This window comes from Cimex lectularius, unplaced genomic scaffold, assembly GCF_000648675.2.
Source record: "Cimex lectularius strain Harlan isolate CLEC.00 unplaced genomic scaffold, Clec_2.1 scaffold52, whole genome shotgun sequence".
Taxonomy (NCBI): Eukaryota; Metazoa; Arthropoda; class Insecta; order Hemiptera; family Cimicidae; genus Cimex; species Cimex lectularius.
The window spans coordinates 566,921-711,099 of record NW_019392742.1 but is presented as its reverse complement, the minus strand read 5'-3'; the positions used below and the strand labels follow the sequence as shown (position 1 = coordinate 711,099).

The 144,179-nt window shown below is 33.9% G+C and overlaps 5 protein-coding genes and 1 long non-coding RNA gene across 7 annotated transcripts in view; 2 read left to right on the top strand and 4 right to left on the bottom strand.

Moving 5' to 3' along the window:
* LOC106664775 (probable serine/threonine-protein kinase nek3) overlaps positions 1-18,950 on the bottom strand; it is a 50,409-nt gene extending 31,459 nt beyond the window's left edge. The window contains exon 1 of the mRNA XM_014390768.2: positions 18,709-18,950. The gene's annotated coding sequence lies outside the window, so the exon portion shown is untranslated. The remainder of the gene's footprint in view (positions 1-18,708) is intronic.
* A 6,106-nt stretch (positions 18,951-25,056) lies between these two features.
* On the top strand, positions 25,057-60,550 carry LOC106664894 (dynein beta chain, ciliary-like). Its single transcript, XM_014390959.2, has 89 exons — positions 25,057-25,274; positions 25,346-25,576; positions 25,635-25,754; positions 25,815-25,891; positions 25,947-26,086; positions 26,745-27,109; positions 27,166-27,263; positions 27,326-27,461; positions 27,525-27,809; positions 27,866-27,976; positions 28,252-28,406; positions 28,685-28,877; positions 28,935-29,071; positions 29,125-29,243; positions 29,300-29,492; positions 29,607-29,841; positions 29,911-30,019; positions 30,072-30,149; positions 30,311-30,436; positions 30,497-30,537; positions 30,601-30,734; positions 30,789-31,029; positions 31,998-32,186; positions 32,256-32,380; positions 32,584-32,812; positions 32,870-32,947; positions 33,011-33,205; positions 33,315-33,484; positions 33,544-33,766; positions 33,823-33,989; positions 34,043-34,208; positions 34,260-34,383; positions 34,441-34,589; positions 35,524-35,565; positions 35,915-36,160; positions 36,218-36,442; positions 36,804-37,030; positions 37,126-37,267; positions 37,330-37,563; positions 37,618-37,796; positions 37,854-37,989; positions 42,688-42,822; positions 42,874-42,978; positions 43,034-43,191; positions 43,266-43,467; positions 43,720-43,734; positions 43,887-44,111; positions 44,182-44,392; positions 44,449-44,576; positions 44,709-44,857; positions 45,169-45,276; positions 45,332-45,506; positions 45,560-45,745; positions 45,804-45,996; positions 46,056-46,168; positions 46,230-46,423; positions 47,425-47,644; positions 47,707-47,868; positions 47,935-47,949; positions 48,017-48,216; positions 48,273-48,429; positions 48,484-48,672; positions 48,730-48,969; positions 49,031-49,264; positions 49,325-49,451; positions 50,824-50,957; positions 51,016-51,144; positions 51,254-51,407; positions 51,470-51,612; positions 51,672-51,841; positions 52,088-52,226; positions 52,282-52,446; positions 52,499-52,692; positions 52,745-52,949; positions 53,003-53,308; positions 53,371-53,541; positions 54,024-54,172; positions 54,229-54,396; positions 56,494-56,626; positions 56,688-56,831; positions 56,890-57,027; positions 57,080-57,305; positions 57,363-57,538; positions 57,597-57,667; positions 57,903-58,074; positions 58,131-58,313; positions 58,373-58,546; positions 59,952-60,100; positions 60,160-60,550. Exons 1-89 carry the CDS (start codon positions 25,143-25,145, stop codon positions 60,452-60,454), a joined length of 14,631 nt encoding a protein of 4,876 aa, XP_014246445.2. The 5' UTR covers positions 25,057-25,142; the 3' UTR covers positions 60,455-60,550.
* A 484-nt stretch (positions 60,551-61,034) lies between these two features.
* Positions 61,035-68,824, bottom strand: LOC106664876 (AMP deaminase 2-like). The gene is made up of 6 exons (XM_014390931.2): positions 67,962-68,824; positions 66,552-66,739; positions 66,118-66,335; positions 65,835-66,055; positions 65,305-65,776; positions 61,035-61,743 (listed from the first exon to the last, which is right to left on the bottom strand). Exons 1-6 carry the CDS (start codon positions 68,342-68,344, stop codon positions 61,084-61,086), a joined length of 2,142 nt encoding a protein of 713 aa, XP_014246417.1. The 5' UTR covers positions 68,345-68,824; the 3' UTR covers positions 61,035-61,083.
* LOC106664878 lies at positions 68,194-69,350 on the top strand. The gene is made up of 3 exons (XR_001340241.2): positions 68,194-68,510; positions 68,867-68,987; positions 69,064-69,350. It is a non-coding gene; the product is annotated as an uncharacterized LOC106664878 (long non-coding RNA).
* A 4,470-nt stretch (positions 69,351-73,820) lies between these two features.
* On the bottom strand, positions 73,821-93,164 carry LOC106664795 (T-box transcription factor TBX3-like). 2 transcript variants are annotated; one of them, XM_014390788.2, is made up of 5 exons: positions 93,077-93,164; positions 89,697-89,840; positions 74,551-74,824; positions 74,344-74,481; positions 73,821-74,273 (listed from the first exon to the last, which is right to left on the bottom strand). In XM_014390788.2, coding segments are annotated over exons 1-5 (933 nt in total). In that variant the 5' UTR covers positions 93,079-93,164; the 3' UTR covers positions 73,821-73,898. The 2 variants fall into 2 exon arrangements, with proteins under 2 accessions (XP_014246274.1, XP_014246275.1); XM_014390789.2 differs by lacking the exon at positions 93,077-93,164 and adding an exon at positions 90,002-90,111.
* Positions 93,165-122,722: 29,558 nt separating this feature from the next.
* Positions 122,723-130,019, bottom strand: LOC106664945 (transmembrane protein 161B). The gene is made up of 11 exons (XM_014391050.2): positions 129,858-130,019; positions 127,104-127,207; positions 126,893-127,043; positions 126,715-126,828; positions 126,506-126,585; positions 126,179-126,394; positions 126,002-126,118; positions 125,805-125,945; positions 125,569-125,743; positions 123,840-123,936; positions 122,723-123,785 (listed from the first exon to the last, which is right to left on the bottom strand). The coding sequence occupies exons 1-11, from the start codon at positions 129,858-129,860 to the stop codon at positions 123,508-123,510; spliced, it is 1,476 nt and encodes a 491-aa protein (XP_014246536.1). The 5' UTR covers positions 129,861-130,019; the 3' UTR covers positions 122,723-123,507.
* Between the last annotated feature and the right edge of the window lie 14,160 nt (positions 130,020-144,179).

Here is a 144,179-nt window from a genome sequence, read left to right as displayed (position 1 = left end):
ATTTAACTGTGGGAAGACAGGTTGGCCATAATTCTGTCACGTTTGTATCGATGTTACAAACAGAACACGAGGCGTTATTTATTGGCCGTTTGTGTGTGAACACCGGCTCATTACATGCGACACACCTCCTAACAGTAAACCGGATAATCTTTCGACCTCGACTTGTGCGGGTATTCTGTTAATTAAGAAGTAATAGAAGATGCACAACAAAAGTTATTAAAATGCATGAAAAAAGACAAGGCCACGAACATCTATTTTAATAAACATCTCAGGAGCCGGCCAGCTTCCATATATCCAAATGATATATCAACGATATTAAAAGATTCAAAAATTTTACCGCACGATAAAGAACCAAAATGTTTTTCGGTAAAGAAGGAATTGCACCTGTTTATTTCTAAATGTCATGGATGAAGAGATAAAAAAATCATAGGATTGGAGACCTTGACCAGGACAAATCGAGAACCAGAGCTTTAACCATCTCGAACACCTAGATTTTCCTTCAATTATCATGCTTATTAAAGCTTAAATATTTCCTACAGTATAGTTTGTTGACAGTCGGTAACTACATTAGTTGATGTTGTTAGATGCTATATTTTTAGTCATCGTAGTTGTTTGACTCCATCTACAGCTATACCAACTACTCCCAGGTAGAATGGACACCTGATTAATTATTCAATTCCTAATTGCATTATTCGCAAAATAATAAGTTTCTATCTTTTAAATAAAAATTCATATTTTTCAACCTTGTACATGATTAATAATACACTGCCCATGGAAAAAAAAAAATCTACCACCTGGTTTCTGCCCGAAAAAATGGCAAAATTTGAAAATGCAAAGTTTATATTTTGAATCAAAGACCTGCGCTGGATCTCATTTTTTAGAAAATTTTACACTGAAAAAGATGGCTTTTTTAAAACGTTTTCCTAGTTTCAGTCGTTCATCATAAACTCGAAAATTCGGGAACATAGTTAATATGTGGTGATTAATGACCGTTAATCGATAATTATTCAGAAATCGTGAGATGCGGTCTGGTGTGATGTAGGTTTCAGAAAAACATTTTCTTTATCGTGCCAACATTTCGATCTTTATTGAGATCATCTTCAGGGCCTGGGATTTACAAACATTGTATACATTTAACAAATACATTTAGGATGTGGAAAAGTGAATTTATACAATGCAAAATATCCCCTTTAGCATTCGTTAAGAAATTTTAATAAGTTTTCAATTGGTCACCTTCCACTTTGCCCGATTTCTCATCCGTTTTGGAGTTATTCGCGATTTTTGGCCAAAAACGTGGGTTTTTTTACGTGTTCATGGAGGAAAACTCCGATCACTCTCTCTCCCCCGATTTTACCACACAACACCTGTGAAATGGGAAGGAAAAGTTGAATTTCCGTGATGTGGTAAACAAGTGGTTACAGACAGCAGAAGCATTCCGCATCCCAATAGGTCAAAGTAAGAAAAAGTAAGTATTGTCGAATCCCTATTCACTTTTCGAAAAAGTCCTCGAAACAAAAGTTGTAGATTGTAAAATTTTCGAAAACATGACAGCTCAAAATTTATGCACTCTCTAAAATCGGGAGAGAGAGAGAGAGAGAGAGAGAGAGAGAGAGAGAGAGAGAGAGTAATAGGTTTTTGCCATGGGACATTTAAAAAAGCCATTTTGTCTATTGTAAAATTTTCCAAAAAATGAGACCTAGAGCAGGTTTGTGACTTAAAAAAATGAAAAAATATTTTTTATATATATATTTTTTTTTTCAAAGAAAATACGAGCAGTTGCAAAATTTTAATTATTAATTAAGCCTCCTAACTTGTGTATGTGATGAACATCGAAGCATTTTTGTTGCCTAGATTAATGCAACTTTAAATTTCAAGCACTTGAGATTATCGTGTATTTGCCAGATGAAATGACACTAAACCATAAAACATCATTAAAATGTATCAGATAGCTTACAACCTTTGACTAAAGGTTTCTCCTAAAATAAATTATTCGTCATTAGATGTTATTATAAAATGTAAAAATTATTATTTTAATAAAAAAAATAAAATCCTCAAAATTTAAGATCGTTAAAAAACACAATTTAATTTTTTCTATTGCTGAGACCCCCTGTATATTTTATTTTGCTATCCTTTAATTTACTTATAACTTATCTTTGATTGAAAAGACTTTTTTTAACAATACTTTTATTTTTATATTTTTATTTTTTGATATTTATGCTTCGTGGCCAGTGAATCAATAGACTGTGGATTGATCAAACCGTGTAATTTCCGGTCCGTTTGTTTTCGCTGTAGTCGAAAAGATAATTGGGCAGTAGACCTGTTTTGGCTATCGGTATTTTTAAAGTGTTAATATATTTATATTATAATAATTAACATTTTCCTGACTAAGGTTGCAGATGGAATCCTCGACTATCGCTTTTGATGTTGACACAACATTAATCCCACCTGCAACCTACTAACCAACTAAATACGACGCTGCTCTACCACTTGAGATATCGTAACTTAGATGCTCGAGTGGATCGAATTAGGCGTATTTAGCCGAAGGTCGTGGGTTCGAATCCCGCTCGTTTTTCATTTCAACCAAAAACCTTACATAAAAAGATTAATTAATTGAAAGAAGTAATTTGGCCAATAGACCACTAAATATAATGGATGTACGTATAATGTAAAATGTACAACTCCCGTTAAATGGAAGCAAAGTCCATGAGACCTAACTTAGCATGGTTAAATAAAACGTAAAATGTTAAAATAACAGAAGGCCCAGATAGATACTCGCTGCCGTGTTCAAACCAGATTCTCATATCGGTTGGCATTCCTACACGCTCCCTATATACAGCCAAGGAGTTCCACACGTCAATTAAGTGGGACACATCGAGCAACCTTTCTCTACATGAAGACGTTGACTAAAGAAAAGAGAATGAATTATTGCACTTTATGTTCGTTTCATAGTTCAAAAAATCATAAACAATAAACAACTAATCCTATTAACTTCCAATATCTTGATTGTTTATATACATATATAATTTTTTGTTGGGATGATAGGAATTCATAAAGCGTAAGGTTAAAAGTCAATTACCGATGACCGATTAGAGATAGGGTTGTCCCGGGATATATACGAAATTTCTTAGGAAATTTCCATATATGCATGTAATAGAAAATAAATTTGCAAACATATGTAATATGTACGAAGTGTCTGTGTTCATGGCGGGGTTTTGCAAAAGTCCTTCGGGGTTGGGAGGAGGCCTCCATCCGGCGCCCTCTCGACAGCCCTGTTTCGTAAGGAAATCCAAGGAAACCCTAAATCTGCTGAAGCGTTTTGCAACGTTTAATAGGACCGGAGAGAGAAGTCGGCATTCAGCAAATGTCGCACCTGAATCGAGAATTAACTCGGTAAATGAAATAAGTCTGGTTGGTTTGAAACGGTCGATTATGAATATTCGGGTCCGGTTAGTTTCGCTTTTTGTATTCTGTCAGACTCGTTTAAACATTCTCCGAATTTCTCAATGTTTGGCTGTCTGTTACTTAAAGTTTATCATTATTCAAAAATTGACTAAATGAACCATTTTATTTAATTTGTAATTTGATCGTCACCGATTATTTTCATCTGCCTAGCCACGCTGTGTTAACCAGTCAGGACCATTTCAGTACTTCGTCATTATCAGTGATGACCAATTGTTAAAAAATGAACTGAATAAAAATGTAAACCGCCCTATAAAAGAAGAAAGGCACAAACAAGCCTCGACTAATTTTTCTCTTTTATAAACAACTCACACATCGAGACCAAACACCATGAAAGATTTACAAAAAAAAAAGTAAAAATGTAAAGAGGAGTCACGTTTAGCACGGGACAATGTGTAACCGAAGGAATAAACAGTGAAATTCAACGTACACATCGAAAAAAATTTTTGACAACCTTCATACATATTCTTATGAAACAAGGACAAAATGAATAACTCCACCAGGGAATACTAAGCTATCATATGTACAAAATTTTTATGTAAATTTTGTACAATTTTATCTGAAATTTTATTAGAAGCCAAGACCTGCAATATAATCAGATCTGACAATAAATAAACAAACTTTTAAATTAGATGTAACTAACATGTCAACGAGTAACAACATACAAGAAAATTATTTAATTATCGGCTCTAGAAAGAAAGTATTATTGCTTTGTAGTATTCAGGATGTTACCGAAGCAGTCGACCGAGCGTGGCACCCCAGTTTCCTTGTTAAGTTCAAAATTATTAACCTTACTACTCGTCCTGAAGTCCTTCCCCTCAGATAGCTAGTTTAAAACAAGTATCTGCTCCGGTTTTTCACATATCAAGCAAATCAAAGCTGGCATTCCGCAAGGAAGTATCATAAGACCACTTTCTTAATTCTTGGTTCTAGAAAGCAAGCGTTATTGCTCAGTAGTATTCTTGAAGTCATGGAAGCAGTCGACCAGAGCGCCACCTCCGTCTCCTTTTTAAGTACAAAAGTATTTTTGCTTGCACCTACTATCTCATCCTGAAGTACTTCCCCTCAGATCGCTGGTTCAAAGTAAGAATCTGCTCCGACTTTTTTCGCAACATCACAATATTCCGCAAGGAAGTATCCTAAGACCATTTCTTTAATTCTTGGTTCTAGAAAGCAAGCGTTATTGCTCAGTAGTATTCTTGAAGTCATGGAAGCAGTCGACCAGAGCGCCACCTCCGTCTCCTTTTTAAGTACAAAGTATTTTTGCTTGCATCTACTATCTCGTCCTGAAGTCCTTCCCCTCAGATCGCTGGTTTAAAGTAAGAATCTGCTCCGACTTTTTACGCAACATCCCAATATGATCTGGCGTTCCGCAAAGAAGCATCCTAAGACCAATTCTTTATACAGTGTGCACTGCAGGCATACCCAGATATTCCAATGCACAAACTCCGCGGATGACGCGGCAATCCTATCCCCAAACTCCAACCCTACCAAACCATCAGATGCAACGTAAGAAAACCTACCAATACTGCCCGATACACTCGGTGGTGGATTAAATTAAACGACTAAATAAGCCTACACGTGATAGTACTTATGTTCAGACATTAGACCTACCAACCAATGCACATTAATAACAAAGTCCCAACCAAATCCGCTATCTTGAGTTACTTCTTAGATATTTGAAACCAATGTACCAGTACCTCTTGGACGATCTCAATATCTGGGCCGAAATCTACATTAGTACTCATTCGACCGATTTGGACAGTAGTCGAGCTGTGGGACAAACTGCCCCATCCAACGAATCCAATCCATTTAATCCACAGCCCTCCGCCACATCCTAATGCTCCCTTCTACGTCACGAATCCAACGATTCACAAAGATCAAGGCATACAATTCGAGGAGGATGAGATCAGAACACTTTTCTACCATTTTTTCACTCCAAGCTATCCATCCAACTAAAGCTCTTTCCTCAACACCCCCACCCTAATAATCCACCATGCCGTCAAAAATGTGATGGTCTCTTAACCTCCTTCAACGACCCTGTCTTAGTATAACTAAAAAACAGAAAATATCAGTATTGACGGCCTTCTCTTCCACCGCCTCATGTGCTGGCAGATATATACATATACTAATTGTTCAATTTATATTATCACAAAAGAAATAAATAAAAAATCCTTTTAATTATACAATTTTAATCAGAAAGGTCATAAATTCAATCATGTGACGTATAATTTACTTAGACCAAGGCGAACTTACCTATGTAATTTGGTCGTTAACTATCATTTTGGTCTGCCTATCATTGCTAGGTTGGTATATCAGACGGATTTTGGTATTAAACTATTTAATGTAGGGCGGTTCTGTTGTTTTGCCACATACTGCTTATGACTGACCAATTAAATTGTTAACGACCAAATTTCCTCGCAGAGCACGCAGAGGAATCTTAAAACTTACCTATGCTTAAAAAATATGACTTATTTTAGTGAAAAAAATTAGACTGTCGTCAAAAAACTACTTGACCGAATATAGATAATCTTCAATTAAGGTTTTTAGTTGAGATAAAAAAGTCAGTGTCACGAGCGGGATTCGAACCCACGATCTTAGGCTAGATACGCCGCTGCTCTACCACTTGGTATCTCAGTGAAAAAACCTTAATTAATCGAAAGATATTAAATGGTCAAGCGGACCACGAAAACTAGTAAATTTAATAAGTTAAAATGAAGTACCTTCACTAAAGCTCTCCGTGGCCATTTTATTTGTCGCCGAGAATCAAATAGATTACACGACATTTGGAAAATGTCAAAAAGAAGAAAAATTCAAAAGGTGGGATTGAGATGGGAAGTTAGTGTCCGAGTGGATCGAAGTCACGATAGCTCAAGTGGTTGAGCAGCGGCGTATCTAGCCGAAGATCGTGGGTTCGAATCCCGCTCGTGACACTGACTTTTTTATCTAAATTAATTGAAATACATTAATTGGTCAAGCGGACCACGAAACTAGTGATTTAATAATATTCAACATAAACTGAATTTAAATGACTGACTTCAAATGCTACGACTTCAAAGCAAATCAGTATTAATTGGTTAAAAATAAAAAATAATGCATCGTTCCTATTTGTACTAGTACAGAAGAAAGTCTTGTTAGCACAGCGAGGCCAGACGTTCATGTTCGATGAGGACTGAATTGATAATCCCATTATAACTTCAATATTCCAGCGACGTATAAATTTAGAAACTATGTCGAGAAAACTGTCTAATAGCTTACACGACACTAATACAGTCTGAGGAACTCCAGTGTGATGATTATGTCACCCTAAACACAAAAAACGACACAGGGAGAGGGTTACAACTAGACTGTTTAGTCATGGATAATGCATTGACTCATTAGAAACATAGAAGGTTCCAATTTGAAAAAAAAAAATCATCGACAGAATCCTTTTTTCCCTCACAAAATATGATTCCAGCTCTGTGGAGAAAGAAGTCCCCTGGACTATTTTTACTCCTTCAGGCCAGTACTGACCACTTTCTATGTAAGTAACTCATCTAACACAGAAATCTGTTAAATGGCTCCTATATACTGATGTATAAATTTCTAATTACAATTAAATTATAATAATTATTCTTGTAATTATTTTATTAAATCTCCAAACACAACTCTGTTATTTTTCTCTCTCTTTTTTCTTACTGCATTCAGCTATTTTATGAAAAGAAGGGATCAAAAACATGGTTAATGTAGGCTAAAATTCAATTATATCAGATTATAAATAAATCCTTTTATTTAACTTGCTATCGTTAAGTGAATAACTTGACAGCAGGGAGTTGTTCAGTGCCTCAAAAAATAAATTATACAAAATCTTTTAACAAAATAAAACAAAAACAACATCTTCTATCACAACATAATATAAATATAAAATAAAAACTTGTGTACTTTCTTAGATGTAATTCTAATCTAAAATATTACCAAACCCAGACAATTTTTTAAGTTTTCAAATTTCATAAAATTGGTAGAATTGTAATTAATCCTTATTTTATAATTTTACGAAAATGTAAAGGCAACAGTTGATAGAAAATTATAGTAAATATAAGTACAAACTCTAAGTAAAGAGAAATTCAAAATATGTTTGTGTAAAGTATTGGTTGAAATGAAAAAGTTGGTGACATGAGCTGGATTCGAACCCACGACCTACGGCTCAATACGCCGCTGCTCTAACCACTTGTCACGCAATACCAAATGTGATAATAAATAATGTTCTAAAAAGTATTTCATCTGAGAGCAGTTTTCGTACTTCAAAAGAAAATCTCTAAAACAACTTATGGAAAATAATTAAAAACATCATAAAAACATAAATTAATTAATATTACGTACTATTCATATAATGTGTTTTGTATTTTCTAATTAACTATAATAATAACGAAAATTAAAAACTAATTGGTTAATTAATTTCAAGACATGACTAAACTAACAAAAATTCTATTTAATTCCATTATATTTAGTGGTTTCATTGAACAAATTATTTCTTTCAATTAATTAATCTTTTTATGTAAGGTTTTGGTCTAAATGAAAAAGGTAGTGTCACGAGCGGATTCGAACCCACCGAATTAGCTGAAGGTCGGGGGTTCGAATCCCTATCGTGCCACCAACTTTTTCAATTTGGGGACCGCGGTAGCCGAGTGGTTAGCATGAGAGACTCTCACGCCGCGGTCGTGGGTTCGATTCCCACCGTCGCCCCTGGCCCTTTTTTCCCGATAACCCCAATTTGAACACACAAGAAAACGTACTATGGCTAATATGCAAGATCATAAGGCCAATTAAAACAAAAAAAAACAAAAAAAAATTCAATTCAACCAATACCTTCACGATAGCTCAAGTGGTAGAGTAGCGGCGTATCAAGTCGAAGGTCGTGGGTTCGAATCCCGCTCGTGACACTGACTTTTTTATCTCAACTTAAAACCTTAATTAATTTAAATGAATGTTATTAATTGGTCAAGCGGACTACGAAAAATAGTAAATTTAATGTATATTCATAACCCTAAATACTGATTATGAAAGTTTAGTGCTAAATCCGCGATTTTGCTATAACAAGTTTTTTTCTTTTTATTTGCAATTTCAAATTAATTGATTTAGTTTTAAATTATATTTTGTTTTTTACCTCTTACGCAAAATTATACATTTTAAAATCTACCTAACTACCTGCCAAATATAATTTTACATAACTTATTACATTAGTTAAACGGTTTAAAACTTTTTTTCCAACAGCAGAGGCTAACCTTCGAGGTGCCGATGTTTTTGAAAAAAATCCCATTTTTAAGTATGTCGGTTTCGAATGCAGGACCGCTGGATTCGAACCGGGACCTTTACCTTAAAGCGATGAGCGCCGTGTCAAGGCCTAAACCGTTACGGCCACCGACGCCCCCACATAAAAGTTTTTAACGAGTATATTCTGGATGACCATAATTTAAGATATTCCACCCTGAATAATAATTCCCTAAACCAAAATAGATTGTGCCAGTGTAAAATAAACTGATATCAATTGATTTATAGGCATAAAATGTCTCAAAACTCTAAATTTATACGTTATAATTAAATTTTTAATTTATTTAAACAGAGTAGCACAACAGACCTTACTCAGGTCGAGGTGCAGTTAGTCTTGTGACCACCACTATTATCACTATCCCTATCCCTATAATAAGCCAAAAGGCTGCAGTGCTTAAGAAATAAGAATTGCTTCCTAGTATACTCATAATTTTCTCAAATGAAAAACCGTAGGCAACTATCAAACAATAGGTTTATCATCCCGCAGACCTCAGGAGGATATCTCAAATTCAGGATCAGCATGTCAAATCCTGCGCATACAAATTTCCCTCTAAAATATTGAAAATTTGATTTTAATTAATACTTTGAGTAGACGAGTTATGTTAGAACTCTGTGAAAGAATATTTTTGGAAGAAATCTTTGAATTTTCAACGGATGCGGATTGAGTCTGTTATTATTGGGAAGTGTTTAGAACGAAAACGCTTTTAATAACCCGGACGTTTATGATCGATCCGTTTTGTTGTTTAAATAATCAAAGGGTCTTCGTGAACGTTAAACCCTTGGGGAAACTATCGCGGGTAAGCAATCCAAACGTAAACATGTTTGTTTCTCTTGGGCTTATGTTTATTCGGCGGATAATCATCGGCCGACCGGGAATTGGTCGTATACCGAAAAAATATTTTCAGTAAAAAACCTTATGATGAATAAAAATGAAAAAATAAAAAATAAACGAGGGAGGGAGATGAACCAGGATTATCTCATTCTCTTTTAAACACGTCCTGGCAATTTGTGACCTTTTGATTAGCCGTGATCTTCACGGATGTTTCATGATGATTGGCCATTACGGCCGTGTTGATTGATATTATTTTTGGATCCTTTGTCTTCCTTTGCTATGAAATCAAACAAGATCGGGTAATTACTTGATTCCCCTAGGATTTCAATCCAAGTTACAACTGGCTAGGGTTTTTGTAGTTTCTGTTTGATTGCCACGTATTATTCTTCATCTTTAGTCTGTTTTGTCGAAATAAACAAAAACTGACACGTTTTGAAATAGAAAATGTATTTTGTTTCTTCTTCTCCCGACCCTTTCACAATCCCACAATAAAATTACAATCCGTCCCTTGAACAGAGAAATTCTCATTGAGTGTTTTGTCCATTATTTATTGGGTTGTCCAGAAAATAATGCAGGTTTTTGGATATAAATTAAAAACAATTAAATAAACAATTTTATACATTTTGTTTATTAAATACCCTCATCACTCTCAGCACACTTCTCCCGATGGTGCCAACTTTTTTATACCCTCTGAATAGAATTTTGAGTTTTTATTATTGTACAAATTGTCTTGTTATACAAAAATATATCACCAATACAAAATGCATTTTATATCGAGATTTTCACTTAATCGAAAATTTTCAAAACAGTTTTTAGTTAAAAAAATCTCTTCTCGTGGTTAAAATAAAAAAATTTGAACTTATTGCACGACCGTTTTTAGTGAAAAAAGCGTAGTAATATTTTGGAATAATTGTTGTTTCAATTCTTAAATTCAATTTCAAGAAAATTTTGAACAGCGAAATTGTGCGGATATATTCTTGATAAATAAGTATCCTAAAAATGCAAAATACATTTCACGTCGTTCTTATGACCTAATCGAAAATTTTCAAAGCATTTGTGAGTTAAAATTGCTAAAAAGAAGTTTAAAAAGAATCAAATTGGATATTTGTTTTCCGGATCCGAATATACCAATTTTTTCTCTGATTGTTTTTTTTTCTCGGAAATTAACTATGTCCTACGAATAAAAAATACATTTTATGTCGATGTTTTGTCCTTAAAATTTTGAAATGCACTTTTTGTAAAGTCGTGGGCATTTTCAGAATAAGTGAGATTAACAGATTGAGATTAAACAGATTAAAAACTGCACAGCAAAGCCATGCGGATTAATTATTGAACAAAAATATACCAGGAATGCAAAAGCAATTTATGTCGACATTTTCACCTATTCGAAAACTTTTTTTTATACCCTCTGAATAGAATTTTGAGTCTTTATTATTAACAAACTGTCTCGTTGGACAAAAATAAATGTATTTTATATCAAGATTTTCGTTTAATCGAAAATTTTCAAAATAATTGTTAGTTAAAAATCTCAATGGTCAAAATAAAAAACTGAACTTATTGCATGAATGTTTTTACTGTAAAAGAGTAATAATATTTTGCAATAATTGTTGTTTTAATTCTTAAATTCAATTTCAAGAAAATTTTGAACAGCGAAATTGTGCCGATATATTCTTGATAAATAAGTGTTCTAAAAATGCAAAATACATTTCACGTCGTTCTTATGACTTAATCGAAAATTTTCAAAGCATTTGTGAGTTAAAAATGCTAAAAAGAAATTTAAAAAGAATCAAATTTGATTTTTTTTTTTCAGGGTCCGAATATACCAATTTTTTCTCCGCTTTTTTTTGGAAAATCAAATATGCCCTACGAATAAAAAATACATTTTATGTCGAAGTTTGGTCCTTAAAATTTTGAAATGCACTTTCAATATGATAAAATTGGACATGGTTTATAACCATTTTTTTTAAAAGTCGTGGGCATAAGAGTTCGTTCAGAGAATAAGTGAGATTAACAGATTGACATTAAACAGATTAAAAACTGCACAGCAAATCCATGCTGTTTAATTATTGAACAAAAATATACCACAAATACAAAATGCTTTAATCGAAAAAATTTCAAAACAGTTCTTAGTTAAAAAAATCTCTTATGGCCAAAATAAAAATTTGAACTTACTGCGTGACTGTTTTTACTGTAAAAAAAAAGAGTAATAATATTTCGGAATAATTGTTGTTTCAAGTCTACATTTTAACAATGTCGAAAACTTTAAAAAAATTTAACAGTTAGAAATTCCATTCCATTATTACATTATAAAATTGAGACTAGGTTTCGGGTCAGTTTTGGTTTGAAGTTTTGGTGTAAAAAAAGACAGAAATTTTCACTTGATTAACAAATTTGAACTTGATTCAAGACCTTTTTTGTAAAGCAAATTAGATATCATAGTCTGAATTAGTTGTTACAGATTTCAATTTAAGATTTTAACACCTAAACCTTCCGTAAAATTACAATTTGTTCCTTGAGCAAGTCGCACAAAATTCTTACTGAGTTCTTTGTCCATCATTTATTGGGTTGCCCACAAAATAGTGCAAGTTTGTTGTTATAAAAAGTAAACAATTAAATAAATCAAGCTTTTAGAATTACCCAAGAAAAATTAAAACATTGACTAAAAAACTTAATATTTTATTAATTCCTTTTAAATTTTAAGATTCCATTTTAAGAAATTGCGACTTTCATAAAATGACTTTGCTTTCCTAAGAAAAGCTTTTATCACCACGATAACAATGAATCACACATTATTAATAGCATAGGAACACATGTAATCTCAGTTTTTATTCTTTCTTAAAAAAAAAAATAATTTAAAAAATTTAAACCATCTACTAAAGAAGCCTGGTAGGTCTTTAAAGTAAATTGTGAATGCCTGGATTATTTGAACACCATCTTACTATTCTACTGTCGATTTGGAATAAACAATAAATTTAGTAAATGCACAGTATCTTTACTAATTTAAAATAGTTTATTAAGACAGTGTAGATTTAAAAATATTGAAAATTTCTCCCGTAAACTTTGTCGAAGCGGGTGTTCCACAAGGCAGCCTCCTTGGTCTCATTCTATATTCCGTACACATTGCAGAAATTCCTGTCATTTATAATACTCCTGTCAGTATATACGATACTTTCAAATTTCCAGCAAACCCAGACCCAGTAGTGGCCTTCAGAAACTTCAAAGACGATATATATATATATATTTTGGAAGATTGTTCCAAGAAATGGAGGATCAGGCTCGTCAAAACCAAATCCCAGTAGATAATGTTAATAACTAAATTCACTAATTTCGTGGTCCGCTTGACCGATTAATAGGTTACATTTAAGTAAGGTTTTTAGTTGAGATTGAAAAATGGCAAAAAGGAGGGAAAATTCAAAAGGTGGGGTTGAGAAGGAAAGTTGGGGTGTCCGAGCGAATCGAGGTCACGATAGCTCAAGTGGTAGAGTAGCGGCGTATCTAGTCGAAGATCGTGGGTTCGAATCCCACTCGTGCCATTGACTTTTTTATCTCCACTAGAAACCTTAATTAATTGTAATATATTAATTGGTCAAGCGGACCACGAAATTCGGTTCGTGTAATCGGATTGGATTCTCGGCGACAAATGAAATGGCCACGGAGAGCTTTAGTGAAGTATACTTCATTTTAATTCATTAAATTCACTAATTTCGTGGTCCGCTTGACTAATTAACATAGTACAATTAATTAAGGTTTTTAGTTGAGGTAAAAAAGTCAATGGCTCGAGCGGGATTCGAATTGAAAAATGGCAAAAAGGAGGGAAAATTCAAAAGGTGGGGTTGAGATGGGAAGTTAGTGTCCAAGTGGATCGAGGTCACGATAGCTCAAGTGGTAGAGCAGCGGCGTATCTAGCCGAAGATCGTGGGTTCGAATCCCGCTCGTGCCATTGACTTTTTTATCTCAACTAAAAAACCTTAATTAATTGTATTATGAACAAAAATGAACTAAACTTTTAGAAGAAAATGGTCTTATTTGGTTATTTTGTAAAATTAATATATCAATATCTTTTATCAACTTTATTTACATGAAGACCAAGAAACAGATAACAAGTATTTATTTTCAAATAACTGTCAAAATCGTAGAAACTAATGCCAAATATTTTCATTACACTTGCAATAGTATGAAAATAAAGAAACGCATAAAAAAATATGCGAGACCGGACGGACGTACATTTGATCAGAAAGCTATTATGAATCCGAAAATAGCCCAAACTTTCAGAATAAAGTTAATAATTTATAAATAATGGTGGTATTTGACATGTTGTAAAATAATATATCAACCTTTTAGTTATCTCTTTCATGGCGGAACTTGGCGGGTATGTTTGTATTAACAAAATTGAAGCTGAGTTAAAAACTAGTTTTTGGTTCTAAAAAAACGTTAAAATTGCTTTATTAAAGTTATAGATATTTTAGATAGAACCTTAAGAATGAAGAAATAAATGAACAAAGCTGTCTTCATAGCGAGGCAAGCGGATTCTTGCTTTATCTGAAAACTATTATGAATATAAAACATACATAAAATTGGGAACGGATGTAGGTGGCCGCAACGACAGCTCATCATTCTAAGGGTCCTGGGTTCAAATCTCACCGCCCATGAATTTCACCTCAACAAACGGACTTTTTTTAACACCTGAACTCCGATGGTTGACCAGCAGTAAACCCGCTTAAAACAGTAAATAAATAGAGAAATTATTTTCAAACTTGTATCATCTAACACTATTTTTTGTAGAAGGACGTGAAATAAAATCAGCACAGCGAGACCAGGCGGACACATTTACACGAAACGCTTAACGTTTAATTCATGTAAACTTTGTTTTAAAACCTTCAATCGGATTTTTTTTTTTTAAATAAGCGGCCTTAAAAAATGTTTCAGACGTGCAGATAAATTCCTAAGAGGTTAAAAATAAAAAATAATTTCACAGCGAGATCAAACCGATATCTTTTTGATACGAATATTGAAAATGTAAGGGTTTTTAAGTTATTAGTTGTTTTTTTCGTAATTTTTGAAAATAAAACTACAATCGAATAATTTCAAGAAAGTTTTAAACAGCGAAATTGTGGGGATACATTGTTGATAAATAAGTATAGACTAATTTTTTTCTCCAATTGTTTTTTTTTCGAAAATCAAATATGCCATTAAGTAAAAAATACATTTTATGTCCATGTTTTGTCTTTAAAATTTTGAAACTTAACAAATTTTGAAACACTTTCAGCACTATCAAAATTGAACATGGTTTATAGCCATTTTTTGTAAAAAGTCGTGGTTATTTTCAGTGAATAAGTGAGATTAAACAAATAAAAAACTGGACAGCAAAGCTATTCAGATTAATTATTGAAAAAAATAAACCATGAATGCAAAATGTTTTATTTTCGACATTTTCACCTAATCGAAAAATTTCAAAACAGTTCTTAGTCAAAAAATTTCTTCTCATGGCCAAAATATAAAATTTGAACTTATTGCAGGACCGTTTTTACTGAAAAAAGAGCAATAATGTTTTGGAATAATTGTTGTTTCAGTTCTACATTTTAACATTGTCGAAAAATTTAAAGCATTTAACATTGAGAAATTCCATTCCATGATTATATTATAAAATTGAGACTAGGTTTGTAGTCAGTTTTGGTTTTTAAAAAGGGGTAAAAAATAAAGAAATGTTCACTTGATTAACTTAAATCTGAACTTCATTCATGACCTTTTTTGTACAAACAAATGAAAGATCATAGTCTGTATTGTTATGTCAATTTAAAATTTTAACATCGAAAACTTCCAAATCTGGTCTGAGTTGCAAATTCCTTCTCAAAATCACATTATGAAATATAATAAAATTGGGACTTGGTTCTTGGTCATTTTTGGTAAAAAGCGAGTTAAAAGTCTACACAGCGGAACCCTGCGGATGCATTGTTGATCAACAATACACCACTCTACAGAATACATTTTATGAAGAAATGTTAACATTATCGCAAACCTTCAAAGTAATTCTAACTTAAAATCTCTTCCCATGACCAAAATGTAAAACGTTAACTTGGTCAATTGTAACTTTTGGTAAAAAAAAGAGAAAAAATCACAGCGGAGCCATGCGGATTGTTGATCAAAAATACACCACTCATACAAAATACGTTGTATGTATGGATTGTGACATTATCAAAAAAATCCAGACTGCTGAGTTAAAAATCCTCAAAAAAATCCAGAGGCTTAAATATAAAATTCGAACTTGTTTAATGATCTTTTTTGTAGAAAAAAAAAGATTATAGTGTCAATTAATTGTTGTTTCAATTCAAGATTGTAATTTCAGCAGTTCTGAGCTAAAATTCTCTTACCATGACCAAAATTAATTCGGTTCGTGGTTATTTTTGGTAAAAGAAACAGATAAAAATTTGCGCAGCGAAACCTTGCTGATAAATTGATCAAAAATATTCTACTAAAATATTCTATTAAAATTCCAAAGACTGCTGAGTTAAAAATCCTTTCCAGGGGCCAAAACATAAAATTTGAACAAAGAGATGATATTCTCAATTAATTGTTTCAATTCAAGATTTTAATTTCATCGAAAAGTTTCAAAGCAGTTCTGAGCTAAAATTCTCTTACCAGGACCAAAATTAATGTTAACTCGGTTCATGGTCCTTTTTGGTAAATAACTTTTCAATACAGTTGTGATTTTAAAAATCTCTTCCCACGACCAAAATTTAAAATGTTAACTCGATTCGTGGTCTTTTTTTTAGAGAGAGAGAGAGATAAAAGTCCGCACAGCGAAACCATGCTGATAAATTGATCAAAATACTCTTCTATGGCTAAAAAATTCATTTCATTTGATTTTAGGTATATTTTAACCTTATCGTAAACTTTTCAATACAGTTGTGAGTTTAAAATTGCCTTCCCATGGCCAAAATTTAAAAACGGGCATTTGGAAGGTAAAAACACAGCGGAACCACGCGGATACCTTGCTTATTAAGCAATCACTCATATAAAACACATTTTATGTAGCGATTTTAATATTATCGAAAACTTCCAAAGCAGTTCCGAATTAAAAATCCTTTCCAAAGTCCAAAATATAAAATCTTTGGTTAATTGGCCTTTTTCGTCAAGGCTAGATGAATCGTTATTTTAATTTAAGATTTATATGACTGAAATCTTTCAAAATAGTTATGAGTTAAAAATTTCTTTTTAAGATCAAAATTTAGAATTTAAACTTGGCTGATTTTTTTTTTTTTTTTTTTTTTGACAAAGTAAGGAGATAATAGTCTGAAGAAATTGCGAGAAAAAGATTTTAACATTATCGAAAACTTCCAAAGCAGTTCTAAATTAAAAATTCCTTCTTAAAATCACATTAAATTGGCATTTGGTTTAAGGCTATTGCTGGTGAAAAATGGATATAAAATTCTGCAGCGCGGAACTATTCTGATAAATTGTTGATAAAAAAACAGATACAAAATAAATTTTACTTCGAAACGTTAACCCCGTCAAAAACTTTTCAAAGCAGTTGTGAGTTAAACATTCCATCCAATGCTTTAAACAAAAAAGTTCGACTTGACAAAAAATTATGGCTAAAACTCTGCTGAGTGAATAGTGAATATGGAGATCGAGAAATTATAACAATTCCCACATAAATTCACGCATAGCATGTTTTAAAGGTTTATTTATTTTTAAGCTCTGCATGCAGAAACATGTAGAGAAAATATGAGGACACGCGAATAACCAGATACTCAACATGATCTGATTTTACCGATGAACTATTACAAACTAATGGTAAAAATTATAATACATGACCGTAAATTGTTGACACAGCGAAACCAGGCGCATGTTCGAACACAATTACAATTAAATAAGATTTGAGGATTTACAAGAATAAACACTAGAGTTTAATACAATTTAAGTTAAAAATAGATTCTGATTATTAGTTGAACTATCTTACTTAAAATTTCTTAATTGATCATACAGACAAAACATAAACAGGATAGCGAGATCGTGAGGGCATATTTAAAATATTATTTATCTTTTTAAGGATATATAATAATAATAATAAAAGAAACGGGGCTAGAGGAATAAGAAGCAAAACTAAACACGTAAACAGAGAGCCCAGAATGTTTATTTTTGCACAATTTTAATCTTTAAAAGTACAAGAAAATGTCACGGCCGGCAATTTAGTAAAACCGCTTAAATTTTAAGTACGGATATCGTTTGAACTACGGATAAATTACATACAATCGGTAACCTTTTAACGACTAATGGCATGCAACGAGAGAATTCTCCGAGTCGCATTAATTACACGCTGCCAAAGCCAAAAAAGCTCTGGTACTCCAACGAAGACGGTAATTTGCAATAATAGATCAAGGCGAACTCAACAATGAGCATCATGGAGTAACGCTTAAAATTTTGCAATAGTGGGCCGATTCTAAAAACAACGATTTTATAGGGGAACAATACTGGAAAAATATAATCTGTGCTGAAGGTGTCAGATAAAAATGAACATGTGGGGAATTTTTTTTTGCGTTTTGGCTGTTTTCAAAATTATGAAAAAATTAACAGTTTTCAAGAAAGCACAGGTTTAATAAAATATAGATAAAAATATCTTTAGTGTGTGGTGATTAGTGACCGTTAATCGATAATTATTCAGAAATCGTGAGATGCGGTCTGGTGTGATGTAGGTTCAAAGGCCAACGTTTCGGTCTTTATTGAGATCATCTTCAGGGCTCAAGGTGTTTATTTTCTGTGTAATTGTGCCATTCTTGCGGCACTCTCAACACGACACGCAATTCGCATTTCTGAATAAATATCTTTAGTGTTAAAAAAATAGGAAAAAGTATTTTGCTTTAAGAAAAAATTTAACAAATTCCAACGGGGTGCGAAAATATCCAGTGGTAATGACATTCCCTGAACCACTAATCTCAGAGATTATAAAGAGATTTGCTGTTAAACGAGTTCGGTCGGCCCATTAAACAGAAATGCCTACATCGTCTTTTAACAGTAAATAACCATCAAGGATCGTATTTTACGACCGGTAAAAAAAAATTGGGGGAAAAATATCACAGTGCGGATGGTAAATACAAGAAAAAAACACGTACCTAGGTTGTACAAAAAGTGCCGGTTTTGCCGTGTAAGCAGTGTCGTAAGTCGCGGGTCCGAGTTGACAAAGTGAAGCACCGACTTCGGTTGATACTGAAGAACTGAGAGCGAAGTGAGTCACTGCTGGCCGTGCTTCCTCCGGCGCCCCACCACGGCCGCACCGACGCCTTTTCCTTTTGATTAACCGCCGTTGGGTCTTCTTCAATTTTACGGTCTGAGCCAAGACGAGACGGGCCCTGTTGCATTTTCGACCTGAGGTCATCGGGGATTTTTTAAAAAGAGGCTTTGACCCGTTCGTTTCCGAGCAAGAGCGTCCTCCTATATCAAAATCCGGAAATTTTCTAAACAATTTAAATTCGGCTAGACTGTACGTTGTTAGTCTGCAAGCCTCAATAATTATATTTTATTTAATAATTATTATAAATAACGAAATATACCCTTTTAAAAAACAAGTATTTACATCAATAGAATATCCGTCTGCTTAGAGTCAAGATTACTGATAAAATATTGATAAAAGATTATAAAATAGCCAATAAAATACAACAATATTCTCTGTTTTATAACATAATTAGAAAGAAAAAGAAAACAAAAACCAAAAAAAATTAAATTAAAATAATAATAATTTCTTTCAACTAATTAACAATTTACTTTATGTAAGATATTGGTTGAGATAAAAAAGTTAGTGTCACGAGCGGGATTCGAACCCACGACCTTCGGCTAAATCGAGCAGCGGCGTATTTAGTCGAAGGCTGTGGGTTCGAATCCCGCTCGTGACACTGACTTTTTTATCTCAACCAATACCTTACATAAAGATTAATTAATTGAAAGAATTTATTTTGCCAATCGGACCACGAAATATATTGGAATAATAATAATATAATAAAATAATCTGGTGAACACAAAACAAGATAGATTTATATCCATTAATTAAGTAAAAAATTCATTGTATTTTTCATTAATTGAGTAAAAATAAAATTTAAAAGTGTTTTGAACTCTTGTACCAGTTCCCAGCAGTAAAACCGGGCGTGACGGGGAAATTTTTTTAGCTGCCGGTTTGGCTCATTTAAAAGTTTGACTAGGCTTTCTTCCGAAAGCACAGCACTACCAAAATATGAAACACGCATCCCGGACAAAGTGGTACATTTAGCCAAAAATTGCACGATGGTTTCCTTTTCCGTTGTACTGCACAAAGAGCACATTTCTGTACCCCTCTAGTAGCTTATCAACGGGGTAGTGTTAAGGAACAGAAGTTCTCCTCGGAGTCTGAAGAGCCAGCGAAGATCCGTAAGTTTTAGTGTTCTTCCAAGTTTTTCATTCGTTAAGCAGAACACATCGAGATTTCGGTCAAGCTTCTTGTACAAAAGAAACCTCTCTCTTGTCAGCGGTCGCTCCAAAACCTTCTTGTTATCGCTAGTCCATATATTGGAAAGAATGCACTGGAATTCAGCCATCCATTTAGAAATGTTGTCTCGAAATAATCGGAAAGAAGGATGATATCTCTCTGACAAGGAACTCCACTGCTCATACCAGAAAATATTTTTATTTATTATCAACTGAGCTGTACTTGTCGTGTAACGGTGACCTGGGAGTTTTAGGGTTTTGTATACATATTTAAAATGGAACTTTAACCTGTGCAGAAATAAGGGATCAACACGGGTTTCTATATATAGCATGTAATTTGGAGTACAAAAAGGCAAGTCAAACAACTGCTTGATCAAGAACCTCAACGATTTTTTCAACTGATCATAAGATTGAAAACCCCAAACTTGACATCGATACGTGAGAATGGAATGGCAAACCGCATTAAACACTTTAAATTTGGAAGGTAAAAGGACCAGATCGGGCTTCATGAACCCAAGCTAAAATTTTGCTGCCGAGACTTTCTGCACAGTGTATCGAGTGACAAACCGGAAGTTAGCGTCACACCCAGGTAATTGTATTCATTGACTACTTCGACAGGAGACCCTTTGAAATACCATTTTTCTTTCGAGACTAGTCTGCCTCCTCTCTTAAAAACACCTTCGATTTTTGTGAATTAACCGTTAGGTCGCAATATTTCCCAGGCTATTAATATTTTGTTGTAGAGAGGAAACATCCGCAAGCAAGACCACATCGTCTACGTACATGAAGGCTTTTATGTACGAGCTACTAACCTTGATCCCTTCATTCAAATAGGTAGGTATATCATCAATAAAAATGGAAAAGAGAAGGGGGCTAAGAATACAGCCCTGCCTTACGCCTGATTTCACGTGAAACATGTCTGAAACGCCTGCAAGCCTTAGTAACATGCAATATTTAAAACTAAAATATAAATATATTCAACGTTATTTATCAAAATCAATAAATGGTATCGATTTTGTCATAATAATTTTACAATTTCTGGGAAGTTAAAATAACAATAACATTATGTCTGGTAATTGCTGAAACGCATAAACAATAAAATTTAAAAAAAGAAGGGTTGTGAAATTCATCAAAATTTTCATAAAAATAATACTAATCAATAACCAATATAAAAGTTTATTCTAAAAAAATTACATTTTTGCCAAGTCAACCTAAGAAGTGACGTACAGATCTGATTTATGTTTTTATTGTCTAATTCTGTGAAACAAAATTTTACCACTTTTAATTAAAATGAATTAAAACTAACCGTAAAATTACAATTTGTTTCTTGAGCAGGTCATATTAGGTTGTCCAGAAAATAATAAAGGTTTTTGGATATAAATTAAAAACAATTAAATAAATAATTTTATACATTTTGTTTATTAATTCAAATACCCCCATCACTCTCAGCACACTTCTCCCAATGGTGCCAACTTTTTTATACCCTCTGAATAGAATTTTGAGTTTTTATTATAGACAAATTGTCTTGTTAGACAAAAATATATCACCAATAGGAAATGCATTTTATATCGGGATTTTCACTTAATCGAAAATTTTCAAAACAGTTTTTAGTTAAAAAAATCTCTTCTCATGGCTAAAATAAAGAAATTTGAACTTATTGCACGACCGGTTTTAGTGAAAAAAGCGTAGTAATATTTTGGAATAATTGTTGTTTCAATTCTTAAATTCAATTTCACGAAAATTTTCAACAGCGAAATTGTGCGGATATATTCTTGATAAATAAGTATCCAAAAAATGCAAAATACATTTCACGTCGTTATTATGACCTAATCGAAAATTTTCAAAGCATTTGTGAGTTAAAACTGGTACAAAGAAATTTAAAATGAATCAAATTTGATATTTGTTTTCCGGATCCGAATATACCTATTTTTTCTCTGATTGTTTTTTTTCTCGAAAATTAACTATGCCTACGAATAAAAAATACATTTTATGTCGAAGTTTTGTCCTTAAAAGTTTGAAATGCACTTTTCGTAAAGTCGTGGGCATTTTCAGTGAATAAGTGAGATTAAACAGATTAAAAACTGCACAGCAAAGCCATGCGGATTAATTATTGAACAAAAATATACCAGGAATGCAAAAGCAATTTAAGTCGACATTTTCACCTATTCGAAAACTTTTTTTTATACTCTCTGAATAGAATTTTTTAGTCTTTATTATTAACAAATTGTCTCGTTGGACAAAAATAAATGCATTTTATATCGAAATTTTCACTCGAAAATTTTCAAAACAGTTGTTAGTTAAAAATCTCAATGATCAAAATAAAAACTGAACTTATTGCATGAATGTTTTCACTGAAAAAAAGTTGATGTTTTGGAATAATTGTTGTTTCAGTTCTATATTTTAACATTGTCGAAAACTTTCAAACCATTAAACAGTTAGAAATTCCATTCCATTCTTATATTATCAAATTGAGTCTGGGTTCTTGGTCAGTTTTGTTCTTTAAAAAGTGGAAAGAATAAAGAAATGTTCACTTGATTAACAAATTTGAACTTGATTCATGATCTTTTTTGGAAAAAAAATGAAATATCATAGTCTGAATTAGTTGTTACACGGCAAAAATTGTAAATATATTGAAAGAGGGAGAACGTAGACGCGTGTGTGTGTTGTGTGTTTGTACGCGTGCGTGTGCGTGTAACCAGGGGGTGATCCTTCGAGATACAGAATACAAAACCACAAACAAACAGTAAAAATTTATTACGACTAACCTTCAAATTAAATGGGACACAAAAAGACATAACGTGCGACAGAAGGAAGAGAAATATAAATAACATTGAATTCGAATATTCAATAATAGCCAAAAACAAACTTCGAGAACAAAGATCGATATATTGTAAACAGAAAAACTTTGAGTAATCACAATTTTCATTATTGTTGTCGTTTGTATTTTATAATTCAATGATTTTATAAAATACTTGTTTTATTATTGATGTTTTGTTTATTGCAGATTATTTTAAGTAAATAGATGAACAAGACTTGCAAGAATCGCTGACGTGTCTGCCTGCAATGGCTCCCAATGCAGCAGACTGCACCAAACGGTTTCTCCAAGGGAAAAGCCGGATATTTTCAATAATATACTCACTAGTTGTCGTCATGAGGCATTTTTCGTGTTTGTCAAGTCGTACTGCAGCGTGTACCGAGGGCGTACTGAGAGCCATTGCGAGAAAAGTTGAAATAATATTGATCGGAGGTGCCCTGCGGCTGGTACGGATTCATTCTCCAACCCTTTATTATGCCCTGTCGTGTCCTGTCGATTTTCACTTTCCGCCTGGCCGTCCGACAGGGAAGTTTAGACTTTATACTTCAAGTCTAGGACTTAAAAATTCTACAATAACAAAAATCCAAGAATTAGATTATATTACGTTCAATTTATGAAAGGTTTGGGCAGGAAATTTTTGTTTAAAAATGTCGGAATCGGCAGCTAAGACAGAGAAAATATCCATACAAAGTACTAGTATTTTTAAAATAAAGCTTATTTAGCTGAAAACTACTATATTTATCAGTTTTAAATCTATCGAAAACAGAAATAATAAGTAGAATAAGAAAAAACATTAGGTTAGATGTTTTTATAGGTTAGAATTCATGGCATGGATTAGCAGACTTGTTTGCTTGGCTACAAAGCTGGCAGTCTGTTATCCATTCATCAAGATCCAAAGCTTCCTTACCAAGTTTATAAAAAAAACTGTTGGTAATTTTAAAAAGATTGATCAATAAGATCAAAATTAATATATTTCTGTACAGCCTGACAGATCAGACTTCATTAGCCTAAACCAATAGTGTCGGAACGATTTGGTTTTGCCAGGAAGAAGAGTAATATTTTAAGATTTCTAGACTCAAAAGACTGCCAAATTTGCAGATTTTCCTAGCTGAACTGAATGATGAATTTCACACAGTTTTGAGTTAAAGAAACTCACAATTGCTTTCTCACAGGATGTGATCCTTTGCTATCTAACTTTGCTTTTCTCGTATTAATTTTACATTTAAAAGGTTTATTTTCTGTTTTTTACATTTTTTTATTTTACTTCAATCTACATCACTGGTATGGGCTGAAAATCAATACCAATTGGTCAAGGAATATTAAAACCCTTTTAAGGAGCCTGTCCATCTCTCCTGTCATATTTTAAAATAATTAACATAGAAACCGATTCAAATTATTGTTGTTTGTTTATTTATTGAAATGTTTAAGATGGGTAATTTTTTTTTCTATTTTTCTATGGGTCGATATCTCACTTTATATTCTTATAAAGTTCAACAATTTTCTGAATATAACTCCAAATTTTGTTACTTTTCACCCAATATTGAAAAAATTTGCAATATTTTTATATATTAAACAAAAAACTGTATTTGTTTCAGTTTTATTGATTCTTTGCGTCAATGTATGAATAAAGTTAACACTAGTTTTCTTTATTTTGTGAGGTACAGTTTTGGTTTAAATAATTAAACTTCTACCCTCTCAATATTTTTTTCTTTTGATAAAATTTTTAAAAATATTGAAAGGTTGACATTTAGAAGACTTGTGATCATGTATTTTTGTGTAATCAAAATCATAATATTTCTATTTTCTTGATAGTATGAATTTGCTTATGAACGTTGATCACTCACTGTTTATGTTTAGTGTGAAGTATATTTGCTTTAAAGTAGTTTGATCTTAAATGTTATAAAAAAACTTAATTGTCTATTTAGAACCTATTATATCTTTTTTATGTCCATTTTCAGGAGGAGTGATTTGTTGAATGATAAAGATGGGAAATCAGCAAGAGTCCTGAATATTGATTTTAAAGTTGTAATGAATAAAAACTAGGTCTTCTATCACTCCTCGGTTCTGACAGGACTATTAATTAGTCTGTTGGTGTATCCAAGGCTATGTTGCCAAGGTGTCAAACATTTTCAGCCTTTTCTCACATCCCTGCCTCGTACAGAATATTGATTCGGCTTTGATTTTATTCGCCTTTCGGCACCATTTATTTATAGACGGATCACGATTGTCCATGACAAGGTCTCAGGGTTGTGCTTGATAAGTGATTTGTTAATAAACATGGGAGACGCGGAAGACGATGAGGTCGGCGAGTCGGATGCAAGGCTCCTTTTCCTTTTCCAATACCTGAACAAGTCATTGAGATTCAAAGTGGACAAGTGGCACAAAATGATGGCATCTGAAGAAGCGAAGGTTTTTCACTTTTCAAAATTCCAATAATTATTGAAATTATTCGAAAATTTTATTCATCGAAAATTTTTCAGACGGTCAACGATTTTTTGAACGACCCAAAAGTCGACAGGTTAATTATTTCTATCAGCCCTACAGGAAACCTTTTACCTTCAGTCCTTTTTCCTTTGAACCTGAAAGGCAAATCGTGCTACTTCATCAAAAGAAATCACGTCCCTCTCACAATGGATAATATAAGGGACACTCTCATTTTTGGTGACATGGCGCCAAAACCTTTGGAACAGCTTTCTGTTTTATTAGAAGAAGTAAATCCATTTTTTTTGTGTATATTTGAAATAATGCATTTAGCACATTCTCTTTTAGATTTTTGTTCCCATGTTGACTTCGGATAAAAACAGAGAGAAATGGCCCAAAGCGGTAGGTGAAGACATCAAAAAGAGAGTTTTAGATATGAAAGACATGGTCTACAGAGTGAAAGGAGAAGTAAAAATTAATAAACTTACACATTATTAAATAAAAAATGTAAAATTTATTGAACAACAGGTATACGGAAGAACTCTGCTTCCAATGCCGCAAGGAATGGAAAAAGTCGCAGAAGAAGTCAAAAGGCTTCAAACCAAGTAGGCTACTTATTTAAAAAATCATTATACAATTTTTGAAATATGTTTTATTTAGATTGGAAAAACACTGGGATATGGAAATGAGGTGCACGATAGAAAGCACAGTGCTTCGTTGGTCCAATCAACTTTACGAAGTGCTCAAGCAGTCTTCAACTTCTGCTTTCGACGAAGAGGAAAACCCCATGCCTGAAACAGGTAAATCTTATTTTTTCTTAAAAATTTTTTATGAATGATAATTTAAAAATAATAGAAAGACAAACTTTAATAAATTGAGGGTTAAAAAAAAATTTTTTTTAACCTGGATTGATAAATTGTTTTCATTTGCAGGTTATAAAATATGATCAAGTTAAACAAGCATAAATACTTCTTGAATTATTTAAACATTTATACCAATTAAAGTTATAAAGAGGTTGTAGTTTACAAATAGAAAGCATAACATGTCACTTTAATTGATTTCATCAAAAATTATAAAGTGTAAAACAATATGATGTTATCAAGGAAATAGGTTAACGTTAAATTAATAAAAGTAGTGGTTAAAGAGACATAAATGGATAACTTAGCATAAAAAATAATCAAACATGTTATGTATGAACATAGAAATGTTAATTTTATAAATTTATTGAGTGGTTGGACCTAAAATGTTGATAGTTGGTTTATATGTTGGTGGGATGTGTAAAAGATCAAATTCTATGAAGGAACACAGGAATAAACATAACAATAAAGCAATAAGTGAAGAGTTATGATTCTAGTATAATATGTTGAAATATGCTAATTAGTGAAGAAACAGAAACCATTATTTATGCATTAATTATTCAAAAATTCATGATTAATCTGAATAATAATAATTTTACAGAATTCACTTTTTGGTCGACAAGGTGTATGAACCTCACTGGCATATATCAGCAGTTGAGAGACCCCAGGGTGAAGAAAATGGCCATGGTTCTCGAATTGACAGAAAGCGCCTATTTCCCATGTTTCCAGCAGCTTTTCAAAGATGTGGTTTCAGCATTGAACGAAGCCAGGGAGATCGACAGATACCTCAAAACGATAGTACACTTCGTCGAAAAGCTGAGGGAAATCCCGTTCAACGAAGCCGAATCTGAATTTCTTCCATTCGTCCACACAATCGGTTTGATCTGGGTCAATTGTCCATATTTTGGCACTTCGGCAAAACTGGCGATCCTTCTGAAGGAAATTTGCAACATGCTCATGGCTGAAGTAATAAACACTAAGAATGAAATAAGATTATAAATTAAATGGTTTTTTTTCTTTAGGCTAATAAACTTCTAGATCCACCGTCATTATTCATGGGTGAAATAGAAGAAGTGCTTCCTAAGTTATCAAAAGTAATTTCAAATCTCTTGATGTTCAGGTATTTTTTTTAATCACAAAAAAAATTTACTGTTAGATAAGAAACTAATTGTTTATTTTCAGGAGAATTGTTGTTAGATATCAAAAAGAAGTAGTGAAATTGTTTCCTCCAGGAAGACAGGCATTCCCTTGGATCTTTGACAACAGCCAGGTCTTCCACAAGTATAATAAATATGTAAAGCGGCTTAATTTAATCAAGGTCGTTAATAAAATAAGTTCTTTCAGTTTAAATAATTTATTGTTAATTTATACAATTTTATAGGAATTGTTTGAAACTACATTTGAGTATATGAAGCTTGAAAAGGTCGAAGTAGGTGGACACAGGGCAGATTCATTGAGCAAGCGTTTAACCAACATATTTGATGGCTTCACCCAGCTTTACTCGAATTTTACAAATATAGATTACGATCCGACAGACATCAAAAACGGTGGGTTCACAAAAGACTACGGCCAATTCAAAGAAGCGATACTCGACTTTGATCGTAGGCTTGCTGCAGTCGCCAGCCTCAGCTTTGACGACACGACAAACTTTGAGCAGATCTTCAAGGTCTGCGATAGAAGAAATTTGCCTGTTGAAAGTTGTTGATATTTTTGATCTTTCAGATGATCAACGTATTCGGAGGGCTTCTTTTAAGGGATGAGGTGAAGAAGGAGATTGAACCCAAATACGGAAAAATCATCACACTGTTTGAACAAGAAGTGAAAATTGTAGAGGTCAATTTCGTTAAAATATTTCAAATTTTTTTTTGTAATATAATTGATTTTTGTTTCTTGATTTCTTTTTTATATATTTGACTAGTTTTATTGAATTAATTTTTTGTGGTGTTTTAGAAAGTATACAAAATTTAATATTGTATTTTGGTTGATTATTTTTCAAAATAAGGCAGATTTAAGACAACTTAGACTAAAATTTGTTTTTAAAAAATCTATAGCCTTATGTAACAATAAAATATGCCTATTGTTGATTGGTTACTATTTATATTTAACAGGAAATTTTTGAAGAGCAGAGCAAAGTTTATAAGAAGTTAGGTTGCGTCGATGTACCACAGAATTGGCCACCGGTTGCAGGCACCATTCTCTGGGTGAAAAGTCTGAAAAAGAGACTTTTGTTCCCGCTGAACTACATAATATCATTCGAACATCCGTAAGTGTGTTTTCTTGTTCTTAAACTTAATTAAAATCTTCTTAAAATTTTTGAAAATTTCAATTAATTAAGGTTTTTAGTTGAGATAGAAAAGTCAGAGTCACGAGCGGGATTCGAACCCACGACCTTCGGCTAAATACGCCGCTGTGGCAATCGTGGGTTCGAATCCCGCTCGTGACTCTGACTTTTATCTCGACTAAAAACCTTAATTAATTGAAATATATTAATTAGTCAAGCGGACCATGAAAACTAGTGAAGTTTTGAAAATTGTTTACCAGAGTAACAAAAAGTGAATATGCAGAAATGACAAAGAATGAGGCTAAGAAGCTCCTTCAGAGGCTCGACAATCTCGAAGATGATGTATTCATCAAGTGGAAAGAACGGGTACCACTTGATATTGAAAAACATCTTCAGGACAGCCTGCTGAAATTCCAAAATGGGAAAATGATTCAACTGAATTTTGATCAAAAGGTTTTTATTTAATTTAGTTTTAAAATAATTATTAATGTAATAAAAAAATTATTTCAGTTGTCACAAGCTTTGAAAGAAGTGAGATATTTAAAAATGATTGAAGTTGAAAATCTTCCTCAAGCTGCTCTTGACTTTTTTGAAAGGAATGATGAGTTTCACAACTGGAACATGACGCTTACAAAAATTACACAATGGTACAAAAATACCATAGTAAATATTACTTTTACTTCAAGCCAGAAAATTCCAGGTATAATAAAATGAGGGAGAGGTCCAAACCGGAAGAGTTTGACATAGTTGAGGATGAAATATCAGTAATCGATGATCTCATCCAACGAATGATAATGTACAACAATTGGAACAGTCCAGGTAAGTTTTCATAAACACAAAAATAATTGACCATTTTGTATGAGATGTATCGACAGAAAACGACAAGTGCATACAGCAGTTGTATGACATCGTCTGGCAACTCACTGACCGTATGAACCAGGCCCAGGACAATCTTCAAAAAATAATATCATTGATGAACCAATGGAATTTTCAGCCTTTGTACAATCGAAGCAAAGGAAAAAGTGATGAACTGCTCGTTTACACAGATATGATGGAAATAAATAAAAGGTAAAACGGTTCAAACAATAATTTAATTCCGAACAGATATATTTATGTACAACATAAACAAAAAATAGTTGAGTTGAAAATAATTTTTTTTTTTTTAACATTTGATCCACGTAGATATAATGAGATTATCGAAAATGGCCAAATTGTGTACGAACTGATCAATATCAACTTCAAACTGCTTCACAATTTGCCTCAGGATGTAAATGAGGTGTTGATAGAAGACGTCCTGGATGAGGACAAACTGAAAACTGCTGAAGAAGATGAGGAAACAAACGATGACCAGGATTGGGGCAGCAGTGGGCAATTGATTCCTGACAATGAAGACACACTCGTCACAAAGGAAGATACAGTACGATGCCAATTATGGCTTAAGGCACCAAAAGACTCGAGTAACTTTTTACATGCTTTTTTTTTGTAGGTACGCTTGGAAAAAACATCGGCTGAAAATAGCCAGAGGAAATCTGATGCGAGTGAAGACGATCCAGAGTTGAAAAGGCTAATCGATTTGACGGAGAAGTTTAAAAAATGTAATTTTTATTTTTAATTTGTGTTTTTTCTTTTAACTATGTTTCATTTTAGATGATAAAAACAATGAAAATGAATTCAGTAATCTCATTAAGGGATCATTGATGAATATCCAACATTTCTACACAAAAGGTGAAAAATTATTTAAAAAATTTTTTTTTAACTTTTTGTAAATGCAATAAAACAATATAAGTACAAAATAACAAAAAGTGAATCTACATACTCATCCCACCTTCATCATTTCTATTTTTAATGTACTAACAAAAATATCGATTCAATTTTTTCTACTGTAGAGAAAATAGAAGTTGAAAAACAAACAAAATCTTTAGAAGAAAAACAAATTAGGCTGATTAATGATTTATTGGATGTTGATGAAAAGAAACAGTCATCCTGTACGGGCAAAATTCCGACTAAAGAATGTAAGATTTATTTTTATGTAAATAAAATTGTATTTGTAATTATATAAAATAAATTTCAAGCGATTGAGGCCATGTTGGAACTTACCTCTTACGAAGAACTGGTAAATATAACCTTGTATCTAGATTAAATTAAAAACAATTAAATTCTTTTTGTGGTTTTTCAGTGTGTTAAATCAAGAACCAACAAATTCTCTGAGTCATTCAACGAGCCAGATATTATAGGTAATACTGAAGAAGAACAAGACGATGATATAGAAGAAAATGCTGATTTAAATGAAAGGCCTTCTGATCGTGCCAAGTGAGTAAATTTACTAAATAACATTTCAGTTGCTTTAATAATAATTAAAAATAGAAAAATCAACGAGTTGTGGAAAAAAGAAAGAAACACCAAGATGAAGCATGTCAAAGATAAGCTGATCCCAAGCCACCCTGCAGTCACGCGTAAAGCAAAATTGGAATTGAAAAAGAAGAAACAAAAAGAGAAAGAATTGGTTTTCAAAAGGCACAAAAAATTGCTGGAAATCTGGTCCAAGTGGTACAAGGAAATGGAAAAGCATAAAGTTAGTGTGAAGAAAGTCGATAAAGGAAGCCAGGTAAGTCAAATTTAATAACAAAAAACTTTTTCATACTCTTCTTCATGGTCATCACTGATCTAATAGATCTTCTGTGGAATTGATCTTTCTTTTTTCTCCACAAGTGCCCGGCCTTTAAGGTAGTTTAGCACTTTCTGGGGTTCGTCTTTGTTTACTTTTAAATGTTATTGGTCCAAACAGGCTGTACTGTTTTCATACTTGTGCTTAAGAGTTACAAAGTACAAAGTACATGTTTCTGCCTCTTCATAACAAAGTTGGCAGATTTCTGTATCAGTTTTTCATTTTTTTGTTTTTGAGGTGGTGATTGAATAGGCAGTGGTCAGTATAGAGACCCCCTATTTTTTTTCTTAATTCTTTTGTACTAAGAGAGGCAGATTATTATTTTTGAGGTTGAGATTCTAATTTGATTTTTTTTTCTTCGTTTCCAAGTGAAGAATGCTAAAGCTCATCATTTGTGATCAGAGTTTTGATCATTGTTGTATATAGCCAGTTGGCTATTTTTGGTTGTATGCCCATGTTTTACTACCAAATCTTGTTTTGTTGATTATGTGTTTTTTCCAGGTTAGATTTTGATCTAGTGTTATTCCTAAATATTGCATGTCCCGGTAGAAAGTTATATTTTTTGTTCTTAAGAAGGGTGCTTATAGGTTAAGCTACTTTCGCTTAATAGTGTGTGGTTTTGTTTGGGTTGACACCCAGACTTATATTCTCTCATCACGTTTCTACTAAATTGGGGGCACTTTTGCATTTATATGAAACATTTTCATCATATTTGCCCTTATGTCATTAGCATAACCTATGTTAACATATCCTAACCTATTTAACTCCACGATCAGGTCATCAACCATAACCACAAGAGTGGTGATCTTTGTTGTGGTATTATTGCTATTGATATTATGGCTCATTGATATTATTATGTTTCAATTATGGCTAAAGAAGCATCAAAAATATAAATTGAAAATTTTCAGGCTGCTGAATGTGTAGAAGAAGAAAAAGATGTTAAGGACACAATCGACCTAGAAGAAAGACACAATGAAACAAACAAAGAGAAAAAGATTAGTTTGGCTGGTATTGAACTAAGAAAGAGTTTTGCACAAAGTCATCAAAACAAAAATCAACAAACTGTCCACTCTTTGACTATAGAGAAAACACCTTTGGTAGTTTTTCATATTGATTCGAATTTATATTAAACTAGAAATAATAGCTAATTTTATTTTGTTTGCAAGGAAATATATTTGGAATTCATTGATAGTATTGTAGAAAACCCAGTCAAGCTTTTAAAATGGGACAGATATCTTGACATGGTCGATAACATAGTTGAAAAGGGCCTTCTTCATGCCGTAGGAGCTGCGTAAGTTTTTTATTCACAAACATAAATATACATCACTACAACATAAAATAAAAAAACATGACACTATACATTACTTTTGTTGAAACAGTCTACTCAGTATTTGTTGTTACACAAACAAACAGACTAAGGTATTTTAACAAAAGAAATACACACTGAGGTTTTGACTGGTTTTATGATTTGGCATTAAGTTTTAATTTGTGTAGGGTTGGATTCTTCATTGATCAAATGGAGCCGATTTCTCGTCACGGGGCTCTTTTTGAAGTAAAAATGCTCCTAAAGGAGCCTGAAATTACATTTGATCCTGTTATGGTGGCCGACAAAAACAACCCAAACTCACTGCTTGGCATAATGGAGATGATCATGCAAGACATAAATGCTATGGCACTTCTTGTTCCAAGAATATCATTTAACAAACAGGAAAAAACATACATGGTAATTTTTATTTAAATTTATTAGTTTTTCTATTATTATCTGAAATCAATTTTCCAGGATGACATACTCAAACATGAAGATATTTTCATCATGGAGTCTGAAGCGATGCAGAGATGCGATCAAGTGATTTCAAAGGTCGGTTCAGCATATTTGGGTTTAGGAAAAAAAAAACAGCTAATAAAACCCCAATTTTTTCAGACTGAGCACTTTGTCAAACCGTACTACAAGTACGAATACCTCTGGAGTGAGTGCATGTCAGAACATTTACGCCAGTTTCTCAGATATTCTAAAATTTTGACATCAGATGAATTGGAAAAAGAAGACAAGATTGATGAAGAAGAGGTTCCTCTTCTACCAGATAAACCACCAACGAATGAAGATTTTAGAAAAATGGTACTGCATTGGAATAAATGACACAACTGCTTAAAAACTATTTTGTTTTTAGCCAAATAAAGGAAATTTAAAAAAAATTGATATATCGATTAATTACTCTTTATTTTAGATTGATTCTTATGATGATCTTTTTAAAGACATCTCTGACATGAAAAGCGAGAAAATGATATCAAGTTGGGTAAAAATTGACATGAGATTCTTTAAAACATCACTGCTCAACACCTGCGGAAAATGGGGAATGCTTTATAAGCAGTACATCATGGATGACATCATTAACAAGTAAGCTTGATTTAAAATTCATTTTTATAAAAGATCGTTTATTGTTTTGCTTATATCAGGTTGGAAGAGTTAGACCAATTCATTAATAATGCAAGAGAAGGGTTGAACAAACAATTGTGCAAAGGTGATTATGACAGCCTTGTCGGCATCATGGGATACCTGCTGAAAGTGAAGCAAAGACTAGAGGAAACAGACTTCATGTTTGACCCTATAATTGAAGTCATGGCCTTGCTCAAATCCTATGGCATCGAACTTCCAGATCGTGTCTATAACTTACTTTCAGTAAACATTTCCAGTAATTATGGAAAAGAACTGTTTAAAAATATTTTTAAAACTAGGAATTGCCTGAGAGATGGGACTTACTTAAGAAATTGGCTTCACAAGTTCGAGCTGCAGCAACGCCTCTCATACAAGAAGAGTCGATCACAATAAGAAGGCGCCTTGCATTTTTCGACGTCCGTCAGAATATTTATAGAAACAAGTTTAAAAATAAAGATTTTTTCAGGTGAGTGATTTATGTTTAAGTTTATTTTTTCACAAACTCATTTTGTTTTTTAGTTGGGAATGCCCAGAACCTTATTGGGAAATTGACAAGGCGCACAATGAAGTGTGCAACCTTGAGGAACTTTGCGTCAAGTTGGCAGAGCAGGCCAGCCTTTTTGAAGTCCTTGTCCCTGAATTCAAAGTCCTCAAGCAAATCAGAAAAGACACCAAGCTTCTTAAGGTCTGTAAATACATTTATTTAAATCGATATTAAACTCATTTTTATTTTAAGATCATATGGGATTATATTCTTACCATCCGAGCGTGGATCCATGAGTGGGAGAGTACAGAATGGAAGAAAATTGATTCAGAAAGCATGGACATGGAGTTGAAAAAATTCTCAAAGGAGATTCGAAGTAAATATTAGAAAATAATAACTAAATAAATCATTTAATAATATTTCTATCCTTCAGTGCTAGATAAAGATATGAGAAACTGGGACATATATTTAAAGCTTGAGAACATAATTAAAAACATGATAACGGCATTAAGGGCAATCACAGAATTGCAGAACCCGGCGATCCGTGACCGGCACTGGAAGCAGCTGATGGCGGCCACAAAGGTAGGAGTCAAAATAGAAAATGTCTATCCATTTTCAAAAAGGGACACAAAGCATTGTGCAAAATGCGGGGCATCTTATAGTGCCTTTTCCCTTGATCACCACATTTGAAATTTATCTGTATATAAATATTGTAATATCAACTTCAGGACTGAAACATTCTACTTATAATAGTCATGGATGTAGTTTGATTTTTTAAACTTTTATATTCTTATAATTATCTCTGAAATGTAAGAGAAATTAAATTGTAAAATGTTTCACATTTCTAAAATACAAATTCCATCTTATTTTCATTTCAATTCATCCAAATCCTTATCATTCATCATTCTGATCCATTTTTACACTTTTTTTATTTTCTATTTTCAGAACTTAAACTTCATATGTAAATTAAGTAAATGCATAAAAAATCATCAATTTGAAAAAAAGTTTATTTTATATATTTATTTATATGGTATATACAGGATTATCTTTGTTTTTCTTAAACCATACCAGCTCTGTTCACATTTTTGCTAACCTACATAGGTTAACCTATATGGTCAAATCATTGTCATAAAACACTTGATTTATGCTAATTATCAACCTTTTTTACTTAAAATTAGCTTTAGGTCAAATAATAAAATTTAATAACAAATGAATATTAGAAGATTATTTAAAGCCGTGGTATTTGAATATTAAAGGAAAAATTAATAAACAAAGTTTCTAGGTTATACAAAACATTCAAAACTTTACATTTTTCTGTGTTATAAAAATTTTGCTACATAAGATATAAAATATATATTTTTTTATAATACATAGAACAATTTGCAAAGTACATAGAGTGCAGATTGTAACCGAAACTATTTTTATTTCATTTAGTATCAGCATATTAGTTATTTTAGTTGATCACAGTTTAACGTCAATGGCTCGTTTGATTGTACTACATGAATATAAATTTCAGGTTACACTTTACAAATATTACGAGGTTTCTCAACGGCATCAGGTCTGTTTAAGAAGAAAAACAGCCTAGAAATGCATGTTAGAATCTTGGCTGTACGAAAGTGCCGCCAATGCATGAAGTAAAGAGAAAAAAGTTCGCTAGTGCAACATTTTATTCATAGTGATTATAAGTCAAAGAACAATTAGATGTTCGTTCTTTAGGAATAGCAACAAATCCACCAAATGACTGTGGAAAAATATTAACTAGGCTTATCAAAAAGAAAGAAAAAAAGAAAAAGCACAAATAATTGTAGTTTATATTTTGCAGCATAGTGTAACCAAATGTGAACAATTTATGTTAGATATTTAGATTATAAAGCGCTCAAAATTAATTGGTTTTTGATATGATAAAGGTTATGTTCATAATCGACCAGTCTACTACTCTCAAAGACCTTCTTGATTTAAATTTATATAAATATGAAGAGGAAGTTAAAACAATAGTCGATAAAGCGGTTAAAGAGATGAGCATGGAAAAAACGCTAGGCGAATTGGCCAGCATCTGGTCCACCATGGAGTTTGAGTACGACAACCATCCTCGGTCGGGTTACAGCATTCTCAAAGTGAGCGAAGAGATAATCGAGACATTGGAGGAAAATCAAGTAAATACGATAAACAAGGGTTGTTAAATGTTCAATATCAAAACCTTGAAATCACAGGTGCAACTGCAAAACATGCTGAGCTCCAAGTACATTGCTTATTTTTTGGACGAAGTGTCTGACTGGCAAAGACAGCTCTCTAATGCCGATCAGGTCATTCATACCTGGATAGAGGTACAGAGGACTTGGATGTATCTTGAGTCGATATTCATCGGCTCGGATGATATCCGGAGGCAGCTACCTCAAGACTCCAACACTTTTGACACAGTTGATAAGGATTTCAAGGTTTGTATACTTTGTATGCAAATAGAAGTTAAAAAGTCTTCTGAAAAAGATAGTGAACTTGAGCTAGTTTGAGTAATAAATTTGTATCATATTTTTACCCTATGAAGTTTCTCTAGTTTGATCATCCTTGATTTCACCATTTGCTACAAACTTGCTATAAACAATGGCAAAAATGCTGGTTCATTCCAAATGGTTTGGCCCATCAGAAAACACCAATATGGAAAATAGAAATAATTGAAAATGGCAAAAATTGCTGTTAATTTAATCAATGCTCAAATTTTTCCAAATTCTGGAAAGCAATATAAATAAATTACAGATTTTTAACTCTCGTAAATTATAATACCCAATACCTAATTTCTAGATTATGCTCAAAGAAATATCCTCTATTCCAAACGTCATCAAAGCCTCGTGCAGACCAGGACTCCAGGATAAACTGGAACATCTGCAAAAAGATTTGACAACATGCGAAAAAGCTCTGGCACAGTATTTGGAAACGAAGCGTCTCGCATACCCAAGGTTTTACTTTGTTTCATCGGCAGATCTTCTTGATATTTTGTCAAACGGGAACCAGCCTTTGCTAGTCTGCAGGTGAAATTTAGTTTGTTTATTTTTCATATAATTTTATTGAATCAGACAGTAAATTGGCTAAGAACAGTCTTAACTTCGGATGACTGCTATTTCAGACACTTAACAAAACTTTATGACTCAATTGCTAATTTAAAATTTATCGAGGAGAATAACATGGCTACTAATATAGCTGAAGGGATGTGGGCGAAAGATGGAGAGTTTGTAAAACTGAGCATGACCTGTGACTGTTCTGGTCAGGTTAGTTAAGCCTGAACTACTTACTAGTTTTGAGAAAAATGACAAAAACTTTTAAATTTTAGGTTGAAAAATGGCTAAACACTGTGACAGATGTTATGCGTAAGACAGGACGACATTACTGCAAACTGGCTGTTAACACTTATGATGACAAGCCAAGGGAGCAGTGGGTTTTTGATTTCCCGGCCCAATCGGCTTTATGCGGAACGCAGATATGGTGGGCAGCGGAGGTCACAGCCGCATTTATGAAATTAGAAGAAGGCTATGAAAACGCCCTGAAAGATTATCAAAAGAAACAAGTAAATAATTTAATTTTTTAAACTGCAGACAATTATGACAATTTTTGCTTGTAGATTCAACAGCTCAACCATCTCATCAACTTATTGCTGGGTGAACTCTCAGATGGAGACAGGCAAAAGGTGACCACAATTTGTACAATTGACGTCCATTCGAGGGACGTGGTCTCGAAGCTAATATCACAGAAAGTTGAGAGCAGCTTGGCCTTCCAATGGCAGTCACAGTTACGACACAGGTATCTCAATTTTCATTTGTGTCCTATGTCAAAAAAGCAGGCCAAACTTTTTTTCAGATGGGACAGTAAGCTGGAAGATTGTTATGTCAACATTTGTGATGCACAGTTTTTATACGACTATGAATATCTCGGGAATACTCCTAGACTCGTCATAACACCTCTCACTGACAGATGTTATATAACTTTAACTCAGGTAAGGAATATTTAACGCTAAAGGGGCATTTAGAAATACATAATATATACAACAGCATATTATTATATACTTAAAAAAAATGGTTCATAAAATGTCTACTTGTTAGCATATTGTGGTTTCTTTAGATCTGGAGAATTGAAAATTTAATTTTAGAAATATATGTCAAAAATGAAAGCTTTAGTTTGAACAAATTTGTCATTGCTGATTTAGTCATTTTTAATGTGGCTGAGTTTAACCTAGAATATCAAAGCTAAAATTGCAAAATGCTTTAGTTCAAGCCACTTTTCATGATAAATCTATTTTACAATAACATTTATTTAAATTTAAATGAAATTATTGTAAAAACATAAGTCAAAAATGAATGCTTTAGTTTGAACAAATTTGTCATTGCTGATTTAGTCATTTTTACCGTGGCTGAGTTTAACCTAGAATATCAAAGCTAAAATTGCAAAGTACTTTAACTCAAGCCACTTTTTATGATAAATCTATATTATAATACCATTTATTTAAATTTAAATGAAATTATTGTAAAAACATAAGTAAAAAATGAATGCTTTTATTTGAACAAATTTGTCGTTGCTGATTTAGTCATTTTTACTGTGGCTGAGTTTAACCTAGAATATCAAAGCTAAAATTGCAAAATACTTTAACTCAAGCTATTTTTCATAATAAATCTATATATTATAATAACATTTATTTAAATTTAAAAGAAATTATTGTAAAAACATGTGAAAATGTTTTATTAATATAATTTGAAAACAAATGAAGTACTGAAGATCACTGAGAAACACAATAAAGTTAAGTTGCATTCTTTGTGATCCACGGTGGAACTTCTTATCTCATTAATGATATATAGCAATGCCGGTTCTAGAGATGCAAATATGACCAGCTTATTATTTGGTATGGTAGTAAGGGGCCACATGAGAATTCCCAAAACAAATTCTTTGCTCGTTTTACACACCACCGGCGAGCCCATGTCAAATACATCGCTACTAGTTTTTGCCATTAAGCCGCAAATTTGACCATACATGGCCAGACGCACGCCACAGAATTCTGGCTTCACTTTGCACAAGTAGACAATACACTTATTGATATCGATCGTAGTGAGAGTGTGAATATGGTGTTTTGAGTTCCCATCAATCGTCTCCGTGGAATTGCCCTCCCAACCTGCCAGGTTGCAAAAAGACATCGACTTCTGCAAAGAAAACATCTCCTTAAGAAAGTCTGAACTGTAGTTTGAAAACAATGGGACCAACTGGATTCGGGCGTTCAATGGAAAATTTTCACTCACAACGGCAAAACCGTAATTGAATGACCAGTATTCATTTTTGTCCATTCTGCAGTTCTCATGGTGGTAAAATTTTATCACTTTACGCCTAACGGCTAAGCTGTCCATCAAAGCATTGCTTACCCCAGCAACCACAAAATGATCTGAGATATTCAAAGTTTTCAACAGAAATGAAACCATCGCTGGCTCTGAAATACACTGGCATGTCGTCAACAACTTATTTTCAGACAGGAGTACTCCAGAGCATAAATGCTTATTCAACCTTTTGTTTACGATACTAGCCACGTACGGATAAGTGTTGTACTGAGTATCCGCAACTTGACACACTAAAAACACTTCAAAAATCACCACTGTTAAAATAAACATAAAATGCATTGTCAAATAATTTCAAATTAAATAACTACATAGATATGTTTGTTTTTTATTACATCTGATTTTATTTTACTATAAAGTCTGTACCGTTGTAATGCAGATAATGCAATACTTTTCAAATTTATCAATATGCTTCATGCAATAAAATAAATTATTGTATCCGATACAATATTTAGATACTTATTGCAGATCGTACTCTATACAAATTTGATGACAAATTGAGGAGTCTAGTTAAAAAGGTAGACATCTCCATGTCATGTCATTGTTTACTTTGAGTGATTTTCTGCTATGAATAAACTCTTGGATGGAAAACATGTTTTCTTTGAGTTTTGATTATACGAAATGCACGATGTTCCAAAATTTCACCCACATAGCAAGTGGCTGTCAAAAACCTTCCATGAACAACAACCGACTCTGTGCGACTCTCCATTGAAATTCCCGCCCACACCATCACTGAGCTACGATGAAAAGATTGGCTCTGGGAAAAATTACAGGCTTTGCACCTTTCATTTCGCCTTCTCCACACTATTTCACGCCCATATAAACATTGTAGAGCAAATCTACACTCATCTGTAAAAACTACAGCAGACCAATCACCCGAAGACCAATGGCTGTGTTCTTCAGCAAATGGGAGCCGTGCAACTTTTTGCATTCTGATTGATTCTGGTCCTCTTATGGGACTAAAAGCCATTCATTTATTCTTCTTCGAGCAGTGCCTTCAGAAATTTGGACACTGCGAACTTCCTGGAGCTGATGAATCGCTTGAACAAGAGGAAGGTTTCACAAAATTCTCAAAGTCAAAAAAAGATCATCCTGTGGTTCTGTTACCCGAGGGCTATGAATTTATGGTAGGACCCAGTTTCTTGAAAACGTCTAATGGTGTCTCGCAGCGTTAAGTAGGAACTCCGATGGCAATAGCTGCATACCTGATAGAAAGTTCATCATCAATAGTGCCACACCACGCACAACATCCTCAGCACTAAGTGGCATTTTTAAGTTTAAAAATTGAAATTAAGAAAACAAAGACGAAAACTAAACAGTTAAATTGCTCAGAATTCAAATGAGACTGAAAAACATTTTAAATTCTGTAAAAAGTAAACATCGAAAAATCCTTGAAATCCTTTAACGGATTAAGGATTAAGTGTGTTTACCTCTAATTGATATTTCCAATTTACAACATAGCAGAAACAAATATTTATTGATAAAAACAATGAGAATTATTATTAATAATCAATCAATAATTATCAATAATTAAAAAAAATAAATAAATTTATAAAACACAAGAGCCCAGGCAGCTAGCCAGCCGGGGAGAAAAAAAAAAAAAAATCTTTCGAATTCAAATTAGAAAAAATGAAAAAATCAGTTGGGTGGTATTTTTTTGTTAGTGCAGGAAAGAATGAAGAATGGCGATTTTTTTTTTTCAATGGATACCAGGAACTGGAGGAGTTCCCTCCTGAGCACTGCAGCTGTACAGCTTATTGTGCTTTATCCCTGGCTCCAATTTTGGGGGCTCGCAACAAAAGTGTGAATTTGAGCCCCTGGTGTGCAGGTGTTCTTCCAACGAAGAAACTCATTTATGAAGGGGGTTGGGACCAAATTCAAAGTCGCTGAGATCTGGTCCCGCTCCTTCCATTGATGAGTGCCATGTCAATTTCTTTCATTTGCGGCCACTGGTCCCCTTAGGCATCAGAAAAATTCCAGAAGCGACGATGGGGATCGAAACCACGACCGTGGGATCTACTAGCCGAGAGTTTGTCGCCTTAACCACTCGGCTACCGCAGACCCCAACAAGAATGGTGATACACAACCTAGCAGGAGCATGAGGTTAACTTAAGAAAATGAAGGGCTCAATCTGAACCCAACATTCTGATCGGTCAAAACTGGAGAATTCTGATTTACTTTTTGTAAAGGATGGTTCTTACTCACAGGTTTTCCTTAAAACCTATGAGTGAGAACCATCCTTTTCAAGAAGTGAATCTACATACTCAACCCGCCTTCTTTATTTCTAGAAGTCTGATTTTGTAAATAGCACCTGCGGATAGATTTTTAAAAAGCCTCCTACTTCTAAATAAGGTTTTATATGTTTTATAGCCGGTTTATACCAGATTCACCTTGCTGTATAGTATTAAAAAAGCCTTGTGGGATTATCACGATGGGTTCTATCCAAGCAAGAAGGTTATTGTGGAACTTAGTAAATATTTGGGGAATTAATTTTTTGATACATGGGATTTTAAGTTTGTTGTGGTGGGTGGTATTGGATAAATAGTAGGAACATTTATAATTGATTTGAGTTTTTAGACTGAAAGGATTGAAGACATTGGATGTTGAAAGGTTAAGTGGTTGCCAATAGTTCTATACCATATGTCCATAGTAACGTTTTGAGATTGTTTGTTGATTATCAATACAGCAATCTTCCTATAAGTTTGTAGAGTAGACCACTCGTTTAGGTCTTGATAAGCCCGTCTGGGTGGTACCCAAGATAATAAGCGAAAGAAAGCATCAAACAAATGCCATACCATAGTTTTAAAAGGTCATTGCTAAACCATCTTTAACGCATCAAAGAAAATACTAGACTGATAATACCATTCAACATAATTATTAAAATAAACCTGGAACTCTTCTAAAGTAGAGATGTAGATGGTTATATAGATTTATTGGAAATAGTACACGGACCTAAAGGAACTACGGGCACCACATGGAATTTTCAGACGTAGAAATGTGCACATGAAATAAAAAAATCTTGAGAGTACAAAATAGCCAGGCAAATCTAAGCACATGAGATCAACTGAAAATATCTGGGACTGCCTGAATACCTTAAAAAAACATTTGGTTATATCATCTATTTAGAATAAGAAAGTCTGTCAAGTTTCAAGCATAAGAAAGTCCTTTTGAAGGTCAGACTTACATAACAAATGGTAAAAAAAAATATTTGGATAATTAATATAAAACCAATACCTTCTTATAAAATTTGGGTACAAAGAATTAAAAAATAAATAAGTTCACAAATTGAAAATTTTAATAGAAAGGTTTGTTTCTAGTCTCTTCATCTTGTGATGGGAGGAGCACCAGCAGGACCTGCCGGCACAGGGAAAACAGAAACAACCAAAGATCTAGGGAAAGGTCTTGGAATTATGGTATACGTTTTCAACTGCTCTGAACAAATGGACTACAAGGTATGCTACATTATAATGTTTATGCGCTTTCATGACAAATCACTTTTTCAGTCTTGCGGCAACATTTACAAAGGCCTGTCGCAGACTGGCGCTTGGGGCTGCTTTGACGAATTCAACCGCATATCGGTCGAAGTGCTGTCAGTCGTCGCTGTTCAGGTATTGTTAATTTTAACCAGTATTATTTTAAACACCGAACTTGTATGATTTTCAGGTCAAAGCAGTGCTCGATGCTATCAAGAAGAAAAAGAGCAAATTCAATTTTCAGGGTGAAATCATATCGTTAGTCCCGACAGTTGGAATGTTTGTGACAATGAATCCTGGATATGCCGGAAGAGCAGAACTACCGGAAAACCTCAAAGCACTTTTTAGGTGGCGAAATAAATAATAATAGAAGTTTTATTAACCATTATTGAGAGCTTACCACCTAAGTCAATGTTTTCCAGGCCTTGTGCAATGGTAGTTCCTGATTTTGAGCTAATCTGTGAAATAATGCTTATCGGGGAAGGGTTCCAAGAAGCAAGAGTGCTTGGAAAAAAATTCCTAACGCTCTACTCACTTTGCAAAGAACTTTTGTCCAAACAAGACCACTATGATTGGGGCTTACGAGCAATCAAATCTGTTCTAGTAGTCGCTGGAAAGCTTAAGGTATCTATTCCAATTTTTCACTTTCCTTTGCACATAGTTTAAATAGAAAAATGTTTAAAGGAGAATTTCTCAATATTTTATTTAAAAAAAAAAATGCAAACCTTTTATTTCTATTTGTATTTTTCTCACTGTAAATAAGGCACTACTAATAATTAATTACAAAAAATCTTAATTCTTATTAACAAAATAAACTTTGTTTAAACTTTTAAAATAAATAACTAAATCGCCTATTTTATGCACTTGGTGGATCAGAGCTTGGATAAGTTAGTAAGTATTAAAATTATCACTAACTCTAAACTAAGACGAATAATTAAAAATGGATGAAAATAATAATTGCATGACCGGTTAAAATAGGCACTGTTCACTTGCATGATTGTAGTTGTAAAACAGTAGAAAGTGATTGTGTCGTTTCGTGCCAGCGGGGTGATAGGAACCGTCCAGAGGACCAAGTCCTCATGAGGGCCCTCAGAGATTTCAACATTCCCAAGGTTATCACGGATGATCTGCCAATCTTTTTAGGCCTCATTGGAGACCTTTTCCCCGCTTTAGACGTCCCTCGGAAACGCGACATGGATTTTGAGAAGCAAGTGAGGCAGGCGGCAATTGATATGAAACTCCAACCTGAAGAGGGTTTTGTTTTAAAGGTAATTTTTCATCTTTTCAATCACAAGTTTGTAAAATTTATAAATGTTCAATTGTATATTTTTTTAACAGATTGTACAATTACAAGAGTTATTTGCAGTGAGGCATTCTGTCTTTATAATTGGTAATGCCGGTACTGGAAAATCCATGGTATGGAAGGCACTGTATAAAACGTATGTCAATATGAAGAAAAAGCCACATTATAATGACCTTGAGCCGAAAGCTGTTACGAACAATGAGCTTTTTGGTATCATCAATCCACAAACTAGAGAATGGAAGGATGGTAATTTCCAAATTACTTAGGACAAAAAGAACAAAATAAATATGTATTTTTTTAAGGGTTGTTTTCTGTACTGATCAGAGAGCAAGCCAATATGGGTGGTGATGGACAAAAGTGGATGGTGATGGATGGTGATATCGACCCGATGTGGATCGAGTCACTCAATACAGTCATGGATGACAATAAAGTCTCTTTTTTATTTTTTAAATTTTTTTATTATTTTTTTATTTATTTTACAAATAGTAAACAATTATTATTAATTATAATAATTATAATTTTATAATAATGAATTGATTATTAATTTGTTATTATTGTTCAGGTTTTGACATTGGCAAGCAATGAACGAATCGCACTCACTTCTTCGATGAGGCTTCTTTTTGAGATTTCCAATTTGAGAACTGCAACTCCAGCCACAGTCTCCAGGGCTGGAATTCTCTACATCAACCCGACAGATTTAGGATGGAATCCGTTAGTTATATTTTGTATAATCGTAGAAACACTACACGTAGTAACATAATTAAAAATATTTTGCCTATACATTATGTAGAATCAATAGACTATAATCATCTTCACTGTGTTTATATGGTTGTATTGTTCGAATAATACTTCGTTGTAACATTGTAACAAACAATGTCATAATGAAATGTTTATAGCCAAAAATTGATCACTGAACTATGAAAGGTTATAATGTGTTCAGTTAATTTGTACGTTTTACATGACTTCGCTGAATAATTATTTGATTGCTTATAATGTTTATTAATTAAAACTTCAAAACTTAGCTATGTAGCAAGTTGGATTGACACGAGGAAGCATGATGTTGAGAAAGCTAACCTTACCATGCTATTTGACAAGTATATACCTACGATCATTGAAGCTTGTCGTACAAGGTAATTATTCAAATTTCTAAGTTTTGGTTGTAAATGAAAAAAAAATATATTTCAGGTTCAAAAAAATAACACCGATACCAGAAATCGCTCACATTCAGATGCTCTGTACTCTGCTTGAGGTATTGCTTGAACCACCCAACATCCACATCGATTGCCCAAAAGAATGGTATGAGATCTACTTTGTGTTTGCCAGTATCTGGTCATTCGGCTCGGCATATTTCCAAGATCAGGTACATACGAAAATTAAACATTTTATATAAATTTATTTATAAAAATTTTTCAGCTTGTGGACTGGAGGTGCGAGTTTTCCAAATGGTGGGCAAGTGAATTCAAAGCGGTCAAATTTCCGCCTGAAGTGCCACAGGTTGAACAGGTCTTCAACTACTTCATCGACCCGGAGACGAAGAAATTCGTTTTATGGACTGAAAAACTCACAAAATTCGAACTCGATTATGATATTCCATTACAGGTTTGTTCAAAAAATGTTTAAACTTCTTTACAATATAAAATATATACTTGTATTAAAGTCAACGCTTGTGAACACTGCGGAAACTACAAGAGTACGTTACTTCCTCGACTTGCTTATTGAAAAAAATAAAGCTGTTATGCTAATCGCACCAGCAGGATGTGGAAAATCTGTCCTTATAGGGGACAAAATGTCTTCTCTATCAGAAAAATTTGCAATTACAAATATCTCTTTTAACTTTTACACAACATCAGGTTAGTTAACTTAAATAACTTTAAAAAATGATAAATAATATTATTAAAATTTCTTGAAGAAATGCTACAAAAAGTCTTGGAAAAGCCTTTGGAAAAGAAAGCCGGTCGGAACTATGGACCACCAGGAAACAAGACCATGATTTATTTCATCGACGATATGAACATGCCAGAGGTTGAAATTATTGTCTCAACTTTTCAAAAATTTGTCTATTTTATTAATTTTTCTAATACAGGTCGATAAATATGGAACCGTTCAGCCGCACACACTTATAAGACAGCACATGGACTATCAACACTGGTATGACAGGCAGAAACTATCCTTAAAAGACATACACAACATCATGTTTCTGAGCAGCATGAACCCGACTGCAGGAAGTTTTACTATAGATCCTAGGCTTCAACGGCATTTTTCAGTGTTTGCTTTGAGGTTAGATGTAATTTTTAACCTCATTTTTATGATATTTTTTCTAACCTTGTTTATCTTTAATATCATTTCTAGTTTAATAATTAAACCTTTAATATAAACTAATGATAAGATTTAACCTTGTTTATTATATAAGGTAAATGAAAGATTATGAAAAATAAAAATATTAAGGAGAATGTTAATACATAATTGTTTCATATAGGAACATCTCATTGAGATTTAGGTTATAAAAAGACAATTTTAGCCAAATTGTGCAATTTTTCTCCCTGGGGTCACTGGTTACTAGGCTCCTTACTTCTGCAACCTAAAAGAACTTTTCTTTTAACCCATTATTTTCATACCCTAGAAGTGCACTATTTTTGAGGTTATTGAGTATTCTCCAGGGTTTCTATTTGCTTTTCCTGGACATTAGTGACATCTTTCCAAAGTGGCTGTACCGTTTCCAGGCTAATGCTTTGCAGTCGTATGAGCTGATATCTTAGAAGTTTCATGGCAGAGTTGGCAGATTTCTGAATCACTTTTACAATTTTTTTAAGTTTGCTTAAATTCCTGCCTGTCAAGCGAGGTACATTTTTTTCCTGGTTGAGTTGTTGAGGAACATCTTTGATTGTTTTGCACCTGGTGAATTCATTCAGTATATGGCCAATTCTATCTCCACCTATTTGTTCAATTCCACTTTTAGCATACTGATGATGGTTGTGTTGAGTTGGTTCTGGTCCAATAGGTGTCATGGCTTGGCTTTTGCTTGTTTGTCATTGCCTTGCAATCCTTTCGTGTCCCATCAGAGTTATCCTAGACAGTTTTGAGTGAAGGTGGATTTTAGACCTTTATTTTTGCTTGGCCGTCTGAGAATATATACTGAAATTTGATTATTTTTATCACTGACTTAATTGTATAATCAATATCAACCAGGTATAACATAGCCAATATCATAAATTTGGCTATTTTGAAGTCAATGATAATTCTAAAAATATATTTTTCTTTTAAATTATTTTGTTGTATAGTTTTCCTGGGACTGAAAGTCTGACACACATATACTCATCTTTACTGAACCAACATATAAAAAACAGCTTGAACAAATTTTCACCTTCTGTCATCACCATAGCTGACACTGTAATACAGCTGGCGTTGCACATGCACTCAAGAATGCAGCAGACGTTCCTTCCGACGGCGATTAAATTCCACTATCTGTTCAACTTGAGAGACCTCAGCAATATTTTCCAAGTCTGTTTATTTTGCCGGTCGAGTTTTTTTATATTTTTGATATTGTCTTAATTTCCTTTCAGGCGATCATTCTGACAACACCCGATTGCATATCCAACGCTGGGGATTTAGTGAGGATTTGGATTCACGAGACGACAAGGGTTTACGGTGATAAGCTCATCGATCTGAAAGAGCAAGACGTCTTTAACAAAATGGTTTTGGAAACAATTAAAAAAGTGTTCACAGTATGTCATAAACAAAATATTCAATTATTCTTAATATTAATTTTTTTAATTCAACTTGTTTTGCAGCTTAATTTGATTGAGGTAGGTTTATTTTTACATAGTAAAGCTTCCATAGAATATTTAAAAATTATGTGGTTAATATTTTAAGGATTTACACGAGGGTGATTACATAAGCAACCCTCTTATTTATTGTCATTTCGTCGACGGTATCGGAGATCCGAAGTATCTCCAGATGAAAAGCTGGAAGCGTCTCAATTCGCTTCTTTCCGACGCTATGGCCCAGTATAATGATCTTGTTTCCAGCATGAACCTTGTCCTTTTTGAAGACGCCATGTCACATGTCTGCAGGTATCTTTTTTAAGGATATTTACAATGGAGGATGTTTTTATTTGATTTTTTTTTAGGATCAATCGCGTCATGGAAATGCCCAGAGGGAACGCGCTTCTAGTCGGGGTCGGAGGAAGCGGCAAGCAGTCGCTCTCTCGCCTCTCCGCTTTCATCTCTAGCCTCGACTCCTTTCAAATACAGCTCAAGAAAGGCTATTCTACAAACGACTTCAAAGTATGTTTCAATAATAAAATTCAAACTGAAAACTACTGATTTTTTTTTCCAAAGTGCGATTTGGCTGGGATTTACTCAAAAGCTGGATTGAAAAACGTAGGGATCATGTTTTTAACAACAGACTCGCAAATACCAGACGAGAGGTTTCTAGTTCTCATCAACGATATGCTATCCTCTGGAGAAATCCCTGAACTTTTCGCTGACGATGAAATCGACAGTATTGTCAATTCCATCGGGCCGGAAGTACGCTGACATTAAAATTTTTTATGAATTTTTAAAAAATCTTACATATTTCAACAGGCCAAAGGCTTCGGCTTGCAAGACACAAAAGACAACTGTTGGAAATTCTTTATAGACAGAGTGAGAAAAAATATAAAGACGATTTTATGCTTTTCTCCTGTTGGTTCTACCCTGAGAGTCAGAGCGAGGAAGTTCCCGGCTTTAGTTAACTGCACGACGATCGACTGGTTCATGGAATGGCCTCAAAAAGCCCTTGAAAGCGTCTCGCAAAAGTTCCTGAGCGAACTTAACGTCCTAACTGTAAGACGAGTGAAAAAACTCAAGAAAAACTTTTATAATCAAAAGCGGCAAAATGTTTTAGACAAAGCTTACCGAGCCTATGTCGCTCCTGATGGCCTTCATTCACATGTCGGTGAACAAAATGTCGAATTCTTTTTTACTAAATGAACGTCGCTATAACTACACGACGCCTAAGTCTTTCCTCGAGCTGATCGGACTTTACTCGAAGCTGCTTAAAACCAAGAACCTCGAGGTTGTCACGAAGATCAACAGGCTCCAGAGCGGTCTGCAAAAGCTCGTAAGCTGCGCTCAGCAAGTAAGTGTTTCATCCCCCTCCTTAAAAAGCCGATCGGGTTGTAACGAGATTCTTTCGAAGGTTGGAACGCTGAAAATTCAACTTGCAGAACAAGAAGTCGTAGTGGCCGAGAAAAATGCCAAAGCGGGCGAGCTGATCGCTGTAGTCGAAGAGGAGACTGAGAAAGTTTCAAAAGAAAAAAATATAGGTTGGAAAATAAGTTTTGTATGAATCTCTATTATTATATAATTTCTGGATGGACCTCAAAATGCATAAAAATTATACAATTTTGAATTTTTTGTAAACCTTAACTATTGACACTTCAATCAAGATCATTTCCTTCTAAAGAAAATGATTTAACCATTTTTGACATATGAAAATCTTGTACTTTTTTTACAAGTAATGACGGCAATATGTATAATTTTAGCGCCATTCTATGGAGAAATTTATGTAAAATTGACGAGGGAGAGGTAAACAAAATGGTGCTACATAAGAAATTGCACTGTTTTTATTTATGTGTAGAGATTAGTGACCGTTAATCGATAGTAATTCAGATATCGTGAGATGCGGTCGGGTGTGATGTAGGTTTCAGAAAAACATTTTCTTTATCGTGCCAACTTTTCGATCTTTTATTGAGATCATCTTCAGGGCTCAAAGTGTTTGTCTTCTGTGTAATTGTGCCATCCTTGTGTGTCGTGTTGGGCACTCTCAACTCGACACACAAGGATGGCACAATTACACAGAAGACAAACACTTTGAGCCCTGAAGATGATCTCAATAAAAGATCGAAACGTTGGCACGATAAAGAAAATGTTTTTCTGAAACCTACATCACACCCGACCGCATCTCACGATATCTGAATTACTGTTTTTATTTATATTTAATGGCTTACTAACTTATCAAATAAAATTGTACGAAAGTTGACAGAACTTTGGAACATTTCAGTCTTGATCTAGCAACAAAATTTTCTAAAAAATTCCCCACCTATTTTTTTTAATCGGTTGATTTGTCTCTTACAGCCTTTCAGAAAAAGTCAATTAAAAAATTTAAATTTCGAACGTTGATCTATATAAATTTTTCTTTAAAAATTTGTTCAGAGTAACCTTCCCCTCAAGGACTTAACGTGCACTTATTTCCTTTGATTAAGACCCAGAAAAAAAAACTTATTAGCTTCATTTCCCTTTATAGGCATGATTTATCATTTAAAAAGTAAAATTTGCACGTTTTCTTATTTTACCATCCTTTTTTGCCTAAGTGTATTATTTCTTATATTCACTAATTTTGTGGTCCGCTCGACCAATTAATATATTACAATTAATTAAGGTTTTTAGTTGAGATAAAAAAGTCAATGGCACGAGCGGGATTCGAACCCACGATCTTCGGCTTGATACGCCGCTGCTCTACCACTTGAGCTATCGTGACCTCGGCGTATCCAGCCGAAGATCGTGGGTTCGAATCCCGCTCGTGCCTTTGACTTTTTTATCTCAACTAAAAACCTTAATTAATTGTAATTATTTCTTATGTTGAACACTTAAAAACTATTATGTTTTGTGATTTTTTACAAGGTTGTTAATTTGTAGCCAAGGAGGAAGAAAGAAAATGCCAAATAATAGAAGAGGACGTCACCATAAAGCAAAAGATGTGCGAAGAGGATTTAGAAAAAGCTCTTCCTGCTTTGGACGCAGCTCAGGCTGCTTTAAACACCCTGAACAAAGTAAATCCTCAATATGCGTTATTCTACTGAAATATAATTAAAAATAATTATTTTAAAGACGAATCTGACTGAAATGAAGTCGTTTGGTACGCCGCCTGAAGCGGTTGCGAACGTCGCCGCAGCAGTTATGGTCCTTCTGGCTAAAAAGGGAAAAATTCCAAAAGATAGAAGCTGGAGAGCAGCAAAAGTATTATTCTGTTCATACCTTAATTAATTGATTTGATTTTTTTTTTTTTTTTGTATGTTTAAGTAGAATTTTTTGCCTTGATCAGGACAGTTTTATTTTTGTTTTTAAGGCCATGATGGGTTCTGCAGACGCTTTTCTTCATAATTTAGTCAACTACAACAAAGAAAATATTCACCCGGAAATAGTCAAAGCAATTCAGCCATACTTAGACGACCCAGAATTCAACCCGGAGAACGTCATTACAAAATCCAGTGCAGCTGCTGGTAATTTATCGAATTAAAAAAAATCGTCTATACTTTACAATATAAAATTGTTATATTTTGAGGCTTATGTGCTTGGGTTATTAATATAATGAAGTTTCACGAAGTCTGGATGATCGTTCTTCCGAAGAAAAAGGCGGAAGCGGCAGCACAAGCCGAACTTGCCCAGGCGAGGTCGAGGCTGTCGGAACTGACCGAGAAAATATCCGTAAGAATTATTTTTGGCAATAAATTTTCTTCATATATAAATTTTTTCTCTTCTATAAGAAACTGGAAGAACAGCTGGGCATTCTGACGGCCAAATTTGAAGCCGCCATGGCAGAAAAGCTGGCGTGCCAAGCAGAAGAAGAAAAGACAACGCAGGCCATCGACCTTGCTAACCGGCTCGTCAATGGCCTCGCTTCGGAAAATTCCAGATGGAAGGAAACAGTGTCTGAGTAAGTCTTAATCAAAATTAAACACTGAGGAACTTATCAGGTAAAACTGGTCCGCGCTTTCTCGCTTGATTTGGCTTCGACTGGTCCTTGGAATGATTTTGGTATACTTGATTTAAGAGTACTTTTATCTTTAAAAGTAGTTGATTTTGTATCAAATAAATGTCTTTGATGCGAAAATGTAGTGTGTGTTTACTATAGACAAACAATTTTATATAAAGAAATTAAAATACTTGAGTCGGTTTTAAGGCTTTCTGCAAAAATTACAACCCTGCCAGGGGATATCGTCCTAGTTACTGCTTTTATATCATATGTCGGGAGTTTTACAAGAAGTTACAGGGAGGAACTTGTTGAACAACAGTGGAAGCCTCAATTATCAAAATACAAGGTTTGTGTGTTTAAAAAAAAAGGATAGTTGGAATTTTGTAAGTTTGCCTTATTAGCCTCAGATTCCATGCACTCCGGATATCGACCCGATGACAATGCTCACCGACGATGCACAAATAGCGTCTTGGAACAACGAAGGCCTTCCGAACGACCGGATGTCAGCTGAAAACGCCACGATTTTGACGAATTCAGAAAGATGGCCGCTCATGATCGACCCTCAGGTAATCCTCCAAGGGTTTAAAAATCTAAGCAGTTTAAAGACCCCGGCAGTAGTTGCAGGGTATAAAGTGGATAAAGGTAAAGTACGGGGATCGGCTCAAAGTGATAAAACTCGGCCAGAAGCATTATCTGGACAAAATAGAAAAAGCGGTCACAGAAGGATCGACATTATTGATAGAAAACATTGGTGAGACTATAGATCCTGTTCTGGACAATCTTTTAGGGAGGAACCTCATCAGAAAGGGCAGGTCGGTTTTGGCAAGTACACCTTGTGATTTTTTTAAAAACCGACTGTTTCAGGGTGTTGAAAATAGGCGACAGAGAGATAGACTATTCGCCAAACTTTCGCTTGATTCTCCACACGAAGTTAGCAAATCCTCACTACCAGCCCGAGATACAGGCTCAAACGACTTTAATCAATTTTACAGTCACGAAGGACGGCCTGGAGGAACAACTTCTTGCCGAGGTTGTCAAAGAAGAAAGGCCTGATCTAGAAGCTACGAAGGTAAGGTAAAAATATCAACGGAAAATTCTATATCTAAAATTTTATGTCCACAGGGAACCCTGACAAAACAGCAGAACAACTTCAAAATTCAGCTGAAGCAGCTTGAAGACGAGCTGCTCCAGAGGTTGTCAACCGCCGGGCCTGATATACTATCGGACAAAGAGCTTGTAGAAAAGCTCGAGTCGACGAAAAAAACAGCAGAGAGCATAGAGGTGAAGGTCATCGAGGCAAAAGCAACTTCTGAAAAAATCGACAAGGCGAGGGAGTTCTACAGACCCGTTGCGACCAGGGCATCCCTGCTCTATTTTATCATGAACGATCTGAATAAAATCAACCCCCTCTATCAATTTTCACTTAAAGTAAAACCATTTCAAATCAATTATCGTTCACATTTTTTTAACTCCTTAATAACACTTTTTAGGCTTTTAATATAGTTTTTCAAAATGCAATCAAAACGGCGGAACAGTCGGACGTCGTGAGCGAAATGGTTGACATATTAATTGAAAACATCAGTTTCAAAGCTTTTATGTATACGACTCGAGGATTGTTCGAATGTGACAAGCTGATTTTTATGGCACAAATGGCCATCCAGGTACTAGTCGCAAGGCTCTTTCCGAACCAGTTCAATTTAAACACCAATTAATTAATCTTTATGTAAAGTATTGGTTGAGGTAAAAACGTCAGCGTCACGAGCGGGATTCGAACCCACGACCTCGGGCTAAATACGCCGCTGCTCTACCACTCGAGCTATCGTTGTCTATTTGATTCTCGGCGACAAATGAAATGGCCAATTGAGAATCGAATAGATTACACGACATTTGAGAAATGGCAAAAAGGAGGGAAAATTTGAAAGGTTGGGTTGAGGTGGGAAGTCGGTGAACGAGGGATCGAAGTCACGATAGCTCAAGTGGTAGAGCAGCGGCGTATTTAGCTCGAGGTCGTGGGTTCGAATCCCGCTCGTGACGCTGACTTTTTTATCTCAATCAATATCTTACATTAAGATTAATTAATTGAAAGGTGTTATTTGGTCTCGGACGACGAAATCTAATGAATTTAAACCCCAATGTTGCCCAGATTTTGCAGAGGAAGAAGGAAATCACTCAATCCGAACTCGACTATCTCCTCAGGTTCCCTTACATACCGAATTTGGCGTCGCCAGTCGATTTTCTCACCGGCACTTTGTGGGGCGGTATAAAAGCTCTTTCGTTAATGGACGAATTCAGGTATTAGGTCATAAAAAAATCATTTATTGCCGCTAAAAAAATATATACTTTTTCAGGAACCTTGACAAGGATATAACCAGTTCGGCTAAAAGGTGGAAGAAATTCACGGAAGGCGAGTGCCCAGAAAGGGACAAGTTTCCCCAGGACTGGAAGAACAAAACGGCCTTCCAGCGCCTCTGCATGATGCGCTCCCTAAGACCGGACAGGATGACTAACGCCATGAGGTAAATTTTCCAATCAAGAAAAATGTACTCATAACAGATATTACTGACAGAGGGAGGGAGAGATGAAAGTGAGAAAGGAAGAGAGGGTGAAACAACAGACAGAAGAAACACGTAGAGTGAGAAAAGGAGAAATAGTATATGATAAGGAGAAGTTGTTACAAAGAAAGAAACATTACAGGACAATGTAGAGAAAAGAGTAAGAAGAAAAAGTTTAAATAATAAGGGATATTATTGGGGCGTCGGTGGCCGCAACGGTTTAGGATGGATTTATTCAGGCACGTAAAGGGAACGTAAAGAGAATGAGCCGAGCCCGTAACGAGTCGTTGGAAACTTTGCTTTCTTGCTTTTCAATGGAAGTGTTTATACAAAGACGAGGCTCGTGCGATTCCCGGCAGATTCCCACTCAGTTGTCGTCGCCAGCGATTCTGCTGAGGTTGTCGTTCAGTACCCGTCAGTGTTCTGTTGAAAGAATTCGTTCGTTTTTATCGATGTGTTATAAGATATATCCAAAAGCGGACAGGCTGCTGAAAACAACACCAAAAAATAAAACATGAAGATCAACTGAAGTTTCTCTTGTCCTATTCAAATGACAAAGACACACTAACAAATGTTTCAGTGCAAGAAACATCAGCACTAACTGAACAAATAGAGGCAATGGAAGAAACACCCTCAGAAGAGCCTAATGATGCTGAAACCAACCAGCCCCAAACCTCATCTGCCGTTGGGAGGATATTCCGAGGTCGCAGCAAAGTGGGAAGATCTCGTTCCAAACGTCTCGTCTCAGTACTCCCAAAACTGTTTCAATACAAATTCAACATCAACAAACGTAGCAAGTAATAACAACAGCCCAGATAGAGATTCACTTTGGTCTTCTTGTCACAGTGATCAACCTTTCACGTACAACCCGCAGCTGCAGATAACTCTTTTCGTGAATATTTCAACAAGTATCCCTGGTTACATTAATTTTAAATAAGTGTTGTAGAAATCATACTATTACCAGCGGATAATGATAAAATATTCAAACATGTTTTGACATTAGACTTTTATTTCTACCTGAGACACAGCTCTACGTTTTCTTTTTCGGTTATAGGCTCCTTCCAGTTTGTGTTTTGTTTTTCGATGAGCGGTCTGATTTTGTTGAGAAGCAATTCAAATGTTGCTCATCCTAAAATATTCAAAAAACTTGCGATCGTGTGGAATTAATTGTTTGAAGATTTTAAATTAGCCGTGCGTTCTGCGGAGTTTCCATGCTGGGTGGACACTCCACATTTTCTTCGTTTTCTTCGTAGGAGTCCGTTTCTCCTCCTCCTCCAACGAAACTGCTATAGCAGCCAAATTTTCAATCGAAAAATGGAACTGCGACATGCTTGCAACAACGCAACTTGATCACAACTGAACAAAGTGTGATCATATGTGTACGTGTGTGTACGTCACGGTCTCTTTACGTACATGTATAAATACAAGCCTCCAAAACACAGACTCGGCTCGTTCTCTTCACGTTCCCTTCACATGTCTGTATAAATCAATCTTTAGGCGTTGACAGGGCGCTCATCACTGTAAGGTAAAGGCCCCGGGTTCGACTCCAGCGGCCCTGCATTCGAACACGACCTACTTAAAAATGGGCTTTTTTTTCAAAAACACCGGCAACCTGAGGGTTTATATGACCTCTGCCGTAGCGAACCTCGTAAAAAAAAAGGAAAACAGGGATATAACTGTAACTAAGAAAATATAGATAATAGTATAAAAAGAGTCAACAGCCCAAAGGCAAAAATAAAGCCCATTAAGAAAATGTGGTAAGTCATATAAGGAGGGAAAAAATTGGAAGACAAACTGACTAATCATTAATGTAAGTGAGTTATCGTTAAAATGAGAACTAAAAATGGTATAGGGACAATAATAACCTGCTCAGAGTAATAAATTATATAATTTTATAACGATAATGTGTATTGTTATTATCATCGTTAAAAGATAAAAAAATATAAAACGAGAGTGGCTAACAAAGACAGGAGCCATATTTGAGAATGACTTTTATTAAGTTTTAGTACTTTCTGAACGGTTCTTGTTCGTTGGTAGTAAATTTTAAATTTTCTACCGAAGATACTTCATTGAGGAGAAACTTGGGCCGAAGTTCACAAACGCCAGGACCATGGATTTCGACCAATCTTTCGAAGAGACCAGCTCAACGATACCCGTCTTTTTCATACTGTCGCCGGGAGTCGACCCGACACGAGTGAGTTCCGGTTTTATTTTTATGTTTTAACATTTATTAATTGAAATTTGGGAGAATTTAGGATGTCGAGAGGGTCGGGAAACGCCTCGGGTTCGCGACGGAAAAGAAAAACCTGTACAATGTGTCCCTGGGACAGGGGCAGGAATGCGTCGCTGAAGCCGCTATAGACAGAGGGGCAAAACTGGGACATTGGGTCATTCTGCAGGTATCAAATTATTTTGATTTCTCTGTTGGAGGTGGTTAATTTTTTTCTGCTTTTTAAGAATATCCATTTAGTTGCGAACTGGCTTCCAACTTTGGACAAAAAAATGGAATCGGCACATGAAAATCCAAATCCGAATTTCAGGCTGTTCCTCAGCAGCGAGCCCGCTCCAGACCCGAGCGTGCACCACATTCCACAGGTGAGTAAATTTCATCCCCATGAATGAATTATTTTTATCAATTTTCAACCAGGGAGTGCTTGAATCTTCGATCAAAATAACAAACGAACCTCCGACCGGAATGATGGCCAACTTGCACAAAGCACTTGACAACTTCACCCAGCAGACCCTCGAACTTTGCTCGAAAGAGACGGAGTTCAAAGCGATCCTCTTTTCTCTCTGCTACTTCCATTCCGTGGTCGCCGAGAGGAGAAAGTTCGGACCTCAGGGTTGGAACAAAATTTATCCGTTCAACGTCGGTGGGTTTTAACAACAAAATCTACCATTACCAAATATTCTTATGACATTTCATATAGGCGACCTGACGATAAGCGTTCACGTGCTTTACAACTACTTGGAGAACAACAGCAGAGTCCCTTGGGAGGACTTGCGTTATTTATTCGGCGAGATTATGTACGGGGGGCATGTGACTGACGACTGGGACAGGCGCCTCTGTCGCACCTACCTCCAAGAATACATGTGTCCACAATTGGTAACAAATGTTCAAAATAGTTTTGTGATTCTGACTTGACACCAGGGTTTTTCTCCAGCTGGAAGGAGAGTTATACTACGCTCCGGGTTTCCAGGCACCGCCAAATTCCGACCTACTTGGATATCACAGGTATTAAAATAGTCAAATATATATTTTCACATGAACCTAGAACTGAAGTTGATGAGGTGCTAGTTAGTACAGTTTCAAAACCTTCAGAAAGTTCAAAAGAAATGGGTGAAATCGGCAGGTTATTAGGCAATTGAGGTCTCAAAGGATAATCTGAATAAAACCGGTCAAAATCCCATTTTTTTAAAATGATTTTTTGCTATTAAACAAACAATTTACAAAAAGTATTCTTATTTAGGTACGTTGATCTATGCTTGCCACCTGAGAGTCCCGTCTTGTACGGCCTCCACCCCAACGCTGAGATCGGATTTTTGACAACCCTTTCGGAAAATCTGTTCAAAACGGTTTTAGAGCTACAGCCGAGAGATTCGGGCTCTTCTTCAGGCAGCGGAGTCACCAGAGAAGAAAAGGTTCTTCTTAAATTTTCACATTTGAACTTTTCCTAATTGAAGTTGTACCTTCTAAGGTGAAAACCATGGTCGACGACATACTGGACAAAGTGCCTGATGAGTTTAACGTCGGTGAGATGATGGTGAAGACCGAGGACAGGTCGCCTTACACCATAGTCGCCTTCCAGGAGTGCGAGCGGATGAACATACTCATGAAAGAAGTCAGGCGGTCTTTAAAAGAGCTAAGCCTCGGTTTAAAAGTATAAAATAAAAATCATTCGACTAATATCGTTTTATTGAAATTTATTAAATATTACAGGGAGAGTTGACAATTACGAGTGAAATGGAAGAGCTGGAGAGTTCGCTTTTTATGGATTCCATCCCTGAAAGCTGGACTTCGAAAGCCTACCCGTCCTTGCTTGGTTTAAGCGCTTGGTTTTCGGATTTACAAGTCAGACTAAAAGAGCTGGAATGTTGGGTGGCCGATTTTTCCGTAAGTCTTTCTGGTAATTTCAAAAATCATGGACTTATTTCTTAATTTTGTGCTTTAAAAAAGTGGCTACGAAATTCTACGAACGTGGGCCGATTTTAATGTAACACTTTTGGTAAAGCTAGTTCGAAAAATATAGGCATATTTTAACTCAAATTGCAACGTAACTCTGGTTTTTCAAAATTATTAAAAAATAAAAAATAATCTAGTATGAGTAGCGTGATTTGGATCCGATCAAAGTAGCAAAATTGATCACAATCCATTAGATTTCGTGGTCCTATTGATCAAATAAATTCTTTTCAATTAATTAAGGTTTTGGTTCGGATAAAAAGGAGGGAAAATTCAAAAAGGTGGGGTTGACATGGGACGTTAGTGTCCGACTGAATCGAAGCCATGATAGCTCAAGTGGTAGAGCAGCGGCGTATTTCGTATCAGCCGAAGGTCGTGGGTTCGAATCCCGCTCGTGACACTGACTTTTTTATCTCAACCAATACCTTACTTAAAGATTAACCTGCAATAATGTTGCATCAACCCAATAGAATTGCTTGAACATTTAGAAGCATATCGGCATTTTTCCATCCTCATCAGTTTGTCAGGGTTATAAGCAAGACGAGCTGGAAAACCTACATCTTACATTTACACAAATTCAGCTGGTGCAAACTGACCTGCCTCTATTCGGTCTGCTACGATCCTCCTTGACTTCCTAACTACATTGGCTTGTCCATCAGACGTGACTTGTCACTTCTCCACTTTCATTATTTACTCAGAGTTCTTAGCAGATGAGGGTGATCTACCGACCAAGAGTTTGATTGAATGTGTTCTGTGTTACGTTGTTTCTATTATTGTTTTAACGTTATCTCACATGCCCTGCGTGGAATAGGTTGTTCAAGGGTTTGATTTTTTTTAGTAAATTTTACATGCATGGACTTGGAAAGGTTCTTAACAGCGCACTACTATTTACACCACTCTCTAGAATGTCTGGAAATTGTTGATATATCCGTTGAGCTTCTTCACAAATACTAGAGCAAAGAGGGGGGTTTTTGTGTCGTTTTCATTTGTAGGGAAGTCGCTTTTGTAGACAAGGTAAAGAAATTGGTCCACCAACCCTCCTTGTTAGAATCCAGACTAAATAGGTTAAGAAGTGGAAAGATTATGTATAGCCTTCTGAAATTTTTGAAAGTTTCATCATTTAAATTAGTTAATTATTTCTCGGCTTCTAAAGCCCGTTAGCAAGAAACCTCAAACATGTATCCAATATTTTTTGACCTAGTATCACCGAAGAAAGCCTCATTCAGGTGATCCCATATCCGTAGCCTCCGTTTGTGATCTAAACCAAATTTCCTATATAAAAACTGTAATTTTACAATTTGAATCAATAGTTAAAATAGTTTTTTCGATAAATTTATAGCTTCCATCGACAGTTTGGTTGGCGGGATTCTTCAATCCGCAGTCCTTCCTGACGGCCATCATGCAGAGCACTGCAAGAAAAAACGAATGGCCTTTGGACAAAATGTGCCTACAGTGCGATGTCACCAAGAAACAAAAAGAAGATTTCAAGTAAAACCTCGTGCCGAAATTTACCAAAACAAAAACACTAAAACAATTTTGATTTTTAGCAACCCACCAAGAGAAGGAGCTTACGTCAACGGTTTGTTCCTTGAAGGCGCCCGGTGGGACGTGCAGGCTGGTGTCCTCACCGAGTCCAGGCTCAAGGAGATGTTCCCGATGATGCCCGTCGTCCACATCAGGGCTTTGACGGTCGACAAGCAGGAAATTAGGACGACTTACGAATGCCCTGTTTACAAGACGAGAACCAGAGGGTCGACCTACGTCTGGACCTTCAACCTGAAGACCAAAGAGAAACCTTCCAAATGGATCCTCGCTGGTGTCGGCATTCTGCTGTGCGTATAAAGGCAACTTGCTGAGGCTGTAGTTAAGTGCAACGTTTATAAAATTACATTAGTCATGTGGGCAGAAAGATTTTGATATATTTTCAATTTTATTTTCTTATTTGACGTCTTTAGACAAAAATTAACTGAATTTTATCTAGAAAAAAATTATAGATTTTTAAATTTTAAAAAGTTTATAAAAGAGCCATAAATAAGATTTTTTTTTAACATTTCCCCAGCCTCAACAAACTTGCTTTTTGAAAAGTTGTTACTACAATGCTGTTACCTATTTAGATGTTTATCTGTTAATTAGTTAGTAAATTAATTAAATTGATAATTAGCAATTTGTCTCTTTTGTTCTTATTTTCAAATCGTTAAAACTATCAAAACCCTATGCAAAAAGTAATTTAGTCAAATCTCAATTAAAAAGCTATATTTAAAAAAAGGAGTTAGTAATATGAAATATGAACTTTGTGAAGTATTTAAGCCTGAAAGCTTGAGTTTAATCTAGCCGTATAATTTACGTATAGTCGAGATGATTTGATCTGGAAAGTTCAAACTTCAAATGAAGTCTAATACGGTCTTGTACTTTTTAAAGATTATTATGTAATAAATCGATTTATTGAGTAAATAAAAATGATACAAAATGTATCAAGCGCTGGCGTCGGGTGCGCCGATGATGTTGGATAGCTCGGACATGAGCGTTTCAGTCCTGTAAGCGATGCGAATATCAGGCACGTTCGTCTTTGAAATATCGTTTCCGGCAACTCCTTCCTTCGTGTATTCGTTGCCGAGCCAATACCTCTTCGTGTCGTGAGGGTAACCGCTGATTAGGACCGAATTCCTCGCTAATTCGCACATGTCGCACGGGCTTAGCTTCCAGACCTGAGCGGCGATGCTGTACTCCTCCATGAGCGGCTCCTTCGTGAAGTGGAACTGGAGGGGATCGTCCGTACTTAGCGAGACGTTCAAACCGCGCGCGAGGTATTCCGGCAGAGGGTTCCGGTGGTAGTTGAGGAACAGGAGGTTGTTGCTCAGCGGCGACATGGCTATGCCGACTTGCGAGAGGTAGTAGAGGTACTGCAGTACTGGTACTTTGCGCAGAAGGAGCCCGTGGGATATGCTTTCTGAAAGAAGGAAACCGGAGACCAGATGCTGCACCGGGCCCGCTTCGCCGCAGTGAGGCCTGAGAGAGAAACAGTTCAACCCTCTGCTCTTCCTATAATGGTTCAGTACCGTTATATTGGCGTACATGTAGAAAAGGTAGTATCCGTAAGGTGGATTTTCCTCAGTAGCCCAACCTGATGGGACCTAAAAATAAATAAAAACATTGTAAATGGAGGAGTCAGTTATATCATAAAGTTTTTAAACAATTCACATCTGCAAAAGTTCGTTTCAAAATTTGTCCAAAAAGCTGGATTGTCTGTGAGTTTATTTGGGAGAACTCTTCTCATGGTTAATAATTATAAATCCTACCTTCCTCATGTTTGATCGCCTCTTATAATCACCAACTATCTATCCGGGATTGTTTGTCCTTTTTGAGTTATATCAGGGTTATAAGGAGAGTGTACCGTGACCAACGAATGAATATTGAGACCATATAGGCAAAACTGCAAGTCCAGTACTTCTATGAAGTTTCTTCCCACATATTTGTAAATGGAAGATTCAGTTATATCGTAAAAAGACAATCTGCCTAAATTAGTTTCAAGTTCATCCAAAAATTTTTGGTTTTGGTATATGTTTGTTGGGATAGGTTGTGTTGATTTGTAGTGAGGTGTTGTAAGTGATTTGTTATTGTGTTAATGCATTTTGAGCTCTGTCTTTTTCTCCCTCTGTTTTTGTGGATTTTTGAATTGTATAGTCTACATCCGTAATTAATTTAGCTGTTGGACAATCTGTTTTGTTGTAAGGAATGGAATGTTTTGGACCAAGTGGCAGGAAGTTCTGGATTTCTGGAGGAATGTTAGTTTTGGTTAGGTTTAGGAACCATTTGTTTGTGTTCGAAATTCGAAATTTTTTTCTTTTTCTAGCTACTAGGTTATATGAATCCCCGGGATGACGATGTTTTTGAAAAAAGCCCATTTGTAAGTATGTCGGGTTCGAATGCAAGGCTGCTAGATTCGAACCCGCGACCTTTACCTTAAAAAAACAAACATTGGCTGGTTTACCCTCCCCCTCATATACAGATCAGGCATATTTGTATATAATTATATATACAATTTGCTCAATGTATACTTTAAATAAAAAATATACAAAATTTTAGCAACCATGTATTACTGTGAAAAAAAGAAAGAAACTATAGCGATAAAAGCTGTACATTGAACATTTAATCTTAATGTAAGGTAATGGTTGAGATTAAAAAAAGTCAGTGTCACGAGCGGGATTCGAACCCACGACCTTCGGCTAAATACGCCGCTGCTCTACCACTTGAGCTTTCCTCACTTCACTCGGACCAAACTTCCCACCTCAACTCACCTGTTTGTGTTAGAAGGTGTTTGTTTGTTGATTAAGTTATTTAATTTTTTGATGTGTTTATTTTTAATTTGGTCAAAGTGGGCATTGTATGCATCTTTTTGATGTGTGTTAAATTCTTTTAAAATGTCTGTAGGTATTATGTTGGCGGCACTCTCAACACGACACGCAAGGATGGCACAATTACACAGAAGACAAACACTTTGAGCCCTGCAGATGATCTCAATAAAAGATCGAAACGTTGGCACGATAAAGAAACTGTTTTTCTGAAACCTACATCACACCCGACCGCATCTCACGATATCTGAATAACTATTCATCCAAAAAGTTGGGTACAAATTATCCTCGCTTCAGACGCGTCTCGGCACTGGTCAGGTTTAGAAGAAGGGTGAGGATAGAAAACAAGTCCTTCCCTTTATGTAAATTCTACAGGTGTGAGTTACTTTGTCTGATTCTAATCTACCATTGAAGATTGACACCAAACACGCGAGTCAAGTTCTCATATATTTATAAATAGAATAGTCAAATATGCTAATAAAATTTTTAAACAATTGTATCGATTCAAGATTCGTTCCACAAGTTGAGTACATCAACATTTACCTAACTTGACTTTGTTGCCTCAGTTCATCTTGGACAACTCGATTATTTGGTCTGTCAGAACTCGCCATTTTAATTAATTTGTCAGGGTTAGAAGCGAAGGGGGTAAGAAGAAAGAAAGCGAGTATTTATAAATGGAAGAGCCGGTTAGACAATAAAAATTTAAGAGAATTTACATATGCAGAATTTATATTCAAGATTTAACTCGAAAGTTAGGTCAATTTCAAGTTGATATGGGAGACGTTTGGTCGTCCCCAATGATCCAAAATACACTATTTCGCTGTTTTAGTCCATCAGAAGCGTATAGGCATTTTACTCCATCAGGTTGTCATCTTCATTAATTTGCCAGGGTTATAAGCAGGGCGAGGCAGTAAAGTAACTACTTTGATTTATGTAAATTCTACCGATGTGATTAGTAATGTCCTCACTCTGGCCTAACACTGAAGATTTTGAAATAAACGAGAGTCAAATATATTATAAAAATGTAAAAAAATGTATATTCCCGAAAGATATTTCAAAATTCGTCCAAAATGTGTGGTGTGTAGTGACCGTTAGCCGGTGATTATTTGCAGATCGTGAGATGCTGTCTGGTGTGACGTAGGTTTTAGAAAAACATTTTCTTTGTCGTGACAACGTTTCGATCTTTATTGAGATCATCTTCAGGGCCTGCGATTTATAAACATTGTTCAAATTTTACAAACACATGTAGGATGTGAAAAAAATGAATTTATACAATACTAGAAACTTTTAGATTTCAAAAGAATGAATTTATAGAACGCTAGAAAATTTTTGATAAAAAAAACAATTTATACAATGCTAAAAATTTTAGATTTAAAAAAGAATGAATTTATACAACGCTAGAAGATTTTTCATAACAAAAGAATTTATACAATGCAAAAAATTTTAGATTTAAAAAAGAACGAATTTATACAACGCTAGATTTTTCATAAAAAAATTTATACAATGCTAAAAATTTTAGATTTAAAAAAGAATGAATTTATACAACGCTAGAAAATTTTTGATTAAAAAAAGAATGAATTTATACAACGCTAGAAAAATTTTGATAAAAAAAAGAATTTATACAATGCTAGAAAATTTTAGATTTAGAAAAGAACGAATTTATACAATGCTAGAAAATTTTTGATAAAAAAAATTATTCAATGCTAAACATTTTAGATTTAAAAAAGAATGAATTTATACAATGCTAGGAAAATTATTGATTAAGAAAAAAATGAATTTATATGGTTTTTTAAATCAAATATTTTCTAGCGTTGTATAAATTCATTATTTTTTAAAACTAAACTTTTCTAGCATTGTATAAATTCAATTTTTTTAATCCAAAAATTTTTAGCATTGTATAAATTCATTTTTTTCACTTCCTATATGTATTTGTAAAATTTAAACAATCTTTATATATCGCAGGCCCTGAAGATGATCTCAATAAAGATCGAAACGTTGGCACGATAAAGAAATTATTTTTCTAAAACCGACGTTACACCAGAGCGCACCTCACGATCTCCAAACAATCATTCGTCCAAAAGTTGGGTATTCTCGGGGTTGGTAGATGTTTAGACGTACTACTAAAGATTGAAACCAAACAAGTGGGTCTAACATAAAATTGCAATACTTCTGTACAATTTCCAAATACAATTTCAGTGAACCTAACCTATTTATAAACGATCATCCTTTAAATATAACTTTAAGAAAGTGTTGAAAATTGGAGCAAAATGCAGTTGCATGAATCATGCAATATGCTGTATACGAACCTAAATATTTCAGAAGTATTTGTCATTCACCACTTACCTCTACATCTTTGTCAAACAGAGGGTTCTCAGGTTTGCTCTCATCGTCGACGGAGTCGAAACCGCCGACGTACTTTAAAAACTTGTGGAGCTCCGGGTGGGAATGAGGATCGTTCGTGACTTCGAAGAGCGGCAAGAACACGTTGTCCAAGAATTGCTGGAAGTTGTCCAGGAGCTTGTTGGTTTTGAAAACGTCGAACAACCTCGGCACTTGGATGAGCCATCGTACGTTTTCCGAGTAGACGTCGTGGCCGATGACCCACTTGGCCAGCTTGTCCCACTCGTCCATGTTTTTACCGTAAATCGAGAGACGCAGCTCGACATTCTGGTACTTAGACTCTTCCAGATCCGATGCGACTTCTTTGATAATTCTTGCAAAATATTTACCGTTGAGGTAGTTATCGGTTTTCAGAAAGACCTGGCGCAACCTGCTTTCACCTATTGGGTTATACTTCGCATTGAATTTGTCAAACCTGTGTACAAGAAGATTTTGAAGTTTTTATGACTCTTTGAGATTGACTTGAAACTTACCGGTGAAATGTGTGCCTGTCAGCGTGGACGTCTAGCCTGTCTACTGTCAGGTCGTAAGATGTGAGGTTCATGGACTGAAATACATTCTGCAGGGTCATTAGCGTCGTGCCGTCTTTCGACTCCATCACCGGTTCGTCTTTGGAATTCTTAAGGGTTTTCTTGATGAACCTCAACAAGTGTTTTTGGTTCATGCACGACGAAGCGTGGACGTGAGTGTCGACCTGGAAAATTCGCCTTATCAGAATGATGGCCAAATTGACGTCGCAGTAATCGCCCAAATTACTTTGTGGATGTTGTAAAAATCTCTGTGAGGGACGACTTTCTGTGCCGCTAGCTCTCTTCCTTCGTTCAAAAGGACGTGAAGTTGAAATTTGGCTGAGAGGAAGATTAAACGGCGGTAGCAGAACGACTTCAACGGGCCGTCCTCGATGAAATTCGACAACCGGCACATGTCCGCAATGTAAGTTTCCAGTCTCGGATAAGGGAAGTTCAAAGGTTGTTCTAAAACACATAAATTATAAAATATATATAGTTTTTAATTGAAGTTTTGGTCTTATGTGATATATCCTGGTCTATCAAGCCCATCCACATGGTGAGATGACCAAACGAGTTTTCGACCAGAACCAGCTAGGATTGGCTAACCAGGATAGGCCAACAAACCTACAGAATATCTCACAACTTTAAAAAAATATATAGTAACTAAACAGTGATATTCACCTGAGGTTTCGTCCTGGTAGACCTCAAAAACTCCGTTCCTCGCCTTGACCATGTTCTTCGCGGACGGAAGAAATTCGATTTCCCAAGGGTTAGAGATCTGCGGAGTGTATACGGGACGGTTGTCGTCCTCTTTGTACTTGCTGCTGTCGTGGATATTTTGCCCACCTTGTGCTCCATTGTCCAAAAATCTGGTGGAATTTAAAAAATCCGAGTTTTACCAGATCTAGAAGTTTTATAATCGTTTCGTTTTTGATTATTTCCACGAAACTTTTATGCTCCTTTATGGAAAGGCAGTAGTTGAAGAATTTATGATGAGGACGGTGAAATTGCTTGTTCTTTGGCGACGGTTTGGATTGAAAGGGTTTTGAGCTTGCACTAGGTATTCTTACTTGGATTTGACCACTTTCTGCCATACTTTGTTTACTGAAAGATTGTTGAAATATGAAAAAAACAAACAAAAAAAAACAGCAAATTGTGGGGCTTGACCAAATCCTCCAACATCCAACAAATCCAATCCTTTCAATCCAAAGTTATCCGCCGTATTATCCGTTATCCGGTGTTAGTTATCCGTGGTCCCTTCCCCGTCACCAATCAAATGATCCATAAAAATCTTAAAATGCCGTTCGTTAAGGAATCCGCCAAGTTTTTTTTTTCTTTTTTCTAGCTACTAGGTTATATGAATCCCCGGGATGACGATGTTTTTGAAAAAAGCCCATTTGTAAGTATGTCGGGTTCGAATGCAAGGCTGCTAGATTCGAACCCGCGACCTTTACCTTAAAAAAACAAACATTGGCTGGTTTACCCTCCCCCTCATATACAGATCAGGCATATTTGTATATAATTATATATACAATTTGCTCAATGTATACTTTAAATAAAAAATATACAAAATTTTAGCAACCATGTATTACTGTGAAAAAAAGAAAGAAACTATAGCGATAAAAGCTGTACATTGAACATTTAATCTTAATGTAAGGTAATGGTTGAGATTAAAAAAAGTCAGTGTCACGAGCGGGATTCGAACCCACGACCTTCGGCTAAATACGCCGCTGCTCTACCACTTGAGCTTTCCTGACTTCACTCGGACCAAACTTCCCACCTCAACTCACCTCTCGAATTTTCCCTCCTTTTTGCCATTTTTCAATGATTTTTTATTTCAACCAATCTAACGAAATCTAATGGATTTAATTCTAAGTTGACATAATATTATGTCAAAATTATTAATTTATATGTAAATTACTATTAATTAATTTTAATTATTATGCAAATTGAAAATCACTCATTACAATAGGGATAATTGCTTACAGACACTTTTAAATATATGTATATTTTTTAAATATTTGTTTTTCTGTTAATAATATATACAAATATAACATTTATGTAACATATGTTAAAATTATGTTTTCTCACCGGGAAGTCGTAATCGGAAAGAACTGCTGGGAGAGGTCCATGTACCTCCTTCTCATGTGGAGGGCCTCGAGTAGCATCTTGGAGGCGTGGCATACCTCGTCATTCGTGACTCTGCAGGTGACCTCGCCGGCGATGGAGACCCTCTGGAAGGTGGTCGAATCGTCGTGAGCGTCCGCCGACAGATTCCGACACGAGCCGAATATGCTCGGATCCGACTTTTCCTTCTCTTTCAGGTTCTCTTCGTAGTTCTCCTCTTCCAGGTACGCCTTGACGTCCTCGACCGAGAGCTGGGGCACCTTCGCCTTCTGCCCTGGCTGGAAGTCCAGCACCTCGCCCTCCTCGTCGTAGTCTAACTCAGCCCCGGGATTGCCCTGCGAAGCCATTTCCCGGAGAGATGCTGCAAGACTGAAAAAAAAACACTGGTGCCTGCTGTACTGGTCTGCTACTGCTCTATAGGTTCAGAGATCAGCTGACGGGGAAGCTTGTTTAACTTTTGTTTATCTTCAGTCGGGTCAAAATTACACACAGCTGATAAGAAATATACACAAGGTATAATTTAAATAAATGCTCATAATCAACAATATTATGTGTATTATTCAGAAAATTCTTGAAAAATATTCTTTAATAAAATAAATAGTAATAAAAAGTTCTTCAAATTCAAATTTTCTGTATTGACTAGGCCAAAAAAATAACTTTTAAAGGCAAAGAGTCCCAAATAAAACAATTATACAATTTTCAAGTCAATTATTGTCGCTTTGTCTAATGTATTGAAAATAATTAATTGCTACTAATTAATTATGACAATATAAAGATTGTGATTGTTTTCCCCCTTAATAAAATTATTTATTCCACAACTACTATATTAAGATTTATAAATAAATTATATCCATAATAATTTAAATTAGATAAATTGTGGTTGCAACCGACTGATCCTATGAGCAAATTTTAATGTCTTCTTGGGACAAACTCTGCATGTTGTCTACTAAAAAGATTGGTCGAACAATTTCACTTCTGAATTATGACAAGGTACAAATTTTCTTTTGTCAAAAAGAAATTTCGTTGTTTCAAACAGATTATTCTACCATTAACATATTTTTCCCAGAGAGATATTACAGCTGCGCAGGGTAGCTTTTCAGCAAATAAACGTAGCAATTAAAGCTTCGATAGGCTATAGGCTGACCTGCCGACTCCATGATCGCTAAATTCCAATTTGATGACAAATTTCCAATAAGACTATCCGAAGCAGCCTATGGAAGAATTGGATCCCAGTTTATGTCCGTTACACCATGGTTCAAAGACCGAATTACGTGTCAGGAGCTGGTATCTTTGAAAATAAACTATTAACTACTAATTACATTAATAAACTGTATTATACGCAGCTTACAAGAATCTGTAGCAATGGAACATTTTTTATTGACATGCCATGTTTATATCCCGTCGAGAACCCACTATCTATCTAAATATATTATCAACCCGGAGAAAAGATTACGCTATCTACTAACAATTTTCTTGAATGTTAAAGATCAAGAACAGTAAGATAAGCTTTTTTTACTAATTTCAAAATATATCATTTATTATCAATAAATAAACAAAGACATTAATATCTATCCTATTTTTATATACATTAAATATTCTATTTTTCACATAAAGAATTAATTCTGTAATGTAAACTTTGCTATTATTGTTTCGTTTTGTCTTTTATATAGCTTATTATTATTATTTTTTTTAAGTTTTAGGATCGGCGAACTACTTGGGTCATGGCTAGCCCTTTCTTACTTAGCCTTACATTCATTTTCTTATCTTTCTCGCTATTAATACTACTAATTTCTTTTTCTGTTTCTCCAGTTGAGTTTCGATATTTCATGGTACAATGGTAACCAACTCTCCCTTTTCTTTGTCCTATTGCTAGCCTCTCTGTACTTAAGGGCCTTGTGAATTTTAGATAAAATAAGACAAATCACAAACACAAATACAGAAACACGATAAAGACAAGATATTTTGGTTAGCATTCACACTACCCGACACTACTCGATATTGTTCTAGATGATTGGGACAAACCCTACCATTTACGCTAATAAATTACATTCACTCACTCTACCCCAGAGTATTCGATATTCCTCGAGGTAATTCTGGTTAAGCTACCTTTCACGCTAATAAATTCCACTCACACTTTCATTCAAGCAATCCCAGAGTACTAGATATTTCTCGGGGTAATTGAAAATAAACTCTTCCATTCACGCTAATAAATTACATTCACACACCTGGCTACATTCACACTACCTCAGAATAATCGATATCCCCCGGAGTAATTGGGGATCGCAGTAGTTTGAATAGTAGTTTCGAGTTTATTTATTAGATACTTTTACATACATTTTGTACAAAGTGACTACAAGGGGAAATGTCTAGGACATTATACATCCTTGTGGCAGAGGGCTTACGTATATTTACAATATTTGTTGATTTGGCCTAGAGAAATAAGAACAGTGGTGAAAATTATAATAAAAACCACTTGCAGAAAGAATACATTAATAAATAGGGAAGTTACAAATAATTACATATATTATAAATTATAAATCATAAGTCATTGACTACAAATGTACAATAGATAAGTTTGATAAACAACACATTTACTTCAGTATTAGCTAATTTCATAAATAAGTTAATACATAAACAAGTTAATAAATAATTACTAATTATAATAAGTTAAAATCATTGAATAGACTTGTACCATACATAATCAGTCATTTACTAATTTGGTAAATAAATAAATACATATATAAACAGTAAAATTAACAATTTAATAAATAATATCACAGTGAATAAATATACAAAGCAGTCATAGGGGATCGCAGAGTACTCGATATTCCTCAGGGAAATTGAGTATAAATTTCTTTATTCACTCTAATAAATTACATTCACACAACTGGCTACTTTCACACTACGTCAGAATAATCGATATCCCCGGAGAAATTTGGGATCGCAGAGTACTCGATATTCCTCAGAGAAATTGAGGATAAATTTTTTCATTCACGTTAATAAATTACATCGTATAAACTCTACCCCAGGGTATTCGATATTCCTCGAGGTAATTGTCCATCAGCTATCTTTCACGCTAATATATCACACTCACACATCCATTCAAACAGCCCCAGAATACTAGATATTCCTCGGTGTAATTGGGAATAAACCCTGCCATTCACGCTAATACATTACATTCGTACCACCTCAGAATACTCGATATCCCCCGGAGGAATTGGGGATCCCAGAGTACTCGATATTCCTCAGGGAAATTGAGGATAAATTTCTTCATTCACGCTAATAAATTACATTCGTATAAACTCTACCCCAGGGTATTCGATATTCCTCGAGGTAATTGTCCATCAGCTATCTTTCACGCTAATATATCACACTCACACATCCATTCAAACAGCCACAGAATACTAGATATTCCTCGGTGTAATTGGGAATAAACCCTGCCATTCACGCTAATACATTACATTCGTACCACCTCAGAATACTCGATATCCCCCGGAGGAATTGGGGATCCCAGAGTACTCGATATTCCTCAGGGAAATTGAGGATAAATTTCTTCATTCACGCTAATAAATTACATTCGTATAAACTCTACCCCAGGGTATTCATATTCTTCGAGGTAATTGTGGTTAAACTACCTTTCACGCTAATAAATTAACTCACGCATTCATTCAAACAGCCCCAGAATACTAGATACTACTCGAGGTAATTGTGATTAAGCTACCTTTCACGCTAATAAATTAACTCACACAATCATCCAAACAACCCCAGAATACTTAATATTCCTCGAGGTAATTGTGGTTAAGCAATCTTTCACGCTAATAAATTAACTCATACAATCATTAAAACAACCCCAGAATATTTAATATCCCTCAGGGAAATTGAGGATAAATTTCTTCATTCACGCTAATAAATTTCATTTACACAAGCGGCTACATTCACAATACCTGAGAATACTCCATATACTCCGGAGTAATTGAGGATCCCAGAGCACTCGTTAATCCTCGGCGTAATCGAGGATAAACCTCTCCATTCACGCAAATAAATTACATTCGTGCATTGATAAACTCTACCTCAGAATACTAGATATTCCTCGGGGTAATTGGGAATAAACCCTGCCATTCACGCTAATACATTACATTCGCACTACCTCAGAATACTAGATATCCCCCGGAGTAATTGGGGATCCCAGAGTACTCGATATTCCTCGGGGTAATTGGGAATAAACCCTTCTATTCACGCTAATAAATTACATATACACAGCACAAATCCTTCGCACTCTACGCCTAAATTGTTGCAAAGTGAGACAGTCAGCCAAAATATGTTTCACAGTCAAAATGATAAATTCTCCACTTCGCATACATCGAGGACACCTATAGTTTATCATAGTGATTTTTGAGTATGTTAAATTTGGTGCTATTTAGAGCAGTAAGTTAATTTCAGTTACTAACAATAAGTTTTGAAAAATTGTAACATTACAATATAGTATAATTAATTAAAGTTTTTAGTTGAGATAAAAAAGTTAATGGCACGAGCGGGATTCGAACCCACGATCTTCGGCTTGATACGCCGCTGCTCTACCACTTGAGCTATCGTGACCTCGATCGATGGGATGTTCAGATGGGAAGTTGGTGTCCGAGTGGATCGAGGTCACGATAGCTCAAGTGGTAGAGCAGCGGCGTGTCAAGCCGAAGACCGTGGTTTTGAATCCCGCTCGTGCCATTGACTTTTTTATCTCAACTAAAAACCTTAATTAATTGTAATATATTAATTGGTCAAGAGGACCACGAAATTAGTGATTTACAATATAGTTTGCAGTAAAAGTTTAGATTGTACAATCTAAGCAATCGTAATCCAACAAGTTCATCTATTTTAAATTGCAAAAGCTACTATGCAATAAATTATTTCTTCTTCCTCTTTTAAAAACTATTAAGTGAAATAAGTCTTGGGAAATATGGCTCCGTCTTTCAGGTGGAGACTGGCTATTGAACGCTGGGCAAGGGAGGATCAGGAGGATGGTTATTACCATCAAAAGAATACCCTTGGTCACCCAGACGGCACTAAAGACTCGCAGAGTAAGTATAGCATCAAGGCCCTGTCAGATATTGAACTTGAAATATATCCACAAATAAGGCAGAAAACTACATTTTAAAAAATTTAGTTAAGTTACCAAAAATATTGATTTTTCTCGGCTCTTAGGCTCTCAAAACCCAAGTTTCATTAAAATCAGTGATCCTTCTATCGTTGTAAATTAATATTAAGTCAAGAACACTTTAGATTCAAGATCAAGATATGGTTTCGAAGTCAAAAGCAAATTCAGTTGTTACTGCTAAGTTTTCGACCTATTTTAATGTCATCTTCAGACCCTATATTAATTTAACATTATGAAAATCATATTTGTACAATTGATTTAGCAATCGATTAATAAAAGAAAAAACTTTTGTTGGTCGATATTTTACACCAAAATGTATAATGACATAGGAATGAAGGAAATTTCAAAAATCTACGTAGAAGCTTAAATTTTAAATATGTATTTATTTTTACAAATATGTACATAAACATATAAAACTAAGTGTGATAAAAATCAGTAATAAACTCGGTTAATACAAAGGAATTTCGTCTAAAATTTACCTAAATCAAATACCACTTTCTAGGAAATTAAAAATAAAGATAGACTACGATTGTAGTCTTTTTACAAAAATTTACTTTAAGAAAACAATTTAGATTGCAATAAAATTTACTTAATTCAAAATATACTCTTTTTTACAATAAATAAATTAATATATTACGTCCATGTACAATATAATATACAATATTATCATATTTTACCCTAATCTTTGGCAAGTCTTGTTTTCTTTCTTTTTTTATTACAATAGTGACTCGGTATTTTCTTTAAAAGAAGATTCAGTTGTGGGTGAATGGCGCCGGATTGTGGTAAAAGGGCGCAATGGACGGGAATACAAATGGATAAGTCGGCGGAAAGTGAATGGGGTACGGCCAAAGCGAATGGGGGTAGAAAGGCGGGGGTGGAATATCGGAGATGAGCGGCACCGGTGGTGAAGGAGAATGGACGCTGGGGCCCGGTGAATCCGACGTGACCGAGACCCCGCTGTCGTCGCCGGTCTGTTTCAAATCCTCCACTTCTTGGACTTCGTTGCAGTCCCTTTTCGACTGTAAGGATAAGTTTTCGGCTTTCCTCTTCGTCCTGGCTTGGCCGTTTTCGCGGAACCCTTTGGCGAAGGGGTTGTAATCGATTTTCAACTTGGTAATCTTCTGGTTCTGTCAGAAAAAAAAATGTTAGAACTTGTTGTTAAAACGATTGCTTTTTTTGCAAACTTGATTGACTTACTTGATAAGCAGTGACGGCGATAAATTCGGTTTCGGGGAATGTCACTGTGAGAGTCGGACTCCAAGTAAGAGCTAAGATATCCGAAGCTTTTACTATATGTATCCTTGGCTGGTACTTATGCATCGAAGTAAGCACAAGCTGTAAAAAAACATAACCTTTATAATCCAATCACTCTAAAAAATTTTCAAGTGAAGGTTTATAACTTACGTTTCCGGAACGGTCCAGAGTGTTGTTCGTGAGTTTCACGCGGTGAAAGCTCACGTCCTGGGCCATCCAGGAAGCACCGGTAGCGGGAGAGTCCGGGTGGATGTGCATCCTCGTCGATGCGTGGGTCTGCGGCTCTGCGCCGCCCCCGGTGACCCATTCGGACGATATGAACTTGAACCGGTGGTTCGAAGACAAAGTCAGCTCGAACAGAACGAAGTAACGCACGTCGGGGTGCAAACCCTTCAGGCTCAGCCTTAATGAAGGAAACATCCTCCTAAAATCACAAAAAAAACATTAAATTTAAACTATATCCTATTAATCGATAAGATAAAATGAAATAGTCATAAATAAAGAACAAAAAATACTAATAGAAATATTCAATGAATTATTCATTATTGCAATAAAATTAGGTTAAGCGTATGTAAAGCTTTCTTTCATTCCTGCTGTGCTCTTTTACGATCCGATGACAGACATCCTTCAACCTGTTGGGCCTTTTTTTCCACCTGACAAGATACGATCAAGTAATTTCATAGATCAGGAGGAAATTACTTGTCGTTTTTACCAAGCTGGTGGCCATCAGCCCTAATCTCTTTGTTAGGCCAAACAAGGCGAGGACGCACGCAGGCAATAATTCTTTTATAACTATCATAGGTGGCCAGGGGCAGCGGAAAGGGGGCGACCTACCGCACTGGTGTTATCAAGGCTTGTTAACACGAACCAGGTGGCGCCTATCCTCCGAAACAGGTCATTAACAGCCGAGATGGAATATTGCCTCCAGACGAGAAAAACGGCTCGGAAAAAATCTGGTATGCGGCAGCGAGGTTAATAAATTCAATGTGCCGGCCCTTTCCTGTTGGCACCCCATGGTCGTAATTAATTCCTCTGGCCAGAAGCGTTTATCCGAATATATCATGATAAAAGTTTCATACCTAATCATTTAGAAAAATCTGCCGGCGGATAGGTATTGTGTTAAATTAGCGAGGATGGATGATCCAGGAACATTCCAGATTATCTTTATATAAAAACGACGAAGACAAACGGACCACGATTTTATATGCCAAACATTCGGTGTGAAAATTCTATATAAAAAATTAAGCAGGGAAGGTAGACCGCGATCATTATAGTCGAACCACTAGGTAAATAATTCCTAATTAAGAAGACAAACGAACGAATCATGATTTTCAATGTCAACTATCTCGAGGGCAAGTCCTACATGGAGATAATTGATAAGGATGGCCTTCACGATCATCATTGTCAAAGCTTTTGGTGTACCTGAATAAAACCAGTTTGCACAAATGGACCAAGATTTTTCATGTCAAATATGACGTTGGGTAAGTCCTATTTAAATACAATTGAGCAGAGAGGGCGGACGTCTACGATAATTTTCAAATCTCTCGGTGGACAATTCCTAGATAAAAAACAGCGAGGACAAACGGACTACGATTTTCATTGTCAAACAACTCGACTAGCATGTCTTGGAGGACCTAAATAGAATCAACAAATACGAACATCTCGAATGGCAATTAGTCAAATAAGGCGAACTTAGAAGATCATCATTGTCAAACCTCTCGGTGAACCTAAAAAAAAAAAATAGCGAGCACAAACGGACCACGATTTTCGTTGTCAAACATCGCGGATGCTGTCCTCCATAAAGACAAAAAGATACGGTTGACTTGCACGATCATATTCGTCGAACCTCTCTGCGAACAATTCCTACACAAAAACCGCGAGGACAAACGGACCACGATTTTTATTGCCAAACATCCCGGTGGTATGTCGTATTAAAAGATAATTAAGCAGATACGGCAGAATTCTACGGTAACCATTGTCCAACCACTCGGTGGACCTAAATAAAAACAGCGAGGACAAACGGACCATGATTTTCATTGTCAAATACATCGCGGATGCTAAGTCCTATACAAAGACAATTAAGCAGATAAGGTTGACTTACACGATCATCTTCGTCAAATCTCTCTGCGAACAATTCCTCTATAAAAACAGCGAGGACAAAGGGACCACGATTTTTATTGCCAAACTTCTCGTCTGGTATGTCCTATTAAAATATAATTAAGCAGATACGGCGGAATTGAACGGTCATCATTGTCAAACCTCTCGGTGGACCTAAATAAAAACAGCGAGTACAAACGGACCACGACTTTCATCGTCAACCCATTCTCGATGGGCAAATTGTACAGGAATAAAAATAAGTAGAGAGGGCGGATGCCGACGATCATGATTTTTAAATCTCTCAGTGCACAATCTCTTAATAAATCAGAGATTACAAATGGACAACGAATTTTATTGTCAGACTGTTGTTAAGTTCTAAATATACAAAATAATTAGAGAGAGCTGACGTCTGCAATCACTGTTGTCACTCCTATCGGTGTACAATCTCTAAATAAAAACAGCGAGGGCAGACGATCCATTTTCATCATCACGCACTTAATCTAAATGCAAGTGTCATACCGAAATATTGACGACGGACGGACATTATAGCTTTACATCTTGGTGGAAAGTACTTGTAAATAAAAAAGCGAGAACAAGTCATTAGTCATTCTTATATATTTTATATTACTCTTATAAAAAAAAGGACATGGGACTCCATAAACGGTTTCAAATACATAAGGACACCAGGCAAAGTGTATTATGAAGGACATCGCCAACTGTGAAAAGAAATTTGCATCGATTATCAATCAGAACTTTTTTGTTGAAATACAGACAACACAAAGTCCTGAAGATGATCTCGATAAAGATCGAAACGTTGGCACGATAAAGAAAACTGACGTCACACCAGACCGCATCTCACGATCTCTAAATAATAAATAATAAAAAAAGAGTTGAGCAGCGAGGAAGTACGTCCCCGATCATCATTGTCTATGGGTGGAAAATTTTCATACATAAACAATTTAGGAGGAAGAACTAATATGGTCTTACATAAAAATAAAGGAGCAAGAGAACAGACAAACCACCATTGTCCTCTTCGGTGGAGAAATCTTATAAATAAACGACCAGGACGGGCACCACAATCATCATTGTCCACCCCCTGGTTGGACAAGATTTTACCTTACAAAAGGAAAAATGAACACGTTAGACAATCTCGACCGTGAGATCCGTCGGGTTGGCGTGTTAAGTGGATGACAAGGGTTGTGAATTGGTCTTGTTTGGAAAGGCTGCCCCTCTTCATCAATTATTTATAAGAAGTGTCGGGGTTACCTGGGGGTAATCTATCAACGATGTTTGTTCAACACTTGATTATAGGAATTACTCTGTTTGGAAAGGGGATGGAGTGATGCAAGCCGGCCAATTACCAGGCAGGTGGTCCCTGGGATTCAGCCCCGTCCTCTGCATGGCTCTATTAGCTCCCGACCACCTCATCGCCAGAGGTGATTATCTCCTTCTCACTCACATCGAATTTAAACAACACGTTGACCACAAATCATTAAAAAAAAGAAACTAGGAATACTACTTTTTTCAGAAATCACACTTACTTATTAACATTGTTCTTCTTTAAACCCATTTTATATCTGATGCTAATGGACTTCAAATAAACGTTAATGATTTTACATGGGATTAAAAGAGAAATGAAAGAGTCTCGATGTTTAATTGTCCGGAGGCTGTGTCCGGAGGGACTTGGGCTAAGCTCGCCTGCGCTAGACCTGAGTTAAAAGCTTTGGAGACAAGAGAGAGTGGGTCCGCCGGGGCTGAAAACATACAAAATCATCCCCGTCTCGGGCAAATCGTGGCCGACCACTCCCACCCACCCCCTGTCTTATTTATTGCACCCTTTTACCGGGGGGACTGTGTGGCATCGGACACGCCAGATTTTCGCGATCGGGTGTAAAAAGTGTGACGCCGGCGACAAATACCGATTTCGTTCTGATCCAACGGAGCTACAAAACTTGTGAACTACGGAGAACTCGACTAGAGATAGCGAGAAAAAGCGGACCATCTCGAACGAGAAAAATATAAAGAAAAAGAGAGAGAGAATGAGAGAGAGAGAGAGAGAGAGAGAGAGAGAGAGAGAGAGAGAGAGAGAGAGAGAGAGACAGGCAAAAAGAGACAGACAGACAGAAACAGAGGTTGGAGGTGGGTAAAAAAAGAAAATGAGCGGATGAGCGAAGGAAGGAGTGAGAAGAGGGATAAAATTATACAGGAATAGATTGAGAGAGGGTCGTATAAAGGGTAGCAATATATATAATTTTGTTTTCCCTCAAATTAATTATGAATAACTGTTATAACGGTTCTGAAATATAAGTAAATTGGTTACTTTCAACCTTTTAAATGCCTACGCTTTCTAAGTCGGCTTTTAAGTCGGACTTGAAGATGTTTTTCGCGTGAATCGTTTAATTTTAATTGTAGAAAGGGTGTTACTAAGTCATAATTGGTATCGATTATAAAATTTATCAATTTTGAACAAATATTGTATCTAAACTGTCTAGATTAACTTAAGGACATTTAACAGCCAAAAATTGTGCAAAAATATTTCGTTTTATTCGAGTTAAAGTTACTTTAATGTACTAATTATAGAAACTATAGCAATGCATGTAAGGAAAAATCATTATTATTCATAATAAGTGGCAGACTAGATTTAAAAGGTTGTTCCTAGCCACTAGGATCGTCATTGTTAAGAGTAAAAATTTTGAAAAAAATTATCCATTTTCACAATAAATTATGTTATGTCGTAAGATAGAACTGACAATTATTAAAAATTTTATTTGCATACAAGAGTGACTTTTGAATTGAGACCCTTTTTGGCATAATAGCGAGATCAGACGGACCAGAAATGAATCAAGCCGAGCTGTTTCCCTGCGGATTTTTATTTATATAAATTATATTATGCACTATGATCATCATGCGTTTGTGTTCTTATTACTATTGTTTTGAGTAAAATTCCATCACTGAAGATTGCGAGTAGGTAAAGCACCAAGTTCAAAAAGAACGGAAACGACCAAATTACATATACCTGAACTTTATATTTACAAGCATTTATATTATGCGCTCGGTGTATTTATTTTATTAATTTTTTTTTACGAAATTATATCACTGAAGAATGCGAGGAGACAAAGCGGCAAGATAGACAGATCGAAATGATCGGAATCAATCTGGAAATTTCTATTTGTACTCATTTATATTGCGCGCCCGGAGTTTGTTTGTTATTGTTATATTTTTTATATTATTTATATTGTTCTGTGTAAAAGTTCATCACTGAAGATTGCGAGAAACCAAACCAGCAAGGATATGGAGATCAAAATGATCAAAAAATACCGAACTACATATTTTCTGGGGATTTGTATTTATATATATTTTTATTATCGGCCCGCTATATATATCTTATTACCAAATTTCATCACTGAAGATTGCGAGAACCAAATCAGGAAGAATAGGGACATCAAAATGATCAAGAAATACCAATCTACATTTCATCTTGGGATTTGTATTTAAATATATTTCTATTATGCGCCCGGTATATTTATCTTATTACCACGGTTTTGTATGAAATTTCATCACTGAAGATTGTGAGAAACCAAAGCTCCAAGGAAAGTCAGGTCATAATAATCGGAAACGACCAAAGTTCGTAATATTTGTATGTCCATAGAAACAAATTAAAATCGCACTTGTACAAAAATTAATTTTAAAAACTATTCGTACAATAATGAATAAAACATACTCATGCGAAAAAAGCGAAGAGAGAAAAAAATGAGAAAAAGTCATACAATTTTGATATATCTGAAAAAAATTAAAAGTTTGAATAAGCTAAATTGTACTGTTTTTTTTCGAAATCTTAAGCTATTTTTTTAATCTATTTTTTAATAAAAATTTGTATTTATTCTGATAAATGAAGATCCATTGGATTTTTAGGTAAATTTGAGGGGTTTGATGAGTAACAAAATAATTTTCAAAATTTTTGTTTTGATATTTGAATGGAAATAAAGCAAACTTAATCGAAGTGAAAAAAAGAATTTCTACTTTGGTTTACCATCTTCAGAGTTGTCCAATAAACAAACAATTTTTTTCATTTTGCAATTTACAAAACATTAAACCACATATGAACTTTCCACCAAAATATATATTAAATTAAGATAATTTCTGCATAATTAATTTTCTATAAAAAGAACCTCTTCTAAAATTTTTACGAAGTTTCTGATATTTGTACATATTACGATTAATCCAACCATTGGCTTTTTCTATAATTTTGATTTTGTTTGATTTATTATTTTTTGTAATTGGTTGAAATCGTGAAGAACGGCCAAGAATGAGGTAGTTTAGAAAAACACCTTTTTCATTTTTTCCCGACGTTTCGACCTGTACTCAGGTCATCTTCAGAGCTAGGGTAAATTACAAAACACATGTTCATTGGAAAAAAATACGATTTAAGATGTAAATAGCAATTTTGAACCGAGTATTTCACACTCACATAGACTGTAGTGCTATTCTTGTGGTGTCATATTGTTTTTATTTGGAACGTGAATTTGTATTCTGATTTTTTTATGATTGCGAGAGAGTGAGGGACGCGGTAAATCTGGGAAATTTTCTTTGATTGGCGTTGAAGTCTATGAAATACTTTGTTCAAAATTTATATTTACACTTTAAATTGAATTTTTTCCAATCAACATGTTTTGTAATTTACCCAGGCTCTGAAGATGACCCGAATAAAGGTCGAAACAACGACAAAAAAATGAAAAAGGTTTTTTCTAAACTACCTCATTCTTGGCCTCACGAATTCAACAAATTATGAAACAATATATTGCTAAGAAACATACATTTTTTTGTTGTGTTCATTTTTGGTGGGTTTATTTAATGTTTATTGTTAAGATTAGTTTTAGTTTAAATGAAAGTGATCTGAGCGAGGATAATTTGTCGATGATGCTGTAAAAGCCCGGGGCGAGGACACTGGCGAAAACACTTCGCATTTTCTTCAGGGCGAGCAATCACGGGACAAAGCGACGATTTTCCAAGGTGGATTTGCGACAAGGGGCGTTAAAAGAGCGGCGTTATGCGTCGCATCCCTAAATTTTCCGCCACGTAAAAAGGCCCCCGCCTACGAGAATGCGATCAGCCGAGGGTAAGGTAATCGCACAATGGTGAAAAAGGAGATTTTGCGGTCGGCCGAAACTCACCAGCTATAAACTGGCTAAAGTGATCGCCCTTGTTTGAAAATGGAAAACGGGCGCCGGGCCCTAAGACAATAACAGCCGGCCAGGGCGGCGCCTCGCCCTTTGCCACCGCCCTTTGCACTACCAGGGTTTAAACAACCCTTCGAGTACATGTCATATTTTCACGTATGTGAAATATAAGACTGGAAGTCAATTAATGAATAAAACTAATAAATTCTTATTGATCAATTGATTTAGATAATTTAAAAAAATACATTCTCAATACAACAAACCCTAAACAAATAATTGAACCATGTCATAAGTTTTAACAGTAATAAAAAACGATGTCAGTCGGACCCAAGTAAGTATTTATGAATAAAAATTTCCATATTTCCCAACCTATTATAAATCATACTATTATACTATTTTTATAAATTTTATTTTAACTTTTTCTAAATAAATCTGTGTTTTGGTCAATTCCGATCAATTTAGCTATTTTGGTCTGTTAGAGAGGTTTCAGATTATTGTTGTCTTCATTGGTTCAGGGTTATATTTGTACAATTCACACACGAAGTCGAAAGAGAAAACAAAATACCATTTCTAGACACACCCGTAATAAGACAAACAGATGACACACTCATTACAGATTGGTACCAAAAACCAATGAACACTGACCTCCTACACACAATATTAAACACGGGTAAAGGATCAATACACAGAATCACATCTCAAAGTCATGAATCCTTTCATATAAAAAATATTCAAACGTACTGACAAATCTTGCATAACAACAACTACCATAAAAACAGAATCAACAGAATCATAAACAATTATAACCCAGCACTATACAAAACGAGATCCTCTACAGTAGACCACACATCATCAACGCAATCATACAAAGATAAAGGAATATACATGTCCATTCCATTCGTGCAGACATTTTCGTACAAATTACGAAATTTCTCTCCTCAGAACACATTTTTTCCGTTGTACACACACTTTTTTCCAAAGTCAAAGACCCAACACTGACATCCTACAAATCCGATGTAATTTAGAAAATCAATTGCATGAACTGTCCAACAACATAGATTAGAATTACATTGAAATATCTAGAAAAAAATCTAGGACTGTACATCAAAAACCAATCACACATTGATCACACACACCACTTTGAAAAATATCATAATTTTGATTTCGACAAAACACAACTATCAAACACGAAAAAAAACAAATACAAACGCAACTTTCTAGAAATGGTTTAAATTAGACAAACATAACATTAATTACAGAACAAATACTGTACCTACGTCAACATCAAGAAACAAATAAACTATTAAACCTTATTTTTATATTTTTCTTTCTTTCTTTATCGTCCTTAATAATTACTTCCTTTCCAATATTGAATACCAAATCAAATATCGAATTAAAAAAATCCCCATTCTCGATTTCCTTTGAGTTAAATATAACCGCCTATGATCAAAGGAAATTTTCCAGATTTGCCGCGGCCCCCAACCCTGTCACAATCTTATAAAAACAGCAGATAGAAATAGAAATAGCACCTTATTTTATGAGAGTGTGAAAAACTTGGTTCAGAATTTATATTTACATCTTAAATTGTATATTTTCCAGTCAACGTACGTTTTGTAATTTACCCAGGCACTGAAGATGACCCGAATAAAAGTTGAAACGTCGCAAAAAATGAAAAAGATGTTTTTCTAAACTAGAAACTTTTTTCCAAGTAAATGAAACCTTGTTTTCAAACAATTGAAACCTTTCTTCAAGCAATTGAAACTTTTTTCTAAGCAATTGAAACTTTTTTTTAACAAATGAAACCTTTTCCCAGGTAAATGAAACTTTTTTTCAGACAATTGAAACCCTTCATAAAACAATTGAAACTTTTTTCCAAGCAAACGAAACCTTTTTTTCAAACAATTGAAACCTTTCTTCAAGCAATTGAAACTTTTTTCTAAGCAATTGAAACTTTTTTTTAACAAATGAAACCTTTTCCCAAGTAAATGAAACTTTTTTTCAGACAATTGAAACCCTTCATAAAACAATTGAAACTTTTTTCCAAGCAAATGAAACCTTTTTTTGAAACAATTGAAACCTATCTTCAAGCAATTGAAACTTTTTTCGAACAATTGAAAACTTTCTTCAAGTAACTGAAACTTTTTTTTCGAAGAAAATGAAACTTAAGGTTTAAGGATAATCATTATCTACAGGAATAAATTAATAACATTGTAGTACGTACTATCAATAATTTTATGATGGTTGAATTAATATTCCCACCATCAGGTGCTCTACAGGTCATTTCATAGGGTCGTCAGTTTCATTTGCTTGAAAAAAAAAATCATTTGACTGGAAATTGCTATATTTATACAACACTATATAGCGATCTGTAATAAGAGAACTCACTCTATCTGTAAATGATGTATTCTCTATGTACAGATTATATATAAAAATTATGTAATAAACACTTTTTAAACTAGATTATATGCAGTAAATATTGAATGGCAAATAGAAAGTGTAAGAGCCTTCACTTCTGTCATGGCATCGCCTTTAAATAGCAAATAGTTTAATTTCTATATAAACTGTACACTTTTATCTTAAATTTGCTTGTTTAACATTGAAATAAATATTAAATTTCAAAGTAACAGGGGAAAATTAGTTTTGATATTGGAACTAACATCAAATAAATGATTAGCCGGACCCGATCGACTTTCCATCGATTAATAATCCAAAAAATATAGTTAAAAAATGATAAGACGAGCTACTGACTAAAGAGATCAAATCATCTCAAGAGGAAGTATCAACCTGTGCGTGCGCAATCTCGGCATACTTAGAATAGTCGGGCGTGTTAAGTGCTAGTTTCTGCTTAAACAGAAGTATGTCGCTTCCTTCCCAAAGTAACTTTACTATATCTCGGTTATCGAGGCGGTGCGGAAAAGGGCCCGGTGTTAAAAAGTAAACATTTGTTAATGGGCCCAGTCGTCAGTAGGGTAGTTTTCGGGTGGGGCCGAACCGTCAGTCGCATTTTCTTGGCGCCTCCCACGTGGTGCCCTGTCGACAGCTAGGTCCACTAATTACCTGCCTCTAACTTTACACTTGGTGTAAAATTTTTCCATTCTACCTATAAAATATAGCACATCTTGCGGACGGTGTCAACCATGACGGGGGGGGGGGGGCTACCTGGCGTGGCCGGCACCGGTACGACAGTCAACACATTGTCTAAATATGACTGTTGCTCTTTGACAAAGGTTGGTTCAAAAGTACATAGGTCAACAGTCAAATTCTATATTCCTAATAGATATCAATTTCAATGATCAGGATTTTGTGTAATCTTTATATGAGAAATCAGTGGGGTAAGCACAAATCCAAGGACTTATAGAAATTTCTGAACAAAATTAAACTAAAAGTTTTGAGCAATTTGTTATAAAAAAATGGAACTTAAAAAGATTAAAAATATCAAACTTTGTCTTTGTAACTAAAACAAACAGTTAGAATACCAGATGTGATACGTAAATTTCTCAGCGAACTTTGCACGAGTACGATGAAGCAAAATCCCAAGGATTTTTAAGAATTTCTAAAGAAACTTGTCTTAGTTTAGAGTCACTTGAAGGATTTGATCCTTTGGATATGAAACTTAAATTACAGAGACAACAAACGTCAAGATTTGCCACTTTATAGTAAAAAAAAAAAAATAAAATAAAAATAAATAACAGCGAGAATAAGCTCATTAAAATATAACGTCGTGAAATTTTTAAATTGGATTTACAACCTTCTAATTATAAAAATATCAAAATATTTTTGTTTTTCATATGAGGAATCAGTAGGACTAAGGATAAAAACCTAATGGTTTTTAAATATTATCAAAGGATCTTAGTTGAAATTTGCTTGAAAATTTTGAAGCTTTTTGATGTGAACTTGAATAACCTAGACAAGAAACTTAAGGATTTGAATCTAGATAATAAAACAAACAGAGAGAATAAGAAAAAGCAAACGTAAGCAAAATTTTTAAATTTTTCTACTATATGAGGAACAAAAGTATTTAAAAAAATTGAGACAATTGGTTTATTATTTGTAAAATATTTTGAAATTTTTAGGTTAATATTAAGAACTACAACCAAGGCTAATAGATGCTGCAAACTAGAATTAGAGCTTAAACAACGAAAGAAGATCAGGGTGGATCATCGACCATCCTAAGCCAGATATGATCAGCGATTAGACGTAAATTTTGTTTCTCACTGCCTCAAAAATTTGATATTTTCTTCCAGAGGCAAATAAACTCTGACGCATCCCTCAGGGAATCAGACGATAAAAAATCCCAAAGATTTTTAGCAATCCCTGAAGGAATTCGTATACGCTTTTACTTAGTGAAACCTGACTATTGAAAACATCAAAGTCAAGTATTTTATTATTTAAGTAATGTAAACCGCGAGAATATGCGGACCAAGCTAAACTTGGATCAAGGTTGATTAAAGGTAAATTTTGTATCTCAACAGAAATGTTACGTTTCATCTAAATGTTAATAATCTTGGACGTAGATCTTATTCTTCTCAAAAAATCAGAAGTTACAAAATCCCAGAAATTTTTTGCAATTCAGGAAGGAAGTAGTCTACCTTTTTATTATATTTTAAAAAAACTTGATTAATGAAGACGGCAAAGTCATGTAATTTATTATTTAAGTAACGTAAACAGCGAGAATATGCGGACCAAGGTGAACCAGCCTTGGATCAACGTTTGATTAGAGGTAAATTTTGTATCTCACCGTCACAGAAATGTTACGTTTCATCTAAATATTAGTAATGTTGGACGTAGATCCTTTTCTTCTCAAGAAATCAGAGGTTACCAAATCCCAGATATTTTTTGCAATTCAGGATATGCAGACCAGGCTAAGGTGTTCATGGTTGATCGTTAACCATCGTGAGCCAAAAAGAATGTGCGTTCGAAAATAAGTAAATTTTGTTTCTCAGGCCACAAAATTGTTACATATTTTATTCCAAAGCGCACTGAAAAACATTCAGTTAAGTGAGAACCATATCTTCTTTTTTCTCAAGAATATCACTCAGAGAAAAGAAAAACCGAAGGATTTTTGGCAATTCCTGAAGGAATTCGTCTAGGTTTACATTTTGTATAAAACTTTCTTTTAATTAAAGCAAACAGCGAGATTATGCGGACCAGAAATGTACCACAGCAAGAACCATCTGTGTAGAATATTACACCTTAGTGAAATTGAAAAAAAAAATCAAAGCTTCCACTTTAATTTTCAGGAAAAATGGTTGTGCTTTTCCTCTTTTTCTAGTTAGAGTATTTTTATACATAAATGAACATAAAAATTGGGGAGTCATAAGTTTCTGTTTCTAGAGGTTGATAATTATTATCGGCACGATAAATTTATATTATATCAGATTAAAATAATACAAATTAGAAAATTGAAGCTACGTTAAAGGTCAGTTTTTTTAATATTTCTAGGTTAAGTTTACAAGCGTTTTTGTATATAGTGTTTTATCATCAACTACTTAAATTTTAATGGGAGGCTGGCGTAATTTTTGGACGTCTGGCTCTGTTGCGAAGCGGCCTGGCCCCTATACGTGTAAATAAATAAAAATCATGTCGTAAAAAACCTCTTAAAGAAGGGGTGTGTGTATGCGCGCGTGTGTCTGCGCCAGTGTTAAGTTGTGCGCGATAAAACTGCCGCCGGCTAGACTATCCCACATGACCGTCGTGTTGCCAGGGCTAATCTCTTGTCGGCATCTATAAACAGTCTCCTGCTTCTTGTAAGGAGCCCATCCTTCCGTCGGAGCCGTTTGAAACAACGCCTGTCTCAAACGCCTTATGACCTGCGGGGGGGAGTCGGAAACGACCGACGTCGGGGTCTGACGGAAATTTGGCGACATTGTTTTAATAAATACTTTGGTATACTTAAATACGTCTTTTGATAACGAGAGAAAACAACAAGCGACATATTTATTAAATTAAAATTTCAAAAACACAAAATAAGATAAAGATTTAATCAACAAGATTTAATTCTCGGACTTTAAAAGAATGCAATTTTATACCAAAATTGTAATATATTCACGTTTCCAAAAGAGAAATCAACGGTCGATGTGTTTCAATGCTTAGGGTAGAAAACCATAACCCACAAGACACAGTCGATTCTGAAATAATAGTAGAAGAAATATCGACAAAGAGAAACAAAGCTAAAAACCGAGGTAGAAAGAGGATGAGTGATGGAAACAGTGAGGGATGATTTGAAACTAAATAGGCAAAGAGCGACAGGGAATAAAACAAAGAGCAAACAGACTGAAGAATATAAACCGAAAGAGTACTAATAAGAATAGGAGTGTGAGAAAGAATTACTAAAAAATGAATAAGTAATAAAATAAACAGAGGAAATGGACGAAAGAGAGAGAGAGAGAGAGAGAGAGAGAGAGAGAGAGAGGGAAAATATTTGAATATAGATATTTAATTAATAAATAATACGTTGATAAAGTAGTATATAAATAAGATGATACGTATATACATTCTTTTTTAGACACGTACAAAGTAAGAAAAAGGTGGTTGGAGGAGTAGGAAGAGGAGGAGGAGAAGAGAGAGGGAGAGGGAGAGAGAGAGCGAGAGAGAGAGAGAGAGAGAGAGAGAGAGAGGGAGAGAGAGAGAGAGAGAGGGAGAGAGATAGTGGGTCATAAATGAAGAAGTAGAGATATAGATTAATAGATAGAGAGAGTCAGAGAAAGAGAAAAAGGGGAATATATAAAGAAACAGAGAGGAGAGAGAGAGAGAGAGAGAGAGAGAGAGGGAGAGAGAGAGAGGTAGAGGTACATAAATAAAGAAGTAGAGATAAAGAATGATAGATAATTAGAGCAAAAGAGAAGGGGGAATATATAAGGAAACAGCGAGAGAGAAAAATAGATAGTAGGACATAAATAAAGAAGTAGAGATATATTGATATATAGAAGGGTAGATGTACAGATAGATAGAAAATACGAGAGTGTGTGAGAAACACAGAAAGATAGTGGGACATTAATAAAGAAGTAGAGACATAGATAGAGAGAGAAGGGAGCCAGCGAAAAAGAGTAAGAAATAAATAAACACAAAGTAATAAAGAAAAAGTGTGACAGAAAGAATAGGTAAGAAAGAGAGCAAAAGAAGGTTAGTTATGCAGACGTTTCATCGACAACAATCTTGCAATTGCAAAGTTTAAAAGTAAAAGTCAGCACCATGTTAAAAAATAACGAATTTTCGCTAATTGTTAGTACAAGTTTGAAAAAAATTACACCGTAAGAAATAACAATTTAAAAGTTAAATGAATGACTAAGAAAAACTTGTTGGCATTGTTAGGGTGCGAATGTAAATCAATGAGGACAAAAATATTTGAAAAACCCTCAATGACAAGTTGTGAAATCTTAATTAAAGAGAAGAAACGAGAATAAGAATGAATGAGTGAAACAAATAAAAAGAAAAGATCGATAACAATTTCAATTGGATTTTAACTATTAAATTACTATCCGGTGTCGAAACGAGAAAACAATGCGTGTTTTACAGTGGGAAACAAAACCCTTTCATTCTTATAATTAAAATAAATTCGGAATTAATTAGCAAGTTCTCAAACACCCGAAAAGATAATTGCCATATTCAGTACTATTTGCAATTTAAATAGCTACGAATAAATTATCAAGGTGCAAAAAGAAGGAAAACCTTGTACTACTTGCGCGCATTTTTTTGTATCAAGAAGATATTGCTTAAAATTTCTAAGTTTTTGAGTTTACCATTGACCATGTAGTGATGTATAATGTACAAATTTGTAAAATTCGCTGTAAATGTTTTTTTATATATATATAATAAAGTGATTTTAGCTATTATTGATTCTTCAATTCATTCGGATTGAATAAAATTGTTTCAAAAGTAAATATGTGAAATGCCATATAAATAAAAAATATAGGGGTTGTATGATTTTTGTGTAGTTTATGTGATTTCCTTTAGAATATTTTCTATTTTGAAGCTTCCCTATTTAGAACTAAACCATAATTGTGCAAATGTTTTTTCGCTCACCTGCCAGATTTGGTGATTATCATCTCCGTCCCCTCTTTGTGAAATTGTTTCCATAGGTCGACGTTCTTCAACTCCACCTGGACGTTGTTCATCTCGGGATGGAACACCTCCCGTTCCATTTTCACATCCGAATGCGCGTTGTTCCTGAAATAGTTAAAATAAATGTTATTACACCGCAAAACAATACCCTATCCTAATAAACTTTTAAAATTCGCCATCTTCGTTCGATAAGCAAAGAAAGTGATGTAAAATTTCGGAGTAAAATTTATCACGTATTATTTTTATACTGTTCAATAAATATTTACCTAGCTGTGAGAACCTTTCCTGGTTCATTGCATGTCGTAATGTATCGACAAAGTCCAGAGCCGAACTGATTTCGAAAGACAAGCAAATCGGTGTCACTAATCGCCGAGGATGTTTGACGAAAACAACGAGATTCTCAAAGATAAACGTAATCCTATTTAAATGTCCAAACATTCCCGAGGATTATTTAACAGTGTGTATAAATAAAATCAGCTTGATATAGGCCCGATTAAGAAATGTCATTATTGAAGGCGTAAAATGGAGAAACTCGGCCAAAAGTCAAAGCGAGAATGGGCGGACCGCGATGACCGAGAAAGATGAATGCTGGCCTCTCTTTTTGTATTCTATTTTCGTATACCGAAAAATTTAATATACATGTTTATCTTTTATTTACCTGAGGCAAATATAAAAACAATAAGGCCAAGATTTTCAGCCATTGTTGGATGATTTGGATATTCACACATTTTTTATATAAAAAAACACCACTAAGATAGGGGCACTCGGAGGATCTGACACGTAAAAGAAGGGTCATCCTCATCCGATTAAGAATAGGCCATGCGAGGTTGACACCCGGACACTTATTTGGGGTCCAAAGCCCGAGTGTCCCAGGCATTGCTCTCGCCTAATTGAAGGGTGCAATTCCTTGGCTCTATATAGAGAGCGTGTAGGAATACCATCCGATATGAGAATTGAGATTCTTTGAGGAAACGGGGCTTTTCTATTGTATATAGTAATAATAGTTGTGTATACCTAGCTTGTTTAGACAATGAATGTATTTATTAGCGTGAAAGTGTGATGGTTATCGATGGTGCAATATCGACTACCACGTCGGTTGTGTAATATGTGTAAAGGGTGATGGAGAGACATCAACTACTCCACCACTCTAATTGAATGAACGGTATACTTACGGATGAAGTATGAAGTATTTAAGAATGAACGTGAGCTCGAATGATTTGGAACTGTATGCGTTGGGTGCTAAATTGACCCAGCTGTTAAGACTTGACTAAAAGTTTTTGTGCCCCTCTTATATATAAAATTTATTTACCAATTGCATAAAATTGATAAGATTTTGGACTGCTGGAGTTAACAATGACCATGTGGTCATGGATAATGTGCATACATGTAAAACTTAGAAAATCAGCCTCAGGTACCAATGAAAATTATTTATTAGTCAACACATCCAAAAATTTCGCAGTATTTTGGATCTTACAGTATTGTTTGCTTATTTATTCACCTTTCAATTATAGAGTTTTTCCAAAGTTGTTATGCGTTTTTTTCATATTTGATACGGTTCAAACCAAGTTTATACAAAAGTTGAGACTAAGGAAAATTTATAGAACGATTTAACTCAATCTTCAGAAATTTGTAATTTTCCTGGAAATTTTTTTTTGTTGTCTTTCGCCCACCAGCATCCACGCCAAATTATTTAATTTACTTAGAAACCTCATGTTAACTCCATTTTATTTACACTGTGAAGTTACAGTTTTCATTCGTTTTTATTGAAAATAAATTGTTTCGGTTTAGCTCACTGGCATGCGCTGTTCTAAAAATATGAAATAATGTTTTCTCCTTCTTTACAAAATATTTTAGTGTGAATCACTTCTTACAAATAAAATTTACAAAATTCAGAGTGAGAGTTGCTATTTGAAAATTCATTCATCTCCACTTTTATCGTTATGTAAAGGACTTAATCATTCTGTTGCCTTATTAGATTTTTACAAAGATAATTTAAACTGTTATAAATGATTTGATTTGGTTGTTTAAAATGCGGTACGAGCTACAACGTCTGAATTCGGCTCGGTGGTTTAGGGGAGGTTTTGGTATTTTGCATTCTCTGCAACTCAGGTGCGATCGAAAATATTACTCATTTTCTAGCTGAGTGTTCAATCCTGGATGAAATCCGTCGACTCTATTTGGGCAGTTTCTATTTGCCTAGATATACCTTGATACAAAATACCCCTCAAGAACTGTTCTATTTTTCCCGGCACGTCTGGATTTACAGATATGAATTAGTACAGGAATTTGTAACTTAATGGTTTTTGTTTTCTGCATAGATTTAATTGTTTATTTTTAAGTAAGGATCGGTGGGATATTTCTTATATTTTGCTAAATTGTTTCGGTTAATTTCACTTAATCTAATGTCATTCGTTTTCCATATTTTGCTCAATTGTATCGTTGCCGGTGTTATTCATAACCAATGTTCAGTTCATAACCAATCTTGTTTTTTCTATTTTTTCTTTACATTTTTGTTCATTTTTTATTCGTATTAACTTTAATTTTATCCTTTAGTGTAAGTTAATTTGTATATTCATTTTTTTACAGTTATAATTTTTGTTAGCACTATTAAGTCGCCATTGTACATGTATTCTTGTTTCTTTCTGCAACGACCTCCGACATGGACTTTGTCCATGGGTATATACTTTTTTATATTGTTGTCAATATAATTGCTGTAAATAAAAGTCTTTTTTTCTCTTTCTCTTTCCTACTCAAATAAATCAAATTTTCCTATTTAAAAATAAAACTTAAAAAAAATTGTATATTTTGCCAAAGTGGGACAAACTAAAAACTAGTTTACATTTACTTAAAATTATGCATGCAGGCATTTTGATTTGGAAAGATTTTAGACAAATTTTCGATTCTTTATCGATTTTCGATATTTTTTTTGCAATATTGCATTTTATAAAATTAAGGTCTGAAATTGTGTTTTTACTTGTTTAAGTTTTATCAGATGAAAAAAATACTAATCGAAAAAGTGAATTAATAATTAAACTAAATTTGCTACGAAATAGTAAGATGAAAAAGGAATAAGAGATAGTAAAAAAACCAGCAAATATTTTGTCTTGCTATACAAAAATCAAAAATTAAGTGCTAAATTTTATTTTTTAAACTACATTAACAAGAAATGAACAGTTATACAAGAAGAAACGGTGAAAAATCTTAAAGAAATTGTAAAATTTGTCTAGAATGTTATTTTTTATGAAATTTTTTGAAATAAGTCAAGTAAAGAAAAGCTAGTATAAATATAAGTTATAAAAAGTAACAAGTCACGTTGATAAATATAAACAGACTGTACTTACATTTTAGTTTTCGGTTTCGGTCTAAGCGGTCACAGAAGTAAAGAAATCCACACAACTAACTGTTCACACATCCGAGAGAGACTGTTTGCAAACTGAAGAGTGAGAAAGGTTTAAAAACAGCCCCTGCCCGTTCGCCCCTCTATTGGACGGGGTGGAAACGCCCTTTTCCGCCCCACCAGGATGCGCCCGCAGGGGTGTTTTTCGCTCCGGACGCCATGGCGCCAGGTGAGCCGCCGTTCCTAGGACCCAGGTGGGAGGATTGACGACAAGATGGATGCTGTGAAATGGCGTTCTGCCTTTTTCGACCGTTGAAATCGAATCGGAAAGCTCCTTTTATACGTGGTGCCGTTAAATCTCATGGAACATCCCTACACAAAAGTTAATTCTTTACTTGATATTCGTTTTTTACTCAAAACTATACATATTAAGCATAATCCCAGATATGCATTCATCTTAATAGAATAGAATCATTTATTGTCCTATTATACATTGTATGTAGACTTTAAAAATTATTACAAAATTATCACAATTCATGGCCTTGAAGAACTAAGAACTTCATTTAGATCATCCTAGGATTTTTCCTGAAAATGTATCTTCCAAGCCCTTATAAAACTGAAAGATAATTTAACAAAGACTTAAAAATAATTATAAAATTATCGCAACAAAGTATCATGGCCTTCAAGAATAAGAACTTCTTGTAGATCGTAATACGATTTTCCCTGTAACTGCAACTTCAAAGCACTTTTAAAACTGGGAATTAAATTAATACGATTAGACTTGAAAATAATTACAAAATTATCACAATAAGGGATCACTGCCTTGAAAAACTAAAAACTGCATTTAGACATAATACTATATTCTCTGTAAATTTATCTTCAAAGCCATTTTAAAACTGGAAATTAATTGAACAAACTTAGACTTAAAAATAATTACAAAATTATCACAATAAGGTATCATGGCCTTCAAGAGCTAAAAATTTCATTTAGATAATAAAACGATTTTCTCTGTAAATGAAGCCCTTTTAAAACTGGAAATTAAATTAATACAATTAAAAATAAAAACAAAATTGTGACAAGATATCATGGACTTGAAGAACTAAGAACTTGATTTTGATCATATACGATTTTCCCTATAAACGAATCTTCAAAGCCCTTTTAAAACTGGAAATGAATTTAACAAACTTAGACTTAAAAATAATTATAAAATTATCACAATAAAGTATCCACAGTTTTGAAGAACAAAGAACTTCATTTAGATCATAATACGATTTTCCCTGTAAATGTACCTTCCACGCCCTTTTAAAACTGGAAATTAATTTAATAAACTTAGACTTAAAAATAATTATAAAATTATCAAAATCCCAGATATACAATCATCTTAATAGAATAGAATTATTTATTGTTCTATTATTCGTTGCATGAAGACTTAAAATTTATCACAATTCATGGCCTTGAAGATCTAAGAACTTCATTTAGATCATCATACGTTTTTCTCTGTAAATGTATCTTCCAGGCCCTTTTAAAACTGGAAATTAATTTAACAAACGTAGACTTAAAAATAATTATAAAATTACCATAATAAGTTATCATGGACTTGAAGAACTAAAAACTTCATTTAGATCATCATACGATTTTTGTTGAAAATGTATCTTTCAAGCGCTTATACAACTGGAAGTTAATTTAACAAACTTAGACTTAAAAATAATTATAAAATTATCACAATAAAGTATCCACAGGTTTGAAGAACTAAGAACTTGATTTTCCCTGTAAATGTATTTTCAAAACTTTTAAAACGGGGTAAATTATTAATCGTTTTGATACAAGCAGGCAAAACATTAAAAATGTAAGTTCCATTATTATGACCTGGTGTAAATCCATTCTTGGAAGTGGGTATTATAAGAATGAATTGTCAAATTAATAGCGAAAAAATTTGAGTTTTTTTTATAATAAAAATGACAATTCTATAAATGCAAATACAGCTTTGTGTTATTATTTTGATATTTACAAAAAGCTGACGGCAAGAGTGCCTTATTTCAACACCACTCATAATGCAAAAAAAATTTTTGGGGGGTTGTAAAGACCTTAATAATGGCAGTACTATTCCTCCAAAAAACCAGACCTACTCCAAGAGTAGGGATTCAAAATTATCGTTTTATTTGATGGCACAACTCTTTCAAGTTTATATTAAGTTCAGTCGTACTTGAACCAACTGTAATGATACTGGCACTATCTGCGGATAGATTGCCAACCTCAACTCTACTGACTAAGCCATCGATGAAAACGTTAAATAACAGTGGCCCCAGCATTGAGCCCAGTGGGGCCCCTGTAGTAACACAAATTGTGGAAGAAGTATGCCCATTTATAAATACGTCTTTATAATTCATTAGAGTTCGTGGTCCGATTGACCGAATAGCTTTTTTCAATTAATTAATCTTTACATTAGGCATTGGTTGAGATCAAAAATAGCAAAAAGGAGGGAAAATTGGAAAGGTTGGGTTGAGATGGGAAGTAAGTAGATCGAAGTCACGATAGCTCAAGTGGTAGAGCAGCGGCGTATTTAGCCGAAGATCGTGGGTTCGAATCCGCTCGTGACAGTGACGTTTTTTTATCTCAACCAATACCTTACGTAAAGATTAATTAATCTTCTTGATAATGATCAGATCAGACTATACGATGTGATTATAAATTTTAAATTTGCTCGATAAATTAGATTGTGTAACGTGCGTATGCCTAGTTTTCCCATTCTCTTAAAAAATGATAGTTAGCGAAGGTCTATGACCTAAAGTCTGAGAACATATGCATTTCTAAAGTTGGCCATTTTTTCGAGCAAAAACCCGGTGGTTTTTTAATTTTTTTTTTTAATGTGCAGTTTATATCAAAATGAGCTGCTTGCTGATTTTCTTTTAGTGAAGTAAAATATTTTTTAGATGATCTAGGCTCAGACAAATAGTATTTTCATTTTGTTGCTACTGAAGATTTACGAATTACATTCGCAGAGGTTTCTCAAAAAATTTTTTGTACCCACTAAGAAATCGGCGTCCTTCCTGTTTTTACACGGTTTCGTAAGTGCGACCACTTTCGCAAAAGGGCAACATATTGCCAACTCCAACTAAAATTAAATCGGCCGAAAGAAAAATGCGAGAAATAATTAGCCAACTTTAAATAAGCAATTACTACACCCGGCTCGAGTAAACAGGCGCAGTGAAAGTCGGCCGATGTCATTCCAAAGTGCACACTAATTAAAATCCAACGAAAAGCCCTTACTAATAACCAATTGTCAATAGTGTGATTTTTCTATATAAATAATACTTTTCTTTTGTTGTTATCGCCTCGGTTTTTCATTCAGTCTTTTTATACTACTACGCTCTTTCTTATTTTCTTACGTTTTGGCAGGTGTGCAAAAAATATTCACCTAAATATTGACCTATGATCTGGAAAGGGCTTTTAACAACAATGGGACGTGTTTAAAGTTGTTACATTTTCAAGGGGCCAAAGGTCTCCTGCTTAAAAAATTCTACCATCACATGATATTCATTAATTATGAGACTCGTGTTTCAATCTCCCTTAACACTCGAGTTCTTTGTCATCATAACACCCAACCTGAAATCTGAACAATTATTAGTTCAGTTGTATCAAAACGTGGATAAAACATCAAAGTTATTATCTAATAAATTAAGGAAAACCTTAAACGTACAAACATAGCATTAAAATGAATTATATAATTTAAACTTAAATTAATGTTTGCAGTTAGTTATGCAAAAGCTTAAAAAATTGTGAATTTATTTTTTATGCAAAATATTACTTATTTATTATTATTAATGTTAATAGGGCCAACAAAAACATATAGATAGATAGATAGATTAATACTGTATTTCAGCAATAGCTAAGTTTCTGCTTTCTTGCTTCAAATTTTAGCAAGAACTCAAGTTTTTCTAAATTGTTACTATTTGCACATGTATCTATGTACATCTTTAAATAAAAGGATCTTTGCGGTTGGTAAATTGGGCAATTTAAAAATACATGTTCCAAGTTTTCCTCTTCCAGCAATTTACACAAAGAGCACATTGATTGTGTGTCAATTACATATTTGAGACTATTTACAAAAAAATTGATTTCCTTACCACTAGACAGCCTTAGTTGTATAAGTAACCTTTGTTTATTTATTGACAAGTTTAGTTGTAAATAATTTTCACATTTATACAAGGAGCTGATTTTTCTATATGTACAAGTGACCTTTTTAGAACCTTTCCTTAACCTCCTTTAAAATGATGTGTTAGGATGTTAGGGTTCGCATTTGAAATTTTAAAGTTGAACTGGTCCTAAGACACCCTCTATATTATTTTTATCCCAAAAAGATTAAAATTTGAAACTATTAATCATCTTCAGGGCTCAAAGTGTTTGTCTTCTGTGTAATTGTGCCATTCTTGCGTGTCGTGTTGAGAGTGCACTTTGAGCCCTGATGATGATCTCAATAAAGATCGAAACGTTGGCACGATAAAGAAAATGTTTTTCTGAAACCTACATCACACCAGACCGCATCTCACGATTTCTAAATAAATATCGATTAACGGTCACTAATCACCACACAACCCTGTATATTTTTGGTGAATCTGGTTTATTGTCGCTTTGATAAATAGTTTAAATAAATTATTACAAATCATCGGTCTAACGATTCACATTTTATGAATTATCTTCATTTCCCTAAAATATGGATGTACTTTTAAAATGAAAAGCGGAATGCAAAAAAAATATTGTAGAAATGGCAGCATTTAGTGACAATCTGGATTATTCACATCGCTTCTCGTCAATATTTTACACAAAAAAAATCACTTTTTTGACATGTTTAATACAAAAATGGTCACATGTTGTAGAATAAATCTGGAACAGAACAATCAGGGGTGGTTAAGCTATTAATTACCCCTCGCAATTATGATGATTGCTAAACATTTATAATTTTATATCAACTTGATAATTTGTTTAGAATTAAAAAAAATACAGCCACTACTTTTTTAATAATAATAAATAATAACTAGTAATATCGTTTAAACAATATCGTTTTTAGGGGGCTTCTACCACCCTTCTTACGTACTTTGTTGTGTATACTGTGTCCAATTATTATATTTTTGTAGTTACCTTCTTATGGTTGTTTTTCTTTTATTTTCTTTATAAGTTCGTTTTGCCTATAAGTACTGGACTTTAGAAAACAACTGAAATGTTGTAGATGCGACACACGAATTCGGGCCTTCTTTTATTTTCGTAGTTTTTCTTTAATATTTTTAGTTTTCTTAGTGTTTTTGTAAACAAATACAACTTCTTTTTTAAATTAACTTTTTAGGTGTTTAGGAGGGTTCTTCCTACCTCCACTCTTCAGCACTTTTTTTATAACTATTTAATCGTTACAAATGCCTCTCAATTTGTCTTCAGGTTGTTATTTATTATTTTTTAGTGTTGTTTTTATGTATTTTGATGGCCAACAATAGAATTAAACAACACTTCTTTTTTATGTATACGTTTTTAATGTCTCCGTCTTCAGGTTTTTTAAAAATTATTTCTAGTGTATTTTTATGTCTTTTGAGTATCAACGACAGAATTAAATCATACTTCTTTTTTTATATAAACATTTTTAATGTCTCCATCTTCACGTGTTTTGCTATTATATTTTATTGTTTTTATTTCTTTTGAGGGCCAACGATAAAAGTAAACAACAATTCTTTATATATGTATACTTTAGTAATGTCTCCATCTTCAGGCTGTTTAGATATTACTATTTAATGTTATTATGTATTATGAGGACGAACAATATAATCAGACCACACTTTTTTTTATGTGCATTTTTTATTCTTCTATCTTCAGGATGTTTTTCTAGCATTTATTTGATTTTTTTTAAACAAATACTACCACTCCTTCTTTATTAACTTCGATTTAACGGTTTTCTTCGAAACACACTTATTTATTACTTTGTACATTTTGGTGTTCTGGCATTTTTTTATCCCTCCTTCTAAGTCTTCCAGTTGTTTTCTTATTGTTTCTTTGATGTCTTTGTAATGTTATTTAACAACAAATACAAACAATCATGTTTTTTAGTTTTTAATAATAAGTTTTCAGGAGCTTCTTTTTGACACTCCTCTTTACTACTTTTGTACGTTTTTTCATCTATTTTGCATTTTTTTAATACCTCTTTCTTCAGGTTATTTTTTCTATTATTTCTTCGGTGTTTTTTAATCTATTTTATAAAAAATAAAAATTCTCTTCATTGAAGTGTTTTTTCCTGTCATTATTTCTCTGTATATCAATTTAATTATTTGAATGGATTTAAAAAATACAACCACATCTTTTTCAATAATAATAAATAATAAAATTTAACCAATATCCTTTTAAGGGGGCTTGTACTGCCACCCCTCTTATGTAATTTGTTGTATATTTTGTGCCAACTATTTATACTTTTGTCTTTACCTTCTTCTGGTTGTCTTCCTTTATTTTCTTACTCTTTTTTTAAACAAATACAATTCCTTTTTTTTGGGTAACTTTTTATTAGTATGTGTTTCAAAGGGTTCTGCCTACCACCCCTCTTCTGTTCTTGGATGCTTTGTTGTTTTAATCTGTTTCAAATGCTTCCTAGTTTGTCTTCAGGTTGTGTTATTTATTATTTTTTAGAGTTGTTTTTATGTATTTTGATGGCCAATAATAGAATTAAACAACACTTCTTTTTTATGTATACTTTTTTAATGGCGCCGTCTTCAGGTGGTTTTTTAAATTATTTCTAATGTTTTTTTTGTCTTTTGAGGACCAACGATACAATTAAACAACACTTTTTTTTATTTATTAATTTTTAATGCTTTCAACTTCAGGTGTTTTGCTATTATTTTGTATTCTTGTTATTCTTATGAGGACGAACAATATAAATTATACGACACTTCTTTTTTATGTATAACTTTTTTTTAAGTGATCTGCTTTCAGGTTGATTTTCTTGCATTTATTTCATGTTTTTTGGAACAAGTACAACCACTACTTTTTTATTAATTTCGATTTAGGGGTCTTCTTCATGACACATTTAATTTGGAAATTTTGTTGTTCTCGCTTTTTTCAAACCCCTCCTTCCAAGTATTGAGGTTATTTATTTAAATATTTGTTTGATGTCTTTGTAATATTTTTTAGGAACAAATACAAACAATCTTGTTTTTAGGTTTTTAACAAAATTGTTTCAGGGTCCTCTTTTTGACCCCTCTTTAGTATTTTCTAGGGTTTGTTAAATTATTTTGCGTTTTTTAAAATTCCACTTGTATTTTATAAAAAGTGCAATCACTTCTCATTGATTTTTTTCTCAGGGTTTTTCCTACCATTCCTCGTCTATACTTGCTTCATTTTGTATAAATCACTTTTTACAATTATTGAGATCACGGTTAGTACATTAATGTATGTAGATGAAGTGTCAACTAGTATAAATTTTTAAAGTTTCCTTCTTCGTCTTTAAGTTGTTTTTCCATTATTAATTGTATAATCTTTCTTTTCTTGTTTTAATTCTAGTTAAACATTTCGTTGTTATGGCGCCTTTTTCATATTTGATACGGTATCACTAAACAATTATAATGTATAAAAACAATAACGTTTGTTATTTAAAAAAATAAAAATAAAATAAGCTAGAAATGAGCGCAATTTGATCACTTCTCTTCGAGTATTTCTGGAGCATGGAGAAGAAGCGAATCAAAACATGAAGTCATGGATGTCCATGTGTCCAATTCACTAATGTAATCGTTTTTCAAACCAAATATACTTGAATATTTATATTTTTGTTTTAATTGTTATCGTTATTCCTCTCTGACTTTTTGAACCTTTCTAAAAATGTTCTCGCCCAGTTTTCGTAACAGTACCTTTAGAGGAAATTATTGTTCGAATAATTCCAAAAACCCTTTCTAACCTTTTATTGTGAAAATCGCCCAAAGGACGGGTGGTTAAATTATCCGATCGTAAAGTTCGTCTTCCTATTGTTAAACGGGGATTGAAACGACGGCGGCTTTGTGCGGTCGCCTTTCACCGGCCCATTGTAACGTGTGCTAGGTTTTCCCCCATCCCTCGGAAAAAACTTTTTATATAATTTTTCAAAAATAAATTTTTAAATTGATTAATTTAATTAAATTTCCGGGGGATTTTGTTAGTAAGATCATAGCGGGCGAACAAAAAATGAAAACAAGATTTCTTTTATTAAGGTGAACATATGAAAACACATTAGTCTGATTTTTTATAATAACTCACTTTTTTATTGCTAAAGTAATAAATGCATATTTGTAAAACAATAAAATATAAAAAGTGTAATAGACAAGCGAATAAAAACCTAACTGGATTTTTAACGTTAATAATTTATTATTGTTATGAGCATGTGAACAATCTAAATATACTAAACATGTAAAAAACACTGTTATTAAATATTTTTAAGGGTATCGCATAACAATTATATTACTATACTTTTATTGATATATACTATTACAAAAATAATAAAATAATTAAAAAAATAATCCGGAACAAGATTGAAAAAGAAGAAAGAAAATTCAACCCATTCGTCAATCTTTCAAGGAATATATTACAATTAATTAAGGTTTTTTTTTAGTCGAGATAAAAAAGTCAATGGCACGAGCGGGATTCGAACCCACGATCTTCCGCTAGATACGCCGCTGCTCTACCACTTGAGCTATCGTGACCTCGATCCGCTCGGACATTAACTTCCTATCTCAACCGCACCTTTGAATTTAAGATATGAAGTTAATGTCCGACGGATCGAGGTCACAATAGCTCAAGTGGTAGAACAGCGGCGTATCTAGCGGAAGATCGTGGGTTCGAATCCCGCTCGTGCCATTGACTTTTTTATCTCGACTAAAAAAAAACCTTAATTAATTGTAATATATTAATTGGTCAAGCGGACCACGAAATTAGTGAACTTTCAAGGAATGTTATCCTCTTCAATTTTTTTTTCACCTTTTATTAACCTTTTGTATTATTGTTTAATATACCTGGTTCCCTGTAGGCTGGGCAAATAATCGGGCTTTGGCCCAAAAGTAAGTAGTAAATTCAAAAAATCTCAAAAATGGCAAAAAGGAGGGAAAATTCGACAGGTGAGTTTGAAATGGGAAGTTGTTGTCCGAGCGGATAGAAGTCAACATAGCTCAAGTGGTAGAGTAGCGGCGTATTTAGCCGAAGGCCGTGGGTTCGAATCCCGCTCATGACGCTGACGTTTTTATCTCAACTAAAAACCTTAATTAATTGTAAGTAGTAAAGTTGAGTATGACCCTCCTCCGAGAGCCACTTATCGACAGTGTTTTTCGTTATCAAACAGAACCTTTCTTTTGTTTACAAAATTTAAATAATGGTTTCACTTAAGTATATTTAATGAAATTACGGATTCAATTTACTATGAACGTGATGATTCCAGAATCATTAAATCAGTTCTAATTATTTTATTTATTGTTAATTTGTTGGTAAAGTGTACATTCAAGTCTAATAAAAAAATTGAAATTCAATTCATTTGATTAATAGCTAGTAAAACAGAAAACATTCTACGCGTTCTTATATGTAAAATGTTTGTTTTTAAACCAAAAACAGGGTTTCTGACTCTATGTCGAGAAAATATGGTTTGAAAAAACGAACTTGTAACACAACAGAAATTTTTTTTATATCTATTCATTTTTCAACAAAATTGAGGAATTGAGGTCTTTTTTAAAATCTACTTTACATTTTCAAACGAAAGAATCATCTCCTGAACCCTCTCAGTCCAACATTTCGCTCGCACGAACCTGTGCAATTTAAATAATACAAGAATTTCAAAAATTCACTACCCTGTGACGAAACTCTGCTAATTTAAAAAAACAAAAAAACTACTGCTTGTAATAAGCTTTTGAAAGGTTTTCTTGATTGCACGGGTACAACCTTTTTTAGACGAATGTAGGAAATCCCCCCCCCAAAAAAAAAGTGTATAGCATCTCATAACGTACCACCCTGTATAAAATGGCTGATAAACATTGATGCTTTTAGGTTGTTTATAAACCGGCTTATGTTTAATTCGGAGTTGAATTGAACAAATGAACTATTTTTCTGACAATGTAGCTCTGTATGAAATATATAAAAATAAATTAAGCAAGTAAATTCACAAGATTCTATAAATACCTCCATTTTATTTTCTCCCTGCGATTATCTAATCTTGAAGAATGGAAATTTATTATTTTACGGGATTAAACTGCTTTCAATGAGAAGATAAGGAAGAGTACTGAATAGACAGGGGTGAAAAACCTTTAGCAGATATCTGGCTGATAAACGTTGAGAAAAGATTGCTGGATAATCCTTTCTAACCTTTTCAACTGTTCGTCATTTTTCAGAAGTCGAAAATACCTGGAGATAAGAGGAGAAAGGCGAGATGGTGACAAATTATAAATTCAAAAACTGAAAGCATCATTTCTGTCACAATTCTTCATATTCACAACTCACAAAAATTAAATTTTCTATTGGATTACCATGTAATACAGTGTGTTTAAAAAACAATATAAGATGGGGTAAAATTGGGAATTTAAAAAAAAAATCCATATTGAAACTGTGGTTAAATAGAGCACCCTAGTTAGTCCCTGCGTTTTGCTCTATCCTTAAATACTTTTGAAGATCTTGAAGTCTTTTGAAGTCTTGATGGGAGTGGCCTTTTTGACGAAGAAACAGAAATAAAAGTACTTACTTTTCGAGAAGATTTGTATCCCTTAGCCTGCAAGTTTTGCAATTATTGTATTGCTAAATATGTTGAAATCTCGAATTTAATGTTAATGTTTATTAATCAGGTTGTGTTGAAACGTATATACACTTAGTGTGATAATATATAATATAATTTAAAAAATGGCGACAGACGTAGTAAATGTTAACCAGGATTTGTTCTCAGCTTTAAGAAACATTTCGCTTTTTCCTTCACTTCACTGTACATGGCACTCTTCTGCAGAAAAAGTATGTTTCCGGTGTCTTTCTCGATGTGGTTCAAGCGTCCTATCAGGTGGCAATCTGGTTTGCTATTGATGTTCAAGGGTTCCTTATTTTCGCGTACTTTTTAATAATAAAATCCTATATGGCCGATATTGCCGCATCACTCAGGGCTGTCTATTCTTATTATACTCTATTTAAAACGGGGGCCCCCAGGGCAGCATCCTAGGACCCTACCTATTTACAATATGCACGACTGACATTCCTCTTTTTCCTGGCAATACTTTTTGATATTTGCTGACGGCACAGATATCCTGTCATCTAATCCAGATCCTTCCCGTGCTATTTATGAAACCCTACTCCATTAAAACCTTATCCAGACTTGGTATCACAAATGTGAAAGTATAGAATAATAATTACCAAAACGTTCCTAAAATCTCTATCCTAAAAGCTCTATCTACCCTATCAAAGGCGTCCAATAAAAGTGCATTCTTGGACTTTACATCGAGTAAAGGAGAAACCACATCCTAGATCCTTAGTCTTAAAATTCCAGTGGTCAAGGCACTTCCCTGTTCAATCATCTTAACAGCTGTAATTTTTTTTAGACGTGAATCTTGCGGTGTTAACACCTTCCAACATATTTCATGTGTCGCCCCAGCATGAATAAATTTGTATATGTATTTATGATTGTTTTGCCCTGATGATGACCTTAAAATATGTCGAAACCTTGGCAGGAACAATCGAGTTTTTACCAAACATACCGTGATCTATATTATTCGTGAATAAAAAATAGTCGATACAACTAACATTTTAAATGAAAAAAATTGTTAGGAAGACACTTGAAATTGTATCCAATACAAATAAAAAGGTTTTATTTTTTTTTCTTTAATGGGTGATTGAGTCATCAAGCTTACCTTCCTAAGTTTGATATACAAAAAGAAAAAAAAAGACAAAAAGAAAAATAACTACATTGCCCATAGACCACCTGGTTTTTGCACGAAAAAATGCCCACTTTGGAAATGCATATTTTCTCGACATCATAAGTCACAGACATGCGCTATCTCATTTTGCCTCAAAAAGTAATAATAATAATTGCTTTATTAAAACAAAATTAAAACTTTTCGTTATATTAAAGAACAAAAGCATTATGGACATGGATCGTCCGATCCGTCTGCCAGAGGTCATTGGTTTACAAATATATATGCAGTTTAGAGAAGATAGAGAGAGAGAAGAAAAGAAAAAAGAGAAAAAAAAGAAAAAATATACCAAAAATCAAATAAAATAAAATAAAACACAAAATACAAAGTATATCTAAAAAATGCAAAATACAAAAAAATAAAAATAAATAAATAAACGAGCGAACTAGTACTAAAAATGAAGTCTATACCCAAAATTTTGATGGATTAATAACAATGAAAGAATAAAACTTAATTTTTTTTAGCACGAATCGAGCACCGAAAATTTGAGCCAATGAAGAACCGCAATAGCTCACTTCTTGGGAGAGTAAAACAACCAAGGTGTAAGAACCGAATCTCACCCCCTCAAAAATCAAATTGTGCGTCAAGTTAATTTATTGGCTGTTCGTTCCATTTAATTTTTCATTTTTTTGTTAAAACATCGAAGCACTGCAAATGGTTTTGAAAGTTTCTGTGTGCGGTGACTGAATATTTATGCAGGGAAAGGATTTCTGAATAGCAAAAATGGAGAGAATTTTTTCCCGAAGGTTCGGAATTATATGATAAAAAAAAAGGGCCAATGCATATTTTGTCAGCCTTTTAAGTCAAAGAGTTGTGCTAGGTCTCATTTAAAAAAATTTACGCTGAACAAGATGCCTTTTTTAAATGTTTTTCTAGCTTCAGTCATTCATCAGAAAATTCAAAAATTCGGGAACATGTTAATTTTAAATCGTCCTGGAGCGGCACCCTGTAGTATAATCAGTATAAAGGTGATATGGGTGGATTCACTTTCGTTAATTATTATTCTATACTTTCACATTTGTGATACCAAGTCTGGATAAGGTTTTAATGGAGTTGGGTTTCATAAATAGCACGGGGAGGATCTGGATTATATGACAGGATGACTATGCCGTCAGCAAAAAATAAAAAAGTATTGCCAGGATAAAGAGGAATGTCAGTCGTGCATATTGTGGATAGGAAGGGTCCTAGGGTGCTGCCCTGGGGGCACCCGTTTTAAAAGGAATATAACAAGAAAAGACAGCCCTGAGTGATGCGGCAATACTGATATAGGATTTTATTATTAAAACGTACTCGAAAAGAAGGAATCCCTTGAACATCAACAGCAAACCAGAGTGCCACCCGATAGGACGCTTGAACCACATCGAGAAAGACACCGGAAACATACTTTTTCAGCAGAAGTGTGCGATGTACAGTGAAGTGAAGGGAAAAGCGGAAATCTTTCTTAAAGCTCATCAGAACAAATCGAACAAATCCTTGCTTACATTTACTACATCGGTCGCCATTTTTTATTTTATTATATTTTTATCATCATCACTGTAGTAAAACTTATATACATTTGATCACTCTAGTGGGCCTAACTACTCTCCCCTTTACAATGTTTAAGCATAAAATTGTAAATGAATACATGCGCTTGAATGCTCTTTTTAACTAGTACGTTACAATTTCAACAGAGAGAATCGGCCAAAGGCGACAGTTGCATTCGTCGTGAGGCCAAATAGATTTTTACAGCCTCGGGGAAGAAAGTTGAGTAAATAGCAGTGTTTTCACGTGAAAATTTGATTTTTCGCCAATCCTGTTTTTCTCTCCGTCTCAAAAATCAAAACAAGTTAATGCCATACTCGTGCGTAATTGTAATTAGAGCATTATTTTAGAGTGTTCCTTGTTTTATAACATCAATTGGAAGCCTAGGGGGCTGGTTGTTTTTCTCGCAAGGGCAAATCACCAATGATATTACATTATTACATTATAACTTGGTGATTAAATGAAATTAAACTAAAGAGTATAACAATAAAAAACATATTTTTAAGATTACAGTCTATTTTATTATCAATTAATTAAGGTTTTGGTTGAGATTAAAAAGTCACTGTCACAAGCGGGATTCGAACCCACGATCTTCGGCTAAAAACTATAGCTCTTCTATTTCTTAAGTATACTTTTTTAATGATTCGATCTTAAGGTTCTTTTTTATTACTTTTAGTGCTTTTTATGTCTTTTGCGGTCCCAAAAATACAATTAAACAAAACTTGTTCTTTAAAAAAACTTTTTTAAATTTTAATATATGTTTTATGTATACTTTTTAACGCCTCAGTCTTCAAGTTTTTTCTAGTATTTATGTGAAGTTTTTATGCCTTTTTGAGACCAACAATACAATTAAGCAACACGTTTCTTATGTATATTTTTTAATTATTCAATCTTAAGGTTGTTTTTTATTACTTTTAATGCTTTTTATGCCTTTTGAAGTCCCAAAAATACAATTAAACAACATTTATTTTTTATACATAATTTTTTAATACCTCCGTCTTCAGGTTTTTGTCTTTTCTTAGTGTTTTTTAGTGCTTTTAATGCTTTTCACGTCGTTTGGGGACCAACAATACAATTAAGCAACACGTTTCTTATGAATATTTTTTAAATTATTCAATCTTAAGGTTGTTTTTTATTACTTGTAATGCTTTTTATGTCTTTTGAAGTCCCAAAAATACAATTAAACAACACTTCTATTTTATATGTACTGTTTTTTAAAGACTTCGTATTCAAGTTTTTGTCTTTTTTTAGTGCTTGTTATGTCTTTTGAGTACCAAAAGTACAATTAAACATTTCTTTTTTAAACACACTTTTTTTATACCTCCGTCTTCAGGTTTTTGTATTTTTTTAGTGCTTTTTATGTCTTTTGAGGTCCCAACCATACATTTAAACAACACTCCTTTTTTATATGTACTGTTTTTTAATGACTCCGTATTCAAGTTTTTGTCTTTTTTTTGTGCTTGTTATGTATTTTGAGTACCAAAAATACAATTAAACATTTATTTTTTATACATACTTTTTTAATACCTCCGTCTTTAGATTTTTGTATTTTCTTAATGTTTTTAGTGCTTTTTAAGTCTTTTGGGGACCAACAACACAATTAAACAACATGTCTTTAGGTTTTTTAAAAAGTATTTTTTGTAATTTTTTGTCCCTTTTAAAAAGCAACAATAAATACAATTAAACTTACTTAATACACTTAATACTTACTTAATACTAGACTTACTTAATACTACAATAAAACTTACTTATTTTTTATGTATTCTTTTTTTTTAATGCCTCCAACTTCAGATATTCTTTTTTTTAAATATCTTTTGAGGACCAACAATACAATTAAGCAACAATTATTTTTTAGGTATACTTTTATACGTCCGTCTTCAGTTTTCAAATAAAATTTAAAATTGTTTTATCGGGTAACAAATGTTATCAGCGGTAGGCGTTGATACGGCACTCATTGTAAGGTAAAGGTCATGCGTTCGATTCCAGCGGCCCTGCATTCGAATCCAACTTACATGGGCTTTTTTCGATAACACCGACGCCCCGATGGTCTGCCTTTTCAAACTTTCATATAAAAAAAAAATCATTTTTCAAAAAACACAAAAACAAATCACCCCAAATACAAATTCAACTTACTTACACTTTACCTTTCATTCAGAATTATCAAACGATAAATGCGATTGAGATAAAATTAAATTAAAATGATTAATTGCTTATAACTTATGAAATCATTGCGGGGTCTCCTTTTTTAGGCAAGGGGAATATAACCGATCCTTTAAAGTCTTTTCGTATTTCTTCAGACCCAAAAATGTAATTATAAAAGTCATTAAGTCTTGAGTGTTCTTCGATTGAATCTCTGTCTTTCCTTGGGGCCTTGTTTTCCCTGATGGTACTTAGTAGAAAATCTAGTTTATTCAATTTTAAAAGCGATTAAAGATTTAATTATTTTAATTCCAGACACAGTGTACTACTGTAACTGCATACCTCTTTCCAACGGGTTGAGTAATTCCACAAAATAAGTCAGCATCATATGACTACTCTTCGGTATTCTCTGACGCTTCTAAAACAATTCGCATGTTGCCAAAATGCCTTTCCAACATTTTCTCATTATGCCCGGTTTTTATAAATTATTTTAAATTTTTAGCGAGACAATGACTCACATCAACTTGGGAGTTCCGTGATTTAATACTGCTCGATTTTTTAAATAGGAAAGATATTAACCATGTGGCTTAAAAACAAGCGAAAGATTTTCATCCATTTTTCATTTTAATAAATCTATTGGGGCGTCGGTGGTCGCAGCGGTTTAGGCGTTGACAGGGCGCTCATCGCTGTAAGGTAAAGGTCCCGAGTTCGGATCCAGCGGCCCTGCATTCCAACCCGACATACTTACTAATGGGCTTTATTTTCAAAAATACAGGCACCTTGAAGGTTTATATGACCTCTGCTGTTGCGAACCCTCGTTAAAAAAAGTAAAATAAATCCACTATTTTCGTGGTCCGCTTGACCAATTAATACATGACAATTAATTAAGGTTTTTAGTTGAGATGAAAAAAAGTTAATGGCACGAGAGGGATTCGAACCCACGACCTTCGGCTAGATACGCCGCTGCTCTACCACCTGAGCTATCGTGACCTCGATCCACTCGGACATCAACTCCCCATCTCAACCCCTCCTTATGAGTTTCGTGGTGCTTGACCAATTAATTTCTATCAATTAATTTGAGATTACACGACAATTGAAAATTGGCAAAAAGGAGGGAAAATCCAGAAGGTGGGGTTGAGATGGGGAGTTGATGTCCGAGTGGATCGAGGTCACGATAGCTCAGGTTGTAGAGCAGCGGTGTATCTAGCCGAAGGTCGTGGGTTCGAATCCCTCTCATGCCATTAACTTTTTTTCATCTCAACTAAAAACCTTAATTAATTGTAAAGTAAAATAAATCTATTTTTACAACAAACTAAATTATATAAACAATTTGCTGTATTATTTGTCAGCTTTTTTTTGTTAAAATTAATTAATTAAGCTAATTATCATCAGCTCTTATATTAAAGAAACGAATTATGCATGGTAAAATTTGTTATAACTTTTAAATTTCTTCTATTATGAAAAACAAGAAGAAGTGAAATTCCTCCTTATTCTCGTTTGGTGTTTAAACGAAGCGAAATTTAACCATATTTAGCATTAAAATGGATTTTTTGTTTTTGTTTTTGGGCCAGCAAACTACATTTCATCGCCTGCCCCCTCTTCCTTAGCTTTGCATTTCTTTTCTTATCTTTCTCGCGTTTCAAACCAATCAATCTATTTTTCACTGATTCTCCAGCCAATTTGTGATGTTATATGATATGATATAAAATCCATTTTCTTTATTCTATTGCAAGCCTTTCAGTTCCTCACGGCCACGTCACTTTTTGATATAATAACACAAATACACAGAATAGTCTGGTCAGAGTACTCAATATTCCTTGGTGTAATTGGGAATGAGTTATCTTTCACGCTAATAAATTACACTCAAATATTCATTCAAACTACCAAATAGTACTTGATATTCCTCGTATAACTGAGTTGGATGTCAATTAATTTTATTATATATTTGTTTCAAAGGATGTTATTTACCAATTATTCGAACAATTTCTGAGTTTTTTTTATACAGACATCATTAACTATAGCCCAGTAGAATATTTTTATCCCAAAAACAAGAGTTTAATGAAAACATAATTACCGAATTGAATGAAAAGCCGTTAAAACATTTTTTTGGCGTTTTTGCGTATTCATCAAAGCATAGTATCAAAGAAAATTACAATTTTTCTTGATTATTAATCCATTTCTAAGTTTTAAACAATGCCAGATACCGCAGATAAAAATGACCACTTTTGTCTTAATTCGTAGTTTTTTTACGGCCAGAAACAAACTGGATTCTACAGTGGATATGTTTTTAAAAAAACATGCCTCAAACCTTATCATTAAAAATATTTTAAGATCGTTTACTTTGAAAGATTTTTAAACAATGCATTCAATTAAATACAATTTTTTTATTACTTAAAAATCCAATATAGGAAGCATTATATAAAAACTACTTCAAACATAAAAATCTAATGTGTGGTGTTTAGTGACGGTTACTTATGATTATTCAGAAATCGTGAGATGCGGTCTGGTGTGACGTAGGTTTTAGAAAAACATCTTCTTTATCGTGCCAACGTTTCGATCTTTATTGAGATCATCTTCAGGGCTCAAAGTGTTTGTTTTCTGTGTTCCATTCTTGTCTGTAAAACAAACACTTTGAGCCCTGAAGATGATCTCAATAAAGATCGAAACGTTGGCACGATAAAGAAGATGTTTTTCTAAAACCTACGTCACACCAGACCGCATCTCACGACCTCCAAATAATCAATAAAAATCTAATTTTGTCTACATGCACATCTTTTATGTATAACGATTCTTTTATCTTTTTAACCATTGAACAATTATTTAACAATTGTGTTCGAATCATAAACAAAATTATTATTCCAATTAATGAGGGTGCGCTTAGTTTATTTTTTTAAATTCATGTAGACATTTTTTCAATAATATCTTACTTCGTCCAACAACCAGGTTTTGGCTAAGAACAAGGAAAAGAAAGACATAAAATTATGTTTATATGAATCTCCCAATGAGCTGTTTACAGAAAGAAAATTTAGCTCTCGTTTGATCTCGATGTTTAGTTTACAGCCAAAATATTAAAAAACAAAAAATTAGATGTTAATAATGGAATAAAAATTAATTAATAAATCCATTATGTTTAGTGGTCTGATGGATAAATTACTTCTTTCAATTAATTATTCTGTGTATGTTAGGTCTTGTTTGAAATGAAAAGGTTAGCGTCACGAGCGGGATTCGAACCCTCGACTTTCGGCTCAATACGCCGCTGCTCTAACCGCTTGAGCTATCGTGAAACGCAGGGACGTATTGAGCCGAAAGTTGCGGGTTCGAATCTCGCTCGTGACACTAAGTCGTGACTTTTTCATTTCAACCAAAACCTTACATACACAGAACAATTAATTAATAAATAACCTAAAATTGCTATCATTGTATAAATTCATTTTCACATCTTACATGTATTTGTATAATTTAAACAAAGTTTATAAATCTCATAATCTGAAGATGATCTCAATAAAGATCGAAACGTTGGCACGAAAAAAATGTAAAGAAAATGTTTTTATAAACCTACATCACACCAGACCGCATTTCACGATATCTAAATAATCATTAATTAACGGTCACTAAATACCACACATTAATAAATAAATCAAGTGTGTGTGCGTGTAAATAATTAATAAATAAATCAAGATGAAATTGAAGAAAATTTCATTTAAAAAGTCCGCTGAGTTCAAAATTTAGGTCGCTAACATCAATTTTTGAACATGGGATTACTTTTTCGAGGTATGTATCTTCTTTAAAGTTTGAAATAAAGCGGCTAGCTGTTACAGATATCGTTCGGTAAAACCCGAAGATAATCCCTTTCTTGAATCCAAAGGGCTTTTGACCTGTATGTACCTGCAAAAAGGGAAATACCGGCCCTGATTTTTCCGAACTGGAGAAGCTTTATATTTGTTTTGTTCTTAAGCCATTAAAGTCTTTATAATGTAAGTTTGTTCGTACTTGGAAGAAAATGGCTGTTGAAAAGCGGTGAGATTTGGCCGAAAAGTTAACAATCACAGATGAGGAAGCAGGTACACGGAAGAACAACAATGATTACCAAATAGATTAAAAAAAAAAAAAAACTATTGTCTTGTCATCCCAAATTCGGCGACAATTTCTGAGTGAGGGAGGGTAAAAAGCATCCGACTTCATCAGACCGGTAACAAGCTAATGGAGGATAATGACATAATTCGGCCCTAAGCTCACGGTGGCTCTCAGCGCACAAAGTGCTCCTAGTAAAAAAACACAAAACCGTCGTTTTAACGCTCTTGGATTTGTTTTCAGCCATCTGTCTCTGATGATATTGTTTCCCGTCCGGAGAAAGGCGTTTTCACCCCCGGGACGTTGAGAAATTTCGACCCACCGGTGGTTCATTTGTTAATTACTGCCGGCCTGTTTGTAACGAAGTCGAAACTTTCACATGTCGGACACGTAGGATATTCCTAAATAAGATTTATTTTCAAAATAATTAAGGATTCCATTTTTTTTGCAAAAGCGTATCGTTTAATAAACAAAGTAATTACCCGAGCAATTGGCCGATTAAGGGAGATTTCTGTCAACACGTCACGGCATAGAATTTTTTGATCAATTAAGAATTTCTATTATGTTGCGTACATGATTACAAGTCTAAGTATCCGTAAAATGTTTATTGACAAGAAAAATATTAAAAATATATAATCTAAATGTTAATGTATTAATTACGTTAGATTGTACTGAAAATGTACATATTTAAAACTGTGACCTGGATTTTACAAGTTATAGGTACTAACAGCAGTTCATCAGTACTGATAGATATCCAATGAAACTGAAAAATAATGAGAATAAGAATCATTCATCAATTTACGTCAATGAACTAATTTAACAATTAACAAATGCATGTAAAAAGAAATTCAGTAAAGCCAGACCGTGTAGACTTAATTGAACAACAGAATAATCCATCAGGACAAATAAGTATCACATGAAACTGAAAAATAAAGATAATTCCTTAATTTATAACAATGAAATTAATTGTGTTAATTGTAATTGAGATTTAAGTAACTTGAGAGATGTACTAAGTCAAGTAGCAAAAAGGAAGGATCATGGAAGATATAATAACGTTAGCAATTTTGAATTAATTATTATTTTTCTAAAAGGTATTGGTTGGGATGAAAAAGTTAGTGTCATGAGCGGGATTCGAACCCACGACCTTCGGCTCAGCCGAATCCCGCTCGTGACACTTTTTCATCTCAACCAGGATCTTACATAAAAATAATAATTAATTCAAATAACTAATATGACCTATTAGACGACTAAACATAAATGGATTAATTTTAGTAATTTTCATTAGTATTTTAAGCTCTCGCGTATATCATATAAATCAGAAAAATTATAACGAGATCTTGCCTTATTTCATACGTTAAAACCTATATGAACAAAAAAGATCCAGTAAAACCAGACAATGCTGCTCTAATTTTAAACAGTTATAACTGTCTTAAAAACTTATCTGAACTGATAGCTGCCAAGATTTAAGAAGATTAAGGAGATTTTTATAACAATGAACTATTTCTACTTGAAATTTTAAAATAGAAGAGATATACTAAGCCAATTAATTATATTTCACCAGTCAGAAAAATTCATCAGTAGGATCACACGAAACTGAAAATAATGATAATAAAGATAATTAATTAATATTTATGAAAGGTATTGGTTAAGATAAAAAAGTCAGTGTCACGAGCGGGATTCGAACCCGCGACCTTCGGCTAATAGGTCGCTGCTCGAATCACTTGAGCTATCGTGATTTCGATCCGCTCGTGATATGACTTTTTTATCTTAACCAATACCTTTCATAAATATTAATTAATTGAAAAATGTTAATTTGTCAATCGGACCACGAACTGTAATGGATTTAATAATTAAACTGAAGTATATCTTCACGAAAGCTCTCCGTGGCCATTTCATTTGTCGCCGAGGATCAAAGAGATTACACGATATTTGAAAAATGGCAAAAAGGAGGGAATATTCTTGAGGTGAGGTTGAGATGGGAGTTAGTGTCCGAGTGGATCGAGCTCAAGTGGTAGAGTAGCGGCGTATTTAGCCGAAAGTCGTGTGTTCGAATCCCGCTCGTGCCATTGACTTTTTTATCTCAACTAAACCCTTAATTAATTGATAGATATTAATTAATGAATTATCTTTATTCCCAAGTAAGTTCAATTTTTAATCAATAAATAAACATGACCAATGACCTGTTTTGTTTTTTCATAATAACAAACACGAAAACATTGTTCTAGAGCATTTGTTTTGACGCATTCTTTATAGTCGTAAAAGACCGTAATTGGTTTTATTCCACGGTTTAAATATCTCCGCCTATGTCATCCTATTTAAAATTTTAATTGGAAAATTATTTTTGAAATTGTTCAGTAGACGAAAAAATAATAAATATAATTATTTTTGTTTTTTTTTATGACCAGTAAACATTTATTATGGAATGTATCGTTAAAAATAATTCTAGCAGCCGTGACTCTGAGATATATGACTGGCCCAAAATGTCAATTTTTTTATTGATTTATTATTGACTAGTGGTGAGTCATTTTGTTCAAAATTTGACATGACCAGTGGTAATTCATTTAGTTCCAAATTTGACTTGACCAGTGATTGATTTAGTTCAAAATTTGATAAGAACAGTGGTGATTGATTAAGTTCAAAATTCGACATGACCAGTGGTGATTCATTTAGTTGAAAATTTGACATGACCAGTGATTGATTTAGTTCAAAATTTGACATAACCAGTGATTGATTTAGTTCAAAATTTGATAAGAACAGTGGTGATTGATTAATTTCAAAATTTGACATGACCAGTGGTGATTCATTTAGTTGAAAATTTGACATAACCAGTGATTGATTTAGTTCAAAATTTGATAAGAACAGTGGTGATTGATTAAGTTCAAAATTCGACATGACCAGTGGTGATTCATTTAGTTGAAAATTTGACATGACCAGTGGGTAGGGTAAAATAAACGTTAGGTACATGATACCTAATGTAACATTTTGTTTCGTTTAGCCAGATTCATTTTCTTTCTAATATGTGCGAACTACTTTAAAGGCCTCAACTTAACGTTGAACTGTTTTGGCCGGAAAATCGCCAGTTCAGAGGCGAATTACTGATCCGTTTACCAGTTTCCAAAGTTTCCTAATCAGCTTTTACCCAGACTATTTAATAAAAACATCGTTCCCTTCTTTTGAAAGTAGAATAACGTAAAAAGTCTAGACTAGACGGGCTTTATCCGATTAGGAAGTAGAGGACGTTCTTTTTTTTCAAAAATGTCTTTATACAATTTTATATAGGGAAAACACAAACTATGGGGAAAACTTCTAACACTGATGTATTACTACATTATTTCTCTGACCGACAAAAACAGCGAGGATATATTGATCAAAATGATCGGAAACGGCCAACATGGGGGGACTTCACCCCAAGAGGAACAGTTTGTAATTTTTAGTTTGATTCCTTCAGATTTTATTTCACTGTTAAATAACTGGCCGTAAATCATGTCCAACCGTGATCTTTTCGGTTCAATCATCCCTCGTTTCGACCGCTCTTTGGATGTCCCGGCCGACATTTTACCAGTACCTGACAGCATAAAGTTCGCATTATTTATGACTGTTTATTGGCCGTATACAACAGGCATGATTGCACGGGGTCTTCTTCCAATTGTCAACGGTTTTAATCCACCGGGTTCCAAGGGTTAAGCCGGGTTTTCCTTTCTACCGGCCGACATTTAAGATGTTTTTTTTTCTTTCTTTAATATACCAAAGTAAAAGGTGATCCGGCTGGCCATTAACCTCAGAAAAACTATGTAAAATTGAAAAGGAAGGTTGTTGAAAAACAGATATAAATAAATAACTTCTTTAAAATCGACCTGTTTTTCAAATTGTATCCACAGATTCAAAGTCCTAAACTCGATTTTATTACAATAAATTTTGCCACATTTGTATCTAAAATATGAAATATACATAAAATCATTGGAAAGAATTAATATGTATATCCTTTAGTTGATCCTATTAATCAAAATAATTATTTTACGTGTGGTGATTAGTGACCGTTAGTCGGTGATTATTCGAAGATCGTGAGATGCGGTCTGTTGTGATGTAGGTTTTAGAAAAACATTTTCTTTATCGTGCCAACGTTTCGATCTTTATTGGGATCATCTTCAGGGCCTAGGATTTACAAACATTTTTAAATTTAACAAATACATGTAGGATGAGGAAAAAAGTGGATTTATACAATGCAAAAAATACTTTTACATTCAATTAAAGTATTTCTACTCAGTCAAAGTGTTTGTTTTCTGCGTAATTTTGCCATTCTTGTGTGTCGTGTTGAGAATGCCAACATAAAATAGCAATAACTCACTGGCACTCAAATCCCAAGCCCTGAAGATGATCTCAATAAAGATCGAAACGTTGCCACGATAAAGAAAATGTTTTTCTAAAACCTACGTCACACCAGGCCGCATCTTACGATCTACGAATGATCAGTAATTATTTCGATTAACTTTTTATGCAAAGTACATCATAATTACCAAATAGGTACCATAATTTGCATAAAATAATAAATCAATTAGAAAGGATAATACGGTTATAATTAACAAATAAAGATAGGCAATATTTTAGTTATAATTATTACTAGATAATACCAATTAATAAATAAAACTTTGTTTTTACAATTTTACAATTACAATTTTGAGTTTGTTATATTTAACATTATATTTTGATAAATTAATTTACAAATCATGCCTAATTTTGAGCATAGCAAATATACACCAGACCGCATCTCACGATTTCTGAATAATTATCGATTAACGGTCACTAATCACCACACATAGCAAATATAATTAAATAACAACAAAAGATAATTAAAATCAATCAAACACTAGGCAAAAATTGCAATGCACAAAGAAAATCAACTAAACTATTTTTTTTAACTTCACAAATACAGGATAAACATTAAATAATTATTCAGAAATCGTGAGATGCAGTCTGGTGTGACTAGGTGTTAGAAAAACATTTTCTTTATCGTGCCAACGTTTCGATCTTTATTGAGATCATCTTCAGGGCCTGGGATTTACAAACATTGTTTAAACTTAACAAATACATGTAGGATGTGTTTTGTAAATCCCAGGCCCTGAAGATGATCTCAATAAAGATCGAAACGTTGGCCCGATAAAGAAAATGTTTTTTCTGAAACCTACATCACACCAGACCGCATCTCACGATTTCTGAATAATTATCGACTAACGGTCACTACTCACTACGCTAAACTTTAAATTTCAATAATAAACTCTTTATAAACTTTACAATTAATTTTTTTGTTTTAATTCTTTTTTTTAGTAACTTTAACTTTAATTAATAAATTCTTAACTTTAAATATGAATTTAAATATTAAATAATTTAAATTCTAAACTGAATAAAAATATTTTTACCTGGCAAAACAGTGGTTGTTGTCTGAGTACCTGGTCACATATGTCAGGAAGATAACGAAAAGTCGGATGAGGTGGCTACGGCCGGGACGTCACAACCTATGGACTTTGCCACAGCTATCCAACCCTCTGATCCTAAAAATGCAATAAAAATCCTTTTTACAAGAAAGTGGAGTGATATGGTCTCACATATATACACTAGGTCGAGTGATGTTGACTTACTTTGGGCTAAACCGTGCGTATATGTCCGACATGTAGACAAAGGTTGCTCAATCTTTTTTAAAAAGGATTGAACTCCACACTCACCACATCATTTATAATTTCTAAGGTTGCTCAATGTGTCCCACCTAATTAAAAGGTGCAATTCGTCGGTTCTATACAGAGAACGCGCAGGAATGCCCCTATATTATATACAGTAATAATAGTTGTGTGAAGAGAGAATGTATTTATTAGTGTGAATGTACTTATCCTTTGTTCTACAACGTACGGGTCAAGATGACCCAAAAAATTTCAAAAACGCGCGTCAGAGGGTAGTGATCGGAAGAAGTTGATGCTTTGAGTAGCTTTCCTTCTTGTCTTCCTCTAGACGTGGACACCACTGGAACCCTTTTTACAGGTAAGTGATCTAGTAATATTGGAATAAAGTAAGAAAAATCATGGTATGGGTCAATATGACCCCACGTTGTACGACATGTTCTTTCAGTTTTAGTTCAAATTTAACTTCTTTTCTATAAATTTAATTAGTTTTCTCGATGCTTTTCTTTGTAATCTTTCTGGATTGTTTCAGCCATGGCAAATAGTTCACATTTTGTAACTGACGAAGAAATTCGTCGTGAAATAGGAAGATCAGTGATAATGAAAACGAGGAATACTTTTCTGAAGATTTAACTTACAGTGAAGATGAAATGATTTTTTGCCAAACGACAATGATATAACCTGACGCCTTTGACGTTCTTCCTGAAGACGAAGCTCTCTCAGAGGACCACTTTATCCCAGAAAATTTTTCAAATTAGTTTCCGAAGATAGAGAACAAAGCAGAAACTTTGTGTTGGGCAAAGATGGCGAAACTATCTGGTCTGATGCCGATCTTTTACCGTCCAGAAACGTCAGATTAGCTTCAAAGAATATGATTACCCATTTGCCTGGTGCCAAAGGATATGCTCGGAACCTCGTATATAAGGAACCACTGTATTCCTTATTCATCAACCAATCCATGATTGATGTCATTGTAAAATATACCAATGAAGAGATTGATAAATAAAAACTCAATACAGTCCTGACCAGCGCTATACTGGACCCACAGATGGTCTTTAAGTGAAAGCTTTGCTGGGCTTTTATTTTTCAGCGGCGTTATGATGGATTTGAACCTGAACGTCTCAAAAATATTTTGTCTCAAAAATTTAGACCATCGATTTTTCGAACAGTGATGTCAAAAATCAGATTTGTCTTCCTTCTTTGCTTTCCGTTTTTCGGAGTATGTATGTCATTTTTGTTCCTTGTGGCACTGTGTTCCATTTTTGTAAAGTTACCTTTTTCGTTTTAATTTTATAAGAATTTAATGTGCACTTTACGAATAAGTAATAAAATTATATAATAATAAAATAAATTATAAAATAAATAATAAAATTCGAAGTTAATAATTTTTACAAAGAAAGATTTCTGAAAATCTTCAAGTTTTTCCTTGTTAGATTGTACTTTATTGTGATTACAATATATTTTAAACCATTTATTTTGAAAACAATGTGGTTTTGTATCCTACAAGGTTAATAAAAGTAAGAACTTTTAAAATAAAGTTCTTAATATTTCCCAAAAATGTTGAAAAATATGTCTCATTGCACTTAAAAACAGAGTTGGGTCAAAATGACCCTACAAGTATACTTCAAGCTCTCCGTGGCCATTTCATTTGTCGTCGAGAATCCAACCGGATTACACGATATTTGAAAAATGGCAAAAAGGAGGGAAAACTCATAAGGTGGGGTTGAGATGGGGAGTTGATGTCCGAGTGGATCGAGGTCACGATAGCTCAAGTGGTGAGGAGCGGCGTATCAAGCCGAAGATCGTGGGTTCGAATCCCACTCGTGCCATTGACTTTTTTATCTCAACTAAAAACCTTAATTAATTATAATTTATAATGATTCAAATATGTTATTTATCACATAATTAACGTATATCACATAATGTTTATAAATTATGTCCGTAATTATTAATGTCGACTACATTGTGGTGAAAATTATACTTCAAACATTACTACCAGCAAATTTAAAATTTTTTCCCTTTGTGAACAAATTGTAAAGATACAAACTAGTTATTTACGCAACATTTAACATAAATATCATAACGTAAAAAAATCATAATTGTGAATTGTAGGTTCAGGAGGGACCACATCCCTCCGCATTACTGCAATAGGTATGTGCAGATGGCGAGGTTTCTTGGCATCACATTTGATCAAAAATTAAGATGACAGCCACACAATGACATTGTCGAGGAGTTGTAGGAAAGCGGTAACATTAGACTTCAATGGTTCAATTCACCAAATCACTTGGTCATTTCAAGTGGGGAACTACAGGGAGACCCTCCTAAGAATATTTGGACTTGCTGCTGTGCTAGACTTTGTTTATGGTTGTATAACTTATTCCTCAGCCTGCAAAATGCAGCCGCAGAAACACAATAGGTTCACATGCAGTCTCTAGCGCATTTAGAGCAAGCCGTTTGACCACCCTGTGAGTGAGCTGGGTATACTGCGGCCCGAACTTTGGAGGGAGGACAAAAAATCTTTCGACGAAATTTGACAAAAAAAAAAGAAAGTCAATCAAATTATAAAGAATCATATTGGTGAAACCACGCACAATGACCAAGATAGGCAAAGGCAGTCAACAAAGTCTAGCCTAAACTCACTTGAGATTTGTGTGGTGATTAGTGACCGTTAGTCGATATTTATTTAGAAATCGTGAGATGCGGTCTGGTGTGATGTAGGTTTCAGAAAAACATTTTCTTTATCGTGCCAACGTTTCGATCTTTATTGAGATCATCTTCAGGACCTGGGATTTACAAACATTTTTACATATAACAATTACATTTTGGATATGGAAAAGTGAATTTATACAATGCAAAAATATTTTTTATATATTCAATCAAAGTATTTCTACTCACTCAAAGTATTTGTCTTCTGTGTAATTGTGCCATTCTTGCGTGTCGTATCGAGAGTGCCAGTGTAGTAACTTCAAAATAGCTTTCAAAAATTATAAAACAATTCAAACACTTTTTTCCAAAATTAAAGATCCCTCACCAATAACAAATAAATCTGACGTAATCTACAGGATCAACTGTTTAACTGTCCGGCAACTTACATCGGTCTTACATCCCAATATCTGGACAAGAGAGTAAAGAAACATATCTATGATTGCAAAAAACCTAAGCAAAATCCTACAGCACTCGCTACCCATCATTTTTAACACCAACACAATTTCGACTTCAAAAATCCAAAAATATTACACACAGAACAAAACAAACATAAACGTAATTTCTTAGAAATGGTTTATATCAACAGAGATAAACACAGCATCAATTACAGAAGAAATACATGTAAACTCAGTCGCAGCTACGCCAATATCATTAATCAAATTCAATATATATAACATATTATTCCACACATCATATATTTTTCACATAGTCTAATGGTCCAACAATTTAGCTTTCCTTTTCCTATTTATCCCTTTCTATATAATCCTGAAAGGATAATCTGGCCGAACCATTACCAACACATTTCACCTCAAAGAAGCCGACACCTTATACAAAAATGTCTTTTCTATACCGACATCCTTCCCCACCCCTTCAAAATCGTATATGAACACAAAATAGCAAAATCTCACTGGCCCTCTCAACACGACACGCAAGAATGGCACAATTACACAGAAGACAAACACTTGAGTGAGTAGAAATACTTTGATTGAATATATAAAAAATATATTTTGCATTGTATAAATTCACTGTTCCACATCCAAAATGTAATTGTTAGATGTAAACAATGTTTGTAAATCCCAGGCCCTGAAGATGATCTCAATAAAGATCGAAATATTGGCAGGATAAAGAAAACGTTTTTCTGAAACGTACATCACACCAGACCGCATCTCACGATTTCTAAATAAATTACATGAGATTATTGGTCACAATTAGTAAATTCATGGTACAAAAATGTATATATAAGATAGTAATTTTAATTACTACTTTGTAGTAATCGCTTCATAATCTAGGTGTAGAAAGAATTTGAAAACTGGATCTGGTCACAAACATTAATAATTATTGTTTCAACGTCCCAAGGTTGTCCAGATTGTATGAAACGTGAAATGATTTGCGATTCAGCAAAATAAACTAATAGTGCCACATGTCATATAAACAGGTCGTGCACAGAGCCATGTAAAGTCAATGACAGCTTTCTTTACGATTTCAGCATCTACTCGCATCTTGGTGGTCCCATAAGTAATAAAATTCCATCCTTACCATATTTCCATACCGAGTGGATAGGTCCTCCCTTCCTTCACATCCAATTGCTTTTCAGCAACAATCATAGGAAATGGGTAAACAAACACATCGGAAATAGTTTTTTTTTTTTTAAATCAAGCTTTGTACATAAAAGTCATAAATACAAATAACAGATAAAATCCGACTCCAATGTGGAGTAATTTATTCACACAACCCTAATTTTCTGTTTTGTTTCAAGAGCTATGTCTAAAATTGAACAATCCTTTTTTCAACAAAAATAATAAAAAACGCAAAGAAAATATGATTTAAAACACTCGTAAGTTTAAAGTAGTGATAAAGTTACACTTAATCCTGTAAAAATGCAAAACACTTACATCTAATTTGATAAATTTCTTTTTTCTAAGATATAACATTATAAAATCTATTTGAAAATGTCTCCTTCAAAAATTAATAAATACAATGTTAAAAAAAAAAAAAAAAAAAAAAATGAAAAACATTAATACAAATGGTAAATGTTCCATTTCTTCACATTATTGAATGACATATGATAAACATGATCAAGAATTTAATTTATATTATGATTCTTAGCATGATATAATGCTTATGACATGCCATTCAATTATGTTACGAAATATTATCTCTCGTAAACCATAAAAATTTCATACAACCTATATGCTGAATGAAATTAAATGAAAATATTAATAAAACTATCCATTATTCCTTGTATAAAACGAAACAAAACATTATTGTCAAATTACCAAATTTTTGTTAACTTTCAATCACCAATGGTACAACAATAAAAGAACGGATACAAGGAATAGCACCTATAACTTTTTTTTGGACGAATCGAAAAGCTAAGGGTCTAAAGTGACTGGATGATGACTTAGATGTGATTACGAATGGGTGAAGTACGACTGGTAGAGGAGGCCGAGGGACGATGAGGCGAACCAGGCGAAACACAACCACCAAGTGGCAAAGCCAAACACACCACGTGCGACATCGCGCGTCAAGACCTGTTTGAGTGAGTCGATCGCAAGAGTGATTTCCTGGGCTGAGCGCAGAACTGAGTCCTCTTCGGCGAGGGGCATGCCGACACGTGGTGCGCCGTCCACTGGGCACTCCTGATCGGAAGTGTTTGTCTGGTCAAAAATACTCGACCACTGATATTCACCTAGATATGAAAAAAATTAGTTTAAAAAAGTAAAAAATAAAAAAGTCAACTCACCTAAAGTTTTGAACATCAATGTGAAAAATAGACATAAAAGGAGAGGTGCTAGGTATTGTAAAGCGACAACACACATGTAATAAAACACTGCAGCTATCTATAACAAAAAATTAAATTATATACATATTACATAAAATCAGAATAAAAAGGATGTTTTTACAATTAGAATGTAACACTAATTTTTACTTAATTTGGTCTTTAGTAAAAAACTAGGCATGAAAACCCATTTATACATGGGTTTTCTCTGCTTCATGTAAAAACATCATTGATATATACGTATAACATAACCTAACCTTAACCCTAACCCAACCAACCCAAAACCATATCCTTGTTTATTAACTTTCTTGAAAGTTTACATGTCAATTTTGTTAAAAGAGAACAACAAAGGCAAAAAAAGATTTTCTGGTACTGCCAAAAAAGTTATAAAAATTTAATTGTTTTTTAATTACTTAACGTAACCAAACTCATCCCTAATTCATCCTAACCTAAACAAACCCATATGTAACCCTAACCTAACTTAATCCATCCCCAATCCTACCAAATCTAATGTAACCAAATCCAACCATGGCACTCCCTGCGTAAGTCGATGACACAAAAATGGTCATGGAAAAAAGTGTATCCTGCCCAAAACCATATCCAAGGTCATTCACTTTTTATGAAAGTTTTATGTAAATTTTATTAAAAGAGAACAACGAGGGGAAAAAAAGTTTTTCTGGTACTGCCAAAAAAAAGTTTTAAAAAATTCTGTTTTAATTACTTAACCTAACCAAATCCATCCTAACCTAAACAAGCCCACCTGTAACTCTAACCTAACTTAATCCATTCTCAATTCTTCCCAATGAAACAAATATGGTCATGGAAAAAAAAAGTGTATCCAGCCTAAAAACATATCCATGTTCATTCACTTTTTATGAAAGTTTATATTTAAATTTTGCTAAAAGAGAAAGAGGAAAAAAAAGAAAAAAATCAATTCCAGTTAGTCATTTTCTGCTGAGTGGAATTTTGAAAATTGCAACAATCCAGTTAAAATTGAATTTTGTAATATTCATAATGATGTTGGAAAGACAATCCAGAAAATTTTTATATGGTCAATAATTGAATAGTTGTTTCTGATGAACCAGTAGAACATTGGTCGGGTGCTGGTGTCTCACCCTGCTTATAACCCTGTCAATTACTGAAGATGGTAAAATGCCATGATGATCAGAATTCACCAAACTATTCTACATATTACAAATCAGTAGCTGTAAGCATAAGGCTTTTTTATTTAAAATGTATAAGATGTTTATTTGATCATTTTAAAATTAAAGATTTTTCTGAACCTGCCAAATAAGATTTAAAAATGTAATTGTTTTTGTAATTGCTTAATCTAATCGAACGATCCCTAATTTGATCTGAACTAACCAAACACCAAACCTGTTTGTAACTAACCTAACCTAATCTATCTCCAACCCTACCTAACCTATCCAAATCTAACCTATGAACTCTGGTAATTGAAAACTGATGATGTAAAAATTGGCATGCAAAAATAATTTGTGTATCCAGCCAAAACCATATCCATGTTTAAAAAAAATTGGAACATGCAAATTTCCATAAAGTGATGCTAGAGAATGGTAGTCATATATTAAATAATGCTGAAGACAATTGCTTTAAAGATCATAATTTGATTTGTGCACAATTCAATTTGTTTGTATAATTGTGCACATTTAAGCAATTTGTTATTCCAACTGACCTTTTTCTGCAAATCTTTGTTTGTAATTCTCCCAGCTTCTTTCCTCTGCTCTTGAACACGCATGTCAGCTATGTTCAAGTACGCTTGCAAATATAACGGCATTAAGCCCAGCCTTATTATAACAGCGACAATTATTAACACTAAGCGCAAACTGTCGAAGGCACGTTCAGTAAGTCTGAAAAGGATATTTTTTAAAAAATATTTGTAAATTTTTTTGTGAAGGTATGATATTTTACATTGGTGTCTCCATCCCTTGGAAGATTCTTACAGTCAAATAATGCTTGGTTACAGATCGCAACCACAGCAGGACTAGAAGGAAAGGTGTTGCAAAATTTATGTGCAGGAAAAAACTTACTACATGTCTTTCTTTACAGTACCTGAAATTTAATTTTTTTTAGTTATCAAACAGTATTAATTTTTTTTTACAACATACTTTAAAGCATCCCAGTGCATTTTGGCCATACGGAGCCCTGGAAAGGTAAAAAGGGCTCCGATAAGAGCACACCACAATGCTATACAGAATTTCAGTATGAACTTGGAAGCTGGCCCTCTGAAAAATGTTCTGTTATAGTTACAAGAACTTGTTTTTTAGAAGTATTGCCACACTTACTCGGAGTTTAAACCGTGCCTTTCTAAAAAGGCGTGTGCGCTTGAATTGAAACTCGCGTACGCCTGCTCGAGACCAGTCTCGAGATTTTTCTCATCGATTAGCAAAATGGCCATTGCGAGAACGAGATAGGCAAAGAACGTAACTATCACAGTAGATCTTTCACCTATCGATTGTTCTCCAGTAAAATACTGGAAAGTGAGCGTTAACAATATCTTCCTGAAAAAATGCTAAGGAAATTCAATATATTTTTAAATTTTTATTTTATTATAGGCTATTCTAAAAGTTTTTGTTGTTTATTTGAACTCGATCTGTCATTACAAAGGATACATGGAAAATAAAATCACTAGAAAACACCAGACCATGCTTAAATTTATCTCATCTTTCAGCGGCATGAAATATGAATAGATCTGAAACAATAACTAGTCCGTTGTTTAAAAAAAATAAAAAAAAGAGAAAAGAAAAGGAAAGAAAACAGAAAAAAATAAAATATTACACATCAGAGTTTAAGTGACATTATAGAAAATTAATAATTTTACCTCAGTAAGTGTGTAAACAATGAGGGAATAGAGTGAAAAATCCAAGAGCATCTGATAATCAGAATAGTACCGCAGATGAATCACATCTAAGAAAGAAACTTGAGTAGTTTCCATCTACAAAACAGAACAACGAAAAATCAAACAATTTTTTAAAAAATTTATTTAATGGCTTAAATACTTGAAACTCCAGATTTCTTGGGACGTGGAAGACAGACGAGGACAGACCGTTCTCGTGGTACCTCCGGTCTTTTTTCCCTTTGGTTTTCTCTTTTGGTATACCCGCGAGTGTCCTCAGCTCGTCATCAGTCGGGTATAAAAATCTCGTCAACCTGAAAATTATAACAAATTAAATTTCACTTGTTAATGCATATGAGACCGGCCGGACGAACCCAGTAGAACAAATAAGCCATTTCGCAAAGGAAAAATGCCGCCCTAATTTTTGAATAACGCTCACCATCACCAGCGTTATCACAAGCTGGTATCCTAAGAGAGCCTGAAACATAAAAAAATAATTTAAAGCTTCATGAGTATAAAATACACTGAGAGGCAAAAGTGGACACCCTTAATATTTTTAATTATCTTTTAGACAATCCTTCATCTTATTAATTATCTTACAACAATATTTGGTTCGTTTTAAAGAATTAGAGGTAAATAAAACAAAGATAAAATCTCCCACTTCTTTTTACAAAGGGATTTTGTATATAAATCTTTGAACAGTCAAGCTTTTCATTGTTAGTTTTTCTGTAAAGAATCTTTCTAAAGTTTCGGCGGTTTGATTTTTTTAAGTTGTACCATTTTTAAGATTCAAATAGGCTTGAGGTACAGATTCGGCTAGAATCATAGCATGATTGGAAGATGGAAGAAGTCCAGCGTATGTGGCCAGGAGCTTAACATTCCCAAAACAACTGTCCGAAGGGTCTTCCGTCACTACCAAGATACTGGAGGTTATTCAAGAAGGCATGGATAAGTCGTCATTGTGTCACATCTCCGAGAGATGATCGTTGTTTTGTTTCAAATGTCCTCCGTAATCAACATTATAACGCTGTTGAGATTAAACAATGACTTCAACTAGTTAAAAATGTCAGTTTATGCATTGTCAAAGACTTTCAGAAGCTGGATTAAGTCAATCACATGGATAGAAGAGTAGCTCATGGCAACATCTGTACATCTATGTTTAATTTGTATTTTTTTTTATTTTTTTATTTATTAGGGCTGGCATGTTACTTGGTTACCAGCCCTCAATTCTTTTCCTGCCTTTCTAGTTTTACTCCTTCTAATTTCTTTTCCTGTTTTTCCAGCCAAGTTGTAATGTTATATGATATAACATTAATCAATTCTCTCTCTCTCTCTCTCTCTCTTTTTTTTTTAAACATCTTATTGCTAGCTTCTCTGTACCTTCCACAGAAATGAGAGAAAACATCACCCTCAGAATACTCAATTTCATCAGGGTAACTTGTGTATAAGCCACTCCATTTACGATAATAAATTACCTGCTCACAACACCATTCTCACTACCCAGAGAATTTGATAGTCCTCAGGTTAATTGAGGGATGCACCTCACATTCACGCTAATAAATTACATTCACACAAAAGACTTCATTCACACTACCTCAGAGCACTTGAAATTTCATGAAGAAATTGGGGATAAGCCTTCCATTCTCGCTAATAAATTACATTCACACACAAGACTTCATTCACACTACCTCAGAGCAATTGAAATTTCATGAAGAAATTGGGGATAAGCACTTCCATTCTCGCTAATAAATTACATTCACATGTTCATTCACTCTGGCTCAGATACTTGACATCCCTTAGAATTGGGGATAATCCTAACAATTCACGCAAGGTACAAAGATCTATATAGAATTCAAAACATTTGTGGTCTTGAGATATTAGATCAAAAATCTGTGCCTTGTGTGTACTTCAAGGCTATGCACAGGACATTCAGGATGATTCAGGTGCATGTGCTTTCTTAAATGGCAGTGCCCTGTCAGGAGACTAGAATCCTGGTACGGTTGCGGTTGCCTTCCAGTAATTCTTTTGTAAGTTTTGCGGAAGGTCCTTTTATGAATCTCTTGACGTTCCTCATATCTGTGGTATTGTTCCACCAGGTTTTGAACTCATTAAGGATCCATTTCAAGATGTATTCTCTTTTGTGGTAGGCTGATAAACCACAGTAAGGTTCAGGACCCAGAGATTTCATGTTGGCCACCTCTGTGCACCCATGCCAGGGTCAGGTCATTAATGTCACTGACTTCCGTCAGGGCCTCCATGCAGTTCCAGTACAATTTGCCTTCGCCTCGCATGACCCTAAGTACTGCTTAGAGAACTAGACTAATCTCACAAATCCTTCTGATGACTGTTTTAGAGCATTTCATTATAAACCGTTTGTTGTTGTCTACTTATCAAAGAAGGTTCATTTAGCAATAGGAACAATAAAACAATCGTCTCTAACCATCGTGTATCGCTGTTTACACTACCTTTTCTTCAATCGACACTTCCGGTAGCCCTAAACAGCTGATAGAGAGTGGCACATCTAGGACTTGTTCTATATAACATCTATCGTTGGTCAAAGCGAAGGAACAAATTGAATAGATTTTCTTTATTTTTAATTTAAGAGTGTAATAGGATTGGCAACACTCTACAGAGGTAAACAAGTTATTAATAGGTGTAAGTTTTACCTATCAATCTTTTACCTAGTATTACGGAAAGTAAACAAATGAATACAAGTGTCCAATTTTTCTCTTTCAGTGTAAATTAAAAGATTAAAAAATCATAAATGAATCATTAAACAATAAAGACGGATACTTGCAAAAAATCATGTATATGTGCACATGGCATGGCTGATAGTTTGGCCAACTTGGACTGGAAGAGCGTTTGTTCACAAACATGTTAACATTGAAACATGTTAGATTACATGGTCAGCAAGTAAACAAACGCAGCTTTAAACGATATAAAAGTAAGACAAAATACACAATTTAATATAGTAAATATTTATTTTTTCTGGACCAATTTTTTTAAGGGTTTTAACTAGAAAATTGAGGTCGGCCAAATTTAGGATCCAGGGTTCTTCGTATGTAAAACGATTTTTTTTCTACGATTCAAAAGCACTTTTACAGGGTTTTTTTCTGCGTCGTACTTACCATTTTTCTTCACGGTTCGGGGGTAGTTCGTAGGGTGCGGGTTGGCCAAAAAAATACCCTACTTTTTCTTTCTAATCCGGCGAGCATGCATTTCAGCCCAAAATAAACTCTCACGCACGAAACGCCTGGATACTGGCAAGTGTAGGTTACAAACGGCCAGGTTGCCTGACAGTGATAAGGGCACCGCCAGATATTTTACGTGCCTTGTATGACGTCATGGAAGTACAACACTTGACTATGACAGTAACAACTTCAAAATACTAGTTCATTCGTTTGTTTCTTATTTCATTATCATTTTTTTATTCTTTCATGAACAATCTTTATTGCAATATTTTTTATATTAGTACATGTTTTTAGAAGGTACGTTTAAATAATAATTCCAATTTTATGAACTAATAAGATAGTAGATTATTTTTTAATTCATTTATCTACATGTATATGTATTATAAAATCACAGATTTGTTTTGGAAAACCCACCACTTTGACCTTACAAAAAACTACAATCTTTCTGGGCATTTTAACACCAGAAGCACATAATTCAGTGTAATAACATTAAAATCTTAGAATAGGTCGAAGCTGGGCAGTAACAACTAAATTTGCTTTTATGAGTATGATCAGGAGTATTCGTGCATAATTCTGACAGCCAGAAGTATTTTATTTTTAAACCATTTTGGAATGGAGCTATTGTGCCAAGAACCTCCAGGGTTACTATTGTAAGTAGTGGATCATAAGAAGCTACTCCTGTATATTATTGTAACAGTAAACTCAAAAAATTTAAAACCACGATCAAAACACAGTAAACAAAGAGTTGACCACCATAAGCAACTAGTAAACACTATAGAAGTGAAAAAGACGTTTATAAATTTTCACAAACCGTTGGAGAGAGAAAATCGATCATTTCCAAAAATAACTTTTTAAGAACAAAGGGGATTATATCTCGAAAAATATTATAGTTCTTTTGAACACATAGTCAAACATAATAGCGTATATAGGAGAGAACACTAAGCGGGCTTTTTTTAATGCTTCACACTTCTACATATACACATACTTCTATATACGAAATATTTTATAGGTAAAGAGAAAAAATTCCAATAATTAAAAAACGTATTTTTCCCCTCTTGTTCCATTCTGTTGTCCTATGTGACATACATGTACTTATTAAATGTGTTTTTATTATTATTCTTTATTAAAGTTATAATATATATAGATATTAAAAATTGTGGCGAAGTATTTTTGTTATTAGGTAGGTTTTATGTTATTTAACATGTGTAAATGTTATTAAATGTTGACTACGTACCTACTTTAAAGAAAAGGAAATATTTCACGGACAGATTGGCGTTGGTATAAACGCTTTATTTGTTCTTCTGACACAACACTAATTCACGAGAATCTATTATGACAATGTTTAGAAAACAGTATAAAACGAGAATAAAGTGGTAAATAAAAAAAATTAAAATTAACGTTTCAGTTGCATTTGCCTTAACTTTGTCATGTGAAAATAATTGGCATTATAGAGAAAGCTATCCATTAGTTGGTAAAAACGCATTTCTCATTTTTTATATTTGTGCCAAGACAAACAAATTGGTCAAAATAGGAGAAAATACAGGTACTTCTACCTAAAAACCAAATTTTCATCAAACAAACGCACAATTCCCAACATTGACAACCAATCCGGAAGAGACAAACATATTCAAATGCTTCAAGGGAAAAAAAAGAAAGCACTTTTAAGTATTGAGTAAAAATATGGTGAATTTGCACCTTTAAGCATTGACAGTCGATTTTGCAGGGGCAAGAAATTTATCTGTATTCTTTTGGCAAGGGATACCAAATATTTTTGTTTTGAGCTAATGTATGCTGCATTTTTAACTTAACCATTGATGTTTGATTTAGGAGTGACAATAAACTTGCTATGGATTAATGATATATCTTATCCATATTCTTTTGAAAATGTTTGACATGTTATATACATGTAAGCGTGTCTCTTCTGTTCTGGCCCAACCCTGAATTCGGAGAACCGAAAACAAGGTCCCAGAGGTTTTTTATGATCGGACCTGACTACAATAATTTAATTTATTGATCAGGCACCTTTTTTTAATATGTTCCATTCAAATATTCAATTCAAACCAAAATAAATACAAGANTATATATAAAAACTGAGGTATCATCATATGTCAATAATAGTTTTCTGGATGTATAGGGAAAATCAGCATTGTAAATGATATACAGGATGGGACCAAAAATGTTCCCTTGTCGTACGCCGGCTTGTATTGGTCTGATATTTACGGTCAGTTAAACAGATTCCAGGATAAAATTATTCTGAGCTTATTCGGGCTCCCTCGAAGGAAAAAACCCGAAAGCACAAATTTCTTCGGCATAAAGCACACCGCATGACGGCCGGTCGTGCAGGTCTAACATTGAGACGCGTCGTGCCTCTTCTTCTCTCTCACTCTCTCTCACTCTCTTTTTCTCTCGCTCAATATTTTTCGTTATATTTTGAAATTCTACAAAAATATTTAATGATTTTTTTGGGTTGGTTTAATGCCAACTGAATTTTTACCATAAGATATATTTTTGTATAAAAATCCCATCAGGTTTAAGGCCAATTGAAATGAAAACATTCAATCCCTTCGTCATGCTTTCATTACATTTCTTTCATCAGGTTATTGAAATCCCAATCAATGATTTGAAAGGTATAAAAATAAATATAAACATTTATTCACAAATTTTTAAGATTTTAGCTAATGAAATTACGAACGAATTTACAGAGTATAAAATTAAACTTAACCGGACATTGCATAATACTGCTAAATATTTACGTTTTTTTGACAGGTCTTGGTCATTTCAACCCCGAAGCAATAAAAAAATACCGCACACAACTGAGAGGCGATGGAGAAACTACTTCGCCATCAGCCCATCCCCGTTCACGCCAATCTTACAAGACACAGAAACACTAAACACACAACTTTACTTCTATATACAATAAAAAATTCCCAAGTCCCTTAAAAAGCGGGGACCCTGAAACTCGTTGCTGTGTCCGAGAACCCTCATTAAATCTGGCGGCATGCCTACTCGCGCCCGGTAGAAAACCAAGGTACGCGTCAACTATGTGGGACACGTCGAGCAAACTTTCTCTGGATAACGTTTGTTATTAAAGGGAATAGAATATTAGAAACTAACGCCGCTACTCTACTCTCATTTTTGGCCTAGCAAAATGCCAAAAAGGAGGGAAAATTCAAAAGGTGTGGTTGAGATGGGAAGTTAATGTCCGAGTGGATCGAGGTCACGTTAGCTCAAGTGGTAGAGCAGCGGCGTATCTAGCCGAAGGTCGTAAGTTCGAATCCCGCTCGTGACACTGACTTTTCTATCTCAACAAAAATCTTAATTAATTGAATTATTTATTAATATTTATTAAAAGCGCTCTCTTTTCTTGGATATCGATTGAAACTGTAGTGCAACATTGGAATGTTTTGTTTTTTCGGTATTTAATTACTCTTTTGTTTTAATGATAAACGAGCTTTTGTAATATTTGATCATTACATTAAGCGTAGATATTTATTAAAATATTTCTTTTCTCCCGGTTACTGATTGGATCTATAGTCATGTATAAAAAGAGTTTACCGGAGATGTGGGACGTCGGATTCCTGTCAACCACCGCTCCTGCCATCCCTAACTCAATCAGATCGAATATTTCCAGCTCCTTTTATCCTCCCTTCGGATATATTATTTCCACTCGTTTCATTATTCCGATACGCATTGAAATTTCATACGCAGACTGGCATGGAAGGTAGACGTCCTGGATTCTCATGGAAAGGTAATTATTATTTTTTTTATCGCGACGAGTTCTTTATCGACAAGGGCAACTTACTAATGAATTTATAGAAAAAATTATAAATACTGATTTTGACAATTTCCCTGACAGCCTAGCGATTAGAAAGGCTTTTTCTTTGCAGGTTGTTTATAACGATTTAAAAAAAAATATATTTCTCACTACTCAGGGAGTTTTGACAAGGGGTTGTTAAAAATATACGGTGAGTTTTTATAAAAGACTATTTATTTTTATTAGTTATTTAGAAATCGTGAGATGCGGTCTGGTGTGATGTAGTTTTCAGAAAAACATTTTCTTTATCGTGCCAACGTTTCGATCTTTATTGAGATCATCTTCAGGGCTCAAAGTGTTTGTATTCTGTGTAATTGTGCCATTCTTGCGTGTCGTGTCGAGAGTGGCACTCTTCACACCAGACCGCATCTCACGATTTCTAAATAAATATCGATAACGGTCACTAATCATCACACATATTTTTATTAGTTTACTTAGTTTTATTTTTACGTTGCCTATTTTTATTTATTTAATTTTTTTTTATATTATTTTTTAAAACTACATATGGTTCCAAAGATAATTTTACACGTAGAATCTGTTAGTACTATTAGAATTTTAGTATGACTGCCTTTTTTTTTTTAAATGTCATGTTCTATTTTTTCGCATATTTCGAAAACCGTTTCCATTCTGAAAAAACTGATCCCAGAAGGTCAACTATTCGTCTGGAGATTTTGAATTTTCCCCAGAGGTCGATATTTCGAATTATCGTACATTTAGTGTTTGTTGTTTAGAGTAAGGTTTAACACACAAATTAAATTTTCATATTTTATTCATTCAAATTTTCTATTTTCTTCTTTTTTAAACACATGATAAATTTAAATTATCCAGTCTTTACAGAAAACTTCAATATCTTTAGAACGAACCGCATAATTTTTGAGAATGAATTTTTTTCTACAGATTTTGAAAGTAGGTTTTGTTCTAAACCAATGATACCAGAACCTTAAAAATTTATCGATTTGTTCTGGATAAATTTCCTTAAGAACTCGATAATTTGAATTTATCTTGTTACTGATTTTTGTTGTTTAAATTTATGCTTATAAAACTAACACAAATTAAATTTTATATTTTATTCTCAAAAATTTTCAATCTTCTACTTTTGTTAAGTAGTTACACTACAAATTGAAATTATCGAGTTCTGAATTGAAAGTTCAATATCACCAGGAAAAATGCGATGAATTTTTGGAGATAATTTTATTTTTTACACATTTTGAAATTTTTAAAGTCCGTTCCATAAAAAAGATATTCAGAACAGAATAGTAACTCAAACATTCAAAGACTCTTTCTGAAGATATGTTCTTTTCTAATTTCAATTTTTTCGTATAACTGATTGCTGTTGTAATTTAGGTTTAAAAAAATACTAACAAATTAAATTTTCTATTCTCCTTTTTTAAACCTTTTTAACCTTAAATTGAAATTGAAATTAGTGAGATTCTAAAGAAACCTTCAAGGGGGCGTCGGTGGCCGCAACGGTTTAGGCGTTGACACGGCGCTCATCACTGTAAGGTTCCCGGGTTCGAATCCAGCGTCCCTGCATTTTCAAAAACACCGGCACCCCAAGGGTTGATATAATCTCTGCTGTTGCAAAAATGGTATCATTTGTACAGACTGAAAAGTACATTGAAAATGTGTGTTCAACTACAGTTGAAAAAATAAGTTTATTGCCAGATCGGCCCTATGCCCCAATTTATTAAAACTCTAACGACACAAGCAGATTCTACGTGAAAAATTACCTTTAGAATCATGCTTGTGCTCCATTGTGTATTTTATTTTTTTAATTACATTTAGTTGGTATTTACAACTACAAATATTGTATTAAGTAAATATATATTCATATATGCTGAATTTGCCATTTGAGTCTGTTGTAGGATAAGTTGCCCAGTGGCAATACCACTTCACACTGAAACCTCCTCAATGAGAAAGTCACTGGGTCATTTTTGCATCAATCATCTTGGAGGATTTTCGAGTAAGATTGTAAGTAATAACTGTCGGTGTAACTGGTAAAGTATGTGGGGTAATTTGAAAAAAAAAATTGCTTTTCTATTTTGACGGAGAATTTTGGACTGTATTAATTGGAGATGTCTTTTATAAAAACTAAAATAATATAAAAATAAATCCCATCCTCACTTTATACTATATCATGAATATATTGGCCGTGACTACAATTTTGAGCTGATTTCTTTTTTTTTTTTATACATTTGACTATCTTGACAAATTTTTTATGACAAATTATCATGAACGTTATATGATTATTACAATTTTGCAAAACTTAGTCGTTCGGTGTATGAATACAAAAACCTCACAGTTTGAACATTCTTTATGGAAAATTTACGTTATTAAATTGAACTATTCAAATAAAGAATATCAATTTATTCACACCAGCAACAATAACAAAACAAACGTTCTATTTCAATTTCGTTTCACATAAACATAATACGAAACTTTTCCGATTTAACAATTTTCCCAAGTTCTTTAAACTTGAAGTACAGTCGAATGCAAAGTTTACGTTTGAAACAAGCCTTTCTTTCATTTCACGTATTTAATTTTTCTCCAAAAAAATAAAATACTTACTAAATGTATCATTTATATCAATTAGGATACCGGTAAAAATGTAAAATATAAATGAGAATAAATTGATCAAAACGCTCAAGTTTGTGAAAGTAGCGGTGTAAAATTAAACTTTTCTTTAACGAAATTTCCCAGAAGTAAAGACAAACCGACGAAAAACGTCTTCTGTTTGCAAAGGTAGGCTTAGCGTTAGATCTCTAATTACCAAGGGGGAGATTATACAAATTGGAAGCGATGGAACGTAATAAACGAAGCGTTAAAGAAATGGGTTACAAAAGAAGGACAAATGTAAACGATTAAAGTCCAGAGAGGAGGCAAATTTTCTCATTAAAACGATTTAATTAGTATAATAAAATTAAAGAAAAAAAGAAATAGTATAATCAATAATAATTCAATAGAAAACCCCAATACAGTAAAATTATATGGAATGTATACAGCAAGAAAAAAGTGTATTCCGAGTAAAAAACCCTATTATGAAAAAGGAGTATAAAAGGTTTGGATCTCCAATGGCAGTTTCCGATCAGTATATACACTAGGACTTTATGAAGAAAAGGTGATCAGAGAGGAGGCAATTGCACAGAAAACATTCGTCCTTCTTTCGAGGAAGGTATCCCTTTCATCAGGACTCGATATTTAAAATATTTCAATTAATAAGTTAAAAAATAATCTAGGGCAGGTTATCTTAGGTGCTTACTGCACATTAATACTATTATACATATTCGTTAACTTTCTTTTTAAATAAGATACTTCCTACTCACAGTAAGTTGTTTTCAACGACCTTCTACTCAATACGCCGCTGCTCTAACCAACGAAAAATTCAACTTTAAAATTTTAACTTCAACTTCAAAAATTAAAAATAAAAAAAATTCTGCGATCCGGTTTTCGATATTTCGAGCTTATGGATCATTATCAGGTCGAAGGAGTTCTGCTACAACCATGTCTCTCGACATGAATTGTAAAAGTGAACCCGCCGAACGTTGACACGGCGCTCATCACTGTAAGGTAAGGTCCCGGGTTCGAATCCAGCAACCATGCACCACATACTTACAAATTTTTTTTTACAAAACACCGGCACTCTTAGGGCTTATATGACTTCTGCTATTGCGAACCGTCGCCCGTCGTTTAAAAAAAAGAAAAAATATATGTATATANTTGTTTATTTTTTAATTTTTAATTAATTTATTTTATTTTTATTATTTATTTATTTTTATTAATTAGAAAGATAAATATTACATTACTTAATTGGATTATTTTGTACGTCTAATATTATTTATGCACATGATTTACATAGGAGGTAGATCAAAATCTATTATATTAGTAATAAATTTATCTCCATGTTCAATTTTACATTTTTTAATTTCAAATTTCTCCAACTATCTAGTTTCCTCCCTTTGTTGAAACTATGTAACACTGTTATATTTAAATTTAAATTGTGTTTTGTTTCTTTTAGATGTTCTTTAAATTCCGAAAATTTGTTCGATTTTGGCAAATGTTCTTTAATTCTCGTTTTTATTTCTCTACCGCTTAGTCCTATATATTTAATGTCGCAATCATTACAATTTTGGTAAACCCCGCTTTTTCCCAAGTTTACCTATTCTTTAGGTTTTCAGAGGATGTTTCTAACTGAACACGTACTTCTAAAAGCTAAAAAAGCTATTCTAAATCCTTCTTGTCTAAGAATTTTATTAACTTTTTCTGATAGTTTACCAATGTAGGGCAAACAGCAGAAGCCTAATGATTTATTTATGGTGGGGTGGCTGAGTCGTATTATTGCTTCTTTTAAAGTTGTTTTTTTATTCTTTGAACTAGCAACCTATCAATAAATATTTTTTGATATCCATTGTTTTTTGCTAAAGTTTTAATATATTCTAATTCTTATTTTTGTTAAGAATTAAAGTTATCAAACTAGGTTATTAGCACAACTATGTTCTTGTGATAATAATTGTGCTATTTGATGTGAAATTTTATGAAGTTTACTGCATTGGGATTTATCGTGGGTATTGTTTCTTATTTGATATTAAACAAAAAGTGATTGTAAATCTATAAACTAAAAATCACAGAATTTTACAACGTCAGCGTTGCAAGGAAAGGTTTCAATCGTTTAAATATTATTTCACCACAAATATACAAAAACAGACATAGTGACTTTTTGTTAAAGACAATGGCGAAGGGCTTAACCCGCCGGCGGCTTACGCCTAAATCGGAAGTAATCCACAAAATAACGCGAAAGGAAGAAAAGTGATTTCTAGTTTACGGGAAAATTGGGTGTTTCTTCCCTACTCCCTATTAAAATAAGATAGAAATTTATAAGGGCATACAGTTTTTCTATTAAGAATTTTGAACAGCTGATATATCACGAAATTTGTTTTTGAGAATATTAATAATTTTATTAACATGCAACATAAGATGTTCAAAAATATTTTAAACGGTTTTTATAATCATTTCTATATTTAATATATTGAAAAAATACTTAACTGACAGGAAAAAATTCCACACAATTGATTTTTTTCATTTTTCCGATAAAAGAAAATTCAACCCTTAATTTGTCTGTTACTTGATCGGTTGAAAACGTGGGTGGAACAGCAGGATTTACTCGGCGGATTTCAGGCAGGATTGAGGTTGATGATATAGCCCCTTTAACAATTTTCTGAAACCTACATCACACCTGACCGCATCTCACGATATCTAAATAACCAAATTTTGATTGAGATAAAACTGAGCCAGAAACGTCCAAAATTTTTTTTGTAAATTTGAAAGTTGCATTTGATCGTGATTTTTTTTATAAATTATATATGTTAGGCATGTCAACTGAGATGGTCAATTTTATAAGAAGTTGGTATACTGGAACCTCATCCTATGTTTGGTGTTACTCGGGTTGTCAGATTTCTTTAATACGAGATGGGAGTAAAGCAAGGCTGCTTATTACGTCCACTTCTTTTTGCTTGCTTTATTGATCATGAACTGTACGATTATATAGAAGGCGGGGATCAAATTAGGAGGTAATATGATAAAAATGCTTGCATACGCGGATGATGTTGACTTGCTTGCAGCTGATAAAGTGACACTATAAAAAATCATGTCCGCGTTAAGATGCTCCTGTCATACATGAAATTTGGAAGTTAATATGGAGAAATAGAAAATTGTTATTTTCAGAAATAGAGGAAGGCCTGTCAGAAAAGAAACTAGCTGAGAGCTCACTTATATACGAATGTTAGCCAAAGAGCAGAATTGATCGGAAGGACTTTTGATGTTGTAAATTATATTTAGGATTATTTTAATTTAAAGTAACTTACTTGTAATTCAAATAGAAGGCAGGATGTATACGTAAAAAGCTTTTACCCTAATCTTAACCTGTACCTAAACTTAACCTCAATTTTAATCCTTAACCCCTCCTAACCGATGCCTTTCCTAACTACTCTCGTAACTTAAACCTGTACTCTTACTGCAACCTAAGATAACTCTAGTAGAGGCCTAAAGCCAGGAACACACTTACCCGATGCTACGCCATGCGACGCTACCCGACGCAAATCCAAACTCCGATTTTCCATAAGGTTGCATTACCCCCCTGCACAACTACACGATGCTATGCCACGCTAACCTACCCGACGCTCTGCGATCCCCACTGTCCAAATTTTCGTCGGATCGCATCGAGTACAGTCGAAGACAAAAGAACCGGACACTCATATTTTTATTCAAACTACATGTATTATTGTCGTTATATTAATTACAATATACTTATTTTAATATAAACCAAATTAACTGTGATAAAAATTAATTAGTTTTTATTTAAAAAATTACTTTTAATTGTTTGGTAGAAAATTAATCGAAACACCGGAATACGATTTTTTGATATAATGAATTTAACTAACAATTTATTGTACTTGCTTCGGCGGTACATATCCTAAAATTGGAACAATTTATTACACGGTTTTGCTCATAAAATTTAATTAACAATTTGTTTCATAGTTTTGCTCGTAAAATTACACCATTTTGTAATGTCGGGTAGCAGCAGAACAGGACACTCATATTTGTTGTAGTTTATTTCAAACTAAGTACATGTAATTTTGTCGTTATATTAATTACAACATGTTATTTTAATGTAAACCAAATTAAACGAGATCAAAAATGCATAAGTTTTTATAGAAATTGTTTAATTATGATGGTTAGGAGTAAATTTATTTAAAACAATTAAGTTTAACAAACAATTTATTAGTTGGTTGTGCTCATAAAATTTAACTAACAATTTATTACAAGGTTTTGCTCTAAATAGTGCATTAAGAACAAAAGATGCGTTGCGATTGTGATAGTGATTATTGTGATGAACGTTGTGGACTGTACGCGACGTGTTTGCGTCGGATAGATGTGCACACCCCACCAAAACGTGGCAAGGCGTCGGGTAGCATCGGGTAGCGTCGCATGGCATAGCATCGGGTTAGTGTGTTCCCGGCTTAATGGTAAACCTCAGCCTATGTTTAGTGTCACGACGGGTTGTCAGATTGCTGTAATGCGAGTATGGGAGTAAAACAAGGCTTCTTATTAAGTCCAATGCTTTTCCCTTGCTTTATTGATGATGGTCTGTACGATTATATAGAAGGCGGGATCAAATTAGGATATAATACGACAAAAATGCTTGCATACGCCGATGATGTTGTCCTGCTTGCAACTGATAAGGTGACACTACAAAAAATGATCTCCGCATTTATCTGGAGGTTAACATGGAGAAATCGAAAATTGTTATTTATATACTAAATGGTGACGAGGGGCCAGTGGATGAATATAATTGGTTTTTAGTTGTTTCCAAAAAAAAAAATGTGTGTAATTCATGTCTGTTAACGTAGAGGACTTATGATTTCGTAAATTATATTTAGAATTATTTTAATTTACAGTAACTTACTTGTAATTCAAATGGAAGGCAGGATATGTACGTAAAAAGCTTTTACCCTAATCTGAACCTGTACCTAAACATAATCTCAACTATAATCCTTAAACCCACCTAACCTATGCCTTTCCTAATTCCTTTCGTAACTTTAACCTGTACTCTTACTCCAACTTAAGATAATTCTAGTTGAACCCTAATGGTAAATTAATTAAGGTTTTTAGTTGAGATAAAAAAGTCAGTGTCAGGAGCGGTATTCGAACCTTCGGCTAGACATGCCGCTACTCTACCACTTGAGCTACCATGACTCCGATCCACTCGGACACCAACTTCCCATCTCAACCCCATCTAATGGTAAACCTCAGCCAATGTTTGGTGTCACGACGGGTTGTCAGATTGCTGTAATACGAGTTTGAGAGGAAAGCAAAGCTGCTTATTAAGTCCATTGCTTTTCCCTTGTTTTATTGATGATGATCTGTACGATTATACAGAAGGCGAGATCAAACACAACTTATGTCACGGAATCTAACCTAACACAACCTTCCCCTAAACTCTAACTTAAACCATTACTGAGACTAGCTCTAACCAACATATAAACTTAACCCAAAACAGGCCCATGATACACACATTTCAAGTGCTCAACAATAATCACAGATTTGTTTTTATAAAATTTCCGGGCTATGCTGGGATTCGATTTTATCCAAATATTAAAATGAAATTGATTAAATATCATGTGATGGAGGTATGCATTGACCTTTAAAATTTCTTTGCATTACTTTTTATAGGACTTAGAAGTCGGTTAATAAAGTTGAAGTTAAGTACGTTAAGTACGAACAATTTCCTGTGAAATGTCCTCATGAAGGGAACTATAAATGGTTCATTGTGTTTTGCCAAGCAGACAGACATATCTTTCTCTCCGGGCTCCCACAGCCTAAATTCGGATGATAAATCAATTTGCCCGCTCCCATTACTTATCAGGTTTCACTCCGAAATTAACAAATCCCATTTCCTGGGGCGGCCTACTAAATTTCAGCAACCTATTACCGACCTCTTCATTGTAATATTCAAACTGGATAATAGCGGGGCATCTTAGGTATTCAGCTTACAAATAAGAAATGTTCACACGTACTACTTGCGGTTTTTACCAGTTCAAAGGTAATCACTACGACTTTGTTAAAAAATTAATACTTTAACTCTGAAAAATTAAAAATTCTATAAAAGAGAACCAATTTTGTCTACGACTGATTCTAAACACGAGGTAAGTTTTGATTAGGGATGACAGATAATGTACAGAACAAAAGAAAAAAAAAAAACGACCACTTTAGAACTTCAGAATAGGAAATCTTAGATAAAAAAGAACTATCGCAGCGGAGGAATACACAGAATGAAAGCGGGTGTACTACTAGGAAGAGTTCTATGTCCCTTCTTAATTCTCAATTTATCTCGGAATAGCAAGTCACCGCATAACTTGCAGAGAGAGAGAGAGAGAGAGAGAGAGAGAGAGAGAGAGAAAATGAAGGAGAGAGGGCGCAAGAGTGTGTGGGAGTGAGAGAGAGAGAGAGAGAGAGAGAGAGTGAGAGAGAGAGAGTGAGAGAGGGAGAGGAAGGAAAAAAGAGAAAAACGACCTAGATATAACAGTTATAATTATAATCATACAGTAATACAAAAAAATTATTATATGTATAATTATTCTATAAGAATTATAGAGAACTTAATTCTATAGATTAATGAAATGTCTATACATAGAAAATTACCAAAAATATTAATAAAAAAAATGCATTTTTCATTTTTTCTAAGATGCATATACAACGGATTCATCTTGTATCATGTAAAAATGGCTGAGAGAGAGAGAGAGAGAGAGAGAGAGAGAGAGAGAGAGAGAGAGAGAGAGAGAGATAGGAAGCAAAAGAGAAAAATGAAATCATAAAAATTTGCGAATAAATGTTCATTTTTCAATATTATAATTTTATCCATTATGTTTAGTGGCCTAATTGACCAAATTACTTCTTTCAAGTAATTATTCTTTTTATGTAAGCTCTTTAAGCTCTTGGTTGAGATGAAAAAGTTGGAGTCACGAGCGGGATTCGAACCCACGACCTCGGCTCAATACGACCCTGCTCTAACCACTTGAGCTATCGTGACTTTTAAATTAAAAACGTACGGGTATAAAAAAACAAACAATTGGAATAAAAAGACACAATTGAAAAACAACACTCACAAATTTTGAAACTTTAATTAATAGTTTAAAAAGTTAACTAATATGGACATGTATTCATCAGTCCATTCTGTAAAGAAAATGTTATAAATTTTATATTTCAAAATTTCAGATTTCATTTAAATGTTATGTAAGCTACGTTGTACGGGAGAACTAAACATTCTGATATTTTAATTATTTTCTATAATTATTTTATTTACATACTTTTTAATATTCTATTCCTTTTAACAACTAGTAAATATTTAGCAGCATTACAGTATTTCTATAGAATGATTGGTTAACGTTTAATTTCGTTTCTGTAAATTCGTTCGTATTTTCATTAGCTAAAATCTTAAAAATTTGTGAATAAATGTTCATATTTGTTTACCTTTCAAATTATTGATTGGGATTTAAATAATCTGACGAAAGAAATGTACTGAAAGCATGACGAAAGTTTTTTTTTTTTTAATACAAAAATATATCTTATTATGCGAATTCAGTTGCCATTAAACCAAACCAAAAAAACTCATTTTTTGGTCACTCAAAAAACAAACTCGTCATCAAAAAATGACGAAAAATATGCAACGAGAGAGAGAGAGAGAGAGAGAGAGAGAGAGAGAGAGTGGGTGAGTGAGTCAGAGAAAGAGAGATACAGGGAGGGAGGGAGAGAGAGTGAGAGAGAGAGAGAGAGGGTGAGAGAGAGAGAGAGAGAGAGAGAGAGTGAAATATAAGGAGATAAATACACTTATGTATAAAATAATAAGTATTTGTAATTTTATAATTGTTATCTTTGTATAGGTACAAAATTTC

Coding starts and splice junctions, on each gene's coding strand:
- LOC106664894 (XM_014390959.2), top strand. CDS start 25,143: ATGGGAGACGCGGAAGACGATGAGGTCGGCGAGTCGGATGCAAGGCTC. Junction 27,462..27,524: donor AGCGGCTTAATTTAATCAAG/GTCGTTAATAAA, acceptor ACAATTTTATAG/GAATTGTTTGAAACTACATT. Junction 34,590..35,523: donor AGCTGATGGCGGCCACAAAG/GTAGGAGTCAAA, acceptor TATAAATTTCAG/GTTACACTTTACAAATATTA.
- LOC106664876 (XM_014390931.2), bottom strand. CDS start 68,344: ATGGCTTCGCAGGGCAATCCCGGGGCTGAGTTAGACTACGACGAGGAG. Junction 66,740..67,961: donor TTTCCGATTACGACTTCCCG/GTGAGAAAACAT, acceptor AAATTCCACCAG/ATTTTTGGACAATGGAGCAC. Junction 66,056..66,117: donor ATTTTTACAACATCCACAAA/GTAATTTGGGCG, acceptor CGAATTTTCCAG/GTCGACACTCACGTCCACGC.
- LOC106664795 (XM_014390788.2), bottom strand. Junction 74,825..89,696: donor ATAATCACCAAATCTGGCAG/GTGAGCGAAAAA, acceptor TTGTGATTTTAG/GAGGATGTTTCCTTCATTAA. Junction 74,274..74,343: donor TCGCCGTCACTGCTTATCAA/GTAAGTCAATCA, acceptor TTTTTCTGACAG/AACCAGAAGATTACCAAGTT.
- LOC106664945 (XM_014391050.2), bottom strand. Junction 126,395..126,505: donor CTAGTGATTTTATTTTCCAT/GTATCCTTTGTA, acceptor GCATTTTTTCAG/GAAGATATTGTTAACGCTCA. Junction 125,946..126,001: donor ATGCACTGGGATGCTTTAAA/GTATGTTGTAAA, acceptor ATTAAATTTCAG/GTACTGTAAAGAAAGACATG.